Source organism: Sceloporus occidentalis, unplaced genomic scaffold (assembly GCF_023333645.1).
Source record: "Sceloporus occidentalis isolate IW3139 unplaced genomic scaffold, rSceOcc1.0.p SCAF_4, whole genome shotgun sequence".
In the NCBI taxonomy this organism is placed as follows: Eukaryota; Metazoa; Chordata; class Lepidosauria; order Squamata; family Phrynosomatidae; genus Sceloporus; species Sceloporus occidentalis.
In genome coordinates this window covers 171,017,662-171,161,840 of record NW_028316984.1, presented here as the reverse complement: position 1 = coordinate 171,161,840, position 144,179 = coordinate 171,017,662, and the positions used below count along the sequence as shown (strand labels likewise).

Genomic DNA, 144,179 nt, shown 5'->3' with positions numbered 1-144,179 from the left:
GAAAGGAGGATTTTACAGTTCACTTACTCTTATTCCTAGCATATGGAATTCATGCATCTATTTGGATTATGACGAGGAAGAAGCCCTGATGTAGATGAAAACTACTCTGACAAAAATGTCCTTCAAGCATGAGAATGGGCATATGGATTTACATCGTCATATAAATCAATGAGGCAACACTGGGCAGAGAAAATCCATACGGTTTGTTCGTTTGTTTGTTTGTTTAAAACATTTCTGTTCTGCCCCATATTTAATCAGGGTGCACAGGCAAACTCAATGCAAGCAAATGAAAGCAACTTGAAACCATAAAATATCTCAAATAGACTAAATAAATATTTAAAAAATTCAGGAAGTTAAAACGGGTTTAAAATATTAAAACAGTTTTAAACCACATGTAGTGTGCATTAGCATTTCAAATAAATGAACCCTGAGAATTGCAGAATTTCCATTCACCTCTGAAAGTCCTCAGTAGGTGACTTCAGTGCTCATAGACATGTAAACAACACAAACAAGATCCCAAACAGTAGTCTCTTATGACATGTTGGACTTTATCACACTGCCTTTCTTCCCAGACTAGAAGTGGGATGTCAAATTAAATAGGCAGATTTTATTGCATACTCCCTTGCCTGGGTAGCAGGCATCCTGTACCTAATCCAGCCTTCTCCCACATCTTTTAAAGAATGGGAAAATCCCATTCTTTGAAAGTTGTGGGAGATGTTCAAATCAGATATGGGAAGCCTGGATTTGGTATGGGATGCCTATTGCCCAGGCACAGGGGCAGGGACGTAGCCAAGGGGGGGGGGGTTCTTGGGGTCCGGACCCCCCCCCCCTCCATTAGGAAAATGAATGGTGTGTGCTGCTGCGCCGCTGCACCCAAGTCCCATTATAATGGTGGCACTTAGTCTGGACCCCCCCTTCCTAAAATCCTGGCTACGTCCCTGACAGGGGTGTGTGATAAAATCCATCTGTTTACGTTTACATCCCATGTCTATCATGGGAGGAAAGGCAGTGTGTTAATCTTGGAGTTTTTCACATTGCCTTTGCTCCCACAATAGGAACAGGATGTAACTTTAAGAAGGTGGATCTTATCACATTATCCCATCACTGGGTAGTACACAGCCCATATCTAACCTGGATTTCTCTGGCAGGATTTCAGGAATGGGAAAATCCCATTCTTGAAAAGATGCAGGAGAAGCCAAGAGAAGCCTGGGGCTGTGTACTGCCCAGCAATGGGGAAATGTGATAAGATCCGCCTTCTTAAAGTTACCTCCCGCATCTATAGTGGGAACAAAAACAATGCAATAAACTCCCTCCTTAAATTTCTGGTTAATAGCTTTTAACACACCTATTTGAATATAGGTGTCTTCAACATTAGCCAAAGACTTACCATCCTCCATTAATCACACTGGGCATAGGGCTGAGAAAGGCACGTGATGTTTATACTTTTGCTCATGTGATTTCTTTCTTGGATTAGTTAATCTGAATTATGCTGATTTGTTTGCACAACATCACTGACCTTATACTGATTTTCCCTCTCCTTCTTCCTTGTCTGCCTTTCTTTCTCCTTTCTTGAAAGACCCTTTCTGCTCAGTTTCTCATGTGTTTGTATATATTTGGTCTTCTTCACATTTCTAAGTGATTCAGTGATGATAATAGGAATTTGGATATCACTGTTTGATCATTTCAAGATTCATTTCACAGATAACATTCATATCCCTCAGACCCTGCAGGGGTGTCATGAACTAAAAATGTCAGGGATAATGCACATTCTACATGGAGACAGTAGAGAGTGGGATGAAACCAGAACAGTTTTGTGTGGGGCCTTGAACAATTTAATGTAAAAAACCCCATTCTCCTGTTCAGCTAAAAACTTATCCAACACTATGCTTCCTGTTTCTACTTTTTAAAAACAGATTTGAAAAAGTAGCTTTGTATTTTTTTAAAGACCATTTTATTAACAGCAGAAATGTGAGGGTAATGCATTGATGGATGATGTCAAATCTTCATCTTTTAATTTCTATTCGGCATTCAGCGGAAAGCATCATTACATCCGCTCGCTGCTTTGATCATGTTTCTCCTTTATTATCATCCCTACACTGGCTCCTCTTTCCATTCCGTATACAGTATAGTTTCTGTTCTTGACCTTTAAAGCCCTGCATGGGATGGCCCCTCTTTATTTATTTATATAGTAATTGTGTTGATAGCTTGGTCATCATCATCCCTCCTTCAGAAATCTCAGAAATTTTGTTCTGATATATATATATATATATATATATATATATATATATATATATCTCCCCTTTGAGTAGCATTGTAATTTTCATCTGCAAAATGTTGGCAAATATGGCATCATGATTCAGAGAAGCAATAATTGGTGGTAAACACAATTTAACTACATGACTACAACTGTTATGTACTGTCAGTAACTCCAGAAAGAATCGTAAGCATGTTTGAGATGTTCAGCCAGCATTTGAAGGTTAGCAGACCTGAGTCACACCTCCTCAACTAGTTTAAATAATATTAATAGCAATAACAACAACAGCAATGACAATAAAAACAACAGTAATAGTTATTTATAACATCTTTTTTGCCAGAGGGTGAAATACCAGACATATATAAACAAGGAGAAAACAATAAAATGAACAGATCTGAACAAAGCTATACTTGGATTCATATATTTGTTAAATACTTGCTACCTTAAATGTCATGAGACTACCTTTGGACATTTTTGTTTTTTCTGCTTTTATTTTTCAATCTCAACAAGGTCACTATCTACAGTAGCACAAATTTTTTCACACAGGAGGTAAGCATAATCAAAAAGTGATTAAATTGTGGTAATAGCACGATTGGGAGGAAGATCATCATACCCCTGCACACTTCTACCCTTGTGTTTCTGTTTGTCTACAACAGCAATAAATAAATAAATAAATAGGCTAGCATTTAGTATTGTAGTTACATATTCATAAATATAATAATAATAATAATAATAATAATAATAATAATAATAATAAAATGTTATTTGTAGCCCGCCTTTCCAACGATCAAGGCAGGTAACAGCATATAAAAGTTTGACAATATACAGTACATAAAAATATACAATAAAACATTAGTCAATAAAACATCAACAACTGCTGCAATACACTAACATCTCCAGCTAACACAATAGTGCAACAGAGAGGGGAGGGTGGGAGTACTTCAGGGTATTAGGGGTATGCCTGCTGGAACAGGTGTGTCTTAAGCCCCTTTTTAAATTGGTCCAGAGAGGTGGCCGAGCGGAGCGGTTTTGTATGTTTTAATAACAGATGCCCTTAATGTAAAACTACATAAATTCCACTCTAGCCTGTCTCAACAGCTAGCAGCCGGAGCAGGCAAATGATATTCTTGTTAGTAAAAATGTGGGCTAGACAACGCTCCTGTAGATTTGTAATTAACTGGTCAACTGAACCCAAATTCTTCTCACCAATGGCTCCTCTTCATCTTGAAGAGAAATGACCAGTGGTGTACTATAGGTTTCTGTCCTGGCCTCTGTGCTATTCAGTGTCTTTATCATTGATAAAGGCAGTTGTGCTTACCCAGAATTGAGGAGCACATGAAAAAGGAGGCATAGAATGTTTCCTTGCACAACTGAAACTAGGCTTTCACCAATCATGTTGAAACAGTTGGATCTTGGGCAACTTCTTTTAGTCCCAAACTGTTTTTCTACCAGCAACACTTATTGAGAGTACACAATCTAGGGAGGGAGGTAAGGAAACATAGGTGGAAGGATAGAGTTATCTTTATCAATGACTTGATTGATGGCCAGAGAATGGGATCTGAAGCAATGGATTCCAACTACAGGAAAAGAGATTCCACCTCAACATTAGGAAGAATTCACTGACTTTGGAGTAGTACATACCTCCAACAAGTGGCGTACTGGTGCCTATTTTAGGGTTAGGGACTGCGTGGCAACCACACAGTCCCTAACCCTACTACGTACAGGTGGCATAACAATGGGGGTACCCTGTGTACATGGGCACCTCATTGTTACGTAAGCAACTTGCAGCATCCACATGTCACTGCACATCGCTTGCATAATGAGTGTGCCATTGCCACACTGGTTACGTCCACCCTGCGGCAGAAAAAGAACCCACTTTTCCCGGGTTCTTTTTCCTCTGGAGGGAAGCTGTGTGGTTTGGCGGCTGTGGCTTCTGTCTGGAGGAAAGTAGGCTGCCGGCAGGCCGCCCTTTTTGGGCGGTCTGTCCAAGGCCAATAACAGTTATTCAAGACTGGACTATGCTGCCTCACAATTTGGTGGAGTCTCTTTCTTTGGAGGTTTTTAAACAGAAGCTTAAAAACTGGATGTCCATCTGTCAGGCATTCTTTAATTGTGTATTCCTGTATGACAGGGGTTGGAATTGATGGCCCTTGAGCTCTCTTCCAACTCTATGATTCTATGAATCTATATTCAGCTTCTGACTGAGGAGCAAGGAGGATGACTTTTCCACTTCCCTCCCAACAGTAAATGAGACTGTGGCAATCAGAAGCAGCACTCAAATTGCAAGTCCTTGTCACAGACTTTCTCACTGGTGGGAAAGGGTTGAAAGGTACCCTATTCAGAAAACGAACAAACATCTTTCACCTGATCTTGTTGCTAACAATTACAGCCTCGATAGACCAATGTTAAAGGCCAGCATTGGAGTGGAGAGAGGGCACGGCATCCGCATGGCGCATGCCCCGACTCTGCCCCCATGCCGACATGATACTACATGCCTCGCCATATGGTGGGTGGCATCACGGTGCCCTTCTGGCACTACCTCCAGATGATGCACTGCCAATGAAGTGCTGAAAAGCTGTGGTGCCAGCAGCTATGGATACCTTTCCATGGTGCAAAAAGTAGCCACTTTTTTGTGTGGCCTTTTTTTTGTGCCATTGAAGAAAGGTCAGATCTGGGCTGCGGTGTGCAGTTGCTGCAGCCCTGACCTGCCGAAGATGGGGCAGATGCAGGCTGCCCCTTAGGGGCAGTCTGTTCAGCCCCTCAAAGTGATCTGAGGGGGTTGAGGCAGCAGATGTTACTTAGGCGGGTTACAGACGGGCAAAAAGGGGTGTGTTCATGACGTCATGAAGGTATAGCCTTCAGACGGCCCTTACCTGAATGCTGCCATGAACATGCCGCCCGCACGCCCCAAGTGGGAAGAAGCGGCATTAAAAAGGTGCTGCTTTTCCCCGCTTCTTTTCTATATACTGAGCAACTGCGCAGCTCCGTCTATAAGCTGCTGCACCGGTACACCAGAATTGTTACGCCGCTAATTTAAGTTGCCCATTTAAAAGCTCTGTGTCTGCTACGTCGCATAATGAGTCGGGGTCCTGGAACATGCGCAGTTTGCACCGAGGCTCTAATTAGAGCGTCAGATGCCATGCAGATGTGGAAGCTGCAGTACAGCTGCACTCTATTTTAATGCTCGTAACCCTAACCCTAACCCTAACCCTAGAGCAACATGTACGCATGCGCTGCTAGAATCGGGGAAAGTTTGGAATTTAAAGTGAACCCCTACACACATTCCTGTGCCATTTTCACCTAACAATAAAAAACCCCTAAAACTTTAAATATTTACACATGTACAAGGGAGGTGATGGGGGATGGCAGGGGGACAGCGGTGGCAGCGGCGACAGCTGTGGCTGTGCATTGCAGATTCAGCAAGAGCGTGGGGACCAAAGGAGAGGAGGCATCCATGATGCTGGTGACACTACCAACGTGCAAGCGGACAAGAATGCCAACACCAGCTGATCACCAGCTGGCAGGAGACCACCATTGTTCTTGGGCAGGGCGAGGGAAAAAGTTTAAAGGGGCCTGGGCGCTTTAAATGTGCACATAGGCTGACTGTACTGATTTTCATAGTTGTTTCTCTTGTTGCAGATACATTAGATTGGTTTGGGATGCTCAGGACATCTGCAGCAGTAGCACAATCCAATCCAAAGAATGAAGCTTTTAAAATGGAGAAAAAATAGAAAAAAAATGAAGAGGAGGGGAATATGTAGTTTTCAGCAAGAATAGGCAGTGAAAACATGTTTATTTCACTAGTGCAGTTATGCCTCCTAGACATATTAAAAATGGATTTCTTTCCTTTTGACACAACACAGAACTACAGTCAGGAGTTCCATTCATGTTGAAAATGCAGGTAAAACATTCTGGACACATTTCAAAGCATTTTGCTCATTACACCCAAAGTAAGTGGGTGGGTGGGTTTGGATTAAATGCCCAATAACTGAAAAACACCCTGGATCTTGCTTATGGAATAAAGAACTTCAGAAAGATGAAGCACTTTCTTTCTTTGCTTCTGAAATCTGCAAAGAAAATTTAATTCAAATGGAAATTACTTTAGAGAGAACACCACTTATCAGGTATGATAGAGGTGGCACAGCTCCATTCCAGTAAAATAACGTTTTGTCAAAGCACAGCATGGCTTCAGAGAGACTTTATCTGCTCTGACATCTTTGTAAATTTGACAGCTGCCTTTATTATTAAATAAGGAGACATTCCAGCTCCTGTAAGTTATAGCTGTATCTTGGGGTGTGAGCTTAACAGAAAAAGATCTTATCATAATTACACTACAATAACAAGCCAGGGCTTTTGTAATCTATTGACATGGCCCATAATCTTATCTGATTCTACGGCTTCAGGAAAGCTCTGCTTTTCAAAACTGCAGCCCGATAAAATAAATGAATAGCAGGCCATATCCACCTCTGCTTTTGTCAGTGCTGAAGCCAAGAACTGAAGAAGGCAGATGAAGGCAAGATTTAGATTCAATGGGGCACATACATGCAGCTTTGTTTATATGACAGAAAAGGGAGGTATTAGGAACTTTTAGATAGTGAGATATCTACCAAAGCATGATGCCTGTGTACAAGGCATTATGTTGTATTCACTGGTAGCAGGTGAAAGAGTTTAAAATAAAGGTGTGCATTAGATTTGGTCAAATCCCAAGGCCAAAGCCAAATCAAGATTGTTTGATTGAATAAAACAAGGGTCCTCCAAATTTTCTCAAAAGGCAAAGTGAGTTCTGCATAATTTTGAATGTGATTTAGAGACACAAAAGAAAAATCATTCACCTCATGAAAGTTATACATGTAAAAGAATGGGTGAATGACTAGGTATGGGTGCAGGGTTGGGAGGAAAATGTTAGAAAACAAACAAACAAACAAACCCTGTTTGTTGTTATTGTTTGTTTAAACCAGAGTTGTGTGTTTGTTTGACACTAATGTGTAGGACTGCACCTATATATGACTAAATTTTATAAATTAAGTAGCAAAATGCAATTCTGATGTTATGGCTACTATGTTAAATAATAATTGTTCTTTTAAAAAGTGCTCTTTTTAAGCAAGTTGTTTTGAGTGAATATGTGTTAATTTCTGAATGGCATTTCTTGCACTATAAAATAATGTGAGTTTATAAAGAAGCAACTGACACTGAATACTGGTCTAACAGAGAACAACTGTCAATAAACTGTTAAATCTAAAATCTATAAATACAAACAGTCGTTGTTCCAGTAAGAGAGCTGAAAAATAGTAATAATAGCTAGATTTAATAAATAAAAAAAATCAATTAGAAATACAAAAACAAAAAAACAGGAGTGTATTTTATTGTTATTATTTGATTTAACATGGTTTAAACCAGTCTATCCTGCATAGGTATAACTGATAGCTCTAGCTTCCAGTCAGGGAATAATGATATCATGGTCTTTCTAAAAAACGTTTCATCAGAGTGCTGTGGGAAGAGATCACATAAGAATGTCAGAGAAGCTGCTTCTGTTTCAACAGGATTCAGGTTTTCCAGGAATGACTTTAGATTCAGAATGAGTGGGGAGGTGCCTGTATTTACTGCTGCCTCTTCATTTCTGTCAATCGCTGAATGACCACCAATTCCACAAGTAAGTATACAGAATTCCACTGACTGCCCTGTCAGCGCAACTGCTGGGGTCCAACAACCACTGTCAGCAACGAGTCCTGGGGTTAAATCAGACCCTTGGAGCAGAGCTGGCTAATTTCCAGAAGCAGAAGCATGGCTCCAAAGTCCAATTTGGGATGACAGCAACTGGATGTCTTCCAGGAAGTGCAGCAATGCAGGAACCTCCGGGGACACACAGCAAACCGATGCTGTAGCTTCTTCTGATAAACCACCAGAGAAAGTAAGTCTCCCAAAGTGCTCTTTATTCACAGTGCTATAATACAAATACAGATCTCTAAAACTCCAAATCATACCAATCCAACTCCTTCTACAAACCCACACCACACCCTTGCGACCCCTGGGCTTATATAGTCTCCAGACCATGTGGTCTCTCAAACCCAGTGAGTTCAGGTGTGTAGCCATGTCATGTGTCTCCTGTGCAATCTAGACACATGGTTTCATCATCCATGGCTACATGCACTTGGGCATTGAAGTGTCCTTGAGCCAATGAGCATCAGCTGTGGATGATCAGCCTTGTCCTTCTGCTGAATGCACATGGCCAAACACACACACATCAAGCATTTCCCTGTGTGCTGTGTTTTAATCCTTCAAATCCCTGACATGCCCACCACTTGAGTCAAATTCCTGTGGTACGTCCTTTTCTTGGTAACAGTAGTGTCTGTTTGCATCATATAACAGAGATCATATACTTAGAATTCTCTGCCAAATACTCTAGTGCTGTAGTTCAGCAGAGTGGACCAGAGAATTCTAAATCTATCATCAAACTAAACATCCCAGGATTCCATAGGATGAAGCCATGACCACTAAAGTGTTATCAAACTGCTATAATCATGCATGGTGGATGGGCTCCAGGTCTGACAAACTTTAAACTCGCACCTTCTTGTTAATAATTCCTACATTTTTTTCTTTGCTGTGCAGAAAATAAGTATTTATTTGCAGTTCTTTCCTGGTATTCACATAAAAGTCTTATACAGAAAACAGCTGTCTTGCATTTAAAAAGCAGTGGCACTGTTTTAACTTCCTTGGTTCAATGGTATAGAATCCTGGGGTTTGTAGTTTTGAGAGATATTTAGCCCCGTCTGTCAGAGAGCTCTGGTGCCATAACAAACCGCAAATCATAGGATTTCATAGGATGGAGCTATGACATTGAAATATGTGTCAAACTGCATCAATCCTGCAATGTGGCAGCAGCTGTAATAAAACTGTGTTCCTAATATAAAATGGCAAAATCAAGGTTTGCTTTTTGGATTTTTTTAAAAAAACAATACTTTCAAGCTGTGGATGTTGAATCATTGGATATGGAAGACTTACTGTATTTGTTCCTTCTGGTCTCCTACCATGTTCGTATGGTGGCCCAAAGGTGAGCCTATCATAGGGCTTTCTTGGGAAGTTTCTTGGGATGTTTTCCAGTGCCATCCTCTGAGGCTGAGAGAGTGGGTTTTCATTGCCAAGCAGGGATTCAAACCCAGGTCACCAGAGTCCTAGTCAACTGCTCATACCATTACATCACACTGGCTCCCAAATCAGGTGATGAGGAAGGCATCTCACTGTGAAGCAAAGCATAGGAAGGACATATACCCTGTGCCTCAAAAGATATTGACAGGGAGGAAAGTTTGTTCTGAGACCCTTGCAAACAAGGAGGGATTTATGGTTCCACCAAGCACTGTTTTAACTGTTTTAACTGTGTACGAGTATATGTAACACAATTGTGCTGCAAAGTACACAGCAAATTGCCAGCATAAGAGAGAAGTGGGAAGGGGAATGTCTTTTTAAAATATTCCACATTGTAAATGCTCAGCTTGTGCTGTTACAACATGCTCAGGCTCTACAAGATACACTCTGCACATGGAATGTACACATGAAGAAGCTTCAGTAAGCAGCCTACACATATGTAATCAGAAGCAGATATTTCTCTGCCATCCCTCCACATTTTAAGCAGATGTTTGCTTAGGCTGCCTGCTACTGTTAAAAAGAACATAATGATTTTCACTGTGAATGTGATGGAACACAGAAACTAATTCAATCCCTGCTTTAAGCTTTATCCTGTTAAGTTCTTTAAACTGGGGACTGTATTTTATGTGTCAGTCAAACTATTCCATTCTGAGATTAAAAATAAATGTTCCCCTCCATACCTCCCTTCCAATATTATGCAATATTAAAAAGTCTGCTGTGTTTTTTTATCTTTCCAGAGAACAAATGAAGACTCTTTTATGGCTTTCATCTGTTGTTTTCAACCCATTATTTAATATTCCTTTTAAAATCCAGCTTTGAACATATGTATGGTTTGAAGTAAACTCATTCCATAAAACAATACATCTTAGGGGCATAAATAAACTTAAACATTGGGAGACCCATTTGCCCTTTACATGAGAATACTTTCCATATTGAAAAGTTGGGGAATTTAGAGTGCTGCTAAGTGGACTATAAATGCAGGCTTCAAAAGACTGTTTCCACCGTAATATAAATATTTTCTAATCATATGGTTTTCTCCTTAATTTTTAAGGTTTCTCTTTCTTTTTCCTCTAAGGTATGCATATCACCTTCTTAGAGTAATATCCTCGAGGCATTCATTTATAAATGTCATCTAAAATATTTCCAAATATAAATGGAAATGGTGAAAAGAAATGAAGAGTACCCAAATGGTAGGTTTGCTTTACCAGCTGAGAAATGGTGGTAGAAGACTGTTCCACACCCCAAGCTCATGTATGACAGACAGGGAAGGAAGAAAAAAGTCATCTTTGAAATTACTGTGTGCAAAACTTATTTTTTTTTATTATTGTTGGACAAGTATCCTCCCCATCACCCCATGTAGCTAGTGCTGTCAGTAGGCAACATCATTTTCTGCATGGAAAATAATATTTCAAAGCAAAAATATGAATTCCTGTACATAAAATCCTGTTTTAGTTGCAGAAAATGCCTATACAAATCAAACATATGTGACTGTTACACAGAACAAATCCCGAATTACAGCATTGTCTGTGCAGAAATAAGACTTTTTCTGAGTTGAAATATGATTTCCCATGAGTGAAACAATCACATGTGAATTTTGTTCTGAGTAAGTCTCTAACTGTGAAGATTCTCATCAGTCCAGGATTCTTCTCATCAGGGTTTCTCAACACTCAGAAAACAATGTTTTTCAACCATTTTCTGAATGATTGAATATTTTTAAATATTATTTTAATCTCTACTCTTAAAATAGACCCATCTAATCTCTGTTTAAAGACTTCCAAAGAAGGAGAGACCACCAGCCTCTGAAACAGTCTATTCTAATGTTCTATAGTTCTTACTTTCAAGAAGTTCTTTTTAATGGTCAATCAGAATCTCTTTTCCTGTAATTTAAATCACCTACTCCATAACCTAGGTGGGTTATAGACCGCCGCTTTGAGGCGGTCTGCCGCCGCTTGCTCCGTAAGGGAGCCGTCACAGCCCAACCGCGCGGCTCTGTTACGGAGCAAAAAAGAAGCTCCAAAATGGAGCTTCTTCTTGCGGCGCCCTAATGACGTCGCAAGGCGCCAGGGGCGCATTCGCGACGTCATTAGCGCCGCTACACGTTCGGACGCACAGCGTCCGATACGTAAAGATGGTGGCGCCCGTATGAACAGGGTGCCGCCATCTTGTACGTATTCTATACGTACTAGGGTTAGGGGGGGTGCGGAAGCACCGCCCCTTCCTAACCCTAGTACGTATAGAATACGTACTAAATGGCGGTCTGTAACCCGCCCAAGTCTCTGGAACAGCAGATTCTACATCGTCTACATGATATTCCTTCAAATACTTAAATATGACCATCATATAACCTTCTTCGAGTTAAACAAAGCAACTTTGGCCTCTCTCTCTTCCAGCTGGGACCTTTTAAAAATTTTTATCTAGGCCTTTGGTTGTGAACAGGTCACCACAGAAGATCAGTTAACTGAGGTATGCTCTATTTTTAAATCATAACAATTACATTTTAATAGCTTTTGAAATGGCTGTAAATTCATGGCTATTTAATATATATTTAACTGTTTATTAAATTCTTATTTAACTTTGTCTTATGCCTTGCATAAAATACATTGTTTTGACTTACACTGGCCAATGTTTCTTCCATATTGGGAGAAAGGTGGGATATTAAATGAATGAATAAACAGTCTTTTTCACATGTAGTGGTATACAGTACTGAACCCTAATCCTCAAATAGTTTTGGAAACTTAGGGCCCATACAGATAGGCCAAAATAAAGCAGCTTTGGGTCACTTTGGAGGTATGCTGTATAAATGGTGCATGTGTCTTAAGAGGCCAGAAGCTATGCCAATGCTGTGGTCCAGTCCTTAGGATGGGAACATGGCTTTGGTGTGGCTTCTGGCCTCTTAGGATGCATGCATCATTTAAACAGCATACCTCCAGAGTGACCCAAAGCAGCTTTATTTTGGCCTGTCTGTATGGGGCCTTAGATAACTTACTTAAAGTTGCACTATGAGTGCACCCCCAGTTCTTTGAAATCTATTCTCGCATCAGTAGAAGATTTTCTTCTGGTTGAATGGGAGAAGATGTGAATCTCCCCTCCTGTAGTCTGTAAGAACAACCCTCTCCTCTCCCCAGAAAATCTGTTTCAGTGGTTGGCAGACTCTTGACATGTAAAAATGGAGTCTATACGTGGTGGGGGGAAGGGTCAGGAAAAGGAATCAGTGTGAACGTGCCAGGCAGAACTTAATTCAGAGCTGTTCTTGCTGGCTGAATAATAATTCTAGGCCCAAACTAGAATTATTACAAAGCCAATCTGAACCTCTCATTGTCACCCAGGTACACAGTAGACTTTCACTTGCCATGATTTACCTAAAGATCAAATGATGCATCACAATTAATGGTATTTTATTTTAGTGAAAGCACATTTATCTTTTGCAAAAAAATAAAATTAAAATAAAAAATGGATTGAACTTCCAAACAGCATTTATGCTAGGCCAACACTGGGAAGACCTTCAAAATCCCAGTGCTGGAGCCAAATGCTTAATGAAAGTCTCTGTAACTGGTTAAGGTGGTAGAAGGAAATGCCAGACCCACTAGGCAACAAATAAGCTGGCTAGATATCAGGACTACATGCCAACTTCATCTTCTGCAGGTAGCAGCTGCTGGTAAACTGCTGCCAGGTGTTGGGTTAGCTGTTTCTCAGCATCTGGAGGCTTTAGAACACAGGAGGAATAAAGGGGGCAATCAAATCATATGGCTGAACAGTATCTTAAGGCCATCTGGTGTAAACGTCTCTTGTATGGGTTGACATTTTACCTAGAATCAGTCTTCCGTAGTGCATAGCCAGAATGATTCATGTTCTTCATGTTTGCTTGGACTTTGTTCTGAACTGACAAATCAGAAAGTCAAGCCGACTGATGAAATGGGTTACAACAAAGGCCCAAAAGCTTTTCTTCTAACCCATATGAAATAGATGCTTTCTGAAAGTAAGCACTCGTAAGCCTGGTCAGTAACTTCCTGAAGAGGTGGCCTCTCAGGAAACCCAGATTTCATGCTTTAAGTTCCATCAAGGCAGATAGATGGAACCTGTAATTATTGTTATAATGTAAAGAAAGGTATAAACTCACCAAGTATGATGTCACAAGTGAGAATAACTCAAGAGTTTTAAACACAAAGCAAAAAAGTGCAATGCACCTTTTCTCTTCTTTATACAATTATGTATACACTCTTTATACATTTATGCATACATATAGGCTCACTGAAGTGACTGGATAGTAAGACTGCTTTGGAATTGTATTCTGTCCTTACGTCTAGAAATTGGTGAGATTTAAAATAGCTTTTACAGGCTATATTGAAAAAGAGGATCAACAGATAGATCTAGTACTTGGCAGAAGATGCCAATTTCAAGTGGATGTCTGATATGGTTGATTTTGATTCAGAATTCTAAGACATGGCTTGTTTGTAAGGCTGTGATCATGTGGGGTGAAGGCATTAACACTGACAACAGGAAGAAAAAGACTCTGAGCATGGTGATTGTAAAGCAACTGAATCAATGTTGGCAGTGGAGGCAGGAAGGCAGGTTTCTTGCTTGGAGCAGCACATTTACTTGACTTGGGAAGGGAAGGCTCAAAGCCAGGGTGGGAGACATGGCCTAGACAATTGCATGTCTTTTGGCACATCTTGGCGGGATACAGACAGCCCCTTTGAGGCGACCTGCACCCGCCCCTTCCCCTCTGGATTGGCAACCACAGAGACCCCAATCCGCCGCAAAATGCCGCTTCCTCGCGGCCTGGAAAGGGGTGTCCTTGGGGCTTCATGCCCCAAGGACACCCCGAAAGCTGCGGGGAAGGGGAGAAAGGGGCTGCTTGGCCCTTTTCTTTTCTGCATCACTGGCGCATCCGTGTAAAGGCCGTGCCAGTGATGCGTGTGGCAAAAAGGAGCTCTGATTCAGAGCTCTGTGACATCATAATGGCCACCGCAATGTGTTAGGGTTGCAGGGTGTGCAGTGGCACCACCCTCGGGTAACCCTAGCATGTATCCAGGCTGGCACAAAGCGCCAGACTAGAAAGCCCCATTATTTCCTGCCTGAGGAAACCTTTGGAAGCCAGGCTTTGGAGTAATAGGCTGCTTGGAGTTAGTAGCCTTGTTGCTGATGACTTTGACCTCTTTTTTTTAACCACGACTTTTTAGCCCTGGTGAAAATGCAACCACTCATTAAACAGGCCATTGTGCAAACAAAGTATGTCAAGTAGATTCCAACTTACAATTGATGTCTGTCTACTTGAAAGGAAGACTTTCCTGACTGGGGATAATTTCTGGATAGACAAGGATTGTGTTATTAATGTGTTCTAGCCAAGTCTTCACAGCCAGTTTTCTCATGCCAAATACTATTGACCTACTGGATCTCACTTAGAACAAGACTTTCTTGCTTCATGTAATTATTTTCCTCAGCTTTCTCCTTAATAGTTTCCCTTTTCTGACTAGCTGCTATGCAGGCGTATAGATGAGTTTTAATATCACTCAGCCATGAAGCTCACAAATCAAAGTGCCAGTTATATATTTCCCCCCTCAATCTTAATTTTAATATGTAAGTTCAAGTCACAAATATATGCCATTGCACAGCCTTCAATCTGTCCATTGTTGAATGCTCCTGGGGTCAATTCTCCTTCCTCTAACAAAGGCAAAGAAGATTTGATTTCATGGTGTACTTGTTTTTGTAGGGTGATGTGTCCAAGAATTCTTCATGTATTCAGATACTGTCTCCTTGGAAACAGATAGTTGTTGCTTCACTCAGCCCAAACATCATTTTGCTTTCTGGAAGACAAAATGCAGAATATAATAAATTAATGGATCCTTGAAAATTAGAATGGCTTATGTTTGTTTTATGGTTGGAAAACTATCTGTGTTGTCATGATGATGAACAAACCCTGGGAAACTTTAGAAGAATCACATGTGAGGGGGAAGCATTTAGCTAGAGATAAGGTAGATTTGTTTGAACTTAAGTTGAAGGCTTTCATGGCTGGCATCCATAGTTTTTTGTGGGTTTTTTGGGCTATGTGACCATTTTCCAGAAAAGTTTCTCCCTGACGTTTCGCCATCATCTGTGGCTGGCATCTTCAGAGAAGATGAAGATGCCAACCACAGATGCTGGCGAAACGTCAGGAATAAACTTCACATAGCCCAAAAAACCCACAAAAAAACTATGTTTGAACTTAGTTTTGTAATAACATCTAGAATCTGATAATGGTCTAATCACAAATTTTCTGAACATATCTGTTCTCCAAAATCAAAAGAAGGTAATGAAATAAAAGGTGACAGACAATATGTAAAGGTTGGAGTGGTCATGTGGTCTTCTAGATGTTGCTGAACTGCAAGTCTCAGCAGCCATAAAACAGTGGTTGGGAATGGTGCTTGTTGCATTTGGAGGATCCTGTGATTCCCACCCCAAATTTAAACCCTTCTTCTCTTATTTGCTGTCTAGTTTTGAAAGAATAATTCCAGAAGCAAGATTGTATTGGATGAGAACGGGGCCAGCCCTACCATTAGTAAGAGGTTTGCTGAAGTGGCCCTATAATTTGATTTTTAATTTATTTTTATTTTTTTATAATTCTAGCCTTCTAGTGCAAAGATGATGGAGTTTATCACACAGGCCCCCAGAATGGGCCTGTCGCATTACAAAAGGGAACAGGATGGGAACGGGAGGCATTATAGAACTCAGTTTACCACACAGGAGAATGCTGCCACTGCCACCACCAGAAGATCTCATTGCATTCCAGATGTGTCCCAGAGGGGGCAATTTTCAGAAACACTTCTAAACAGTTTCTGAAAATCGCCTCCTGGGGACCGCATCTGGAATGCAGTGAGAACTTCTGGTGGTGGTGGTCACATTCTTCTGTGTGGTAAATTGTGTTCTCTGCCGCCTTCCATTCTCATCATGCCCCCTTTTGTAACATGACAGGCCGTTTCTGGGCCTGTGCGATAAACTCCGACATTTCACTGATACACTATGGCACTACAACTTAAATAAATCAGAAGGAGGAGAGGAGAAATTGTTTTGGCTATGTCTTAGAATTAAAAAGAAACCCACTTGAGGGTGAGGGATAACATGTTACAGATGGTGCAATGAATTGCCAGAAAATAGTTCAAGACAAGTGAAGTATCATTTGTGTATGAGAGAGAGTGTGAATGTGAATGATGGTGGCTGAGTCTTTGCAGGATCCTAAACCTATCATTACCCCCAGCTGGCTTTAAAAGTAAATCCTTTTTGTGGGGCAACGACACACTTTCCCAAGGTTTCCCTGACTGCAGCAAACTAACAGGATATGATGACTGTTCATTCACAGAATCTCTCTCCTGCTGCCCCACATAAGATTATTCTTTTTTATTTTATTATTAATTATCATAAACTGCCCTGAGATTATTAGCAGAAGAGTAGCTGAAGTAAATAAATAATACAGGGGTAGGTAGAATATAGATTTTTTAAAATTGTTTGGCTTTTGCCTCATAGCTAAACATCTCTCCCAATAACAAATCATGAATAATACAATGTTGGGATAGTCAAACAGATGTTAAACTGTATTTATTCTCTTAAGCAGGGAAGTTTGCTATATCCATAACCAATCTGTGTTGGCATCATTAACAGAGAGTTGCAGAATTAGGAGCCCAATTTACTAATGAGAGAAATTTGCAGTACTTTGTCAACAAGTGCTGAAGGGTAAAATCTGTACAGATATGGATTTTCACTGAGTGAGGGTTGGAGGCTGCAAACAAATCCAACACATTGCTCTAAGCTACTGATTAATTTTTTTTCCTTTTCTCTTTGGAAAAACATGTTTTGATTGGCGTATGGATGCCTCCTATGTGCAAAGGTGTTAGTCAAAATAAAATTGATCCATTCAGTCATGGGAGGCTGGCATAGGAAAATGTGGACTAACTAGTGGTGAACAATGTATCCTTGACAGACTATGATTCTATATTATTTATGTATGTATTTATTGAAATATTTATTTTGGTGGTGTGCCTTTAAGTCATTTCTGATTTATGGCAACCCTAATGCCATATTCAAAAATACTGAGGGGGGGGGGGTGAGTTTCTTCAGAGGAGGTTTGTCAATGCCATCCTCTGAGGCTGAGGGTGTGTAACTTGCCCAAGGTCAACCAGTGGGTTTACATGGCCAAACTGGGATTAAAACCCTGGTGTCCAGAGTCATGGTCCAATGCTTAACTCACTACACCACACTGGCTATTTATATCACTCATTATATTCAAGGATATGAGAACAATAGAACACTAATATCATTTTAAAACCAAATATAAATATTTTTTTCAAATCATAACTATTTAAACAAACTAAAAGCATATTTATTTAATTAAGTTATAACCAGGTTTTGGAGAATATTCAGAAGCTAAAATGATCATTTGCCTAAGTTAATTATTAACACAGAATTATTAAGCCATGAGAATCTTCCTTCCTCTCACCCTTTCTTAAAGGAAGCCATTATCCTATAAACCCAGTTGCAAAAGTGGAGAAGGGGCATAGACCACTGCCTCATTTTGTTTCAAAGCACTACTGAATCCCATTTTGGGAGAAAGGACGGATATAAATCCCCAGACAGACAGACAGACAGACAGACAGACAGACAGACAGACAGACACTGATTCTCCAAGTGTCCTCTGGATCAGCTATACCAGGGATAGAATTAGCATTGTTACTTGTCTTTCATTGGTGTCAAGAAAGAAGAATTTTTAAAGGTGAGGCTGAAAAAGATGGCCATTCTCTTTGCTCCCACACTTGCCACTTTTTGGCTGATGTTAACAGTCTGGAAAATGTTGATGACCCACCATTTTGTTGAAACTGCAGCCCACTTAGACTTGATTCCTCGACTTTTTGGAGGTAGGAACATTTCCAACTGGGTATGCATTGTTCCTGTGAAGGGCAATGCTTTTGCTTATATTAGCATTGAGAAAGAAATTTTATGGTTTTGCAAATCTGAATGAGCATATCCATTTTGTACCACCCAAGACTGAATATGCAGAAAGAAAACATAGCCAAGACCATGTGTATGGAAACTGAAGAACTCAGCATGAATGTGACAGAGAGATTTGCATGTCCCATTTTCGTATTATGAAAACAGTATGGCAAATATATTTTCCTTGCCTGCCCCCCCAAAGTATTTGGTACTAGAGATTGTAAGACATTTACATGGATATAATTAAGCCAGAATGAAAGATACTAATAATAAAACTTTATATTAATAGTATCTTTCAATATAACTTGCACCTTAAAAACTGTTGTATTTTTTATGGCTCGTCAGGGCAGAGCAGTTTAGATTTCCCTTTCCATCCAATGCACAGCAGGCTCTACTTCATAAAAGCTTTTGCTATAGCAAATTTGTTAAGACTGCAGCCACATGCACCCTGCCTATTTATTGTAATAATCCCTATTAAATACAATGAGATTTTCTTCTATGTAAGCAGTTCCTGTGTTTCTAGTACGGATGTGAAAAATGTATGGACTAATATATTAATTTATTTTAGAGATTTATCTGGTTTATGGTTTATGAGACTATATGTGCAAAAGTGTGCAGATTTTTTTCTTATTGAAAAGAAACTGATAGTGAAAGATTATTTTTCCCTTTCTCAAATTATGTATGAAGAAATATGTACAACACCACAATGTGTAATCAACAAGGGAAATTGATACAATTATTTACAAATGGGATGGGTATGGTGCTATGGCAACATCCTTCCATTTTTCCTTAGTGTTATTATCCACCCTTGAGTCAATCTCAACCCATGGAGACCCTATAGATGAGACACCTCCATGACTCCCTATCCTCCACCGCTCTGCTCAGGCCCTGCAAATTCATACTCATGACCTCTTTTATAAAGTCCATCCATCTTGCATGCAGCAGCATTCCTCTCTTTCTGTTTCCCCTCCACTTTTCCTAGCATGATTGTTTTTCTCCAATGAGTTGTGCCTTCTTATTATGTGGCCTCAGTCTAGTCATCTTGGCTTCCAGACACACTTCTGGTTAACACTGCCCCTTTGAGTGCTGGATAGGGGTCACAGCAACCGCACAACACAGCCCCGATCTGGTGTTTTTCAGGGCCGCCCCTTACCTGCTGTCTCCTTACCCACTGTCTGTTTTGCCCCAGAGTGACTCACAGGTCACTTCATAGTGTGCCATAAGCTGACTTGATAGCAGTTAGCAACACCAACAAATAAGGCATTAAGAAGACAAAAAGAGAAAACTTTTACCAAAACGTGGATGCCATTTATGGAGTTCGTAAAATCTGGTTCAAGGGTGTAAACCCTTGCAGACCACATTGGCAATTATGGAGATGACTGTAGGACACAGGTTGAATCCTAAAGGAAGGGCAATGGATGCCATATTATGACTCCTAAACAATGAAGAAAATACATCACTAATAGAGATAATTAAAAACATTATCACAATGATGCTACTATTTCTGTGGTTTTTAGTATGCTGTTATAAATCCATATCAATTAAAACATAAAGTACTTAGAAAAATGCATTAACAAGTATGAATCAGCATTTGTACAAAACTCTTTGTTAAAACAAATAACAAAAAAGATGCAAAACTTTGCCAACCAATATGAAAAAGCAATGGCAAGAAAATGCAGGTGGGATTTGGTGAAATGCAACAAAACCAAGAATGAGAATTTTTTTTACACCTCTTTTGCTAGGGTGAATTCCAATGATATCTATTCAACAGTATCTATCTACCAATAGAAAAGATTGCCATAACCATGGCAAAACAGATTTCTTCCTCCAACTACATCCCTCCAGCACAACATAATCTTTTCGAGAAGTATTTTTAACTTTTTAACTTTGTTAGCCGTCCCGATTGTTCTCAGAGGGGTGGGATACAAATACATTTTATTATTTTTATTATTAGTAGTAGTAGTATGAGGGAAGATTTGGGGCAGATTTGCAAGACTATGACTGTGAGTCTAGGATTCAAATCACTGCCCAGACATAGGAATCCACTGGGTAACCCTGGGCAAGATACACTCTCTCAGCCTTCTCAGGAAGGCAAAAGCAAAACTTCTGTGAGAAAATATTGCCATTAAAAGCCAGGATAGGTTTGCCTAGGGTCACTGTAAGTTGGAAATTACTTGAAGACACACAGAGATGCTATTTGCATTAGCAGGTGCAAGCAGGTTAGTGCAATGTGATCACATTATGGCAAATGATTACTCGGGATGCTCATAGTTAGGTTAAAAAAGAAAAACATACTTGTTTCAGTAAGAAATGCCCAGTATGGTTCCCTGAGAAAAATCCACAAGGTGTGATCAGTAATGAGACTTACAGATCTGCCAGGTGGGTCCACATCATTTTGCTGCCTGGGATAAAGGTCTAGAATAGATTCCCCCTGCCCCCCTTAAGTTTAAGAATATTTGGTACTTATGCTAATACGGTGCCATGGACTAATTCATTGTGAACCTATGGCACAAACAGGAAGAATTAATATGTTTGTTTATGGAAAGATAAAAAAAATACTACTTTTATTGTCCAATGGTGCAAAAGGAGGTAAACAAAAGAATTCATAGAATCATAGAGTTGGAAGAGACCACAAGGGCAATCAAGTTCATGCCCCTGCCATGCAGATATACACAATGAAAACACACTCAACAGATGGCAATCCAGCCTCTGTTTAAAAGCCTCCAAAGAAAGAGAGCCCACCACACTCCAAGGGAGTTTTCCACTGTCAAACAGCTCTTACTCCCAGGAGGTTTTTCCTAATGTTGAGCTAGGCAGAGTACAGACCGGCCAAAAAGGGCAGCCTGGTTTTCCGCTGGAGGGAAGCCACACCCACCAAACGGCGAGGCTTCCCGCTGGCAGAAAAAGAACCTGCAAAACTCAGGTTCTTTCTACACCAAGATGGTGGCATAATGAGTGCGCCATAGTTACGCAATTGCTGTGCGATGCCGTGTGGATGCTGTGCGGCACTTGCATAACAATGGCAGCACCCATGTGTACAGGCCGTCACCATTTTGATGCCCGTGTCACGTGCTAGGGTTGTAGGGCATCTGTAAACGTCACCCCAAAGAAACCCTAGCACATCATCAGGACGTGGCAAAGGGCTGGCCTGTTCCGGGCTTTAGAATCTCTTTTCCTATAGTGTGAATCCTTTGCTCCAGGTTTTATTTTCTGGAGTTGCAGAAAACAAACTTGCTCCATCTTCAGCATGGCATCCCCTCAAATATTTATACAGGGCTATCCTATCACCTCTTAACCTTCCCTTCTCCATGCAAAACATACCCAGCTCTAAAGTCACTCTAAACTAGACAAGAGACTTTAAAGCTGACTTCTATTCATGTGCTAGTTTAATGGCTATACCCTGGGAATGGGATGCCACACGGCTATCATCTTCTCAGGGGAAACAATGAGTCTGACTCTTGGAAAATACAACAAAATCTGAAATCCACAAAAGATTGATAATTTTACTGGTTAGCCAAAATACACAAAATATATAATGCAAGCGTTTAAAGTTCCACTAGCTTCTTCATCAGGCAAAAGATGTTTAAAAATCAAGCAAGAGGAAGAAAAAGTAATGGGTGCTGGAGTCACAGGCCTACTTTTTGTATTTGATGTCTCTGCTGTAGTTCAGTTGATTTGGAGGGATCTCAGAGCAGGCTGAGCCCACAACTCTCTTGAACATGTGGGGACTAAAACACAGGACAGTGAAATTTAAACTCCATTAGCAGCAGTGAAGTTACTCCTCTTGGGATCCAGGTGTCTCCATCCTTCAAGAAGCCACATTGCTCCTTTCTTGGATCAAGAACACTGAATTCCTCAAGAAGTAATGCTACATCTGGAAAACCTTTGGGTACTGTATGGGTAAACCTCAGCCAATTATAGTCTGTGGAAATGTGTAATGCTACGGAGATCCCTCCAAGCCAAATGAACTAGAGCAGAGACCTCATCTATACAAAATGTAGGCCTATGACTCCAATACAATCACTTTTTCTTCCTCCTGAAATTTTCAAAAACATATTTTGCCTGATGAAGAAGCCAGTGGAGCTGTTAAACCTTATATTATGTGTTTTGTGCATTTTGGCTGCCCAAGAAAGTCTTTACTGACTCTCGGAGTACAAGACTGTAACAGGTAGGAAGGAAGCAAAAAAGCTTTAAGAGATGTACAGAAAGATAGATGAGAAATCACCATGGGTTATCTATTTCCCATTCCCTCTTTCCTCTGATTTCTTAATATCTAAGTTGATACCTCCCTCCCTCCTCTTTCTTTCTTTCTTTCTTTCTTTCTTTCTTTCTAACTTCCAGAGCAGCCCATTTCTGCTTATGTTTATTCAGAAGTAAACCAAGTTCAATTAAATTTGATAGCAGCCTTTGAAATGTACCACCAGATGAATAAAAGATCTGTGACCTTCCTTCTAACAAAACTTTATAGATGAACTGAAGGTTTTACAAATAGCCTGGAAGCCCCCTTTTTAGTGTGGCGAGTGAAGGAGTTCAGATCTTTCAAGCTCTCAAAATTGTCTGTTTTTTGTCCTCCTGACATTAACCTTCCACAGATTTCTCCGACACAGGAATGCCTTCAAGGAGTGCATGCATGTGTTTCAAATGTAATGTGAGGAGTGACCCTGAAACTATGAGATGTGTGATTATTTAAATATTATGAGCAGAACTAATGTTCTTTCTATTAAGAAAATAATTTAATTTAATTTAATTTAACTGTAACTGTTACACCAAGTAGAGGTGAAGAGATCCCTCTGCCTGTTTTTGTGTATATTCCTGCAGTGGGGGGAATTGTTGTCTCTCCGTCTTAAAAGTTCATAGAAGTTGATATGTGTACCTTATAGTGGTATATCATAGGAAACACCTAACCCACAAATAAAATGTAAACAATATGCATTAATAAATATTTCTGACTTGGTTTTTACCAAAGTCTCTTAAATGACATTTGTAGTTCATGATTACTGAATGGCAGGCCTAAAACAGAAATGTCAGGGAGCTAGTACAAATGGAAAACAAGATTATAAATTCTTCCTATGTTTTGCCAATGGCTGACACTGTGAAACTGCAGATAACCTTAACTTTTTACATTATCTGAATGTGATTGTTAGGTGTGACAACCCCTTGGGTTTTTAGGCATGCATCAAACACACTTGGTTCTCTCATGCCTTTTGTTTAGCATGAGGGTTGGCCGTGTTCTCTGATATTTTTTTTCTGGTTCTTTCTCCACACTATTTGGCTTGTATGATCTTTGAGGCAAAGCCTGAACACTTCATCTTCAAAATGCACTGTATGCCTCCATAAACAAGAGATAATTGCTATGGAAATGTAGTCTCCTTGTAGCCACATTTCCCCTAACACTATTATATATACATGTGGTCTGAATATTCATGATAAGGGACTAGTAGTACATTTTCCTAACTGTTGCGTCCAGTAGCCAAGTTAACACTTTATATTGTTCTTTGTAGGGCCACTCACAAAACAAATATGCAAATGAAATGAAATGTCTGGTTGCACACAACATAGATGCCAAATGCAGAGTGCACAAGAAGGATAGCTTTTCATTAAAAAATTTTGTTAACTAATCCTGCTCTCCTTTCTCAATATCCATCCCACATACTGCATTGGTGGAGGCAGACTGTATGAGCACCCACTGAGGAAACATATGATTCTAAGACTCCTCAACGCTGGGTTAAAATGTATCCAGGGGTGTTTCTAAATGGTGTGGGGGTAGTGAACACACCGGGTAACACCTCAGAGGGTGGTGTCTGTTTTGCAGTTTGTAATGTACAATTGCACCTATCTGTGGGTAGACCAGGACTCCTGGAGAATGAAGGTCTTGGAAAGAAGCTACTCCATCAGCCCAAAGGCAATAAGGAAGCAAGCCAGAATGTTGTTGGCAGTGAACCTGTGGAGCCCTCTCACATTTCCAAATGGCACCGGGATATCTTTAAGACTTGCAAATAAAGCAGGTAGACTAGGACAATCAAGAACATAGGGAGTCTCTTGGGCCACCAGCAGTCAGCAGCAAATAGACAGGAGCCTTTTTGGTTCCACAGTGACTGGTCCTATTCCTTTAGGATCATTGGCCTATCTGGAAGGGGGTGTCAGGCAACCTGGGGGTATCAGTATGGGGTGGCACAGCCCTAGTGATGCCATTGACTATTCCCTACAACAGACATGGACAACCATTATCCTGTTGAGATGCCCACTGTTTCAGTTAAAATCTACAAAGATCCTGATCATAGATAGAGCTAAAGCCTAAGTGGCCTGTACCAAAATAAAAAAGCAAACATTGTTGAAGCAGTGCAAGTGAACTTAAGCCCACATGAAAAGACGTTAAGTTCTGCCTCATATTCTCATTCCACTGGTTCCCCAAGATATCAACAGCTGTTTGACAGTTGCACACACTCCCTCAGAGTGTGATGGAGTCTCCTTCTTTGAAAGTTTGTAAACAGAAGCTAGATGGCCATCTGTTAGGGCTGCTTTGATTGAGTAGTCCTGCTTGGCAAGAAGTTGGACATGATGACCTTTGTGTCCCTTCCAGTTATATGAATCTATGACTCTGTGGACACAAAATGTACTGGTGGGAACAGGATAGTTACTTATGGCTAGCTGTATTTTGCTTGCATTGCAGTTTCTATTAGTTTGATACACTATTGTCTGGAATTTTGCCCCTCTCTCCACAGTGTAGGATTATCTAACATCCTCAAAGACCCACTCCCAAATCTTTAGACTCCTATATGAATTAGATGTAAGAAGAGGAAACTTTTCCTCACACCTACTGTACACTGCAGTCATGGGAAAAGGACCCATAGTTTGTGGTAGCAAGAGAGTCAATGAAAAATATTACATGGATCTCAACCAGCATGGTGAGTATGTGTCAAAAACATAAAAAAGTAACTATACTCTTGTTTGTTTCACTTCTCTCCACAACATTTTTTCTCCAAAAAATCTCAAATTCTTTCCACTGAATTTACGAAGAAATGTATGAAAAAATATTTTTGCTACATTCACACACACACCATCCTGAACAGAATTTTCAACCATTCTGCACCAGTAGTTTGAAAAAGATACCTGTTCTGAATTAGAGGAGAACCATGTTGTAGCCTTTTGCTGTGTTATGTAGCTGCTAAAAATGTGGAGTCTGCCAGAAGAGAGGTGCCAGTCCTAATTCAACATTATGAATATGGCTGAATACACACAAATTCACAAGCAGATGCTGGAGAGTGAAAGTAGTGAAAGCCATATAACTGGATAATTGGACCCACCAATTTTGTTTTCATACAGTGGGTCATTGGCATTTGCTGGGTTTTGGTTCCAGGACCTACCATGGATAGCAAAATGAGTGGATGCTCAAGTCCCATTAAATACAATGGCATAGAAATGGTGCCCCTTATATAAAGTGACAAAATCAAGGATTGATGTTCACACTATGGATAGTTGAAATTACGGATAAAGACTCCATGGATATAGAGGGCTGACTGTACATTCATATTCTTTAAATTTCATTTTATTTCTGACATGCAGATAAATTTGAAAATTTTGAAGAAATTTTATTCTGAAGGGGAGTGGGTATTGAATGAAATCTTCACAGATCCCTGTTTGTAACTCTATTGGCAATGGTCAATTCTCATTTTACAACCTTATTCACATGTAGGTTGCCAAATATAGGTTCTTAAAGTTGCCTACATGTAACATATGTTGCAAGAGGAAAGGATGGGACCTCTGCTGTTTCCAAGTATCTTAGAAGGGGGTGCATCATATATTACAAACACAATCTTTTCAGACGGAGAGGCCATATGCATTTTTGGACTTCATTCATACAAAACATACAAGCAAGAATCAGCCTCTCGTGTACATCAGCTATGAACAAATCTTTAACGGGTCACCCAGCTGTCCAGCGAGATAGACTTGTTGCTTTGCCTTTGGAAAAAGAAATGAACCATTCAAGTTCCCATTCTTCAAGGGATTTTTTTAAAAAAGAGAAATGTGAATGTTACAGTAAATTATATGGCTGTCACAAATGAAATATCATCAACTTGCTCAGTAAACAGGATTACTGAAAGTACTGGAGGGGAGAATGGAGATGAGGGAATGGGAGAATAAGCAACGCCTTGGCTTCAGTATTCTGGATTGTGATCAGCAGCATTATGTCCTCAAAGGATTTTCATAAAATAAAATAAAAGTATTTTTTCTGCCCTTGGGTACTCTGAAAGATGTATCGACCCCAGCTGGCAAGCAGGAAAGAACTAAGAAATTGTCAAGAGAAGCCCCGTGCTCCTATAGCTTCATGCAAGGTGCAATCATTTGCAGGTTTTATTAATACATATCGGCTTCTGTAGCCATTCTATGTGAATTTACAGAGGGCGGGGGGGCAAGCTGTTGAAAGTATAATGCCATCATAGCCTCTTTCCTGTGAAATTGTCAGACATCCTGTGTGAATGAGGGATAGAAGGATTTCCATGGAAAACACTACCCTCCTTCAAAAGGTTTAAACTCATCAGCTGGAATTCTATATGAGGGTTAGGTCTCCATAAGTGAACTTTTCCAAATATTATAATGGGTAATTCTATATCTGTACCCAGTAGAAAGTGGCTGTTACATAACTACACAGGAGAGCAAGCAAAGTGACCAATGTACATTGGGAGCAGCATGAATCAGGACTGATGTAGTATGGTCTCTTCATGCATAATGAGACAACTGGCAAGAGGGTTCTGATATACATTGGGCTCTACTGATGTACATTGGACATTCTTGTCAGTGTCCATTACACATCTTCACAATTCAATAACAGGTTTTCATAGTATTTCTGCTACACAGTTAATCATTACATTACATTAGAGGGTGATATAGATTCAAACCATATTCTCCACATACAACTATTCTGATTGTAATAGCAGCACGTTCTATTTACAATATTAAATAAATGCATACAGTTCCAACCTAGGTGTTTAACATTCTGTGAAGCTAGAGAATATTCTACATTGCATTGATTTTGTTTTGGAATTAATTTGCTTGAATTAGCCCTCCAACCAAAGAGAATTCTAATGATGTTGAATGTTCTTTGGTATACACTTGTATCAGATTTTCTGATTTCAGGAAATTAGCAGATGAATTAATGCTGAATGCAATTGGTAAAGCCAAGCTGCTGGCATGTTATATGAGTCTTCTAACTCATGTCATTGTGTTTTGTTTTAATTCCACCAATTTAGTTTATGCAGAGTTTAATAGAATGGGAAGCCATCTAACATTTGCCATGATGAAATGTCTGGAAAACCAGATCATCTGAACACCTAGGACCTATGGACCTCTGCAGTACAGTGGACCCTTTCATATTACACAGATGTAGTGCTATGATTCCACTTAATAGATTACCTCACTACACACTTATAGTGCTACTATTCCACTTTAAATGCTCAGGCTGCCTCCTGTTGCATTCTGGGATTTTCAGTTTAAAGAGGGGCATTTAGAATTCTCAACCAGAGAGCTCTTAAGCCTCACCAGATGTTCCTTCACATAGTCTACAGGTTTTGCGTGTGTATTCCTATAGATGGGTAGCAAGGACAAAATAGGGGTTCTGTTGGTGTACCGCCCATCCCACTACTCAACAGTCTCTTTTCCTGAGCTAGCCAGGTGGTCTTGGGGTTGGAGTCTCCTTGTCTGGTAGTGTTGGGGGACCAACATCCATGCTGAGGCTGCCCTTTCAGGAGTGGCTCAGGACCTCATGGCCTACATGACAACCGTGGGTCTGTCCCAAGTGGTATCTGGCCCTATCCCATGCTGCTGGGCACATTCTGAACCTTGTATTCTGTGATAGGTGGGTTGCTCAACAATGGCTCCTCAACAATGGAGACAAGCGACTAGTGGGGTGACACAGGGTTCTATCCTGGGCCCAGTGCTATGCAACATCTTTGTCAAAGACTTGAATGAAAAATTACATTGGAAAGCTGGGCCAAATCTAACAAAATTAATTTCAACATGGAGGAATGTAAGGTACTATACTTAAGTGGAAAAATGAAATGCATAGCTATAGGATGGGGGACACATGACGTAATGAGACTGCATGTGAAAGGGACCTAGGAGTCCGAATAGACCACAAGTTGAACATGAGTCAACAGTGTGATGCAGCAACTAAAAAGGCCAATGTGATTCTAGGCTGCATCAATAGAAGTATAGTGTCTAGATCAAGGGAAGTAATAGTGCCATTCTATTCTGCTTTGGTTTGGCCTCACCTGGAATAATGTGCCCAGTTCTGGACACCACAATTCAAAAAGGATGTGGACAAGTTGGAGCATGTCCAAAAAAGGGTGACCAAAATGATGAAAAGTCTAGAAACCATGCCTTATGAGGAAAGACTTAGGGATCTTAGCCTGGAGAAGAGCTGGTTAAGAGGTCATATGACAGCCCTGTTTAAGTATATGAAGGAGTATCATATTGAGGATGGAGCAAGCTTGTTTTATGCTGCTCCAGAGACTAGAATACAGAACAATGGATGCAAGCTCTAGGAAGAGAGATTCCACCTCAGCATTAGGGGAAACTTCCTGACAATAAGAGATGATAGACAGTGGAACACACTCCTGCAATGGAGAGTGATGGAGTCTCCTTCTTTGGAGCTCTTTAAATAGAGGCTGGATGGCCATCTGTTGGGGGTGCTTTGATTGTGCGTTTCTGTGTGGCAGAGGGTTGGACTGTGTTCTCTCCCCCCTCTATGATTCTAGGTTTCTATGATTCTATAATGATCTTGGTGTGGCGGAACTCTCCACAATACTGATGTCATGGACAGATCATTACCTGGTCAGGTATAGATTCACTGGGTCTCAGAACCTTTGCAGGGGTGGGGGACCAATTAGGATGGTCCGCCCCACCAGGCTGATGGATCCAGATGAATTTCTGAGGGCTCTAGGGGAGGTTCCTGTCACTTTGGCAGATGATTCTGTTGTAGCTCTGGCCAGTCTTAGAAATGAGGAAATGGCCAGGGCCGTGGACACAATTGCTCCTGAGCATCTCCTCTTACAGAGTGGAGCCAAACCAGCCCCCTGTTCTCCAGGAGTTGATGGTAATGAAGGAAGTGAGACAAAGAATTTTATCAACTATCTAAGTCAGAGTGGATCTGGAACGGGCCTGTTGGGTTCTAAAAGGGAAGGTGATGGGGACGGGAGGTGGCATAGAACACATCGTACTGCGCAGGGAGAACGCTGCCGCCACCACCATACATTCCCATCACATTCCGTATGCGTCCTAGAGGGATGATTTTCAGGAATGCTTGAGAAGCGTTCCTGAAAATTGCCCCCTGGGGAACGCATCCAGAACACGATGGGAATGTCCAGTGGCGGCGGCAGCATAATTCTCCCTATGCAGTAAGATGCATTCTATGCCACCTCCTGTCCCCATTACATTCCCTTTTAGAATGCAACAGGCCTGTTCCAGGGCCTATGAGATAAAATTCCAAGACTAGAGTGATGTTGGCAGAAGACTCAGAGTCTCTGACAATGTGGGCTGGAACCTCTTTGAAGGCCTACTCCATGGCAGTGTGGGCAGCAAAGAAATTATTTTCTTGCTACTAGTTTTGCCTCTGCAGGGAACCATCAAGCAGAGCTGTTCGGAGTGGTCAGGGGTCTTTTGCACACTAGCCTTCTAGTAGAGAATCCAGACCACTCAGCAGCCCCCTGCATAGAGTTTACATGGCACTTTGCAGATAAAATCATTCAGATCCACAATGCCAGTGGATGTAACATTGGAAACTGTCTGTCCAGTTTAACTGTCAGTTTGTGCAGGCAGATGATGTAAACAAGATCCTTGGAGAAGTGAAAGACACCACATGTGTCTTAGACCCTTGTCCATCTTGGCTTAGGGGTCTAGCTAAGTGGGTGAAGGAGGTAGCCAATGCCCCCCTATAACAAGGCAGAGTTTCAATGTGCCTCAAAGATTCAGTTGTAAGACCTTTGCTGAAAAAGCCATCGTTGAATACCAATATAATGAATAATTATTGGCCAGTGTCCAGCCTACTATTTTTGGGCAAGGTGTTGGAACATTTGATGGCTTCCCAACTCCAAGGGTTTCTGAAGTTATGTAGATCCATTTCAATCTGATTTCAGGACTGGTCTGGGACAGACCCTGGTGGATGACCTAATCAGGGAATTGGACAGGGTATGTGTGTCCCTGTTAGTTCTGCTGGACTTCTCAGTGGCTTTTGATACCATCAACCATGGTATCCTTCTCAGTCACCTCTCTGGGATGGGACTTGGAGGTATTGTTTTACAGTTACTCAGTTCCTTCCTGGAGGGGCAAACTCAGAAAGTGGTGCTAGGGGACTCCTGCTCAACCCTATGGCCATTGGCCTGTGGGTTCTGTTTTGTCCCCTACGCTATTCAACATATACATGAAACCACTGGGAGAGGTCATCCGGTGTTTTGTGGTGCAGTGCCATCAATATGCAGATAACAATCAACTCGACTACTCCTTTCCACCCCAATCCAACACCACTGTTCTGGCCCTAAACCAGTGTCTGTCATCAGTAATAGACTGGATGAGGGCAAACAAGTTGAAACTTAATCAAGACAAGACAGAAGTGTTCCTGATCAGTCAGAAGGCACTGTGTTAGATGGGGTTACACTCACCCTGAAGACTCGGGTTTGCAGTTTTGGGGTACTCCTGGACTTAGCTTTGAACCTGGAGGCTCAGGTCTCTACAATGACCAGGAGTGCTTTTGAACATTTAAAACATGTGCGCCCATTTCTTGAGACATCAGATATGGCCATGGTGATACATGCTTTGATTACATCCTGTTTGGACTACTGTAATTTGCTCTACTTGGCTCTTCCTTTGAAGAGTGTTCGAAAACTTCAGCTGATCCAAAGAGCTGCTGCCAGGCTGTTAACAGGGGCAGGTTATAGAGATCACATAATGATCTTCACTGGCTGCCGCTTTGTTTTCGAGCACAATTCAAAGTGCTGGTTGTGACCCATAAATCCCTATATGGCTCAGGTCCAGGCTATTTGGCAGACCTTATGTCCCTGTAAGAGCTGGCCTGGGCTCTAGAATCCTCAGGAGAGGCTCTTCTCTTTATTCTACCACCCTCTCAAGCATGGTTGATGAGGACACAAGAGAGGGCCTTTTCCATGACTACCTCTAGACTCTTGAACTCCCTCCCAAGGGAGACTAGAATGTCCCCCTTTTTGTTGTCTTTCAACTGGCAGGCTAAGACTTTCCTGTTTAGACAAGCATTTGAAACAGAAGATTTTTAAAGAATAGGCTGGGTGTTGTAATCTTTTACGTGTATTTTGAACACTTTTATCTTTTTAACTATATTTTATTCATTTATATGCAATCAGTTTTAATACTGTATTAATTTAATTCTGTTTTAATATAACACTTTCCTATGTTTTTAATTGTACTGTTTTAATCTTGTAAGCCACTCCAAGTCACAGGTTTGGGAAAGGAGCAGGATAATAATAATAATAATAATAATAATAATAATAGCAGCTGTGAAAATGCACTCCTGGTCACTGCTGAGACCTGAGCATCCAGACTCAGAGTTGAATGCAGGAGATCACCCAAACTGCAAGCCTGAGATTTCATGGGGAGAGTAATGCCATCCAGCACAGGCAAGGTCTCTATTCCCTGGTCTGCCTCACACCTGACCAGGAACACTTCTGTTTTGTCTGGATTAAGTTTAAATTTGTTTTTCTTCACCAGTTTATTAAAGTAAAACAAAAAATAATAGGAAATTAAAGAGCATTACAAAAACAGTGTTTTAATTAATAGTATCAGGCTACTTTTTAAACACTGTTAACAGCTTTTGGAATTGAAGAACATATAAACAAACAAACAAGCTTTATTTATATACCGCTTCATACTGCCTAAGCAGTGTCTAAGCGGTTTACAACTGTAAGCTAATTTTCCCCCAACAATCTGGGTACTAATTTTAGCGACCTCCTCAGAAGAATGCAAGCCTGAGTCGAGCTTAAGCCCTTTTGCTGGTCTTGAACTCGCAACCTTATGGTTTTGAGCGAGTGGCTACAGTACAGGTATTTAACCACTGCGCCACCAGGGCTTGATTTTAGTAAAAACTTATTTATTTATTTAGTGAATGTTTATCCTCCCTCCCTACCCCCCCCCCCCCCCCAGGATGGGATTCAAAAGGCTAAGAAGCACTGAAAGAACACTGGGATATATAACTATGAGCCAGAGAAGATGGATGCAAAAGAGGGCCCTGGGTCAGCTTTAGCCCCAAGCAGGTCAGGACCGTGCTGACTTCATGGCCCACTCCCAAAGTGGGCCATGGCCACAGAATCCAACCCACACCACCAGGAGCCAGATTATCCTGGCTCTTTTTTGCTGCAGTGCAGATTCGGACCATGTAGGAAGCGTGCATTGTTGGCCCATCTGTTCCAGGCCTATAAAACAAATTATTCAGTTTTATTCTTTCATATTTATTTACAAATGTCTGGTGGATAACAAATAAAAAATTAAACTAAAGTCATGATGACATGAATGGTCCCGCTATAGTCAAATATGTGATGATAAAAAGTATTTATTTTTATCTTTTAATACTATATATATATATATATATGGAATAAATTACTTTTAATAAATTAAATTTCTAAGCTCTGCTTGCCCACAACAGTTTTTGTAACATCTTGTCTGGTTAATAGATCAAGGATGTACATTTCTGTGACCACTGGGTTGTCATCATCAGGGAATTTATGTAATAGAGTTTTTAAAAATGTTTTCTTATGTGCAGTAAGGCTACATTTGCTTCTCCTGTAATATCCAGTGTTTGAAAAATGACATTTGGAGCACAGAAGTTGTTGGTTTCCCTCCACCAACATGTTCAATTTCTCAAAGATTCTGCAAAGTATAATGAAAAAAAATAATTTCCTCATGTTCTAGCTAGTCATATTTTTGAAATTTCCCAACAGAAAAATTTAACAGGTCCAAATAAGCCACAGTCTTCATAACAATTCCATTTCTTTTCTGTCTTTCTATAGATTAGTCATGATGTTGTACAGGGGGCACATGAATACAATAATATAGCAGAGTAATACCAATGAATAATATAAAATAATAAAGGCATAATGAGATAAATAGTACAACAATTTGCTAAGACAAGGAGGCTGAACATAGCACAATTAAACAGCAGCAGCCATGGTTTTAATCCCAGACAGAGATCCAGATCTTTAAAAGCTCATTAACTCTCCAATTAATATTTGCTCTAAGCTATTAAAAATTATCAAAGCCAATGAGTCAGCAAAGATTCTAATTGCTTAATTTATTGATTAAAGCACACAGCCAAATCCCTATGTTTCAGAATCTAAAATCTTCTCAGAGACAACAGGAGCATGTTTGTCCAGAAGCACGGTGTTGGAGGACTTTGTCCACTCCCACTCTTTTAAAAAACCTTTATTTCAGACAATTGAGGAGATGAGGAGAAAAGCAGACACACTAGCCATTTCTTTTTCCTTTCTGGTGCTTCTCTCTCACCCTGCAAAGCATCTGCTAAGACCTCATTCATCACAGTGATAGCTGCGAATGAATAGCTGTGTAATACCCCCAAGGTCTTGTCTGCTCCAGTGGTGTAACGCCTAACCTCTTCTCTGTTAAAGGGAAGGCTACATGTACTTTTGTCAACCTGTCAGCAGACACTTCTCTCCTGATACTATTTGTTCAACCCCTCCAGACAATGTCGACCTTCTGCAAATGTTTCACTTTGAAGAAAACCCCAGATAGGAGTTTTATGAGTGTTCATTTTTATACCATTCTACAACAGCCAAAAATGTGTGTTTTGGCCAGAGGGGAGTTTGCAAAATGGGACTTTTGCATACTTAAACCTTGAATTTTTATTGAATAATCAGACATCGCCACTCGTGTCTTCATAAATTCTCATGCATATGCTCTTAGAAGATTTAGGATAGGAAAGAATATTGCAGAATATTTGAAGACTATTTGAAGGAGGAGGAGGGGTGAATAAAAGAATGTGCTTCTTTAGTATACAGATACCCTCCTTTCTCAGTCCCAACCCTCAAACCCAGACACACCTTTTTCTTGCCCCTCTCTTGCATGGCCATGTAGTGGCTGGAAAGAGGGGGGCATAGTCAAATGAGGAGGATTTCTGCCAGTTTAGTCCATGTGCTACTATGACATAATCCTCAGAACCTCCAGAGGACCCATGGGAGGTCTTGAAGGGAACCTGTTCCAGTGTACATTGACAATTCTTGCTCAGTTGTACGCATCTATTTTCTCCCACATAGCCACTACATCAGTGGTTCTGAAATTTCCTAATTCCACAACCCTTTAATACAGTTCCTCATGTTGTGATGACCCCCAACCATAAAATTATTTTCAGTGCTACTTCATAACTGTAATTAAAAATAAAGCAATCCCTCCTGATTTGTGGGGGTTGGGGGGAGAATCTTCACAAATATGAAAATTCACGAACAGTAGGGAGGGGGACTAGTGCACGCACGTGTTTCCCTTCCAACGCCTCAAACAGGTCCAGCAAACTGTCAGAGGCACTGGAAGGGCAGGGGCAATGCACATTGGTTTCTGCCTCCCTCTTTCCCAAGACTTGAGAAGGACCCAGAGACCCCCCCCCCCCTCATGCCCTGGGAAGGAAGAAAAGTGGACTGGCTGGCCTCTTCTTCCTTCTTTCCCAAAGCAAGAGAGGGGTCTGGAGCCCCCCCCCCAATGCTTTGGGAGGGAGGGAAGGATGGAGGGCATGGCAGTAGCTTCAGGGAGCTGTATTATTTCTGGGTCCATAGCTGTGTGCTGTTTTCTCCATCCGCAGCTTTTCCGACACTCACAGTTCCAGTCCCCCCCCCCACTCTGTAGATGGGGGGAAATGGGAACTCAAGTCCATATTAGTCAATTGGCAGCAACAGTATGCCATTAAGTGTACTCTGCCATTGACTAATGTGGAGTAAAGTGATCCGAAGAAGCTTCAATCTACAGATGGCTAGCCCACTGATATGGTGGGCCCACTGTATCTCTCATAAGTCCTGTGCCCAGCACTTCATCCTTCCTTATCCCTATCACTTAGTTGTATCTTTAAGCCCCAGGACCCAAAAAGGAAATCACAGATTCAAAGGAGCTCATACCAAATGGAAGTCTTCTGAAAAACAAGTGCATCATGTACTCTAAGACCACGAGTAACAAAAGAGGCTTCTGATTAAATGTAAGTGAGAATTCTTTTCGCAGTATTTTTAATCAGAATTCACCAAAACTCATAAAGTCAGAATGCTGGAGCAAGTCAAATTTACAGATTTTCTCATTCCTACTTTTAAGAATAGTTCCGCTGCTGCTGTTGTTGAGATAGTTTGCAATAATCACCAATGTTCTACATATTCTACATCAGCTTAGTTGCATATATGTAACTAAGTTTTTCTGGCTTGTCTCCCACCAGCCCACTTAAGAGCAAGCAGCCGGATCAGGCCAAGGAGACCATACCAATATTGTTGTAGCTTTCCTCACTGGTGAAGGATGGTGCTAGTAATGTCATCTTCCTGATCTCCCAAACTGAAACTGAACAGACTTCTTTTGGCCAATCTAGCTGATGACTCTTGAGGAGGCTGGGGCAGCATTTACAATTACGTAGTCTTACTGAATACAGAGCAGTTCTGAATCTGTAACCCTAGGTTATGAAACTGTAACTGCAATACTGGATGGCAGCCAATCATCATCATCATCATCATCATCATCATCATCATCATCATCATCATCATCTCCATCATCTCCTCCTCCCCTTCTGTTATGACATTCTTTGGCATCTATGGAATTAGAGAAAATACAATGTTTATTTTCAAAAAGATATTAGGCATGGCAGGGGGTTGGACTCGATGGCCCTTATGGTCTCTTCCCACTCTATGATTCTATGATTCTAGGAAGGGTTGTAAGACAAACGAGTGAGTTCTGACTTAAACCCAGAGCTGAAGAACCAAAGAACTAAGGAATGGGATTTTAAAACAAACTAAAGAACCAAACAAGATGGTTCCACGCAGAGCATTGATGTGAAGGAGGGATTTGGCAACTGAGATGAGGAAATGCTGAGGAATGTGGAAGCTGAAGCTGGGTGCTGTTCTGGTGTGACGAACTATGGCCGGGAGGGTGCTGTTCTCCAGAGTTGCAATGAAGAGGAACTGACAGGACAAAGGATTGCTTTGAACAGAACGAGTTGCTTTGAACAGACTGTATCCTCCCGAAAGAAGAAGTTGAGTAATGGGCTGCAATATTGCAAGACTTCAGCAACCAAAAGCCAGAGAGAAGAAAATTATAAAGACCCTCGGCTTTCATCCTCATGTTGGTTGACATCTACCGTGGCAACGAAGTAACCCTCAGCATTCGAGGACAACTGATCAATGTTTGGCGGAAGGAAAGTGTGTGTGAGTATTGTATGCATGTGTGAGTGAATGAAAGAGCTCTTGATAATCAAAGTTTGTATTACTTTTGTGATTTAATAAATGTTACATGCATAGCATTTAAAACCACATTTGGTGTCTCACTGTCTGTGTCAGCGCTGCTCTGAATAAGTCCACAGAAAGAGAAATTTTCATTACACGCTGTTAGGTGAAACAGGTTGCCCTTACAAACTTGGGCATAACAGGGTAACATCAGAGCAGACAAGATAAAAATGAAATGAGATGGAGAGGATGGGATGGGAGGGTTGGATGTGTAGTTGGGATCAGCAATAAAAATTTGGCCTGAATCCTGCTGACACCTCAGCTATTGTAGACCTACTGAATGGTGACTTAACATGTAGGTAAAGCCTATTTATTCAATTGGTCTGTTTTAATTGGCATTATTAGAGTGCACAGAACATAATTGGAGATGATGAGTATGTTTGTTCACAATAGATTATAGACATGTGCTAGAGCTTGGAAAACTTACTTCATAGCCAAGCAGGAATAGAACTCTGGTCTCCAAAGTCATAGTCCAATGCTCAGACCACTCTGATCTCTATGGGACACCCTAGTTGTTGTCCAAAATATACTGTTCTAAGCTAGACTTTGCTCATTTGACCCAGTGATTAATGGCAGCAATCCCCTAAGTAACTAAACTCGTATTAGCAAGAGTTAAAAACACCACCCAAAACCTGCTGCTTTCTTCTTCTCCATTACGATTATTGTCAGTAAACTGAAGGGTGAAAGTCTACAGCAGGGAGAATTGTGATCTATTCACATAGGTTCCTCACAGGATTTTGCATCCTGGAAGACTGAGGTTCTTAATTGTACCAGACATTCGTATAGGCCAGTCATGGTGAACCTTTTAGAGATCAAGTGCTTAAACTCAAAGGTGTTCCTTCATCAATTGTCACCCAGTGCTCTCTCTCTGTGTGTGTGTGTGTGTGTGTGTGTGTGTGTGCATAACATCCAGGGGGATGGGACAGCAGGGGGTGGGAGTTCTACCTTCTGGGGATAAGACATCTGCCTTCTGGGGTGGGACTTCCAGGTGCGGGAGTTCCCCAGAGACAGTTCAAGGCCCAGAAGGGCAAGGGGAAGAGGAAAAACAGGCATGCTTCCCCCTGCCCTTCCAGGCCTTCAACTACCTCTCTGGAGACAGATGAAGAGCTGGCAAGAGGAGGAACACATGTGTGCCTGATCCTTCTCCTTCCTCTGCATCCTCATGAGCCTTCAGCTTCAGAGACAGCTGAAGGCTTGGGATGGTCAGGAAGAGGAGGAACAGGCACACATCTCTTCTTCCTCTTTCCTGCCCTCCATGTGCTCTCAAAAATGGTTTCACACAGGTGCCATAGGCTTGCCACCATGGGTATAAGCCTTCAAACATATGTCACCCTCGTTGTTTTTAACTGCCCTTGAGTCAACCTCAACTCATGGTGATTCTCTGGATGTGACATCTCCAAGACCCCTTGCTCTGTTCAGCTCCTGCAGGCTCAGGCCCATGGCCTCCCTGATCGAGTCCAACGATCTGGGGTGTGGTCTTCCTCTCTTTCTATTGTCTTCTACCTTTCATAGCATCACTGCCTTTTCTAGTGATTCATGCTTTCTCATAACATGGCCAAAGTATGTGTCTCAATTTAGTCATCCTGGCTTCCAAGGAGAGTTCAGGCTTTATCTGTTCTATGACCCATATGTTTGTCTTCTTGGCCATCCAAGGTATCCTCAGCACTCTTCTCCAGCACTATATCTCAAATGATTTTCTTTCTATTGGCTTTCTTCACTGTCTAGCTTTCACATCCATACATTGTGATGGCGAATACAATGGCTTGGATATTCCTCACTTTAATATTCAGAGTTAAATCTTTGTACTTTAAGAACTTGTCTAGTACTTTCATAGATGTCCTTCCCAATCCCAGTCTTTTTCTAATTTTATGACTGCAAGTGGGAATTCTTTGACTATTTTAATTTTCTTGTTATCTAGGATGGATTCTGATAGATCTTTCATGGCCATTATTTTTATTTTCTTAATGTTCAGCATTAAGCCTACTTTAGCACTTTCCTCCTTGACCATTGGCTAATAGTATTGTGTCATCTGCATATCATAGGTTGTTAATGTTCCTTCCTTCAGTCTTCAATGCTCCTTCTTCTGAATCTAAGCCTACTTTCCATAAAATATTTTCTGTATACAGGTTGAAAAAATAATGTAATAGTATGCAGCCTTGTCTGACCAATTGGAAACCAATCTGTTTCCCCCTTATTTTGTTCAAACAGCAGCCTCTTGTCCTGAGCACAGGTTATAAATCGGGACAGTGAAATGTAGTGGCATGTGTATGAGCAATGTGTAATAAATTGTGGTTCATATCCTGATGTCAGGATATTTATTAATTTAGTTTCAATCTATAGCATCTCTTGTAGCAGTGTGTGAGTGTGTATGTGTGTGCATGTGTGTATGTGCTGTTAATTCTTAATGTTGAGCAAGATTCTCTGAGTATCATCCATCATATATAGCTTCCAGTTATGCCAATGGGTACTACAGCACAATGCACGATGCATAGCATCCACATCTGTCAAATTGCTCCATTTCTAATAGAAACAAAGATGTGCTGCCAGAGGTGACTGCAGGGGAAATTTCTTATTTGAGTAAATGAATGTATTGTATTTATAATACATGGAAGCAACCTTACTTCTAGGCACAGAGTCTTTCTAATATACTGAGAGTAATCTGCCTTTTTTGACCTGCCTGCCACAAAAACTAAGTTTCAAATTTCTTGTGTCATTTTTCTCACATGGTGACATTCTTATACTCTCAGAGGACCTCCTGGCAGTATGGATTAGTGTACATTAGGATCTTTTTCATGAATAAGCAGTCTGGACAAACAGAAAACACACGTAGTCTAGAGAAATTCAGAGTGAGATCTTCTTCTAGACTGTGTAGACACTAGTCAAGCCAAATTCAGAGCAAGATCTGTATTCCACTCACATCAGGGAGATTTACTGATGCCCTTTATTTACTCACATTTGAATAAGTCACATCAAACACAAGGAAAGGTTTACTTCTGAGCAGAGGTTCATAGTGTTGTAATATAGAGCACTTCAGAATTCCATTGGTCAGAATTTTCAGAAATTTTCAGCTTAATTAATGTGAAGCAAATGTGCTGAAATGAGACTGAAGCTTTGCTGGCTAGAGAACTGCTTTTATACTTCCCTTATTGCCTGGAATGAAAAAAGTTGACCCAGCTTGGTGAAGTCCCACTTCTAGACAACTGTGTTTAATTCTGACTGCCCAGTTGTCCCATCTGCAGCAGCAAGACCACAAAAACCACATGGAGCCTGGGGAAGAATGGTGCTGTGTCTGCACTTCCTCTGCCTGCAACAGACTACAAACCAGCATACCAGGTAATTCTGGGACCACTTCATTGCATTATTTATTATGAAGACCTCATATTTTAATATGTTTTACTTGTGTGTAAAATATATTTGATATATTAAACAGGATAGAATAGATTCCTCTCTTTCAGCTTGCAACTAGATATATGAAAATATGTAATCTTATCTTAGGCAACTGAATAGGAGGAGGGTAATTTCTTCATCTCGATGCATCAAAAATAACACTATGTCACTGCTTGCCATTTTAGACCAATATTTGGCTAGAAAGGGGACTGGGGCTCAGCGAGGTTCTGAGGTGTAAGAGAGCAGGACATAGTGTGTTTCACACATGTTTGGAGTGTCTTCGAACATGCTTTGGGGTGAGGTATGTGTGTGTGAAACCACCCAAAAATTACACTCAAGAGAATAAAATATTGATAGGATGGTTGGGGGGGGGGGGCTTCAGGAACTGCAAAACTGAGGAATTTGTTGTTGTTTTGTTATTTTCTTATATCCCACCTTTCTCCCAATATAAACATCCAAGGTGGTGAACAACAAGTATAAAACAATACAATTTAAAAACAGTATAATAATATTAAAGTATATAAATATAAAATTTTTAAAAATCAGGTAAACAATTTCAAGAGTTAAAATATTTATAAATTAAAATATAACATGTTAAGATACAAACCATTAAAATTTATGTTGCACAGCATTAAAACCTAGTCCTGGCATTCTGTTTTGTTTTGTTGTGTGTTGTTTGTTTTAATATTTTTCTTCAACCAGACATGTCAAGGTGGCTTCCAATATTGGTTGCATTCCAACATCCCCTCAGCATAGTGTAAATGGAGATATGCTGTGCTATTACTTTGCAAGTTCAGTGCAGAACAGCAACATTGTACAAAACATATCAATGATGGGAGGGGGCAGTTGTGCAAAGTAGAATTGAAATATGCATGAGCAACTGCAATGTGGAATGCCCAAGTGTGACACACATCATAATGTTCAATATGCAGTGCACAAACACAATATGCAACATTGCTAGATGTCAGCTCTGCTTCTACGTCTGCTTCTGCCAGCTGAATATGTCTGTTACTCTAGGCAAATAATGTGCCCCACAAGTCCATGTCATTAAGAGAATGCCAGCAAATATGAGGGACAATAGCATCATATAGTGTCAAGGAGTTTTTGCACCTCCAGATACGTTGTGTCTCAGCTTCCACAACTGTTTATTATTGATTGTTCTGGATGGGGCTGCTGGGGGTTGAAGTCCAAAACATCTGGAGTGTCAAAGTTTCCACACCTGTTAACACAGGTTTTATAAGAAACATTGCAACATGGTAAGTGAACAGTTAATGGAGATAACTGTCTAAATGCTGTTGTCATTTAATACAGCTTTCAAAAATATACTGTCTCATGCAATGAGAATAATAGATTTAAAGTCTAATGCTGTATGTATTTTTCAGTGTAGCTTGACTATAATCTGTCAGTTATTTAATTTGAGATATTCCCAGGGTAGATGTCAAGTGCTATCTTCTTTGGGGTGATTTAGAGGTAAGTGAAGGATACTTCTCTCTTTTCTGTCAAAAATGGTGTAGAAATTGCAAGTATTACTAACAAAAGGGGCCAACAAAGATAAAATGTGTTCCTGGCTTTAGTAACATATTGGATGGGTCTTTAGCAGTACATCTTCATCTGCGGCTATGTCCTTCAGCTTTATTCCAAGTGATAAACAATCCACTATTGCAATCAGTGTTCTTTCCTGGGAGTACAAAAATCAAGATACACAAGTCAGAGGGTAGAACAGCAGACTATCAAGCAGAAAACAAAGTCATTTAATGAAATTTCCTCAGTGCCCTTCTTTGGAAGGTAGTAGAATGCTAGATTGATTTAACACTGTTTTGAGTATTTGCTGAATATATTTCCTTTTGTGGTCCCTGTTTTTTGCTTCTCTCAAGGCCAAACTCAAAGGATTGTTAATTATTAGGGATGGGAAAGTAGGAAAAGCATCAAGTCCTTTGCTCAGGAACCAGACTGAACAGGCCACACAGCTATTGGGCAGCAGCAGTAGTGGAGGATGATACTGGAGGAGGATGTCTCATAGATAATATCAATGGTACCACTACTAACACTTGTTACTACTGTGCAGAGGAAGGCCTAGTAAACCACCTTTTGACAATATTTTTACCATTGAAACCCTGTGATGAGACAATCTAACATGAAACAAGTGATAGTGCAGAATACAATCAATGAGCTACTAAGGTAAAGCAGAGGACAAGGACAAGTCATGCTGGGGCTAACAGCACAGCTGGACTAGGCTAAAAGAATGTTCAGATGTTGATGTGCTCAGAAATGAAAAGAAAGTCTGAAGCAGTACAACACATATAGGAACATGGGGTGTGAGAAACATATATCAGGGGAAGCTAAACAAAATAGTAAAAAAGTAAAAGAAGACCTGGAATGTATAAACACTTCAATACTTGGGGTGAGCAAGCTAACATACGGGTATGGGACATTTTAAGTTAGATGATTACACAGTGTTTTACTTAAGAAATGAAAATCTAAGAAGAAATAGGGTGGCATTAATAGTGAAGAGAGATATAGCAAAAGCAATCAAATAATATAATGCAAGATCTGACCAAACCATGTCAATACGACTTCAGTGAAAACCCACCAACACAACGATAATCCAAGTTTATGTTCCAGTCACAGAGGCAAAAGAACAAACTGAAAGATTCTATGCTTAGGTCAAGGAGGAAATTGATCAGACACCAAAACAGGACTTCCTTTTTATCTTAGGTGGTTGGAATACAAAAATAGGAAATGGAACAGAATCAAAGCTTGTAAGAAACATTGTCCTTGGAGCAAGAAATTATGCAAGAGACTGACTGACTGAATTTGGTCAGGCTAACAATTTGTTCATCACAAACACATTCTTCAAATAATCTGGGCCAAAGCTAACAAAATGAATTTCAACACAAAGAAATGTAATTTCTGTACTTAAAGTGGAAAAGTGAAATGCATAGATATAGGATGGGGGACACCTTTCTTAATGAGACTATGGAGTTTATCACATGGAGGTCCTTCCATGTGGTAAACATCACGCAAGCGCCACCTAAACGTCACACAAGCACCATGGGAGTGATCCCCCATGGTGCTATGGAAGTGGAATCGCGGCTCCCACTCCGTTCCCATCATGCACTCGTAACTGGGGGAGACTCCTGGAGCGCTTTTCTTATTAACGGGATAAATCTTCTTATTAATGGGATGCAGAGGGCTGACTGTACATTCAAGTCACAAATGGCAGCCCCAAGACAAACCTATCACAGGGTTCTCTTGGCAAAATTTGTTCAGATTTTGTATTCTAATGAGTTTGAGAGAGTGTGACCTGCCCAAGGTCACCCAATTGGTTTCCATACCTGAGCAGGGATTCAAACCAGAATCATATTTTAGCGCTCAAAACACTAGACCACACTAGCTCTCAGAAATGCCCTGTAAGCCATGCAAATAGTTGAAGCACTCAAGCCACAGTGCATATTTTCTTGCAACATGTATTGGGACACACAGAAATACTACTTTAATTGAGATTGACAAATCCAAATAAAAAATAAAAAAATAAAAATAAATCCCCCAAACCTATTCTAGAGTGTTCAGTATTTTGGCTCAATCTAAAAGTAGCTTCATGTGGTGTATCCTCTGATCACAGTGCTTCAAGTTCACAATCACCACTGAAATCTCCTTCTGTGTTTTAATGATCTTTCAAAAGGCCCATATTGTATAATTGCTGGGAGTTAGTGATATCCAGGAACCATTGGACTCATCACCAAAGGGTTGTTCCATAAGACCAGTTCCAGTGACTCTCTGCATTGAGTTAGTGTTGCAGATTCTGATCTTGAGTTGCATCTGGGAAGATAACTTCCAACTCTTCATGAGGCTTCCATTGCTGATGCAGTGCTTGTATACACTGAGCTAATCCTTCCCCTCAATTTTCTTTCCCAAGCAATACAAATAAGCACAGCTATATGTATAAAGGGGAGAAAAACATCACCACATATTTTATATCCTTTCCAATTTGAAGCAGAACTAGCACTGTTGAAAACAACAGTACATATGTTATGACTGTTTGCATTTTCCAAGAGCCTCTGGTTAAATTTTATGTAATTGGTTCCTGCTTAAGATAGACGTTTGCAAGGATCATTTATAAGACACTGAAAGAGATAAAGGGCTAGTGTAAGAAACAGAAAACAGATACGGCTAGTAGGAGAAACTATGTCTGCCATAGGGGAAGTATTAAGTGGGTCCCACATGGATTAAAATGCAGATCCCTACTGCCTTTTATCCATATAAATTATCCAGACAGAAGGATCAAGCTAAAAGACTACATTTGATGATGCTGATTGGAGCATACTGAACACAGAGATTGGTGCCAGAAGAAGAAATATGTTTTAGCATAAGATGAAAGGTTGATATGTTGCATTTAAGGTTCACATATGAATAAACAGTAGTGCACACACAGGCACATGAACACCCACTGTCACACACAGACCCTGTTCTTGAATTGAGAATAGGCTTTGAGCTCAACCACTAATATACCTCTGGAGCCATCTGTTTACAATTTGTAATGTTAAATAGAATTGAGAAGTGTTTAGTCAGAAAAACAAAAGAACATGAAGAAGGAAATGTTGTGCTGGATCAGAACAATGGTCCATCAGGTACAGCATTCTGAGGCCAGCCAGCTACATATATGAAAACTAGAAACATGATGGGGTAGGTGGGGATGGAAAGAATATTCATTATTATTTATTCTTACTTGAAATATAGATTTACCAAAATAATTCAAGAGCTTTGCTGAAAAGAATAAGGGCTGACAAAGATATTTTTTTAACAATTTTCTCCCAGTATTTCAATGTCCCAAATTGTTGTGGTTGAAATATTTGGGGGAGAAAAACATGTTGAAAACTATTTTCTGCAAAGAAAACACAGAGGCAAAACGTACCTCCCTGAAGGGGTGGCTTCCGAAGATGGATTGGGGCTGCGGCAACCTCATGCCGTGGCTCCAATCTGGCTTTTTGCAGCCTGAGAAAGGAGAGGCAGAGAGCCTTAGGTGAACAGGTGACTTGAAGGCATACATACATGCATACACAGAAACATAGTCTCATTTTAATACTGCCCTTAAGTGCTTAACTGCTACATTCATACAAAAATTTGGATCTGTTACATTTCTTCTACATCTTTAGTGTTCACGTAGAAAATAATTTTTTCCTTTTGTGCAATGCCTGCCAGGGAGAATAATGATAGTTTCTAACAGTTACAGTTTTTAAAGTTATGTAAAGTAAATTTAGGACTGGATAGTTTCCCACTGGAACCTGGAAGATTATAAATGTAAAACTGTTATCCATAGTAACCATGGAACAATATACAGCAGTCTAGGGATGGTAGGTGCTGTAGTTCAACATATCTAGAGGGCATAATGTTGGAGAAAATATATGGTAACAGTGTATTGTATTATGATAGAATGTAGGCTAATAACGAAGAAAATAAGACAGAAAACTAAATTTCCTGTTCTAGTTTCAGGGCTGGAGCAGATGGGCAGGAAAAAACAGCTTGATCCTGTTTTTTCTGAATGTGGATCGAAACTGCACTGTCTACTCAACCCGGTCTCAAGGTGGTCAAAACTCATGGGCTGTCCACACTACACAGTGTCTAGCTGCTCTGCATGGTTATATTTTTTTATGTCACCTCCCTACCACAAATGTGCACCATCACACAAACACACCTCTTGCAACCTCTAATTACCTCCCTCTTTCCACCCAGATGCCATTCCATTGGACACCCACACATATGACCAGCCGTACAGTTGCACATGCAATGTAACACCTGTACATTTCATTGGTGCATCAGTGTGCCCAGTGATACATTGGTAAATCACAATCATGGAGGCCCCCCATTCATACCCCCTTCACCCCCTGCCCCCTGTTGGACTGCCTACTCTGTGTATGTTGTATTTATATCCATTGCATTATTGCCTTGCTGGAGTCCCATACTGACACTGGCTTGTTTGTAAATTGGTGTGATGAAGCATATTTTCCACATTGAATTGGAGTATCCCAGCTTCTTTTTGCTCCAGTTTGTAGCCCTGGAACAGTTTTGCCTCATGCTTCATCTTAATTGCTAGGCTTCACAGTGGTTAGGAGCTGCTTTATTTGGCCAGTGCAGACAACCCCTCAATCTAGCTAGAATTAATCCAATTTACCTATAAATTGTGAAAATAATTGTTATTTTTCCTTCTTTCGTACCTTCTTGATTTTCTGCAATCACGGATTATTGACAGAATTTGAATGAATGAATTAATGAATGAATGAATTTATTACAGCATACAGCCAGCATTAAGTAATAAAATATTTAGAAAAATTACCTTAGAGAATTTGTTTTGAAGAATATGGCCTCTCTTGATTTTGCATTTTGGTTACCTTCAAAGCTTTGTTTTTGTCTCCTATAGAATTAACCAAGGCTTTGCATCTGTGAATTAAAATGTGATTTATTTACATATATTAAAAAGCAGTTGCTGACAAGGTTAATGGAGGTGACATACATGAACAAAGCAGTATTTAAGAGCGTCTCATAAGGACCTACAATTGGTCCAAGACTATTAATCATATTATTAATAATCTAGGTCATGATGTACCATTTTAGCAATAAGAAGCCAAATAAACACCCAGCGAGCAGCAGAGTATGATAGGAGTATAAACATTTTTTCACACTATGAAACCAATCATGTTCCAATGCAGATACAGGGGTTCAGTTCATGCCCCATATCATTCAGTGGCAGTGATGTGCATACAGATGTGTCAGTGCATCCATGTGCACAGGCCACTATTGAATAATAAGAAGTGTGGCAATCCGAGGACAGTCCAATTCATGGATTGCCACCTCACCAATATGAAGGGTCCACTGTACATTTAAAATACAATGTAAATGGGTCCACATACATTTAAAGTGCATTTAAAGTAACAACTCTAATGAGAAGGGACACATAAATACAAGATAAGAGAAACTTTTGAAAATTGTTATTGATCCGGTTGTTCTCACAATAATTTTATTATACAACAGGAAAGAAGAAACCCTGAAAGTAAACAAAGTTTGGCTACCAGCCCTGAAGAACACCAACATCAAGACTCAGTTCATGCAAATGAACACCATCCAGGGTCAGGGGATTTTCCCGCAGACAATGGATTGCTAATTAAATAGACACACATCCACCTCTTATATCCTCCCCTCTGAGGCCTTGCCAGTCAACAACAGATCAACACACAGATTAACATATAAATCACTTCCTTCCAATCAAGGGTCACACAAATATATGTATACTCAACCCATAACACCACCCTCTGAAGATGCCAACCACAAATGCAGGAGAAACATCAGGAATCTTTCAGAACACAGCCACAGTCCAGAAATCCCACAGAAAACTATGGACGCTGGCCATTAAAGCCTTCAACTTTACACACACACACACACAAACACACACACACACATAATTGTTCAATACACACACACACACACACACACACACACACACACAGAGTGAGGACTTTCCCAAAATAGTATGGTGGAAACAAATCAAACCACTGATATTCACACAGCGTTACTGTTAGGAGGGTCCATGAGTTTTTTTGTGAAGAAATTTTCATTACAGTGTGCCTAAGTGTGAACAATTGTTGAAGCACATGTAACCCCCCCCCCCGAGGGTTTTTTCATGTGTTTTAAATCTTTTCTTTAGCACTGGTAAAAATGGCTGTAATGATAGTGTAAACAAGCAACAGTGTCATTTGGCAAATAGCTACATGTTGCCATCACATAACCAGTACTCTGGACAATTGAATATCTAAATTAAAAACCATTCGGATTCTTTTTTTTAATAATATTTTTATTAAACATTTTTACATATAAAAACATTATTTAAATATATGCAAATACATACCAACACACTAAAACAAATATACATATAGAAATCATATAGATATATTCTATTCATTTCCTAGCAAATTCATGTAATACAGTGTGCCCGCGTTATACGCAGGTGCGCTATATGCAGCTTTGAGCATATGTGAAAAACCATGTGGGAGCGTGTGGGGTGCAAGGGGTGGCACGTCCCATTCAAATGAATGGTGTGCGTGCCTGTGGTGTGTGGATCCCCCATGTAAGCCAAGGGCGCCAAGGGTATATCAATAACAATATTGATGGTCCCTCAAATTTCGGCCTGGTACAGATTAGAAGAAAGGGGCAGCCAGAGGCCATTCCTTTCTTCTTCAGATCATTGCCATGGGAACTGCACGGCTGCAACAACAAACCACTGCAAAAAGGAGCTCCAGAATGGAGCTCCTTCCTGCGATGCCACCAAGCCACCATTTGCACCCTGGGGTGTCACAGTGATGTGTCTTGTCTGTCGCGCCTTTTGGACACATCGCACAAGACACGTCATGAATTCACGCACCATATGGATGGTACTTCATAAATATGGTGCCACCCATAAGTGCTAGGGTTCTGGAGCATGCGGATGCTGTGCGGTCTGGAACCCTAGAATTGGCCCCAGGCCACCACAAACCAGTGGTTTGTACTGGGCCTTCAATACCACCAACCTATTACACTTCTGATCCACCTTATGTTACACTTCCAATCTCTCTCTCATATTACCTTACCTTACATTCACCCACACCCTCTTCCTTATTATGCAGTCTACCTTAAACCTTCCTGTTTCTTCTCAGATTCCCCTCTTTTTTCCTTCTTACCCTCTACTTTCCCCACTTCATGGCTACTCTTAGTCTCTTGCTCTTTCTTTCCTCCTTCTCCTTTTCTACTCTATGTTCTCATTGCCTTCTGTATCACTATCTCACTTCTTCTCTCCTTATTTCTAAATTTCTTTCATATTCACTCCTAGCCTTCCTTCCCGTCAAATACAAATTTGATATCAACCAGTTGTTCTTGATTTTCTATAACACTACCACATATTGAAACCCAATCTACTTTCAATTAATATTTTTCTTTACTAAATTATCTTATTCAGCTTGTTTCAAATAATCATTCTACCTTAAGATATAAAACATACCTTTAGTTTTCCTTTTGTTAAACAACTACTAAGAGATCTGGAAAGTTTTAAAAACTCACTGTTGCTATTTTGCCACATGTATTTTTCTTCATGATCCCTTCTTTAAATTTCTGAAAAGTGTTATATCTTAACCATTGTGTTATTTTGTCCATTCCTATGGCATTGTATACCTCCAATAACCAGTCTTTTATATTTGGGATGAACCTGGAGTTCCACTTCTGTGCAAACATTATTTTTGTTATCGTGGTCATATAAAAAAGGATTTTATGGAAACTTTTTTCTAAGTCTCCATCAAACATACCCAGTAGATTAAATTCTGGATGCAGCTATGTTTCAATATTCAGTATGTTGCTTGTTGTATTGTTTATATTTTTCCAGTATTTTTTTGCCTGTTTACAAGACCACCAACAACCATCCTGATTCTATGGACTAATATAGGCGGGGTACAAACCGCCGCTTTGCGGCGGTCTGCCGCCGCCGCCGGTAGGTCTGTGGGGGAGCCGGAGCCTTCAGACGGCGCGGCTCCCACGCGGACCGAAAAAGAAGCTCCAAAATGGAGCTTCTTTTTCAGTCGCGTTTGTGACGTAGTGAGGCGCCAGGGGCGCACTCGCTACGTCATAAAGGCTGCGACACGTACGGATGCTCAGTGTCCGATACGTAAAGATGGCGGCGCCCATGTGGAAGGGGCGCCACCATCTTGTACGTATAGGATACGTACTAGGGTTAGGGGGGTGCGGAAGCACCGCCCCTTCCTAACCCTAGTACGTATCCTATACGTACTAAATGGCGGTATGTATCCCGCCATAATGAAGTTGTCTTTAGCCCTAACTCTTTGGGACACAGTTCCTATAAGTATTTCTTGAAAGTAAGACCCAGCATTTCACTGAGATTTATTTCTGAGTAGATATGGGTACTTTGCCCTTTAAAAAAATATTTCCTGGTGGTAAGCTGTAATACAGAGTTTGTATTCCTATGGACAATTGTATTTTCTTTTCCTAAACATATGTGGCACTCAAAGACGTAGCTGTGTTAGTCTATTCATGCATAATAAGGCATAATAAAAATAAAAAATCAGTTAGACTTTGAGACTAATTGACGTGTTCTATCATAAGCTTCTGTAGGACTTAACTTGTGGATTCACTTCTAAATCCACTTCTACACATACTGCGTTACTTCCACATGTTCCTAGTAAAGGCTGGATGCATCTGGTCTCAGATTACAGACTGTAACGGGATTGCTTCCTAGCCAAAACAAACCCCTCCCCAAATCCTATTAATTAAATATAGAGCTCCCATTTTGTGGATATAATTTTGTAATGCCAAGAAAAAATGATGGTAGTGATGATAACGTTAAAATGTAGTAGTAACATATGCAAACACCTGACACAGCAGTTAAGACCATACATTTTGGGTTGAGATAGCTCCAGGTAAAATTATATGCTAAATAATCTGACAGATCAAAGTTCATGGTCTAGCTGCTACTGTTTGGGTTTTCCTGCACTTTGAATTGTAATAGAAACTCACCTTCCAGACAAACCCAGAGATGTGTTTACTGATGCCTGAATATAAGTACATATGTTATACCCAGTCAGACTCCATTGATGCCATAGTAATATTAAACTAGACTAGATCAAAATAATTGATTCTAGGTAGCCACATGCATCCCATACTGAATCAGACTCAAGAGCTTTTGGGAAGTTTAGGGACATGGCAAGGCACTGAAATATCTGTGGTTGGCTGTGTGTCATCTGTGGAACACACAATTTCAATCCATACGTTAAAGCAAGTGAACAACAGCAACAATTATATATTTGTATTTGTATTTTTTTATTTAAAAAGCATTAAAGACAACAGCTATTTTTATATCTGTCAGGTATATTTTTGTATACTCAATTTTATTATTATTATTATTATTATTATTATTGGTATACATATGGACATGTTTGCCACATTTTACCCTGGGACATTTTAGAAACGAATTTCCTCTTCATTTCTTTCTATTTTTATTTAAACATCTCTTCTGGGTATAAACTGTCCCAGGGGGCACATGCCCTCAAAGACATTAGGGAACATTTGGGGTGTGTGTGTGTGTGGGGGGGGTGTAAATCTTTTTCTAACCGTGGAGGGTCCAGCAGGTCACATGTCACCTGAGGACCACAGTTTGCCAACCCAAACTTGTATTGTAAAATTGTATAGTAAAAATCTAGCTCTTTTAGGGAAAGGTATTAGATCTTATCATTTGCTTTGCTGGTTTTCTTTTTGTAAGCACAATTTATCTATTAAACTATTTGATCTATTTGATCTAAGCAAAAGCGGTATACAAATAAAATTTATTATTATTATTATTATTATTATTATTAACTAGAGGGCTTCAGAAGACTTTCTTCAAAAATGAAATTGTATGATCCATTTGATTCTGTCATGATGCTAGCAGATCAGGATGGTGTGTAACAAAAAACATTGTGTGAAGTACTGACAGGCTATATGTTTTACAAGGCTAAATGCTCATTTCCTTATGCAGTGTTTTGAACCAATAGCAATGCTATTCAATCTGTAACAGCAATAAAACCACAAGTAATGTTTGGTAAGTGCTGAAATGTTCTACATAAATTATTGTTTTCACTGTGTGTGATAGGAGGATAATGACAAAATATTCTTCTTCAAACAGGGAATGTTTACTACTTCCAAACACTTTAAACTGCATTTAGTTCAATACACAGGCAGTAGACTGAGCCAGCTTTAATGCAATGAATTAAAAGTAAGCTTTACTCGGTCTTGTTTTTTTAAGTAATAGGGGCCATTATATTGAGAAGTTTTAATTAAAACATTAACATTACAATTAGAAGAATTCTTAGAATAATTAACATTAAATATATTTGCAAGATAAACAATAAAGTATTAGAATTGCCTTTTCAGGGCACTGGGAAAATGCCTCACCAGTGCATGATGACCAGATGCCCTACTGTACAGAGGATAGTCCTCCACCTGAAACCATCCCATCTGAATCACTCTTAGTTTGCCTTAGTTTGATCACTGGTTTCTAGGGGGAGTTCAGGGTTGATTTACTCTAGGCCCTGTTTATGTTCATTTTGGCACAATGCATTTGGCACAATGCATGGAATGTGAGAAGTATGAATCATGAAATGTTAGACATTATATAACAAGAAATGGAACATGTAAATGTTGCAATACTTTTGGTGAGTGAGCTAAAGCAGACAGAAATGAGACATTTTCAGTGAGATAATTACACAGTGTTTTACTCAGGGAATGAAAATATAAGCAGAAACACAGTGGCATTAATAGTGAAGAGAGATGTAACAAAAGCAGTTGGAGATTTAATGTGAAGTCTGACTGAATAATGTCAACAGGACTTCAGGTACCAACATAAGCATAATCCAAAATTATGCTTCAACTAGTGAGGCAGAAGAGTATGAAACTGAAAGATTTGGTGTTGATGTCCAGGAAGAAATAGACCATACAGGAAAACAGAACATGATGATAATCATAAGCAATTGGAATGCAAAAGTGGGAAAGAGAGTGCTTTGTGTATTGCAATTGCATGTTATAGTTGCAATTTGTAGGGCAACACCCATTCATTGACATGAGTTATACAACATTGCCATTCTTAATGTGAATTGTGTTGTGCTGGTGTAGTACATCTTCACACATGGGTATTTATACTATACTGAGGGGATGTTGGATGTAGCCAGAGAGAATTATGTGATCCCAAAAATGAAGGTTATTTCCCCCTCCCTTTTCAGAGCTGATGGTCAGCTCACCAATTGTGAGGTGTTCCCTTTATATTTATATTTCTGGAAAACTATCAACAAAACTAGTCTGGGAAAAGTTCTATAACTGGAATGTTTTAATAAAATAGTAGAAAGTGAATTGTCATAAAAATTTAAAAAATGGAAATAAGTGAGAAGAGGAGGGAAACTGACAATGCCACATGGATGGAATGTAGAACCAGATGTTTTAAGGAGAACTCTGTGATGAAAGAGTAGCTTATACTGTTTTATTTGAATCAGTCTTAACACTGTGTGAAGACTGTAGGCATGGGTATTGGTGGAAAAAATCTGGATCTCAAATGTAACAGATCTGTGCTCTTGACAATCAGTTTAGGAGGGGGAAAAGTAAACAATCCTTTCACTGAAATGTGTAAAATAGGCAGGAAAATGTAAAAGCCTTAGCTTGTAACTATTATTTTCAGACATGCAGCTGCAGTTTATGATAATGTGTTAGGGTGGCAATAAAGCAGAAATAAAAACAAAACAAAGGGATTCTTGAAGCCTCTCAGTGTTTCAATATAATAAACCTCACTCATGAAAACTCTACACAAAATGAATAATTCAAATAGAGTGTAAATGATGGCTGACAACTGTGTGTGTGACAACTACAGTAGAACATAAAACCATCTGTTGTGCAGGTGCTTGGAATAATCCAATGGGTTGTGTATTATTATTTTTTTCTTGCCAAGGTTCTTTAGGATAAAACTATTAGGGATTCAACACTGCATGTGTGTAAAATATACTACAAAAAATGTCCTCTTGATCTACCTTATTATAATTGATTTCATCTGCAGGAACATTTATGGCAAGGTGCAATCATACAAAACATTCCATGACCCACAGCTTGAAAATTACTTTGCAACAACAAATAGTTACCATTATAGTTTCAAGCCTCCCCTTATGCTTATTTTTAAAGTAGCTCTTTGCTTCCCCATTTGTCAATGTAACTAACACTGTTGTCTTTTTTTTTTTTAGAGGGAGTGGCATGTTTGGGTCTGTAAGCCTGCAGTATAAAGCACACTCTCCACCTGTTCCTGTTATTATCCCCCCAATATCTCACAGCAATAGACAAAACACAGCCTTCTACTTGGGCTATATAATATCATTCTTGACCATTTAATGAGCCCACACCCCATAACCTTATAAAGGTTAGATGACAAAAGGAGTGAAATTATACCTTAAGTTACAAATTAATGAATGTAGAATAGAATTAATTAAAAGTAACTATCTAGTTATTTCTAAACTCTCATACAACCTCTTAATGGACATGAGTTCATTGGTCAGCTAGTTTATAAGAACCTTCCAAAACATACAAGTCTCCTCTTAAATTAAACCACTAGAATTTCAGTATTATAAAATGTGAGGGAAAACAAAATTTCTCAGGCAGAACTCTAAACCTTAAATCCAGTTGTTAGTCTCCACTAAAGTACATCCACTGTATCAAGAGTATTGGTTTATTATTATTATTATTATTATTATTATTATTATTATTAATTTGTTTTATTTATATACCGCTATTCCAAAGATCATAGCGGTGAACAGCAAGTAAGCTAATTAGCAAGTAAGCTAATTTGCCCCCAACAGTCTGGGTACTCATTTTAGCGACCTCGGAAGGATGCAAGCCTGAGTCGAGCTTGGGCCCTTTTGCTGGTCTTGAACTCGCAACCTTGTGGTTTCAAGTAAATGGCTGCAGTACAGGCATTTAACCACTGCGCCACCAGGGCTCATTCTGTTTGATGAAATAGGACTACTCCAGTTGGGACAAATAACTGGATTTATGCCTATATATCATCCATCTGTCCCTATTTGAGAGGAACTGTCCTGATTAATCTGATTTTAGAAGTTCCAGATTTTCTCATCTTCCACTTCTCTCTTTTATCCTTGGCTTATCTACATCACAGCAGACTGAGTTCAAAGTGCAAAATAGTTTGCACTCAATAAACTCAATTGGTGGAGAGGACAAGAGGAGGTGAAATCTTGTCAAGAGACTCAGTTATAAGCAAACTGATGCACCCTCTTCTACCTTGTATGCTCTTCCTCATTTATATCATTTGCATCCTTCCCACATTTTTATGTTGTTTGGCTACACAGGTTGTAATTTTCATCTGTGAAATACTGGACAGTATTTGTCTAGTCAGGAGTATAAATTATGCAGCTTTCCAGATGTCATTGGACTGCAATTCCCAGCTATCCTTACTCTTGACTATGCTAACTAGAACTGTTGGCAGTCTGCAGGCTGGCAACATCTGGACTGTTGCCCAGTTCTCAACCATTATGTGTTTAGCTTACCTGTGTATTCAACCATACTGGCCATCCTGAATTTGAGTAACTCTCTCTCTCTTTTTGGACAGATTCCTTTAAAAATGCATGGCAGGCAAGTTCAGCCTGCTCTTTCTCATACCTAAGAGCAGAGGACTGACTGGCAGAGTAACTTCTATGGCTTTCTTGTTGTGTGTCTTTAAGTTGTTTCCAATTTATGGCAACCCTAAGAGAAACCTATCACAGGGTTTTCTGGCAAATTTCCTCAGACAAGGGTTTTCATAGCCATCTTTTGGGTCGAGAGGTTGTCACTTGCCCAAGGTCACCCAGGGGGTTTACATGGCCTAGCCAGGATTCAAACCCTCGTCTCCAGAGTCCTAGTCCAATGGTCAAATCACTGCACCACACTGGCTCTATAGCTAGAAAACTGGATTTGAGTCTGAGGATCATACAAGTGTTGCTTTTTCCAGGCACTCACTTGTTGTTGTTTGTTTGTTTGAAATATTTCTATATTGCCAATCTTCCTAAAATCAGGACAGCTTCTAATGATTAATAAAAAGTTAAACAATGACAAAACATTCTGTAGGCAAAAATCCAGTAAAGATTGCCAGATTTTATTTCTTTTCTGGAACTGTAAAAAGTGGCATTGCTGTGGAAATTCATTGCAAATAAGACATGCATAAATATCAATATGTTATGCAAATTGTGTATTCTGTTGTTGCTTTTTAAAGCATTACATCTGCCAACTTTAATCTTGTTTTTTTTAATCACTCGTTATTTCTTTATTATTTTCTTGTTTTTGCAACTATTATACTACTAGTAGAGTAAATAACAAGAGTGTTCAGAATTCCCTTGATTCCTCTAAAAGAATGGGGGATTTTTTTCACATATTATTTATTTTCTTCTATGCATGCCTAGGTCATGGATGCTTTGTGGTCATAGTAGACTGTAACCCTGCTTCGATCCTTGGGAGAGGCGGGGAAACACAAATATATTATTATTATTATTATTATTATTATTATTATTATTATTATTATTATTGAGCCTCCTCAATTTTTTCCAGCCCTCTTCCTATTCCCTAGTACTTGTATAGAAAATCTACCCCTGCACCCAAATTGGGTGATCCTATATTAATTTGATTATAAGGTGGGATCATACCCTGGATATTAAAATTGCTGGAACAGGGATGGGGAATCTAAGGCCTGTTACAGACAGCCAAAATAAAGCTGCTTCAAGTCACAGTGTAGGTATGGTGTTTCAATGATGCATGCGTCCTAAGAGTCCAGAAGCCAAACCAAAGCCATGCTCCAGTCCTTAGGGCTGGAACGTGGCTTTGGTGTGACTTCTGGACTCTTAGGACACATGCATCATTGAAATACCATACCTCCACTGTGACTTGAAGCAGCTTTATTTTGGCTATCTGTAACAGGCCCATGTTCTTTGCCCTGGTTTCATGCCAGGCATCACAGAGAGAGCAAAAGAGTCTGGAAAGGGGGAAAAACCAACAAGGAAGCTGAAATATATGAGGACAAGCTAAGGGCACTGGCTTTCTTTCCTCTGGAGAAGACTGAGAGGCCGCAAGATAGCCATTCTTAGATACCTGAAGAGATGCTGTGTGAAAGATGGTGAGAATATGATCTCTAGTTCTCCAGAGACTAGTAACGAATGAATTCAAATTGCAAGAAAAGAGATTCTACTTGAATATTAGAAGGAACAGTGAAAGCTGTTTGTCAGCGACTAGGATAGGACACAAACCAAAGGATGCAAATTGCAAGAAAAGAGATTCCACCAAACACTAGGACCTATCAAGTGATACAAGCTGTTTGACAGTGGAATAGATTCAATAGGCAGCAGACCCTCCTTTTTTGGCAGTTTTAAACCAGGTTAAGGATAGCCATCCCTCAGGAGTGTTTTAGCCATGGATATTGGCATGGCAGGGATTGAATTACATGGTCCTTGAAATCCCTTCCCAATCTGTGATTCTATAATTCTCTGAATGAATGAAAGGCAGAGCCCTTTGGAAATCAGCAGTTTAGATGACCTCTGGAACAAAGTATCTGCCCCTCACAGAACAGTGATTACACCCTGTGTAATTTTCCTATGCTAGAGTGGAGTTCCCATAATATAGCCTTTAGTTTGCTTCTCTAAGCCACTGATATCTTTATTCCTTATTCAGGATCAGTAACCGATAACACCGACTCTACCAAATAATGCATTTCTAAGCATCACACATCACTCAATTTCCTTATTTATTTATTTATTTATTTATTTACTGAATATGTATCCTGCCTTTCTATCACGATAGGATGCAAGGGATCTTACAGTAATTTCAAACAATGTTAAATTAAAATCTTATTTTACATTTTTTTTAAAAAAAGAATTAAATAGTATTTTTTTAAAAGTTTGAAAATAGAAGGTAAAAGCACAGCAGACCAATTCACACATGCTATTGCTACATAATTTAAATCTCAAATCCCTGCCTGCCTGACTCCTGAATAAAAGGTTTTTACCTGCAGAAAGAGAGCAGAGAGGGAGTCAACCAAACCTCCCTGTCTCCTCAACCAAATTTCCCTAGTGGAACTGAGAGAAAACTCACCTCCACCCCTGCAGATCTTAAAACTTGAGTTGGTTAGTATAAGGAGATAATTGTCTTTTAATTGAACTATGCTGGCTATCCCTTTTATACTTTTTCTCCACCACAAATCAAAAAATTTGGGCCAGTGGCAAAGAGAAAAAGAAAAAGAGCAGAGAAAGGAGGGTTGGGAAGAAACAGGTGGTAGAAACCGAGGGAAGGATTTACAGAACAAGAGAGAAGGCATAGTGGCAACCACTTTAGGCAGCAGCTCAGCATGCATCACCTCATCACTGTGGCCTTCTTCAAAAAATGATCTGCCAAGGCTGTATCCACACTGCAGAAATAATCCATTAAAACACCACTGTAGCTGACATGGCCTCCTGGAAACTGTAGTTTGTTGTGGCACCAGAGCTCTCTGACGGGGAAGGCTAAATGTCTCACAAAACTACAAATCCTAGAATTCCATAGCAATGATCCATGGCAGTTAAAGCAATGTCAAACTGGATTATTTCTGCAGTTGGGTTCAGCTTCTCTAGTCTGTTAGACCCCAGAGTCTCTCAATGATTTTGCTGTGTCAACCTCCAGTTTTCTTGATGAAGCTGATTAACTCTTAGAAAGTGAATTAATCACAGTCCAGGTGGATGGAGCAGCCATCAAGTGGCCTTGCTAGAGAGGAGAGTGACTTTGAAGAAAGATGTTGAACTGGCAGCCTCAGGCTGTACAGGTGAAAAGGTTATACAAACTGTGTGTATGGAAAACAAATTTTACATCTTGTTAGTATGGTCAGACAAGCGGAATTCTCACTGCTCATTAAGAGGATCTTTTACCATCCCATCAGGAAAAGCACATTTCCAAGATATGGAATGTCTAGTTTTGCAGATGAGTTATTTGAAATATTAAAATATATGTGCTTTTAAAAATATTCTGCAATTTAAATTCAATCAGCTCCTGTATAAACATAGAAGGAAATATAAGTCCATTTACCTTTAGATTTGCTGCAGCACAGCTGGAATTTTAGCAAGTACTTTTGACACTATGTCATCATGATCTGCTGTCGCTTACATATTGATGCCATTTTTAGTACATTGGCTTTGACTAAATGATGAATCTGGTCTACTGCAAGGATCATTGATTTCCCTTGGTTACATAAGTATTTGTTCAGGTGTTCAGAGGGGAGACCAAATTATGCTGACAGGCCGGTGTAGTCCCACTGAACAGATTTGAAATTTGAGTTCCCCTCCTTTAATCTGGCATCAAAGCTATGTGTGAACATACTGGTCCAGAAGGATTCTCTTTCTTTCTTTCTTTCTTTCTTTCTTTCTTTCTTTCTTTCTTTCTTTTTTAAATTGCTTTAAGAGCTCTGTCTTTTCTCTTTGTTTTTAAGATGCAGTTTTATAAAAAGATCTTATTTTTGTACCTTTTCTTCATTTTTTAAGTGTGTGTGTATTCCTAAATCACCATTTGGTGCTTTTTATTCTGCCCTCAGAAGTCTCAGCAAATAAAACAACCAGACATAACAGCTATTTTTTTAAAACAACAACAACCATTAAGCACTATCATAAAAACTGCAAAACCATAATATGAACCACATAAACATCTACAAATACACAGTCAGGCCTAAAAATGTAGAAAGGTATAAAGTAAACAACAGTGATCAATTGTTTTTTTTGCTAAAAATATTCCTGTCTCACCCTATATCCGGATGGCATACAAATCAAATCAATGTAAACATGTTAGAATAATTTTAAAAAAATAATAATAATCTGAATAGACTAAAAATGTCAAACATGTTCAAATAATTTTTAAATATCAAAACAGATTTAAAACTATGTTAATCTGCATTTTTGAGATAAATCAGTGAGATCCAAAAGGTTTAATAAACAACTATGTTTTAATCTGGTGCCTGGTAAATTGAAGCACTGAACCAGCATCTGCACAGTCTCATCCAACACTAACAAAAAGAGGAATAGAGTTGTGTGTTTCAGGATACTTATGGCAACAGCTTCAGACCCTTAATGTCCTTACCTAACAGCTTCATATAGATTACAAAGCGTACGGAGGATAAGATGGAGTGGTAGGGCACATGATAGCTTAATAGCCATGGGACTGAACAAGAATCCCCCAATACTACTCTCTTGAACCAGTCCTGTAGATAGCAATGGAACCACTGTAAGCATGTCCTACTATCATCCTTGTCTAGTAAGACACCACGATTAATGGTATCAAAAGTGGTAGTGAGAGCAAAGAGATTATCAGAATAGCATTCCCTCTGTCTTTCCCCAGAATAGGTCATAAATCAGAGCAACTAAACTTGTATCAATATCATAAAGGTAAAGATTTCCCACTTGACTTGGTTGTCAAGCTGTGTCTAACTGTAAGGGGTGTGCTTATCCCTGTTACAAAGCCGAGGGAGCCAGCATTGTCAAAGATGACTCCATGGTCATGTGGCCAGCATGACTACACAGAATGCTGTTCAATGCCATACCTTAGCCTAAAACCAGACTGAAACAGAGCTAGATAATTCACATATGAAAACCTATAATGATTAAGCCACCATACAGCCAATCACCTCACCGAGAAAGGGGATATTCACAACAGAACAGTAGGAGGAATGCTTTAGGGAGCTGGGTATGTTTAGCTTGGATAAGAGAGGATTTTAAGGTGATATGATATCAATCTTTAAATGCTTGAAGCAATGTAATGTAGAAGATGGAGGAAACTTATTTTGTGTTTCTTCAGAGACTAGAAACTAGTAAATTCAAATTTTAAAAAAAAAGGGGGTGTTAATGTTTACATTAGGAAGAACAGTAAAAGCTGTTTGATAGTGGAATGGGCTGCCTTGGGTGGAGGTCTTTAAACATTGGTTGGATGGCCATATCTCAGGCAAACTTTAGTTGCTGATTCCTACATAGTTGGACTATATGACCCTTGTATATGTAATTCTATCATTATAAAGTGATCCTCACTAGGATCAGTCACTATCACTATCAAGTGATCTTTTTGCAGGGTTTGGCCCACGATACTTCCTGCAGTCAAATTATCACATTTGTTTACCATCTCTATAGACTTGACCACATGCGTTAAAAAGCAGAATTTTAACAGGATAAAAGTATCTTCAGCCAGTACTTAACTCATGACATTATGTCTGTCCTTCTACTGCCCTGCATTCATTAATGTAGTGCATCTTTTCATTGACAGGCAAATCCCAACAACAGGCTCTCAAACTCCATATTATAGTATAGGTGTAAAAAGCCTCTTCACTTCAGTCGGTGGTGTCACTAGGTTTGGTGTCACCAGATGTAGCAACTCATGGTGTAACTCCCCTCCCCATGGACTTGTGCCTGTCATTTTTTAAAATTATCTTTATATTGTTTGCATACTTGTTGTGTTTTTGCCATAATTATGCAAACACAACAAAATGAAAAATAAATAAACCAACAGCCACAGAGTTATCCTGCTTTGAAACAGAGGGTGGGAGGGGGAGAAAGGGGGAGAGGAGGAGAATCAGATGCCCTCATGGCACTGGCATCTATAATGCCAGAATTAAGGCAAAGAGTTTTGTCATACCTGGCAGCAGGAGGGGGAGATTTCAAAGAATTGTGCAAAAGAAGAGAGATGTGATAAAAAAAAAAATATTCTAAGTGGTATGTTCCCGTTTCCTTTCATAACAAGATTGCTGAGAGATATGAGGCTAGTGTGGTAATGTCTTATGTGATTAATTAATTAATAAGACACACATAATTAATAAAATTGATAGGCAATTTTAGCCTCAGGGCTTTAACACACTGCATTTTTTAAAAACACATAAATAATCATGCAATAAAATGAATTAAAAACCTTCCACATTAATGCTTCCAGCATGCAGCCACCCACAGTGGTTTGTGTATCTATATGATCACCTGTGAATTAGTTCATCTTGAGACTTTTTTCTGTTTTGCAAATTACATTTTCCTTAAGATTTTCTGCAATTTCATTCAAATTGCATGAAGAAGAAAGAATGAATCCATGAAAAAAGTTTGTTTCTGAAGGTCTTATGAAGGGCTAGATTAAGTGTCCTCACACTCTTTCCTTAAATTGTCTCAGAGTCCACACACATTCCCCAAACTTAGTTGTTGAAGGGCTTCCTTGTTGTTTTTAAAATCATTTTCATTCTCTGAAAAAGTTAGATTTTCACATTGGTGAAAGTGATGGGAGCATAGTGGGATGCTTCCATCGCTATCACACAATTGCACAAAGATTTTCAGACGACATCACAATAATCACATTATTATTCCTTGAATAAAGAGGAATTCTAGTGCTGCTTTTCATTCATGGGAACGTTGTCTGAAAATCTTCGTGCAATTGCATGACAGAGGTTGAACTGTATAAGCAGTTTGGTTAGCCAATGCCTAGATCCCAGGCAGTATGTTCCACAGCTGTGCTCCTTCTGATGTCTTGATTTCAGCCTCTTACCTTGTCTGGGGGGAATGGCCTGGGCCTCCACCTTTCCTCAAGCTCTTCTTTTTTCTCTGAACCTGATCATCTGCTAAACAGAAGGAGGTGTTGGCTGGCTATCAGGTGTCTGTTGTGACTCCTCCAAAGATAAGTCTAGTTCATCTTTCAAAGAAGATGAACACTCAAGGAACAGCATGACACAGAGGTATGCAGTATAGGGATGAAAAGAAAATGAAGGGAGTATTCAGTGAAATAAAGTCTGTACATGTGTGGCAATAGTTCTGGCCACTCAAGGCTTCTGTTCATATAGAAGAGCACAACCTCTGTGTTCACAATGGATTCCTTTCCTGCTGTTTCTGAATCTATGACTTTTAGGGATTTGTCCAGGTGATATTTTGAAAGGAGAGATATGAGTGTTGGGCATAATCCTTCTCATGTCACTCTATGTACTAAAATGCTGTCTTTGCACACAATGTTAGAGACTTTCTGTTCATACTTTTCATTTCTCCCTCTTGGTGAAGCAATAGCTCTTTTACTTAAAAAGGTAAATGAATGTCTAGTCATAACTGACAGTGCTCATCTCCATTACTAAGCTGAAGAGTTAGCATGACTTCATGGAACACTGTTCCATGTACCACTGAAGTGGTACTTATTTATCTATTTGTATGTGCATGCTTTTGAACTGCTAGGTTAGAAGAAGCTGGGACTAGTGATGAAAGCTCATTCTGTCCTACTTCACCTGGGCCTCAAACCACCAACCTTCTGACCTTATGATAATCAGAATAGGTATTTTAACCACTAAGCCACCATATCCCTTAGCTTTTACTTATCCTGACACCAATCCTGGGTGGCAGATCAGATTCAGGTAGATAGACTGGACCAAGAAAGCAGGCACCAACACATTTGAATTGTTCTGAATTATGATTTAAAGGTTATTATGGATGGAAATCAGAATTGGCTACTGTGCCAAAACTGTAAATGTTAATCTTCCATCAATCTCTTTTCTATAGTACACCACTGGAGCCTCTTAAACATGCAGCTTGGGGTGGTTCTTTGACATTTATTACAGTGTTTTGTTGTTCTCATTACTAACACACCTGCCATTACTTTGCTGTAATTTTATTAGCTGGGATGGGATTGGAGGCAAACCAAACTCTTTGTAAAGGCTGCATTATTGATCTCATTTAATCATGTCTTTAAAAGAACCATTTATCTGTTCATCCAAGATGTCTCATTCACCACTGAAAGGACAAAGGAAAAGCAGAATAATTAGTTCAAGGGGAGTAAAGGAGTTGAAAACAAAAGAATCACTAATATTAGAGATAATGTCAGAATGGGGACACAATAATTGCCACAAGATTTATATTCTAAGCAACAGCAATGACAGTTTTTCTTTCCTTGCAAACAACAAGGATGATTTGACCTGGGGCCTTAGTATGATCAAAGGTTGAAGGTCCTCTGCCCTGACATCACAGTCTTGAGCTGACTTTCCCCACCCATGGCTAGGGGTCCAAACAGACAGGTCAATATAAAGGCTGCTTCAGGTCACTTTGGAGGTATACTGTTGCCTCAGAAGCTTGCTCAAAAAACCACAGGAGACCAGATTGGAAGAAAGGCCACAACTTTATTAAGCAAACCATTGGAAGGGTTGGCATAAAGCATAAGGTCAGGATCTGAAAATATCAGACAACCCCATGTTTGTCTGTTAGCAAAACCTGGTACCCACCAGGCATTGGGATGACCTAGGGGCTAATGAACACCGCTTGACCGCACCACTGCCATGTGTTCACATATTCTCTAAGCCCCTGGTCACCGGGAGGCGTCCTTGTGTTATGGCCCCCGCAATGGCCATACGCTTGCCCAATTTGCCCCTGGGTCCCTACTGACTCCCAACCCAGAGCTCCGTAGCCCTGGTACCACACCGTGCAGATCCTGGCCTATGCTGCCGCCCCAAAGTTGTGACAGCAAACCCACAAAGAAAGCGGTGGGTGGGAGGGAGAAGCACACAGCCGTCTGCTCCCTTTTAGCTTGGCTCCTTCCCAGCTGGAGCCAAGCGCCGACTGAGGGCCGGAGCCGGCCGCGCAGCCTTATAAAGGCCCCGGCTCCGCCCCCAGATCACCCGATCTGGGAGACTCCTCCTCCAGGGCAGCTAGCCAATGAGCTGCCCTGGAGGACCGGAACTCCCGGACCATAGAGCCCGGCCCCCAGAGCATCGTGGGGTGGGAGCAGCATACTTCCGCCCCACACACCAATCAGGGGCCGGGGCAAGCCCCAGAGGCATCTGGGGCTTGTAGTTCGCGCCGCATCTAGCGGCAAAGTGGCCTGCCTGCCGAACCAGGCGGCCGCTTTTTTAAATGATGCATGCTTTCTAAAAGTCTGAAAGCGATGCTAAAGCCACGCTCCAGTTCTAAGGACTGAAGTGCAGCTTTGGCACAACTTCTGCCCTTTTAAGATGTGTGTGTCATTTAAACAGCATACCTCCAAAGTGACCTGAAGCAGCTTTATTTTGGCCTGTCTCTTTGGGCCCTAGATATTAAAAATAGGGCTAGGTGCATCCACGAATGACATATAGATCCCCCCTTTTCCTCTGTCTGGTCCATGTTTGGTTTTGTCATGTTTGTTTTCTCTATCCCCCCCCAACACACACACACACGTTTGAGCATTGCTTTAATTACAACACCAGCACATTTTTATATGCATATATTTTGAATGCTCACATTTATTTCCATCATTGCATGGATTCTGGAGTGCCAGTTGCATCCAGACAATGAATGGTCTAGGAGATGCATACTGATACAAGCCTATTGAATCTTGGACCAAATTTGGATTCCTTCTTTAATATGCCGAATTATGCCCTTGTACTGGGTTCTCCAGAGAGTATGTTGTCTGTACTTTGCCAGCCCCAGGCTGGGTAGTTAACTGAACATGCCCAGTCCCTCTGCAGACTAAATGTCATTTCTGGACAAATGTTATGATCTACCAGAGTATAGGCACACAGTTTGATAAGTATCAAAGACAACTTCTCAGCCACTTATACAGTTCCTTTTCTTGTCAAAACTCTTTGTAACATGAAACAAAATTTAACATTGAGTTCAAAAGGCAGAAATTCAAACACAGCACAAAAAAAAAATAAGCAGAGTTACAAGCATACAAGTTGAATCTGGAACTATGCTGAATGTAATGGGTTTAGCTGGGCAGGTGAGGGTGAGGAGTGTTGCAATGTTTAAAAGTAGAGACATTGTTCTAATACAATATCTTATTCTTTCATAGGGCAAATGTACAGCTTCTATGCACTGCCAAATCCATTAGTCTTGTCTCACTTTTCCTTCCACCTAATTAGGAAGTCAGATATGTTTAGATACGTGACATTTAGGTATCACATAACAGCAATGGAGAATTTTTCACTTTCCAGGGGAACATCATATGTAACATTCTCACATTTTTTTTAAAATAAAGGTAACCAACTCTGTTCCATTTTCTCAGATCCATCACTAAAAACTTTATTTCTGAAGTTTTGAAGGTTCTATACTGTCAATTAGATATTGCTTTGCCTTCTGTTCTCTTTAAATTGAAATGAGATATAAAGGAATAACTTTTTGAATGGTTTTATTATGTAGGAAAAGAAAACAGAGACTTAAATGTAAGATTTAGGAGCAATTGCTCCATTACCAGAATTATATTCTATTTAAATAATGATAATGTCTTAAAGGGGGGGAAATCCAAGAGACAATTTAAAGGTTTGTTTGCTGCAAGCTTGATTTTAGGTAGTGGAAAGGATACAGTATAAATATGGTGAAATGCAGAAAGAGGTTATTAGTTGAAACCACAAGTACAGTATTTAAAGAGAGATTATAAAACAGTTTCCATATCCTAAAGAAAAAGCAATTGGGGGTTAGACATTAGACTCATTTCATTTATCGACATATCAGCCATCTGCAAATACTCAGTTCAAATCGCTCTCACAAGCTTTTATTTTTTTAAGTGCTTTGCATTTCAGAATGGTATTCTAGTTAGTTTTAAGTAAAAATTGTGATCATAGCTATCCTGGCAATTGATAATTCTTTCTTTCTAGGAAACTGGTGTGTGTGTGTGTGTGCGTGCGTGCATGCGCACATGATAGTTATGGCTAAGTGAATCCAACTGTTTTCATGGGGTTTGCTCCACATATCACTATAACTGTTGGAGCACCACACTACTAGTTACATTTTTCCAGGGTCACGTTGTGAAAGGGGGAATGCAAACAGAATCTGCTATCCCCACCCAGCCCATTTCTCCACTTTTATTCACAACTGCTGTGCCTGCACCTTTTTCCATTTGACACCAATGTTACACCAAAAGTATTCCAGCCCAAATCTAGATACGAATCACAGCAATTATTTTTAGTGTGCACACTCTAAAAGACTGCATCTGTTAAACAAAATACATTTAATTGGAATAAGTTTTATTTTGATGTTGATGCCAGTTGCCTCAGCTGATTGGTTTAGGTCCAGGGTATATGATAGATCATATGTTCCATATTAATCTGTCTATGTCCTGATATCTCAGTCTCACCATCTTCATGCATATATCTGGTGGGACTGGAAGACACAGCATTCTTCGTGACTGTTCCTTAACCATTAAACTCCTATCTGAGGGAGGGTAGAATGGCCCATACTTTCCTCTACATGCAAGTACTTTTTAAAAATATGCTGACAAGATTTTGATAATGTTTATAAAGAAAGATATTTTAATAAGGTGATGTTCTGCTTTTAATTGGACTTCTATTAAACTGCTTTTAATTATTTTTAATTGTATTTTTTCAATTGTTTTAATGATATTGACAGTTCAGTTACAGGTAACAATAACCTTTTGTATGTCTTAACTATATAACAAAATATAACTTAAATTTATTTAATCAATCCAATCAATCAATCAATCAATCAATCAAATTGTAATAATTAAACTAAATTTGTCTTAATTTCTAAATTATTTTGTGTTCCAGATTTTTTGGGAAAGTTGCATCATTGTGATGATCAATACCATGATCACGATCAACAAGATTGTCTGTGCATCATGATATTGCTTGTACTAAAGTAATGTCTGGTTTAATAGTGCAGCTAATTTGATATTAAAAGATAGTTGGCTTCCAGTGTGTCAAATGAAGTCAGAAAATAATGTGTAATATTATTACTGCTGGTGTCAAGGAAGGCCTTTTTGTTTGCAAGATTGAATGTGCACCCCTCAAATGTGACCAGGGGCAGATATCTGTAGATCCCATTTTTGAATTGTATATGTCACTGTGATCAAGCTCCAGATGTTCTCCATCACATTGAAGCTTACCGCACAGGTCTTCAGGGCTGTTCTCAGAGTGGCCTGGCAGGAAACGGAATGACTGGGGGACGGATTTTACTGCACACTCCAGTCCCTCACTCGTTTCGTTCCCCCTCTCTTCTGTTCCCATTCCATTCCAGAGGGAACGCTTTTTGAGAACTGTTCTGAACAGTTCTCAAAAATTCCCTCCTCTGGAACGGATTGAGAACGGAAGAGAGGGGGAACGGAATTAATGAGGAACTGGTGTGTGCGGTAAAATCTGTCCCCCACTCATTCCGCGCTCATTCCTGCTCCTTCCGTTCCGTTTTCAGAACGGACCAAGAATAATAGTGTGGTAAGATTCATTGTATTGCTTTGTCCATTGTATATAATTCTAAGGGGAAAATTGTTAAGAAGGTTATTGGAAATGAATACCCCTTTGAATGGGTTATCATTGGAATACCTATTGGAAGATCTGAACCCACATATAACCAAGTTAATGGCCAATTTTCTAGTGGAGGCAACAAGAATATGGCTTAAATTTGAATAACGATCCTGAGGTTTTATTGTAAATTTTTATTGCAAATTTTATTGTAAATTTTATGTAAATTTTTATTGTAAATGCATGTTGTTTTTCTCTGCCTAATAAAGGTTGACTGACTGACTGACTTATTGGGATTAGTCTCAAAGGTGCTACAAGATCCCTTTGCACACTGGTTTTCCTGACTAACATGGCTCAATGGCATTACTCTCTTTGGTGTCACATGGTTCAGGTTCCTGGAAAGAGCTGTGAGTGGGGGCTGCCTACCATAGGCTGCCTACCGCCCAGCTAGGGGGCTAGCACCACAGCTTCCAGAATTCTCATTCAGGGTTTGGCTTGGTTGCTGAGACAGACTCTAAACAGAAGGCATACATGCACACCCCAGCAGCAGCCACTGCTTATGGGGATGGTGCTGTGGCCCCTGGAGGTCAGGGACTGGCATGCTCCCATGCCAGATGCTGAACAGAAGGCAGTGTCTTCCAGCAATGGTTGCAGCTGAGAAGTCCATGCTGCTGCTTCCAAAGGTCCTGTTCAAGGTCTGGCATGACTGCTGCACCACACAATGAATGGAGACATGGATGTTTATCACACTATGCTCTTAAAGAGCTACTATTCCAGTGTGACTCCTCTAGCAGCCTCCTGTTGCATGCTGGGATTGGCAGTTTTAAGGAGCTGAACTTCTCTGCCTGAGAATTCTAAATACCCCTCCTTAAAACTGCCAATCCCACCATGCAACAGGAGGCAGCTAGAGGAGTCACACTGGAATAGTACCTCTTTAAGAGCATAGTGTGATAAACATCATTGTTTTCCCAGCAGCAGCTGCTGCTGAGGTCCATTCAGGGTGTGACATGGCTGCTAGGCAAGTAAGAAAGGGAAGTGATGCCCTTTCTGATTCACCCACTGGATGTGCCACCCCACTGGGTGTATACCTTCCAGTGTCGTCACTGCATTCAGTCTGCATCCCCTAGTGTTGTCTTTGACACTGAATTGTCTTTGAATTATTGATGAGTGTACACCATTTGGTATGCAGCATTGAGAAACAATACATGCATCTCATAGTACAACATTCTTTCTTCTCAGAAAGAAGCACTGTTGACTTCAATTGGGTTAAAATCAAAGTAAATGTCTGCCCCTGTCACATCTCTGATGAGTCAGATGGATAGTTCATGACTGAATCAATCCCATTTTTTAAGGAAAAGTGGGATAATAATAAAAATAATAATAGGCAGTTCATTTTGTTGGCAAAATATGATTAATTTTTTGTTTTCCTTTGTTTTAGATTAGAGTGGTATTTAAATTATAATTAGAAAGGCACCAGATTGCATCTCAGTCTAGAAACTAAGCAAAGTCAGGCCTGGCTGGTACTCAGAGGGTGACCGTCAAGAAATACCAATTGATGTAGACTAAATATCAGAGGATTGCAATGGCAAACTATCTCTGAGCATTCTTTGCCTAAGACAACTCTATGGAATTCATAACACACACATGAGACCCTGTAAGTTATTCTAAATAGGAAGTAAGCCTTGTGGGAGGTAAATTAGCCCCAAGACCCACCAAGTGCCCTATCCATACTCTAGAGGATAGAATTTTGGCCTTAAAACATAACTACATTCAGCTATAAATCACATTCGGTGCCATTTTGATGAATACCTAAGAAGCCAAACTAACCACAAGCCAAATCCAAAAACAGAGAAGGTATCCTGTTGATTGTGATAACTTAAATCTTATTCTGACCAATTGTTCTGCTGAAATGCCAAAGGCCTCTTATAGAAAAAAATAGAAGAATATTTTGTTGGACAAAAACAAACAAAGTATTCATAAGAATAATTCATTCCAGGATAATAATGCAGAATTTACTAAAGGCCCTGTTCAACTCAAATGTTCAGAGAATAAATGTGGTCAAAATTCTCCTTCAAGAAAGATTTAAAATTGGCTCAGTTTTTCCTTTCAATTCAGGACAAATGACCCATGCATGGGAGTTATATTTTTGGTATAGGGAGTTCACACAGAGAGACACTTGAGTGACCATAACACTGGCCCACATAATAAGCCCATAAGGTAATGTGGCTAGAACATCCTGTAGAAATTATTTGCAGATATAGACAATGTGACCTTCCATTTTTTGTTGGCCAGCAGCTTCCATGAGCTCTTCCCAATGCGGCCCATGGTGAGGAATCTTGGAAGGCCACATACTATTCGCTCTATTTTTAGGATTTGTTGTTGTTTGTTGTTGTGTACTTTCAAATTGTTTGTGACTCAGGTGAACCTACCATGGGGTTTTCTGTGGCTGAGAGTGTGTGACTCACCCAATGTCACCCAATGTCCCCCCCCCCCCCCATGGCTGAGTGGGGAATTGTACCCTGGTCTCCAGGGCTGTAGTTCTTTGCTCAAACATTCAAACAGTCTTAAAAATATTTGATCTATGTGTACACACATACAAATCAAGCCCAAGCCAAGAGAAAGCATTCATGTTTACATACCCTTCAATTGTCCGAGTTTGGCAGGGACAATTCTGATTACTCTTCTGTCATTTTTACTTTTTCAGTGGCTTTTAAAATGTTTCAGTTTCTCTCCTCCTCAAACTTTCCCCTTTGTCCTCAGCTTATTTACATTGCTGCAAATAAAATATATTAATGCAGTTTGACATCACTTTAACTGCCATGGCTCATACTGCTGGAGTTTGGTCTCAGAAGGTTTTCTGAATGGTAAATAATTGAATATATAATATTTTACATATGTATATGCCTTTTCTTGTTCACATTTGAGAAATCTGTCATGTGCCATCAAGTTTTTTTTCCTCTAAAGATTTCTTCCCTCCTTCCACATGGCAAAAAGATTTATAAACTGTATTCTCATTATTAAGTCTAAAAACAAGGTGTTTTTAGAAATGTTTGTTCAAAAATAGTGTGGTAAACACTGTGAAATACATTTTTGCACCATACAACTCAAAGGATGCACTCCGCCCCCCCCCCCAAGAGTATGCCATAAGAAGTTGTTTCCAATTTATTCTACTATAATTGTGGGTCTTTCCATGTCTTGATATTCCTGAGCAGTGCTAATAATCTGAGCACAATTTGATTTTCAAAATATTGGCATGTATGACTGAAATAAACATGATGTTAGCTAAGAACATTGCCAACAAACCAGTAGATGGAAAGTTTATAATACAAATGTGCGATAATATGATGTCATGTTCCAGAACAATTTCTTTTTCTCTCTCTATAAACATGCATTAAGCAAGAATCAGACAATGTATTAGTAGTTTATACAAAAGGCAAAACAGAACATTCTAGAATGTCATACCCACATCAAGAATGCCGACTAAACATTATCTTCTGTAGCAGCTCATTTAGAAGTGACATTTCAAACTCACTGAACTCATTCACTCTTTGTATATTAACTGGGGAGGGGGATATAATTTAAATAAATCCATTTATGGCCATTTCCCCTGACAGAACTTTGCGTATTGAATATATACTAGATGTGCATTGAAGCATTGTGCTTTCATTGTTTCTGGAGGCCAGGATATGATTGGCAGTGGATCGAGATGCAATGAATATTTGCATGTGGTACTTCTTGGAATGGAAAGGGAGGTAAAAAGAAACAACTATCTTCCAAAAATGTAGCTTTTCTGTATTATTTCAACTCATTTTGAAAAATCCAGCACACACCCACACACACACACAACATGATCTGAAGAAAAGAAACAAGTGTAACTTGCACAGAAATTATCCCATGTTATTTGTCTATCTAACTCCAAGATTGTTTTTGTCACTCAAGACATCATGCAGGACCCAATACACAGGACTTTATCACACAGGGGGCTTCTCATGAGTAAATTGCCATGAAATTGTTAGAAACTGTAAAAGAAGCATAACTGGGGTTCACACCCTGTGTGCTTCTCCCAGGAGTAAATCATCATGGAACTGTCGGGGCTCGCTTCTTCCCTGGAGCCACCATTTGACAATAACAGAAGATCCCGTTATTACCAAATAGAAAAGGGGAAGGCGCTGAAGAGAAGGGGGAGGAGGAAGGAGAAGCGTCGGGACCTGTATGGCGGCCGGAGGACACAGGGTACGAGGGAGAGATAGAAGCAAGGGTGAGTGAGGCATTGGCCGCAGAGATTAACAGGCTACATTTCAGGGGCTTGCGGAGTGGCCCAGGACGGCGGTCGGAGGGACGCCTCCCTCCAGAGAAGTGGTGGCCTGTACACCCTACCGGGAACGACCCTGAGCCATATCAGTCCCGGCCAGTGCTTCACCCTGGTCCTCGGTTATTGTGGGACATTCGAGGTAGGTGCTGGCCTGTAGGTAGGAGGGGACCTCCCAGCCCACAGCAAGACAACCGCACCGCCCACGAGGACGCGGGAACCGAGGAGACCTAAGTCACGTGGTCTTACTCCGGACTCTAAGTTTGTTTGGAGGACTTTCAATTTCAAGTTTGCAAGGCGCGGTGGAAAGAACCAGCCAATTGTTTGCGGTTTAGTTATTTTGTTGTTATTAAAGTTACTTGCAGCATATTACTGTCTCCGGTTTTGAGTTATGGAACCCATGGGACCGCCTCCTCCTCCTGAAGGGACTCGGGGCCCGGCGACAGCCCCTTAAAAAAACTATGGATTCCAGCCATGATAGCCTTCGACTTCACAAACATTGGAAAATTGGTTAGAAAATGAGTTTCTTGAGTACCAGCTAATCTTGACAAGGAAACTCCACGTAAGGTGAGAATCTCAACAGTTCACGACTTATTTTGTGTAAAGAAATGTAGTTTTCTTTGCACATAAAAAATGTTTCTGAAAAAATATTCCAGAAAAATTGTAGAAAACTACATTTCTGTCCATAAATATTATCTTTGCACTTCTTCTTTTTGCAAGGAACTTATTCTCCAAACAAAATGCCATTTTCTGTCCAAATAACAGTGCATGCTATGGTTTTGTTATGCACGGAATTCCTGAACTGCGAGTAGTCTTCATAAGATGTGGTGTTTTCTGTGCTCGCTTCGGCAGCACATATACTAAAATTGGAACGATACAGAGAAGATTAGCAAGATGTGGTGTTTTCAATTTCTTGCAGGGGGAAAGGGGTTAAAATGATTTATTCTTGCCTTTAAGTAGAACCTTTATGAAGCTTTAGAACTTTACTTTTCAATGAGGTGGGAAGATATTGCATTTTTTTTCAGAGATAGAGCATTATTATTTCTGATACTAAACCACCACAGTAACTTTTGAATTATTGGACAATGAACTTTTCTGTTTCACTGTTGTTTATTATATATTACCATAAAGGAACTCATAGACACCAGATATTTCTTTTCCATTGAAAGTCCTTACTTCATGCAATTCCATGGTCATAGAATCATAGAATCATAGAATTGTAGAGTTGGAAGAGACCACTAGGGCCATCCAGTCCAACCCCCTGCCATGCAGGAAATCCAAATCAAAGCATCCCTGACAGATGGCCATCCAGCCTCTGTTTAAAGACCTCCAAGGAAGGAGACTCTATCACCTTCCGAGGAAGTGCATTCCACTGCCGAACAGCCCTTACTGTCAGGAAGTTCCTCCTAATGTTCAGGTGGAATCTCTTTTCCTGTAGCTTGCATCCATTGTTCCGGGTCCTGTTCTCTGGAGCAGCAGAAAACAAGCTTGCTCCCTCCTCAATATGACATCCTTTCAAATATTTAAACAGGGCTATCATATCACCTCTTAACCTTCTCTTCTCCAGGCTAAACATCCCCAGCTCCCTAAGTCGTTCCTCATAGGGCATGGTCTCCAGACCCTTCACCATTTTTGTCGCCCTCCTTTGGACACGCTCCAGTTTCTCAATGTCCTTTTTGAATTGTGGCGCCCTGAACTGGACACAATATTCTAGGTGGGGCCTGACCAAAGCAGAATACAGTTGCACTATTACTTCTCTTGATCTAGACACTGTACTTCTATTGATGCAGTCTAAAATAGCATTGGCCTTTTTAGCTGCCGCATCACACTGTTCACTCATGTTCAACTTGTGGTCTACTTGGACTCCTAGATCCCTTTCACACGTAGTTTCATTCAGCCAGGTGTCACCCATCCTATATCTGTGCATTTTATTTTTCCGCCCTAAGTGCAATACCTTACATTTCTCTGTGTTGAATTTCATTTTGTTAGCTTTGGCCCAGCTTTCTAGTCTATTCAGGTCATTTTGAATCTTGATCCTGTCCTCTGGGGTATTAGCATTCCCCCTAATTTGGTGTCATCTGCAAATTTGATAAGTATGCTCCCAATTCTGTCATCCAGGTCATTGATAAAGATGTTGAATAGCACTGGGCCCAGGACAGAGCCCTGTGGGACCCCACTGGTCACTTCTCTCCAGGATGAAAAGGAGCCATTGTTGAGCACCCTTTGGGTTCGGCCGGTCAACCAATTACAGATCCATTTAACAGTTCCTTTGTCTAGCCCACATTTTACAAGCTTGTTTGCAAGAATGTCATGGGAAACCTTGTCAAAGGCCTTACTGAAATCAAGATATACTATATCCACAGCATTCCCTTCATCTACGAAGCTGGTAATTTTGTCAAAGAAAGAGATTAGATTTGTCTGGCATGACTTGTTTCTCTGAAACCCATGTTGACTTTTTGTGATTATGGCATTGCCTTCTAGATGTTCACAGACTCTCTGTTTAATGATCTGCTCCAGAATCTTTCCTAGAACTGATGTCAGACTAACTGGACGATAATTGTTGGGATCCTCTTTTTTCCCCTTTTTGAAGATGGGGACAACGTTTGCCCTCCTCCAGTCTGCTGGGATCTCTCCTGTTCTCCAGGAGTTTTCAAATATGATTGCCAATGGCTCCGATATTACTTTTGCCAGTTCTTTTAATACCCTTGGATGGAGTTCATCTGGTCCCGGAGACTTAAATTCATTTAGATTAACAAGGTGTTCCTCTACTATCTCTTTACTTATTCTGTGCTGAAATTCCCCTATTCTGTCCTCTGCTCCATTATCCTCAGGTTGAGCACCCTTTGCCTTTTCTGAGAAGACTGAGGCAAAGAAGGTGTTGAGTAATTCTGCCTTTTCTCTATCTCCTGTTAGCATTTTGCCATCTTCTCCACGCAGTGGCCCTACCGTTTCCTTCTTCTTCCTCTTGCTGCGGACATATCCAAAAAAGCCCCTTTTATTGTTCTTAACCTCTCTAGCAAGCCTGAGTTCATTCTGCGCTTTAGCTTTTCTGACTTTACCCCTACACATGCCTGCTATTTCTTTGAATTCCTTTTTCGTGATTTCCCCCTTTTTCCATTTCTTATACATGTTCCGTTTCAAACTTAGCTTGGTTGAAAGTTCCTTAGTCATCCATCCTGGTTTCTTGAGACACCTCCCGTTTTTCTTTCTCACTGGAACTGTTTGAAATTGTGCCTTCAGTATCTCCCTTTTGAGAAAGTCCCATCCGTCCTGAACTCCTTTATCTTTTAGTATTTCTGACCATGGAATCGTCCTCAATACTTCTCTAAGTTTACTGAAATCCGCTCTCCTAAAGTCTAGGATGCGTGTCTGACTCTGCCTGGCTTCTCCTCTCCATTGTATAACAAACTCCAGGAGAACATGGTCGCTTCCACCTAAGGATCCCACCACTTGCACCCCATTAACCAAGTCATCCTTGTTGGTTAGGATCAGATCTAAAATAGCTGACCCCCTTGTTGCCTCTTCCACCTTTTGGACCATGAAATTGTCTTCCAGGCAAGTGAGGAATTTGCTAGACCTTGAGGATTTTGCTGAGTTTGACTTCCAGCAATATCAGGATAGTTGAAGTCGCCCATCACTACTACATCTCTCTTTTCTGACTGTGTGGTCATCTGTTCTAGAAAGATATCATCCAATTCCTCAGTCTGACTTGGGGGTCTGTAGTAGACTCCCACCGTAACACCCTTGTTGTTTCCCTCCCCTTTGATTCTTATCCAGATGCTCTCCACCTGGCTTCCATGATTGATGTCCAGGATCTCTTCACTGGTGTAAATATCTCTGACATGTAGTGTTATTCCTCCTCCTTTCCTGTTTGGCCTATTTCTCTTAATAAGGTTATACCCCTCTATTTCCACATTCCAATCATGAGACTCATCCCACCAGGTTTCAGTGATGCCTATTATATCATATTTGCTTTGTTGTACTAGGAGTTCGAGTTCATCTTGCTTATTTCCCATGCTCTGTGCATTAGTGTAGAGACATCGCAGACCATGGTTCCCTTTTACTTGCTGCCTGTGCAAGTTTTTTTTGCCTCCCACTGCTGGGTCCTTGCACTGTTTGCCTTGTTTCCTCTATGTCAGTTTGACTATTTTCGCCATCCCTTTCGCCTTCCTTAATATTGTCTCCCTTCCCCTCGGAACTCAGTTTAAAGCTCTCCTGATCAAGTTCTTGAGACTGTTGGCAAAAACATTTCTTCCAACTGGAATGAGATGTAACCCGTCCGTTGCAAGAAGTCCCTCCTCATGGAACCACAGCCCATGATCGAAGAATCCAAATCCTTCTCGGCGGCACCATCTGCGAAGCCAGTTGTTCACATCTGCTATTTTCCTCTCCCTTCCTGGACCATGCCCTTCAACTGGCAGGAGAGACGAGATGACAACCTGTACATCCATTCCTTTCAGCTTCCTACCAAGCGCCTCGTAATCCCTTTTGATGTTCTGAATGCTGTGTCATGCAGTATCATTAGTTCCCACGTGGACCAAAAGGAAGGGGTATTGGTCAGTAGGCTTGACCAGTCTTGTCAGCCTCTCTGTCACATCACGGATCTTTGCACCTGGAAGACAACACACCTCTCGAGACATCTTGTCAGGCCTACAAATCACTGCTTCTGTACCCCTCAGCAAGGAGTCCCCCACTACGACCACACGCCTCCTCCGAGGCTTAGCAGCGACTGTTCCCTCGGGTGGGACTCTCAGGCTCCTCTGCTCTGTCCCAGAAGTCTGTCCATGCTGCTCTTCTTCATCCTCCTTGATAAGGGAAAGAGCTTCGAATCGATTCTCTAGCTGCAAGCTCCCCGAACAATTCCTTCTTGGCTTACTTCTCTTTGTGACATTCCTCCAGCTGTCTGCCTCCTCTGTTTGGCAAGTGACCTCTTCCACCCTAGCATCTTCCTCTGCGTGGTACTCATCCAAGATGGTTAGTTCTATTGAGTCCAGGAAATCCTCTTGTTCCCTAATATGCTGAAGTGTAGCTACTCTGGACTCCAGCTGCTGCACTTTCTCCTCCAAGAGTGCTACCAACTTGCACTTGGTGCATGTGAAGTTCTCCACTTCTGTAGGCAAGAAGAGAAACATCCCACAAGAGTTGCAGGTGACTGCGGCAGATCCCTCGTTGTCCATACTGCAAAGTCTTTAGTAATAAATATAACAGTCAATCTATTGGGAATACTTCTTTAAAGGTAAGTACTGGCTGCTATCTTACACTTAAAGGGAAGGTTCTGTTTCAATATCTGATTCTAACCTGATGCCACTTGAGCAGAGTTGTTGAGTTAAAGAAAATGAAAATTCTGTTCTGGAAGGCTCTGGAAGTTGGTATATAAAGCTAGTCTGCTAGCTCCGCCCCCTTGTGACTCACAGATGTGACTCACAGAAGCTCCGCCCCTTCAGCAACGAGCACATGGTCTCGAGCACACAGTCTCAAAATGGCTGCCAAGCAGCTCCTCTCCTTCTCCTCTCTCTGGCCGGACTGTTCTGGAAGGCTCTGGAAGTTGGTATATAAAGTTAGTCTGCTAGCTCCGCCCCCTTGTGACTCACAGATGTGACTCACAGAAGCTCCACCCCTTCAGCAACGAGCACACGGTCTTGAGCACACGGTCTCAAAATGGCTGCCAAGCAGCTCCTCTCCTTCTCCTCTCTCTGGCCGGACTGTTCTGGAAGGCTCTGGAAGTTGTTATATAAAGCTAGTCTGCTAGCTCCGCCCCTTGTGACTCACAGATGTGACTCACAGAAGCTCCGCCCCTTCAGCAACGAGCACACGGTCTCGAGCACACGGTCTCAAAATGGCTGCCATGTTATCAGCCATGTTAGCAGGTGGACTAGCATTTGTCATGCTATGCACTATAGAAAAAACAATAGAAATGATTTTTGATTAACTTAATGCAAAGGTTTGAGCTGCTCATCCTCTGTGTAAACAGATTGATATGAGTAATAAATGGGGAAGGGAAGAATGTGTGAAAATATTGAAAGAATGATTTTACAAAAAAGGTTTCTTGTGTGTTGCAAAACCCTAATGTGGAGCATCCTACGTTGGTGAGAATCTTACTAATACAGGATTTAGGCTGCATGAAAAATGCATTTGGGTTTTCTCTCATAAATAAATAAATAAATAAATAAATAAATAAATGATTGATATTTCTGGTTGAAAAGAACAGATTTCCTAGGAAAGGGAGGAAATGCATTTTTCATGCAGGTAAAGGGACACATTTCTTCCAAGAAAAAAGGCTTCGTACATGGAAACAATGTTTTCTGCAAAAAAACAGCTGGGGATGGACAGCTTCATGGGGGCCAAGGGCCAGTTTTATTACATTTCCCACCTCACAGAGAACAAGCCTAAGTACTTCCAGTTCCTGTGCATTTCCTCCCAGAAAGGTCATAGGGAGTGATGTTCTTCCATCTCCTGTTGTCATTTTGAGAGGAACTGCAGAGAAAAACAAGGTATTTGGGGTGTGTGTGTGTGTGTGTGTGTGTGTGTAGAATGGGATTTCCCAAAATGTAAAAATCCTCACTGCTGTTGGAAGAAAACATCTTGAGGCAGATGTGTTGAGTTACTTTTCTTTTCAAGCATGTGAAAATGTGCACGTTTCTTACATTCTTAGTCCCAGACTAGATGTTCCATAGACTAGACTGAATAGAAAGCAGCTTCATCATATATTCAGTAATACTGTAATTTGAAAGTCCTGTTTGGTGGGTTTAAGAGGTTGAAATCTTACTGGTTTCTAGATCTGGTTGTATTTCATTTGGAAACTCCTCAAATTACTGACCTACTATTGGAGAGAATCCAAGATTGTGCCCACTAGGGTAAATGAAAATTTTGTCTCAGTTCTGTTTTGGAAAAAATTTATTAAGTCACTTTTTCAAATTTAGAGTAGAAGAACCTTTAATTTAAAAACTGGAACAGGAAGATTCATCCATCCTGGATTAAAGTCTTGAATGGTTAAACTCTTTAAATTATGGAACTGAATCTGTCTGCAGTCACCCATGTTCATGGTAAATTAAAGCCCGATACAGATCAGTGCTTTGTGGCAGTCTGCGGGTGGAGTTAGGGTGCAATGTCTGCATGCTGGATATCCTAAACCCACCTCCAGGGTGCCACACAGCGCATGCCATCATGACGCCCCTTTGGTGCTCCATCCATATGATGCAGCACCAAAGGGGTGTTATAAAGATGCACCACCACAGCTTTGGTGCCCCTTGCATTTGCGGCTCCTTTTTGCACTCTCCAGAGGCTGGATTGGGGCTCGAGGTGAGGTTGCCGCAGCCCTGATCCAGCTAGTAAAGGGGCGGCTGCATGCTGCCCATCTGTACAGCACCTATGTTTGCTATCCTTTTTCTCCTCTTCTAAGCTCCTCTTTTATAACTCCTATATTGCAAGCAATTGTCACCTGCCCCTCTCCATATTTCAATAGCTATACTAAATACATTTTGCCAGAACAATGCAGGAGGATTTCAGTTGATTCATTTTTGTAAGAGTTTTCTGAAATGTGCCAGCTTTGGACTTAAAGTCCTTGTCATTTAAACTGTCCATATCCTGACTGGATGAAGGGAGTTTTGTTTCATTATGCAGTTTTGCTAGTTTCACCCACAATACAAGAAATTTGCCATGAAAAAGTTTATGCAGGAGGCTATGTTCACTGCAAATGCTGTGGAAATAAGAACTTGTTCTGTAATTTAGTGGCCAAACCTCAGGAATGCATCCTTTTAGAACCTGGCTATTACTGTGTCTTGGACACTCTACAGACAAGCCTGAAAGTACCATGGGAAGAATTCATGTTCCCCTTGAGTGTTTTGGAAAAATAGTTCTTGGGCATCAAACATCAATATCAAATCACCAATTACATGTTCCAGCCACTGTCAATAATGCCATTTAATTGCAATCTGGGATGTTAAATTAAATCCACATGGTAAAATATGCATTTGAGATTGATTCATTTATTACATAAATACATTAACTAGCTACTTAAAGTTGGTTAGCAAGGTTTCAGTTCAGTGTAGGAAATTGCTCTGCTAATCCAACCACTTCACTCTATATTTTTCTACTATATAAAATACCACACATAATGTTTCTAAAAGGAATACACATTACCTTGGATAGGGCTGCACCTAAAATTCACCAGATTTTCCAAGGATAGTGTAGTTCTTTGAAGGGGGGTGGTATCTTTTCAACTGTACTTAATTCTTGATAGGAACAGTTATGGGGAAGTCATAACCAATAATGGTAAAGGATCCGTTCTGTGCCCTTGTTATTCCATTCCTTTGCTTTTCCTTGCAGTGGGCAATTTTGAGACTCTGATCTAAACTGGATTATAAGCATTAATTTGGAGATGGGGCATCCACACTTCCAACTTGATTCCCTTTCCATCATTTCCATCTCTTGCCCACCCCGTCTGCCTTAGAGATGCTCACATATACAACCACAAAGGTAGAAGATGCATGGCCTTCTTTCATCATTATAATCCATCATCCAGTGCTTTTTAACATTTATATGAAACTGCTGAAAGAGATCATCTGGAGGCATGGGGTGGGATGCTATCAGTATGCTGATGACACCCAAATATATTTCTCCATATCTTTAAAAACAGCTAAAGATAGTGTATCTCCTCTGAATAAAAATCTGGAGGAGGTAATAGACTGAATGAGGAAAAAAACACCTCAAGTTCCTCCAAGCAAAAGTAGGAAGAAATTTGCAATTCAAAGAGCTTTCTTTCTTTCTTTCTTTCTTTCTTTCTTTCTTTCTTTCTTTCAGAAAGGCAAATGATACATTCACCCTGCCCTGTTCAGATATGACATTACAAATAAAAATGGTTGCTGCTGTATTTTAAGTCACTCAGAAAAAACAGGCAGTCTCACTTATGTTTAATATTCCCTTAGGGATCCATTGGAAGTCTTCAAGATTTTGGAGGGGGAGATTTGTTTCATTTCTAAGGTTTTTTAACCATGTTTATGACAGGCAAAAGAAACTGGTTTATGGTATTGGAAAGTGTAAAAATTTAAAACCCCCAATTTTATCTGTCAAACTTTAAGATGTATTCCTATTGATTTAGTCCTAGCCCCACCACACTGGATCCTCTTTACTTCCCTTTTATGGCGTTTTACCAGTTTTGGAGATTTGTGATGCTCTGAAATGAAAGCTTTATATTTCCCCCTTCTCTCTGTCTCTACCGTGTGCTGTTGTTCTGCTGCATTATTAAAAGCACAAGTAGAATGTGTTGCATTTGGTTCGTATAGCAGCACCTGCAGTATCCCTCAAGGAGGCCTGGAAGGCTGTTCATCATTGTGTATTCACCACTGCTGATGGCACATATGTTTCCTTCTGACAGTTTCTTGTAGAGAATATTACTGGAAAATGAACATTTGCTAAGCTGTATGGCTTGGCAATACTTTGAAATCAAAACTTTTTAATGGTTCAGAGAAGGGAAAATATCTCAGCAACTTTGAAAATATTGCTATTAAATGATAAGCAACGTTATCCTTTCTGTTCAGCCAGCAGTACCTCTCTGTGCATGATGGAGTAAGACTCACCGAAGGCAGTAGAACCATTCATTCTAAAAACCCGGTACATGCACTTAGATTTGGAGAGCTGAGAAAAAGGGAAAATGTTGAGTAAAAGTGGACTCGATATTTATTTATTTCCTTTTGTTTCTATGCCACCTTTCTCCCAGAAAGGGTCAGACTGGAGTACTATTTTGTATGGATAGTTTTCCATTAGAGTTGCGGTACCAAAAAATGTGTAATGAATTTGGATATCATTGAGTTATTATCTTCAATGGTTAAAATAATTGATGTTTTTGTTTTGGCTCAGTACTAGAATCATTTTAAAATTTCAGATATTCAGTTCTGGCTGTTCCTTAATTGGTAAACTCTTGTATTGATTTCTATTATTAGTTACTCTGAATGACTGCTAAGAATCCATCTATCTCCTTCTATAATGTGCATGGATGCATATATTCACAGATAAGGTCAGCATTGCCATGTAGTGGGGGATAATGGGGTCAAACCGGCAGAACTTAGATGGCAGTGCCCCCCCCCCTCAAATCCATTTTCTTTTCTTTTCCCCCCACAAGACATTGCTTTTTCAACTAATGTCATCATCCTGCCACAGGATGATGTCATAGAAGTAAAATAAAGGAAACAATGCTTTTCATGGTGATTTCCAAAATTTCAAACAATAGAGATGGATCTGTGAATATTTATTTTCAGTAGCTATCCTATGGATGCTTTGAGGTGGAACGTGTGACAGGTAGTAATACAGAGATGCAATTGTGGTATTACTAAGTGCATTACTAATTTATGAAGGCAATTAATAATTAATTGAACACAGATTCGGAAACTGAATACTCAGGCTTAAAAGAAGGAAGCCATAAAAGCTATTGTACATTGAGTGAACATGAAAGCTAAGTAGCGAATAAACCGCTGTTCAGGAAGCCTTTTTATCATGTGTCACTTCAGGTATTTAGTATTCAAAGGTTTAAATTGCTCCTGCAATGTAGGGCAATTCACTGTGTGTACCAACAAATAATTTTGAATGACAGCCCTGTATGATATTTTTCTCAGTCAGGGAATGAAGATAAGCATGTAATTTGGATCCAAGAATCTATTATTGACATTTATTGACAGATATCATTATATACACCGTCTGAGCAAATTGACTGGAAAATTATTCATTAATAAATAATAATGAGTGAGTAAATATTTGATGTACAACCTAAGTTTCCACCAGTATTTACTTCTTGCCATTAAGGACAAAATCCTTGTTCTCCTGTCAATATTGATCAACTCTGATCAGCATACAATGATCGACAGTGACTTGAAATTGAGCAATAGTTATACAAGACCTCCTGATGACATTATTATCCGGGTGACTTATGACTTAAAATAATAAAATGCAAACAAGACATATTGCCATAAAACACATTTAGAGAAGAAACATTGCAGAGAGCCAACAAAAGCTAATCAGGAGTCAGCCGGCGACAGCCAACAGAATTTTGATCTGTAGGGGGAAATAATTCTGTTGTTGACAGTGAGTCAGATAGGGTTTTGGTTTCAGACAGTGAGGGTCTGGCTTTGTGAAAGTCCAGAAGTTAGGAACTGTGAGGGCTAAAATTCAGAAGGAAAGGACTTAGGTCTAAGACCAAGCTCAGAGTGAGGGAGTTCAGTCCCACTTACAGATAAATCGGTGTGCAATCCGAAACAATGGATCGATTCAACAGCGGAGCATACTTCCCACTACATTTGCCCCAATCACATTTTTCCCCTCTAAAATAATCCACTTGTGGTTCACATTCATGCATGAATCTATTCAAAAGGGGCCCACTCCAGCTGGCTGAGAGGCAAATTTAAATCGATTCTAATCCACATCTGGTTCACTCTTATGCGGAATTGATTTATTGAAAACAATGCAGAAAACATCATCGTCAAAAAGACATGGGTTAAATGGGTCTGGCACATGGCCCCCCTCAGAATTGCTTCAGCGATTCAGTTTAAGTGGGAAGCAGAGTCGTTTGAACTGGTTCAAACCGATTTGCGATCTGATTTAAAAGTGTCATGGCCAGCCAAGATCAGCTCTTAGAGGATGACGAGGAGGATGAGCCTCCTCCAGAGCAAGAGCTAACTGAGGCTACACCAGGTGGTAATCCTGCTCTGCCAGTTCCCAGCTGTGCTCTCCCAGCCCCAGAGGAGGAGGCCCAACCAAGTCCTAGTGCTAGTGAGAGGCCTCCTGTGGTGCAACAGCCTAGTGGTGACTCTGGGGAGGAAGCTTGCCTGGATGTGCCTACTTACAAAGAGAGAAGGGCTGAGAGTGCTTGCAGGCACAGATCCAAGAGGATTGCAGAGAGGCAATTAGCCAACCAGCCTCAGGTGGCACGGGGGAGAGTTTCCCTTACTTAAGCTGTAGAGAGGCCTCCACTCAGTGTCAGAGTTTATTGCATGATCTCTTGGTGTGATTGCTGCTGGCACTGGCTCCTTGTATCTTGACTCCTTGTTGCTTTGACCTTGGACTGCTTTGATTACTCTGACTCCCGGTATCCTGACTTCAGCTTGACTTCTCGGACTGCTCTCACGCTTACTCATTGCAAGGTCTGTGTCCTGCTTCCACTTGCTGGGCTAAGCCATTCTTATCGGCGTGTGTCTGTGTGTGCTGGCCACAGTCCAGGACAAAAAGGTAGTGGGAATCAGGCCAAGGACAGTATGAGGATCCTGAAATAGAATACTTATTTAATAGATTTATATAGTTGAAACAAAGTGCAACAAAACAAGTGAACATAATCTTGTAACAAATGAAATATTGACAACCCATATTTAAATAAAAATTTATTGTTCTTTTATTCAAGCTTGTGTGAACCTGTAATTATTGTCCATGCTACTAACAAATAAAGTAAACCTGTAGATTATAAATAAAAGTGGTTTGAAACTTTACATATTGAAACTTTACATGTGGCTGTATAATATTCTCTAGGGATGCCCACTGAGGTAAAAGAGGTTTGGTGAAGGAGAGGTTTGTCACATAATTGTACTGATTTTTAAAATTGTTCTTGGAAAATAAAATAAAAACTCTGAAATTGTTCACCAAACATCAAAATGAGGATGAGAAGCCTGACTTGTTTCATACTTCTATAGTAAACAAACAAAATAAATGGTGAATCCTCTCCAATGGCAAGTTATCATTTTTTTTTTTTTTGGTTTGTTTTATTTTAGGGGGATCCAAGTGAGATTTTGAACATTCTTTAGACTGTGTTTGTTTGTTTGTTTATACTCTGTAAATATACAGAAATTGTGGTAAATATTGCCTTATTTCATATACTGTTAAAAAGCAGTAAAACTAGATTGTATCTTTTTGATCATTCATCCTATCCTATTGTGTTTGCTGTTTACCTGTGCTTAGCTAGAAAGAGTGGGAAAAACCCTAGCTCTACACAGAAACAATTTGTATGAGTTGTAGAAATATAATGTTGTATTTTATTGTTGTAACCCGCCTGGATTCTTCGTGATTGGGCGGGCTAGAAATAAATCTATTATTATTATTATTATTATTATTATTATTATTATACCCTCACCCTCCCCAAAATATCTTAATGACTTGGTCTCACATTAGAAGTGAGAACTCTCACAGGGCTTAGGAGCTTTTGACAGACTGTCATGAACTATCAAGGGGGACTGTCTTGACCCAAATCTCACCAACTGCAACCCTTTCACACATCCAACCTTAAAGAAAGTTTCTTGGTAATGTCATTTCAGAAACAGTTTGCCACAACTGAGATATCAACCTTCCTACTAGGAAACTATCCCACCACACTTTATTTGGTGAGTCAACTGAAACAAGGGCTTCTGAAGTGGCTTTCAAGGCTAGGATTAGTACACATCAATTTTCTGGGTTTCCTGGTTCCTAGCCATTAAGCTCTTTAAAGGATAAATCTAGGGGTGGAGTCATTTGACATTTCTGTTATCTCACATTTGTTGTTCTTGTTTTATTCAATTTTTATCCCACCTTTCTCCCATTTAGGAGATTCAAGGGTGCTAACAAGGTATCTAAAAACACTAGATTAAAACTATACAAACGCATAAATAAAAACAAATATTTTAAAACAATTAAACAATTAATAAAGTTAAAATATTAAAATTTATTTTTAAAAAACAATACATAAAACACAAAATCCAGCACTGTACAGCATTAAAAGCCCATCCTAGTCAGTTTCTAAAATCCTGAGAGCATAAAAAATGTTCTCAACAGCCAGTCATCTATTGAATTTCCTTCACTGACCAGCAAACACCATTCTTGCCACAGTTATCATGTATAAAATTATTTTCTGCTTTCTTTGTCTTCTATCATACTTAATGGAAATAGTTCTGGTTCCAATTTTATATTTATCTTAAATATATCTTGAATTGTTTTGTGTATTTCTCTCCAGTATTTTTTGTTTGTTTGTTTTTTGGCAAGTCCACCACATATGATAAAATGAACCTCTTTTTTTATGACATTTGCAGCAGTTCCCCTCTCCATATTTATACACTTTTGCCAGTTTTGATGGTGTCATGTACCATCGATGCCTCATCTCAATGAAGTTTTCTTTTATATCCATGCAAGCAATAAATTTCAGATCTTTGCCCCATGCTCTTTCCCATTTCTCCAATTGTATATCATGTCCTACGTTTTGGGACCATTTTTATGTGGAGTTTTATAGGTCAGCAGCAGCACTATTAATTTGATTTTTTAAAAAATCTTAAATTCTTCAAATTGCATTTGTGAATTACATTTGAAAGAAACATTTGCATTTTTGAAAAGCTCATAAAAATAAAGCAAATGCTATTCACAACCATCTGTTTTGGCCAAAATCAATAGGTACAACTATTCCAACAATGGAGAAAATAATATTGTCCTACCTAACACATAATTCTTAGAGATGAGGTGCATGTCAGGAAAAAAAAAGATGACAACTCAGACATAGTACAACATTTCAGTGGAGAATGGTCAGCCGACTGATAGCTGACTTTCACATTGTTTATTTCTTTGTATGTGTGAAGACATTTTGAGCATGGGCTACAGAAAGGCCTAAGAGTGCTGGATATCATCTGAAAGTTTCCCTATATATACTTGATCTAACCAGTAAAACAAATTTGGAGATATACATAGTTCAAATAGGCATAAAGAGGGTAAAGCTGCCATTAGGAAGTTAAGTAGCTCCAACAGACTTCAGGCTGAACATGACTGTGGAGGAGAAACTAAGAAAGGAAGAAGACTACGCTGAAATTGCATAGCAAAAATGCTGTTTGGTGCTCACAGCATAGAAGCAAAATTGCATGCCATTGACCCTTATCACTACCTTTGAGATCTTCAGGAATAAAGTGTAATGGGGTTATTTTGGGTGGGTTTTTCAGGCTATGAGGCCATGTTCTAAAATAATTTATTACTGACATTTCATCAGCAGCTGTAGCTGGCATCCTCAGAGAATGTAATGGGATTGTTCATGAACTATGTCATGAATTTAGAGGCACAGAAATAGTAATAATGAGGTAGTATCACAGAACTGGTAATAATGAGCCACACAGTGATGTACCAGACACTCTGTAAATCCCAGAAAAGAAAACTGGAATAGAATTATCTCACTGTTCCTTCTTCACAATTTATATTCAGAATATGGTTACAGTAATATGTACTATAGAGAAAAGAGAGTCAGCATACTGTAGTTGTTGGACCATCACTCTGGAGACCAAGGTTTGAATCTATGCTCAGCCACAGAAACCCATTGTGTGACCTTGGAGTGTGATGGAGTTTCCTTCTTTGGAGCTTTTAAACAGAGGCTGGATGACCATCTGGCAGGGGTGCTTTTATTGTGAGTTCCTGCATGGCAAGGGGTTAGACTGAATGACTTCCAGCTCTATGATTTTAGGATTCTAGGATTCTATGAGCTTTGACAAGTCACACTCTCTTTGTCTAAGAGGAAAGAAAAGAAAAAGATAGAAAAAGAAAACCCCTTATGAACAAATCCCACAAAGAAAACCCCATGATAGATTCCCCTTAGAGTTATAATAAGTTGAAACAACTAGAAGGCAGACAACAACATCATCACCACCAACAACAACAGTATGGAGAATCATAGAAACATAGAATCATAGGGTTGGGAGAGATCTCAAGGGCCATCCAGTCTAACTCCTTGCCATGCAGGAATACACAGTCAAAGCACTCCCAACAGATCCATCCTCTGCTTGAAAACCTCCAAAGACGGAGACTCCACCACACTTTGAGGGAGTGTGTTCCATGGTTTATAAAGCCAGCATTACTAATAGACAAATGTTTTTCTTTTGTTTTTGTATTGTTGTTGCAAGGATTCAGGGAGATCAAAATAGTTCAAAAAGTAACTTCTCTAGCCCTGTTTATAGTTATATGGAAATGTCAAGCTTAGGCATGGGTAAACTTTGGATGAAATTTACACATATGTCCTATAATATTTTTTACACATGTGACTTGCTTTATGAATGGTCTCTCTGTTCATGGATCTCTCTGCCACCTTTCCATTTTCTGAGTCCTGCTGAGACTGATATGTAAGTCCAGCTCCAGCCTAAAGAGAAAAGGGACATCCTCATCCAAATCCCAGTTACAGAACAGTAACCGTGTATACTGAAGAAGAGCCAAATTGTGATAGGCTTATATTAGAGAAAAATAGCATACTTGACTCAAAAGTGCTATAGAACATATCAATTTTATAGCACTAGTTTGTGTAAATAAATGAAAGTCCTCTTTCTAAATTGTGTAAGACATGTGGATATTTTAAATAAACACACAAATGTAATGCTGTTAGGGAGAAGGAAAGATTGTGTGCCAAGAAAATAAAGAATATGAACTATTCAGTGTAGAAAAGCAACATGGGGTTTGAATCCTTCTCTTTGGAATTCAGGCACATGTTGTTTCATGGTAATTTACACCATGCTTGTCAAAGGCATCCCTTTTCTTCCTTATTCTCCAAGAGAAACAGCTTTTAAGAAAAATCTTTCTTTGTCCCTGCTTTTCCTTATGCATATGACCCAAGTGAAATCCAAAACACTGTCTGAGCTTGTGAAAGAGCGAAAGAGAAAGGCAAGCAAAATTGTATGTGCAGAAATCTTGCCATACTCACAGCACTGGTCCACTTCAGAGGATAGATGAGGGATTATTCTGAATCTGCTCTTTATAGGAAGATTTAAAAATAAAAGTTCAAAATGTCTCTTCTTGTCCCTCACAAGAAAAGCCTCTCATCATTTCAAAGGATGGATTCTTCTGGCACCTTTAACACTAACCAGTGTATTTCAACAAAGGTTTTCATAGATTCAGTCCACTTCTTCAGAAGCTTGGGCTGAAAAAGAATTGGTAAATCTTAAAGGAGTGACAGAGAGCCAATGTGGTGTAGTGGTTTGAGCATGACTCTGGAGATCAGGTAGCACCTTTGAGACTAACTGAAAGAAAGAAGTTGGCAGCTTGAATTTTCATAGAATTAAGTCAGCATAGTTTTTTGTGGTTTTTTTGTGCTATGTGGCCATGTTCCAGAAGAGTTTATTCCTGACATTTCACCTGCATCTGTGGCTGGAATCTTCTTTCTCTGAAGATGCCAGTCACAGATGCAGGTGAAATGTCAGGAACAAACTCTTCTAGAACATGGCCACATAGCCCAAAAAAACCCACAAAAAACTATGGATGCCATCCATTAAAGCCTTCAACTTCACATTAAGTCAGCATGTCTATGAAAGCTCATGCTGCCAACTTCTTTCTTTCAGTTAGTCTCAAAGGTGCTGCAAGATCTCTTTACATATTGATTTGACAGACTTACAGCTGTGTTTTTGAACTCTGGAGATCAGGGTTTGATTCCCTGCTTGGCCATGGAAACCCACTGGGTTATTTTGGGCAAGTCACAAAATTTCAGCCCCAGAAAACTCTTGTGACAGGTTCACCTTCACTGAAACTTGGAAATGATTTGAAGACACCAAGTAAAAACAGCAAAAATAGAGTGACAAAACATCTACTTTCTTTTTACAAAGAAACAAAATAACGGTGCTACCATTCTGAAAACTGACACATCGAAACAACCTGTTGATATGACCACTAACCACCATATTTTTTATACTTCGAGAGATTTTTTTAAAAAAATTAAAATTGCAAAAAACCCACTAAGTTTTTCATGAAATGAAATAGTGCATTTCATACTTTCAAAAATGTGTATTCTGCACAAAAATGTTGATTCCATGCAAATTAATGTTTTACAAAAAATAAACAATTCTGAATGTGAAAATTGGTTACTTAAAAAAAAACCTCAACAACCTCTCACAGCTCTCTTTGTTTGGGCAGTGGGAGTAGAAAGGATCTGCTTTTGCATTTAAAAATAAATAACTGAAGGTATTTTATCCGAGTCCCACTGCATTTTCAAAGGCAGCAGATTGGTGGAAAGAAACCTAACTAAGGAAAACAATTTGCAAAGGAATTTTGTAGCACCTTTGAGATGGAGTGAAATAAGCTTTTGTAGACTGAAAATGTATCTTCACTGTAGAAATAATGCAGTTTGACACCACTTTATCTGTCATGGCTCCATCCTGCAGAATCCTGGGATTTGTAATTTTAGGCAGCATTAGCACACTTTGACAAAGAAAGCTAAATATCTTGTATAATTACAAATCTCAGGATTCCATTGAATGGAGCTGCAATACTTAAAGTGGTGTCAAACTGCATTATTTCTACAATGAAGTTTTGACCCACATCAGTGGAAGCTTATTGTGCAACTTCTTTTGCTCAGTCAAATGTGCTACAAAATCTTTTTGCATACAGATATTCCACACTAACATGGCTATGTCTCTGAATTCCATCTCCTAGGGAAAAACAAGTGTCTGTCACCCTAGGATCGCATGGGAAATGGTTTGACACAAAGAAGCATCAGTCTATACAACACTCTACTTGAAGGAATATATAATGAAGACAAAACTCCAACACACATACATTCGACCAAAACAAAAATCACTTGCAGTTAATATTTGCACTTTAAGCAAAAAAAGATTGGTACTCATTATGTATATGTTAAAATAGTTGCTTGAGTTTGGAGCTATTGTAAACAAACTTGGACAAAACCAATCCAAATATGGTGTGATTGAACTCTTCCTGCTTAATATGTGCTTATTAGGTACCCTTATTTAAGCCATCATCCCGTCAGCTTCACCCACCTATCTGTAATGTGGATGTAATAATTATGATTTATGTTGTGAGGTTGTCACAAGGATTACTGAAATAATGGATGGAAGGGCTTTGAGCACTCATGGGCAGAACAGTGGTTGAATACTAAGTACTATAATTAACATCTTTTAATTCTCCCATTCTTAACATGTAAAAAATAAGCTAAGGTGCTAGACACCATAAAGTTGTTCCTTGTATCTGGTTTAAGAATTGCATCATGCCCATAGAAAATATTAATTTAATGAAAAGGATGGTTTTGAAAATCTCAGCAGTCCCAAAATTTGTACTCTATCACTGTTAGAGTTCTCTTTCAGAAGAGGAAAAATGTATGTTGACCCAAATGAAAACTAGACGATCTAAATGGCATGGTGTAAAAGGTTATGTTGGGGAGGGATCGAATATTGCCAATTGCATCCAGATGACTTCAGATCCAAAAGCAATGATAGCTGAATCTGGTTTTATGTGGCTGTTAGCACATGCTATAATATCGTGCCTCACTCTAGGACCTGGAGCAATGGATGCAAGCTACAGGAAAAGAGATTCCACCTCAACATCAGGAGGAACTTCCTGACAGTAAGGGCTGTCCAACAGTGGAACACACTCCCTCGGAGTGTGGTGGAGTCTCCTTCCTTAGAGGTCTTCAAACAGAGGCTGTACAGTCATCTGTCAGGGATACTTTGATTGTGATTTCCTGCATGGCAGGGGGTTGGACTGGATGGCCCTTGTGGTCCCTTCCAACTCTACAATTCTATGATTCTGTGATTCATTATAAAATGGAGCACACTCTACTACAATAGAGTGGGGTTTACTAAAGTAGGTGAGTTATCTTTCAACCATGTTTTCAGCAAATACTGTCATATCATTAGGCCAACTAGATCTGATATGTGTTTATAAAAGAATATTTCTTCCAGAATAGCTATCATGTGAGCTGTTTGTGAAGGGGCCCAGCCTGTGCCAGTCTGATGTCTGTAGGACTATGAACTCTACTGTTCTTTGCAAACATGATGTTCTCAGCCAGGGTTCATACTTCATATGAACTGCAGATCTTAAACAAATGAAGTGGGTTGGACAACGACTAGCGCACCATTGGCAGAAATCTCAACTCATATCTGACAAGACACTTCATTGGACTTTTCTTAGGTCCTATCAAGTGGTGATAGATGCGGATAAAAAATCTTTCTACTCTACATCTATCGTGTCTGTGAAATCTCGTCCAGCTGAGCTGTTCAGGGTAGTGAGGAATTTAACTCAACTGTCCCCCACCCAGAACCCTCTATTGGATCTAACTAAAGCCTGCTGTGATGCTTTTAATGATTACTTCACAGATAAAATCTCTCAGATAAGGACTGATCTGGAAGCCAACTTTAAGATAGGCATCAAGCTCCTCTGCCATTACTGTTAGACTGGATCAAATTGAGTTGGTAATTAATAAGGGCATGGACAAGCTCCTTAGTAGTATGAAAAAGATGACTTGCCCTCTCGACCCTTGCCCAACCTGGCTGGCCATCTGGGGGGTGGGGAGAGATATAATTAAGTCAATGCCAGCAAATATAATTAATGCATCTTTGTTGTCTTTGTCTTCTTTGTTTTCTTGTCTTAAAGAGGCAGTGGTTAGACCACTCTTTAAAAAGCCTTCCCTCAACTCCCTTGACAGAAATAACTATAGGTCAGTCTCGTTGTTGCCATTCTTGAGCAAGGTGATAGAGAGGGCAGTTGCCAATCAACTACAAACAGTCTTTGATTTTCTGGATCCATTTCAAACCAGATTCAGGATGGGATAGAGAGTTGAGATTGCCATGGTCACCTTAGTCAATAATCTCTGCCTGGGCAGTAGCAGGGGAAGTGTGACCTTGTTGGTGCTATTGAACCTCCCAGTGGCCTTAGATACCATAGAAGAATCGTATCCTTCTGGAATGCCTGAGAGATTTGGCTATCGGAGGCACCTTTTTTACAGTGGTTCCGTTCCTACCTTTCAGGTAGATTCCAGATGGTGGAATCCCTCATGGTGCCATCCTGTCTCCCATGCTGTTTAACATTTACATGAAGTTGCTGGGTGAGATCATCCGGAGACATGGGGTGTTATCAGTACGCTGATGACACCCAAATATATTTCTCTATGTTTCAGACTGATGCAGTGACTAAGGATGGCATCTCTGAATGCCTGTCTTGGGGCGGTAATGGTCTGGATGAGGGAAAACCGACTCAAGGTGAATCCAGGTAAGACAGAGGTACTTGCTATAGGAGTTCTGAACCTGGGAATGGAGTTATGTCAGCCAGTTCTGGATGGGGTCACACTTCCCCTGAAGGACTCTGTCCGCAGCTTGGGGTGCTCCTTGACTCGTCACTTCGGCTGACAGCTCAGGTGGATGCGACAGTCAGGAGGACTCTACCTCAAAGGTAGTAGCAAAAAGTGGCACTGCTGTAATTTCCAGTTTTGGAAAATAAGTATGTGGACCATATCAGATAGGGAGGACTAGAAAATGACTCTCACTACTTCCATGTATGCTGCAGTAAATAAACAGAGATTAGCTGGCTCAGTGAAACACTCATGAGAAGCAGTAGCAGCTCTAGTCAATCAGAGGCTTCTGGCCATATTGAAATAGAGTGAGGCCTTGCTATCTGTGGGCTTGCCATCTGCAGATTTAAGCATCCATGGAGAGCAATGTCCCCAATGATGGGAAGTGCACATGGCTGTATTAGCGGTCATGCACATGTCGTGCTGCCACTAGGGAGAATGGGACTTGAGGTCCCTTTTTTTGTATTGGTGTGTGTGTGTGTGTGTGTGTAAAAGATCCCTCATGGATACGAAGGTGCAACTGTAACTTTTGATCTTGAGCATCAAACTTCATGAAAAACCAGCGCTACTTGACATTCATCTATGACTGTTGGGTTCAATTTTCTGCCAGATGATTTTATCTCTGACGCATGATGCCAAATATCTGTGATAAATATCTGTGATAAACTGTGAAAAGCCAACCCCAAAAGGAGTGGATTTAATCCACTCCTGCAGGTGGCCCATTTGAGACTGTGGTGCCAGCCAGCTTTGGAAACATCCATGTAGCTACCATGGTCCTGGTGCAATTGGCCACTCCTTCTGGGTCCCATAATTACCATTTTCTTTGCTTTGCCCATTCATCCTTTTTGATGTACGTGAGTTGTCTTAGCCTCAACCATTCCTGGTCATCTCCTCCCACACATTGCACAAGCCTCGTTTAATGTAGTTCCCTCCCTATCCATCCAGTCTTTGTTATGCCTTCTGGAATTTTGTAAGTTCTTTGGCATCATTTTCCTTTCCCACATCCTTCATATTGTATGTTACATGCCTCTAGGTATTACACTTGACTTATCCACAGGTCATACCAAAATTCATAATTCTGGTCCCAAAACCTCCCCTTAACATGAAGTCAATTTATAGCTGAGTATATATGGTACTTTAAAAAGAGAGAAGATGCCAGCCACAGATGCTAGTGAAACATCACAAACAAACTCTTCTAGAACATGACCACATAGCCTAAAAAACCCACAAAAAATAAGTTACCTAAGCTCTGTCCAATGTTTTCCTTGGAGTTCTAGGAAGGGGACAGCTGCTCTTTCCTCTTCCAACCCTGAGAAGTACATAGGGACACAATCCAGTGCTACAAAGGTACATTTTCATGGAAAGCAGAAGCAATAGCCAAGCAGAGCTGCCCCTCCATATTGGCAGGCTAGACATCTGTGGATTGGATCATGCATGGATGGCCCTGTTCCATTCTGTCAATGGCAGAACATGCACACAACCATGCCAAAACAGTGCCACATGTCAGCATCCATTGAATGTAACAGGACATGAAGTCCTGTGTTTTTTGAAACCTGTGTGTGTGTGTCCAGAATCAAACCCCTGCCAATATGGAGGACCAACTGTATAAGCAGAGTATTGTTCTCTTCCTTTTTTCCAAATCACATTCATGAGCAGAGGGATATTATTTTAACTATGATTTAAACCTCCCTCTCTCTCTCTTGTGTGTATGTGTGTGTACTTGTATATCTTGAATGAGCTTTATTGTACATGCTAAATATATTTTAAAAATACATGAAGTATACAATGTATACAAAATGCAGCAAAATGGTATTACAGGCAGCAACAAATTATTAGAAGAAATAATATTTTTTGCCTCCAAAAAGGTCTGCCTGTCTGTCCGTGTAAAAAAAGATGTATGTGTATAGTATGTTTGTGTATGTGTGCATGCAAGGCTTTAATTTTAAATCATTTGAATTGATTAATTGTTTTTTAAACTTTGTATTTTTAATGTTTCAAACTTAGTGTTTTAAATTTTGTTATCCACCTTGAGTCCCTTTACCAGCAGGAAGGTGGGATATTAATAATAATAATATACCTTATTTATACTTCCATATTTAGATTTAGATTTTCACATATTTCTACTTCAAGACTTGTGAACATGGATGTTGAAGTTCGTAATACTTATTTAACTCATATGATAATGGACCCCAAAAGGAATCCCTTTCCATCTGCTCAGTAGCCAAACACCTCCGATCCCTGATTGAGTGTTAGAACTAGCATACAATCCCATAATCCACAATATTTTCAAATCAGCTCTTTGGGGAATCAAACAATTTAGTCATATTGAAATCAATGGAATGGAACTGCCTTAACAGCATGATTGGAAATATGCTCTCCTGTCAGTGCAATATCATCTTTTCTGACTTGGTCAGCCTAGAAAGGATAAATGGGGCACCAGATCAAAGACTGTCTGCTTATAGGGTTCCCAATCTCTTTGAAGAACAGACTTAAAGGACAAGGTGAGAGGAGAAAATGAAGACAGTCAAAGGCCATCAAAATACTTCCCAGATGATTTTTTTAAAAAGATGACTGCAGACATCAAGTTAATAGAGTTGTGAGGAGGAGCAAAAATGAAGTTAGGAAGACTGATGGCTACATGTGGCTAAATGAAAAACAGGCTGGGATTGTTTTTAAAATGCAGGTGTAAGTGAAGGAGCCTTCTCTTTAATGTTAAGAGCTAGGACAAGGGTCTCCATTAACATATTTTATGGGGTTGGAGGTGAATGAGAGATAAATAGAGGCAGTGAGAGAGAGAATGCCCAGGTCCCAGTTACAGATCATGTCTCTTTGTGAAAACACCATCAAGGCTTGAAAACCAAGCCACTTTATGAAGTCTGGAGGGACTAGCTGATAATTGAAGATATTCTTCATGACCTTAGAATAATGAGTGGAAAGAAGGCAGTGGTAAGTCAGGAAAACATCTCCCCCCCCCTCTTTTTTTTTGTTTGTAAAAAACCAACTTAAGGTGGTTTATATAATATGATTAAGAGGAAGTAGACTTTAGTCTACAAAAGCTCATGCTGCCAACTTCTTTCTTTCAGTTACTCTGAAAGGTGCAACAAGATCTGTCTACTTAAGGTGGTTTAGTGATGAAAATGATATGTTTATTCCTTGTGCCTCTGCTCTCATTTTCATTTTATCATAAGTGAGCTAAAGTAGCAATAATTCTAGTTATAGTAAATTAGGAATGAAATAGACTAGCAGAAGGTGCAGCTTGAAGCCGCCCCTTCCAAAGACGGATTGGGGCTGAGGCAACTGCACACCGCAGCCCAATCTGCCTTGAGGCAATCAAAAAAAATGAGCAGCAAATAGCCATGCCATATAAACACCACGTCACTGGAATGTCATGCTGCCCACATGTAAATGGCCAGGCAGTTTCCATGCAGCTTGGGAGCATGTGGCATGTAAACATATACGTGTGTGTGACAGGACATATATTGTTTTACCTCACTGCAGGTAATATAAGAGACTGGACATCAGGAGAGAAAAGATTATGGAACAAAGAAAGCTATTAAAATCTGCCAATAACTTTTTAAAATACAAAGCAAAACGTTCTCTTTGGGCCCGAGCACACAGGCCAAAATAAAGCTGCTTCAGGTCACTTTGGAGGTATAATGTTTAAATGCTGCATGCGTCCGAAAAGGCCAGAAGCCACACCAAAGCCATGCTCCAGTCCTAAGGACTAGAATGCAGCTTTGGCACAGCTTTTGGCCTCTTAAGATGCATACCTCCAAAGTGACCCGAAGCAGTTTTATTTTGGCCTGTCTGTTCGGGTCCTTTGTTATCTATAACTTTGTAGGAAATCTAATATGGAAAGTACTTCCTCCTTGACCCTCCACCACAATTACGAGCAGAGAAAGAACCTGGACTCTTATTAATTTAAGTATTTGTAAGTTACCTTTCTGAACTTAGGCGTGTTACAGACCGCCCCTTTGGCGCTCCTTTCCCCGGTGTATCGGGGCCTCAGCTGCCACAACGGCAGCCTCCGAGGCCCCAATCTGCCACTTTCCAGGCTGCAAGGAAGTGGCAAAAGGCCGCTTCCCTGCAGCCTGGAAAGGGGTGTCCTTGGGGCTTTAAGCCCCAAAGACACCCGGCGGCGGCAGGGAGGCGGAGAAAGGGGCCCCTTTCTCCTCTGTGTCACTGGGCGCAGCCATGTAAAGGCTGCGCCCAGTGACACAAACCTGGAAGGAGCTCCGAAACGGAGCTCCTTCCAGGGCCGCAGAAAGGGCGCTCTATCTGTAACGGGCCATAGTCTATCAACATCAGTGTGTGTGTGTGTGTGTAAAAACTAGAATGTAATCTTATTACAATTAACTTTTAAATAAAAAGAAATGTTATTTATTATTTATTTAATCAATTTATTATTATTATTATTATTATTATTATTATTATTAACCTTTATTTATAAAGTGCTGTAAATTTACACAGCACTGTACATACAATCTTTTTAATTAGACGGTTCCCTGCCCTCAGGCTTACAATCTAAAAAGACATGACATAAAATGAGAAGGGAAAGGTGGTGGGGTAGTAGGCTAATACATATAAAGTACATAGCAATACAGAAAATGGTTCAATAAAACAGGCATCAAAAGAATATCAAATAGCAAGCGACAATTATGCAATGCCTGGGAACGCTTCTCTGAACAGGATGGTCTTCAACTCTGTTTTAAACCTGGTTAAAGAAGTGATGGCCCTTGCTCGGTGGGGAAGAAGGTTCCAGGAGTGAGGGGCAGCAAGTGAAAAGGGGCCAATCCAAGATGGGGCAGAGGAAATCCTGGGCTGGGACAGCAGACCTTGACTACCAGAACAGAGGGCCCTGGTGGGAAGGTGAGGAGAAAGAAGGTCTGATAAGTAAGGAGGGGCCAGACCATGGAGGGCTTTAAACGTCGACAACAGGAGCTTATACTGAATGCAGAAAGGGAGGGGGAGCCAGTGAAGGGATGCCAACACAGGAGAGATGTGGTCAGAGAGGTGGGCGGATGTGATAATGTGTGCAGCTGAATGCTGGACAGAGATTAAAGGACGGAGGTGAGAAAGAGGAAGCCCAGCCAGGAGGATGTTACAGTAATCAAGTCGTGAAACCACTAGGGCATGGACCAAGATCTTGGCAGTAGAGGCAGAGAGATAAGGTCGGTTTTTAGCAATATTGTTCAAAAAGAATCTACAAGCCTTGGCTGTGGTCTGGATCTGAGGGATACACGACAGAGAAGAGTCAAAGATAAATCCAAGACTGCGGGCTTGCTGGACTGGTTGAATAGAAATGTTGTCCACAGAGACAGAAAAGGAGTGTTGAAGGGTGGGCTTAGGAGGAAAGACAAGAAGCTCCGTCTTGGACATGTTGAGTTTCAAACGCCGATGGCGCATCTACTGCGAGACAGCTGTGAGACATGATGAAACTTGCTGTTCAAGCCTTGGAGAAAGGTCAGGGGTGGAAAGATACAACTGGGTGTCATCGGCATACAGATGGTAGGAAAAACCAAAAGAGCTAATGAGTTTACCTAAGGACAGTGTGTAGAGAGAAAACAGAAGGGGACCCAGAACAGAGCCCTGGGGAACTCCAACAGATAAGGGAACAGGAGATGAAGTCTGACTGCCAGCAACCACTGCAAAAGATCTGCCAGACAAATAAGATCGAAACCAGTCGAGAACAGAGTTTGAGAACCCAAGGTCAGAAAGTATATTAACTAGAAGAGAGTGATCAACAGTGTCAAAGGCTGCAGACAGATCAAGAAGGATGACAACAGAGTAAAGGCCATTTGCCTTGGCCAGTAAAAGATCGTTTGAGATCTTGGTGAGGGCTGTCTCTGTAAAATGCCGTGGGCGGAAGCCAGACTGAAAGGGATCGAGAATGGAGTTGGCTTCAAGAAACTCAAGACAGCGAGAATAAACAACCCGTTCCAAAACCTTAGAAAGAAAGGGAAGAAGAGAAATCGAACGATAGCTAGACAAAGAGGAGGGGTCAAGAGAATTTCTATCCCGACTTTCTCGCTGAAGGGACCCAAGACAGCTCACAAATAAAAATTCTAAAAACATAGTGCAATAAAGCAATGTTAACATCAGCTAAAAACAATATAAAATTACAAACATTAATATCACAATAAAATCAAAATACCCATCCCATAGAAAACCTATCCCATGACTACACATTAAAAGCCTGCCTGAACAGAGCCGTTTTTGCCTGCCGAAGAAAGGCAAGCAAGGAAGGGGCCAGTCTTGCTTCCTGTGGAAGGGTATTCCATATTAGAGCAGCCACCAAGAAGGCTCTCTCTCGTGTCCTCATCGGGTGAGCCTGTGATGATGGGGGGACCGAGAGAAACCCTTCCCTGAAAAATCTAGCAGGTTTGTATGGGGAGATGTGGTCTCTCAAATAACCTGGACCTAAGAGTAGAGCTTTATAAATTATAACCAGCACTTTGAATTGTGCCCAGAAATGACACATCTGAGAGGATTAATTACATGTCCCTTGGAACAGGTATCTATGAAGGAAGGGTCACTACTAAGGAGGACCTGTCTGTAACACCTACGAGTGTGAGTGATCAGTTTTTAAGCAAGTCAACAGAGGAGGCATGACTAAAATAAATAAATAAATGCTAATCTTAAAGTACAGCTAGGCTCATTGAAGCCCAGGAGCCTCTTCAAGTAATGAAACTCCAAACCATTTATGGGTTTCAGAAGGTAAAAGAGACAGAAAGTACACTGGTATCCAGTCCAGCAAATACAGAATCAGTAGAATATATTCTCACCATCCACTTTGACATGCTTCAAAGCAGAAATATTCTTGAACTCAGAAATCCTGAAAAACCTAATGAGCTTTTTGCTGCATGACTTACTGAGGGACCCCTGGCTACCATGGACAGAAGCACTTTTGACTCTGTGAAAACTAGGGAGTTGAAGTCAATAAAAATATGAGTGGTTTTGAATAAAAAATATAACGTGAACAGAATTTTGAACATTCTACAGTTGGCCCTTCTTATACATGGATTTTTTATATACATATTCAAGCAGCAACAGTTTGAAAATGTTCAAAAGAAGTATAAATTTCAAATATCAAACCTTGATTTTCCATTTTTTATAAGGGACACCATTTTGCTATGTCATTATATTTAATGGGACTTGATAATCCACAGATTTTGTTATCCACGGGGGATCTTGGAACCAAACCCTAGCATATAACAAGGCTCCACTGTACTACCTGGTCTAAAGTACTTGTATTCAATTGGCATCTTACTCTCTAAAACGAGTTTCACTGAACAACGTTACACAGAAGCAATAATGATAGAAAAGTAAAGATGTTTTGTCCATCATCACTGCCACAGTATATTTTTGGAGATCAGTTTCTACATGAGTTAACATGCATCCATTATAAGCCTTCCCCCGCCCCTTGTGCCAAATCATCACTCTACTTCTTTCATCACCTCCAGCTTCTCAGAACACCAAGAACCTCATGTAGGTAGATGATTTGATCAAGGACACTTATTAATGGTTGCATTGATGGCTTGAGTAATTTCCTTCCTCCAGAAATTTAACAGGTACTGACAACATACATACAGGACATAAGCAGAGCAGTAGAGGATAGGGAGGCTCAGATATGCCTCATACACAGGGTTGCCATGATTTGAGGTTGACTCAAGGGAAGTTAATAACAACAAACTCATCATAAGGCAGTTGGCTAAAAATTTAGGAACAACCCTGAGAGGTACAGATCCCATAATTTCTGAAGGATGCCATCAAAACTGGTACACTTTGCCATGAAGAGATTATAGTTGGAAAATCAAACTCAATATGGTACCAATGTATCCATGACAATAAATTTCACGCTTCACCTACTTACAAAGCACATCTCTGATTGTCCAGATATGCCTTGTGTTGAAACACTGATATTTGTCCTTTGCCCCAATTGTGGGAACTCCAAATGTTTCCATGAGTCTCCAATATTCTGGGCACCCAAAATATTTAAAACGAAGGCTTTTATATTTTCAAATTTCATACAAATAGTACAATTTTATATGCTTCCTATGTTATTAAAGAAATATGTTGATGACAAAAGCAGTAAAATGGATGTAGGTGTGATATGAAAATAAGTACCTGCATATTTCTCCAAAATGTCTGTTTAAAGAGAAAAATGAGATTAAACGTTTCTGTTCTTCCTCTCCCCCTCCTTGCCATCGACTCCCAAACTCCTTGAAATTTAAATTTCTGTTTAAAGCCTATGCCTTGTGTCATTATCATTCTCCTTCATCCACATTTCTACACTGGATATTGTAGCTTTAACAAGACAGGTTGGTAGACTAGTTTTCTGGTGATATAATTCTTCATTAAGTTTCTTTTTGAAGGTGGTTATTTCAGCAATTTTCTTCTCAATTTGAGAACTTTTTTGAAAACCACATATCTTTGAAGGCTATTTGCAATTCAGCACTTATTCCAAGCAAAATTTGCACATGATTGTTTTTCACAGAAAAAAAAGCATTTTCTGCATGGAAAACAATCCTTCAGTACATAAATATGAATTCTTATGCAAAAGAAAATGTTGCGTTCTGTGCAGGAATTCTGCTTTGTATATAAATCAATCATGTGTGAATTTTACATAGAATAAATCCCCAATTACAATGTTTCTGCATAGGAATTCATATTTCTGTGTTGAAAGATCATTTTCCATGCAGAATATGCTGTTTCTTAGGCAGATAATAGAAACAGCAAGTAGCAATAGAGAAAATACATTTCTATACAGCCTATCAATGAACTAGCACTCCCTAAACAGTTTACAATATGGAAGCCAATGGCCCCCTAAACAAGCTGGGTACTCAGTTTACCAACCTGCAAAAGGATAGAAGGCTGAGTGGACCTTGGAGCCCTCCTCTATGATCAAATTTACAACATTCTGGCTCCAGTAACAGCATTTAATTACTGTGCCACCAAGGCTCCTGAAATGCTGTTCTCTGCACAAAAGAACAACATGCAAATTTTATGCAGAATAAATCCCAAACTGTAGATACTCATCCACCCAGGATTCTACTTATCAGTATTTCTCAACACTAAAAAAACCCACATGTTTTTAACCCTTTTTCTGAATATTTTCAAATATTTTTCCATCCTTATTCTGTCCATCCTGTGGATTGGAACCTTTGTCATTTTCCTCTGTGGACTTGGGAATATAATTCATTAGGTGGATTTGTAATTGGTTAACCAGTAGAACCGAAAGGGTGCTTAGCAATGGCTCCTCTTCATCCTAGAGAGAAGTGACCAGTGGGGTGCCACAGGGTTCTGTCCTGGGCCCAGGGCATCTTCATCAATGACTTAGATGAAAGAAATGGGAACGTGCTTATCAAATCTGCAGATGACACCAAATTAGGAGGAGTAGCTAATACCCTGGAGGAAAGGATCAAAAGTCAAAATGACCTTGATAACAAAATGAATTTCAACATGGAGAAATGTAAGGTACAGCACTTAGAATGGAAAAATGAAATGTATAGATACAGGATGGGGGACATCTGACTTAAGAAGGCTATGTGTGAAAGGAATCTTTGAGTCCTAGTAGACCACAATTTGAACATGTGTCACAGTGGGATGTGGTAGCTAAAAAGATCAATGAGATTCTAGTCTGCATCAATACTAGTGTCTAGATCAAGGGAAGCAATAGTGCCACTCTATTCTGCTTTGGTCAGGCCACACCTGCAATACTGTGTCCAGTTCTCGGCACCATAATTCAAAATGGATGTTAAGAAACTGGAGCATATCCAAAGGAGGGTGACCAAAATGGTGATGAGTCTGGAAACCATGCCCTATGAGAAGAGGCTTAGGAAGCTGGGTTTGTTTGACCTAGAGAAGAGAACGTTAAGATGTGATATGATAACTTTGTTTAAATATTTGAACATCCATATTGATGATGGAACAAGCTTGTTTTTTGCTGCTCCAGAGAACAGGATCCAGAACAATGGATGCAAGCTACAGGAAAAGAGATTCCAGCTCAACATTAGGAGGAACATCCTGACAGTAAGAGCTGTTCAACAGTGGAACATACCCCCTTGGTGAGTGGTGGCGTCTCCTTTTTTGGAGGTCTTTAAACAGAGTCTGGATGGCCATCTGTTGGGGGTGTTTTGATCGTGAGTTTCTGCATGGCCCTTGTAATCTCTTCGAACTATTATTCTAAGATTCTAGTCATTTAAGAGAGAGATCAAAGAATATGGATTCAATCTATGCTGGATGGAATTCAATCTTGAGACTAGGGCCCAAAGCACACGATCCAAATGAGGCAGCTTCTGGCAGCTGTGGAGGCATGTTGTTCAGATGATCCATGGCCCCAAAGTGTCCAGAAGCTGCTCCAGTGCTGGTGAGCCTGGTGAAAGCCTGGTGACAGCAAGGGAGAAGGCCTTCTTAGTGGATGCTCCAGACTTTGGAACTCCCTCTCTGGGGAAGCTGGAATAGCCACCTCTTTGCAGTCCTTCTGCTGATAGGTGGTGATAGTGGTAGCTATGATTATAATGATGGAAGTCAATCACTTTAATTTAAAAATTAAATAAATTTGACATTTTTTTAAAAAAGTTATAATAGAATTATATAATACATGGGCAAACATAGCAGGGGGGGAGGGAAGTACCCAGCTTGTTGGGGGAAATCAGCTCATAGTTTATAAACTGCTTAGAGAGTGATGAGTTCAATGATAAGTGGCTTAGAAATGTACATGCTATTGCTATATATAACAAATTAGCGGTGGAAAAGAAGACACAAGAAAGCAAGTAAACAAAATAATGAAATAGAAGAGAATAACAAGAGGACATAAAAGTGACTGCCAGTCTCTTCTTCAGCTGCTGTATCAAAAGCTTCATTATGCCTCCACCCTCTGCAAAACAAAACAAAAACACACTTCTTTCCATAAAGTAGCAATACTTCATTAAAACTGGCTTAATGTAAAAATTAGTATACTAAATACAAAAAGGTAATACAAGGTTAGCTTCCCATTATCTATCCATTAGTAATAGTTAATACTAATAACTCATTCCATTTAAATAAAATGTTTCTCCACTCTTCAAAATTAAAATAGTAGGTTTCATCGCTATCTCCTTCCCACAAATTTATTTTTAAATCATTAAAATTAACCATTAGTCAAAACCATTATCCACACTGTATAACTCCAGTTTTACCCACAATACAGCTTCAACCTAAACAGTAGTAAACTCTATTAGCACAAAATTGTTATATATTTGTTAATCACCTCATTAAGACTAATACACGAGTCAATCCCATATCAACACCTTTTAAGTCATTTAAACCTCATTTTGTACATTATTTCTTGATTTTAATATATGTTTCCCCCTCCCAAAATTGACAAAATAAATCCTGCTCAATTAACAATACATATCTTTGTTTCCCACAATCCTTCTCCCACCTAATCTCAACCACCTCAGTACTCAAATGCCAGTCTTCTTTTCCAACCTCATTGTTACTATTCTTCATGACAGATCCACATTGTTTTTCATAATTTCCATGCTTCCAAAAATCTGTTATAGTGGTTTGAGCTTCATTCCTCTATTTACAGAAACCTGGTTCCCCATCTGGTTTCATTCTGCTATCAGCTCCTCGGAATCTTCTTCCTTTCCCTTTCCATAGTCTGACAATCAATTTTGTTCCTTGTCATTCAAACCCTGTGGCAATTGGGTTGCTTCTTCCAAATTAGACTCCTCAAATTGTTCAGATTTTTTCAGAGCATTCATGATCATTTATTGTCCCAATTTCATCATCAAGGGACTTTGATCTGGCTTGCAGTATTTTTTTATCATTTCACTTATTTCACTAAGCACTGTTTGCGGGGGGGGGGGTGACTGCATTGACCCCCCCAAGGGGTGCCCCTTAATATTATTCCACATCCAGAGATGAAGCCTGATAAAGAAAGCCAACCTTATCATGCTTTCCCCCCGAATCCAGTGCCTCCTTTCATCAAACCAAAAATATAGTTTCTCAGTGTCCCCAAACAAATAAATCTAAATAAATTATATCCAGTATAAACCAAAATCTGTAGAAAATTCAAATAATGCCACTGTTCTTTTACAAGCTTCATTATTTTAATTCTACTTATTTTGCCTTTAAATATACAGCCAATGTAAAACTTATACCAAGGCTCTCCTGGTTTCTAAAAGAAAGCAGTTTATAGAGGCCAAACTATCCCAGCTCATCAATGAATTATTTAATCCAAATGTTAAACAACAAAATTTTAAAACTAGATTTAAAAAAAAGAAAGGAAGATTTTGAATCCTTTGTTCATGAAGTAATGTTTTCAGATGGCACTTGGGCATGATGAATAATCCTGATCTCACCCCATGCTGTTTCACTGACCACTGGGCACGAGTTCCCACAGCAACTGCTGGGTAATGGAGCTCTATGGGCAATCCCCTGTAATCTTCCTTTGATCTAGGAAGATATATTTCTGAGTGGAGATTACTTCCAGTCAGTTAACAGCTGCATTCCCCTCTCTCTTTGTGGGGCATAGCAGAAATGGAAAGCTTTCAGGCTGTCATCTTTCACCAAAGTTCTAAATCGGCCATTTTTATAGATAATGTTAAGCAGAGTCAAACATGTGGTGCCACTATGCATGTGATAACCCTGTGAATTGGAAAAGCAGATGCACACTGTTCCTTGAGCAATGTATATAAAGATGTGCATTATGTAAGGCAGCCACACATTTCACATTTGCTTGAACGCTGAATTGTAGTGTTGTCATTCATTAATGCACAACTAGCATATAGCTGTGGTGCAAAGTTAGAATGTTACATTTGACATGGCATCTCAGGCCACATCCAAAAATAATGATTGCATCCCTATCTATTTCTGTCTCTGTATCTTTATCTCTTTCTTTTCTCCTTTTCCAGGGATTATATTCAGCAATGGGGAAAGATGGAAGCTGTCCTGGACTGCGGCCAGCACACACAGACACACACCAATAAGAATGGCTTAGCACAGTAAGTGGAAGCAGAACACAGACCTTGCAAGGAGTAAGCGTGAGAGCAGTCTGAGAAACCAAGCCAAAGTCAGGATACCAGGAGTCAGAGTAATCAAATCAGTCCAGGGTCAAAGCAGCCAGAAGATAACAAGGGTCCAGTCCATTCCGAGGTCAAAGCAACAAGGAGTCAAGATACAAGGAGCCAATGCCAACTGCAACCACACCAAAGGATCATACAATAAACACTGGCACTGAGTTGAGGCCTCTCTACAGCTTAAGTAAGGGAAACTCTCCCCCATGCCACCTGAGGCTGGTTGGCTAATTGCCTCTCTGCAATCCTCCTGGATCTGCGCCTGCAAGCACTCTCAGCCCTTCTCTCTTTGTAAGTAGGCACATCCAGGCAAGCTTCCTCCCCAGAGTCACCACTAGGCTGTTGCACCACAGGAGGCCTCTCACTAGCACTAGGACTTGGTTGGGCCTCCTCCTCTGGGGCTGGGAGAGCACAGCTGGGACCTGGCAGAGCAGGATTATCACCTGGTGTAGCCTCAATTAGCTCTTGCTCTGGAGGAGGCTCGTCCTCCTCCTCCTCCGAGAGCTGTTCTTGGCTGGCCATGACATCAGCAGCTCCGACATTTTGCCCTCACTACCCTCCGCAACTTTAGCATGGGGAAGAGAAGCATTGATGAAAGGATCCAAGAGGAAGCAGAGCATGTCCTGGAACACCTGCAAAACACAAAGAGTAGATAGCCTCTCTCCACTGTCCCCATTGGATTCTTCTTGTGAAGATTAGTTCCTGTCTTTAGGCCACTCTGGCAGATCCCAATCAAATACATATCTTGGATAAAACACCTATTGCCAGCAGGTTTTGTTCATTTGGGTGATATACATGTTCCTTAAGGTACAAAAGGTCTCAAAAGGTTTGGGGGGGGGGGGGGTATAGGCCAGGTCCTGAGAGAACTGGAGCTAAAACCTATGTAGGGTTATCTTAATTAATTCTTCCCCAGTGCAGGAGTCAACATGTGAGAGGCTGAAATGCCTGAAAAATGTGCAGGGAATATTCCCTTCACTGACTGCCTAATGCCAATACAAACAACAGATTTTAAATCTGGGCCAGTCTGTATTGTGGTTACCTGAAAGCTGAACTGAGGAAAGTTACTTATTTTTTATACTTTCAGAGAAAGCATTTGAGTTGAAAAACCTGCTCATCTGTGCTACCTCCAATATCATCTGTGCCATTGTCTTTGGAAAGCGATATGAGTACAATGACAAGAGGTTTCTATCCATTGTGGCCTTAGTAAATGACAACTTTGAGATTTTTAGCTCTCCTTGGGGACAGGTAAGTCCTAAAATATACTTTTGTGTCAAATATTTGTGCATTTTTCCTAGAATTCTGTTGATGATGTGCATATATAAATTGGGATTACATGTCTGTTTTATTTATTTGTTTTGTTTTTTTGGAATGGTGCACAAGCAGTCATTGCTCCATTATGAAATGTCCAAAGCATCTCCTCCAAACTACACACATACTTTTAAATCACTGTCCATTGAATTATTATACATAATTATTTGTTTTGCTGCCTGGGAAATCCACTGAGCAAGAGTACTGGCTGCCATGAGGCTTCTATAACATTTCTCTCACTTTAAAGATTATCAGACAGGAGGACATTGGGGAAGAAAAAGGCATACTCCTGGCAAAGTTGTGAGATCGTGCTGAAGATTTTCAGACGATGTTGCAATTATTCAGGACTTAACCTGGGATTTCCCCATGAATGGTCTGTTGCTGTAGCATTCCTGGATCTTCATGAGTTAAGTCCTGGATAAGCGTAATGTGTCTGAAAATCTTCAGCGTGATTGCACAACTTTGCCAGCAGCATGCCTTTTATTCCTGTCATTCCCCCCATCTGATAATCTCCTTTGTTAAGTATTTATCCTTGCAAAAATGCACATGCAAGAAAAAAACAAACCTTGATGCCAAACTCCACCCCCCTCCCCATACATATCCAAAAACAAAAACAAAACAAAACAAAAACACATGGATTCTCATGCAGACACCTACCAAAGTGCAAATTTGTGTTCAGGACTGGACTTTGTGTTTGTGAACAAAGAACAACATACTATGGGAATTCTTCATTTTTGTCTATAAAATGGAAGAATGTGAAGATTTGTATATCTATTTTCATTCTTCTAGAGAGTCAAGTCAAAGAAAGAAAATCTTCAGTAACTTCATTCTTGAAAGTAGTAATGAGTTGTTTTAGTAATTTTATTCCTGCTGTGAAAAACTCACAAAACTGCACAATTTTTGGAAAAAAAAATTGCACTAAGTTACTTATTGTGCACAAAATGTGCACATAGTTTTCTTTACCACAAAACAGAAAGTGCGTTGTTTTTTTACTGTACAGAAAATGTTGTAGCGGATGACTTCTTTATTCAGTGAAAAAAATACATATGGTTTTTGTACACAGTGAATAGCATTATCTGCATTGGAAACAGCACTTCTGTGCAGAAATGTTCCGGGAAGACAATGCTAAGTTGTAAATAAATAAATAATAATAAAACTTTTATTTATATCCTGCTCTTCTACCATAAGGCAATCAGAGCGGCTGACAGTATAAAAACATCAGATAAGCAACACAATATTTCATAACTCCCCCTTAAAAAGAATTAAACATATTACTATTAAAATCACTCTATTAAATAAACTATTGAAACCAATAACAATAGGTGAATAGTAGTATAATATAAAATAGGCAGTATATGCAGGGGTTCTTTCATGCTGAGTGAAAACTATTCCAGAAAGGCCTGCTGGAAGAGATCCATCTTAATAGCTTTTTCGAAGCAATCCAGGTTGGTGATTTGATAATCTCTTCCAACAAGTCATTCCATAATCTGGGAGCGGTCTCGGAGAATGTCCTCTGGGAGGTTGCAGCCAGTCTGGTCTTTTTTGGCTGCAATAAGTTCCTCCCAGAGGACCTGAGAGTACGGGGTAGATTATACAGAAGTAGCAGATCCCTTAGATAGGTTGGACCCAAGCCATGTAGGGATTTAAAGGTAATAATCAACACCCTATACTGTGCCTGGATTCTAATAACCAGTGGAGTGACTTTAGGATCGGTGTTATCCGGTCACTCCTAGAATTTCCAGTAACTAACCTGGCTGCCATGTTTTGTACTAATTGGAGTTTCTGGACTAGGCACAAGGGTAGCCTCATGTAGAGCACATTACAGAAATCGAGTCGTGAGGTTACCAGTGCATGTACTACAGTTTCTAGGTCCCTTACTTCTAGGAAAGGGCGCAGCTGGCATATCAGCCGAAGCTGATAACAGGCGCTCCTGACCATTGCATTCACCTGGTTTATCATGTGAAGCGACGTATCTAGGAGCACCCCCAGACTGCGAACACAGTCCTTTGAGGAGAGTGTGACCCCATCTAGGACTGGAGGTTCCAACCCTATACCTGGTTTGGGGGCCCCTACTGTAAGTACCTCTGTTTTGTTTGGATTCAACTTTAGTTTGTTTTTCCTCATCCATTTGAGAAACACATTTTAAGTATCATTTTTTCAAATAAGTTCTATCTATTCCTAATTCAAGGATCTATATACTATCAAGTTTCAGAATGGCTTCCTTACCTTTTCAGAGTTCCCACCAACTTTGGAGATGTAGGCCCGTTACAAACGGGCAGGAAAGTATGCGCAGAGCGCGTACTAGGGTTAGAAAGGGGCGGTGCTTCCACCCCCCCTAATAATAATAATAATAAAAGTTTTATTTTTATACCGCCCTTCTTCAAATCAGGGTGGTGCACAGCAAGATTAAACAATACAATATACAGCAAAGCAAGTACAATATACAAAAGACCATATCACAGTAAAAAACCTAGACATATTAAAAACATTACAACCTCATGCCAGTCTACAATGCTGGCAGAGGGAGGGGGTGTGTGCTCTGCGTGCACAAAATGGCAGCAGCCGTTCCACATGGCTGCCGCCATGAGGACGTCACGACGGCGCCGCCTCTATATGGGGCGGAGCGGACGTGACGTCCTTGCTCCGCGCCATGGCGCTTAGTGTGCCCTTATCGCAGAGCAGGAAGGAGCTCTGTTTTGGAGCTCCTTCCTGGTTTGGTCCGCTGGGCGCAGCCTTCACACAGCTGCGCCCAGCGGACCAAAGGAGAAAGGGGCCAAGTGGCCCCTTTCTCCTCCTCCCTGCCACTGCAGGGTGAACTTGGGGCTTGAAGCCCCAAGGAACCCCTTTCCAGGTTGCGGGGAAGGGGCCTTTTGCCGCTTCTCTGCAGCCTGAAAAGTGGCGGATCGGGTCCTCAGCGGCTGCCACTCTGGACACTGAGGCCCCGATACAGCAGGGAAAGGGGCGGGTGCAGCCCGCCCCAAATGGGTGGTCTGTAACCTGCCCTAGAGTCATTTTCTACCTTTTCTGGTGGAGAAGCTCAATCCAGCTGCACGTGCCCAGAAAAGGAGAAATGGTTGAACTTGAATGATGTGTGTGCATCTCTTCTGCTTTCTCCTCTATCTCAGCAATGTCTTCCCTTTTTTCATGGACTTCATCCCTGGACTTCATCATAGAGTGTTGTCCAACAATATAAAAGCCTCAGAGTTTGTTTGAGAAGAAGCTAAGGAAGACGAGTCTACCTTGGACCCCAGCTCACCTCGGGATTTTATTGATTGCTTCTATATTAAAATAGATCAGGCAAGATAAAATCATAAGATCATAAAGGAAGGAGGAAATCCCCCCCATTTGAAATTTCCTGAGCCATCAGACACTGATAGTGACTGGTTGCTTCTGTGTCCATAGAACAGTAACGTTTAGTTTGACACTTGAAGGAATTATCTAAGTACAGAATCTGACCCTCTCAGTTTTTAATTTAAAGCCCCTCTGTCATGAGGCTTACCACAAAATTAAAAGTCACCCACCCAATATTGTTTTTAAATGCCAAGGTTTCCATTGCACTTCCATTGCAGCTGCTTTTTCAACCATTGATCTTCTCTTCCTGAGGGATTCAGCCCCTAAAGAGTGTATATCATGTCACATCAAATCACTAACTGTAGAGAGTTGGGCACTGGGATTAAAGGACCTGTGAACAACAACTCAAGCAGCATCAAAGCCAGGCAGAGATCAGATTCCAAGGAAGCAAGAACATTAGTATTGTCTTATACCTGTGATGAATTGCTTAGATGGAGGGGAAGTAGGAAATTCCAAGGAGAAGTGAAGCAGGTGGGGCTCTTCACCCATCTTTCTTTTTAGAAGACTATAGGTTTTCTTCTTTCTGTTTTTCATTTTCTATTTGATGTTCATTAGAGTTCACATGTTTAGGCACCTGGGCCTCCAATGTTGTAAGCAACAGTATTGTCTAATGAGGAAATCAGCTTCAGCATTCCCTTAAGGGTTTGTATTTTCAGGACATTTATAATACAGGAGGATTGTTCATTTTAATTTATATAAAATTATATAAATAAAAAATAAATATAGACAGAGTACTTAGCATATGTTCCTGCACATTCCTTGTAAAGGAATATTCTACATCCGATAGACATTTAATTCCTTATGTATCTTTCCTTGTAGACACAAGGAGATACCTGGGAGTTGGAGGCAGAATGCATCCTTGAGTTTTGCATTGTTCTGAGGACTCACTAGAACATTGTATTTTACTGAGCACATGAAAACTGACTTCACTAACTGAACTGCATATTTCTCTAGGAAAAAGATAATGATACATTGGAGTTCATTATTGAGAACCTGGCCATCTGCGTGCTTGACTTATTTGGAGCAGGAACAGAAACTACCAGTACCACTCTCAGATATGTGCTCCTGATCCTCCAGAAATACCCAAAGATAGAAGTTTAAAAACAACAGTTTCATTTCGGCCTTCTTTAAACCCCCTCAGGTTATTCAGGAGGTTCCACACAACAGATCCCTGTTGGCTAAGGTTCTACATCAGATTATATATCTTAAATCTCCACACATGAAATAAGGCATAATGGTTTGAATCCTGTTAGTGTTTTATGCATGTGTACATTTCCTTATGTGAGCCAACATGGTGTAGTGGTTTTATTGTTGGTCTAGGAAGATTATCAGATGGGGATGGGATATCCTTGTCCCATCCTTGTCCTGTCCTTCCTGCATGATTGTGGGAAGGACTTTCAGATGACATAGTGCTAATCCAGACATTGTCCCATCTGAGAAGTGCAAATGACAGTGACCACACAAAAGACTTTCATATGATGTCATGCTGATCCTGTCATTGTCCCATCTGCAAGGTGGAATTGTCCTGTCCTTGTCCTTCATTTTGCATTAATAGAAGAACCCGTTAATGCAATTCCATTTCACTGACAGGTTTATCACAGGACCAGCACATCAAGAGTAAAAGTCTTTAGCACGATTATTGTCATGGACAGGACAAGAATGGACTTCGCTCCCATCCCCATCTAATAATAACAACAATCATAATAATAATAATAATAATTATTATTATTATTTATATTTCCCACCTCTCTCTGTGGATCGAGGTGGGGTTACAACAATAGAAACAACATTACAAGATAAAAAACTACAATTTCATATAAAATACACTCAATAAAACAGTAAAATAGCTATCAATACAATACATTACATAGAATAAATAATTTAAAATACACATCTTTACAAACAGAGGTGGGGTATTTCTAACTCTCGTATAGCAGATTGGGTGGATAGGCTTGCTGGAAGAGATCCGTCTTAAGTGCCTTAAGTGCCTCTGGGGACCGGGGTTAGAACCTCAGCTCAGCCATATAAACCCATTGTGTAACCTTGGGCAAGTTATACTCTCTCAGCATCTGAGACTGGCAATGGCAATGCCCTCTGAAGAAACTTGCCAAAATAGTTTCACTTTAGGATCACCATAAATTGGAAATAACTTGAAGACACACAGCCACAAACTTTCATCTATGCACACAGCTGTACCATTTTTATCACTGCATAATTGCTGCCTTCAGTTCATAACGGTTAGTTGATTTCCAAAGGTGCTCTGAATTGATTGGGATTGTGAGGACACCCTTTTCTCGTTACTTGTTGCACAATAGGGTAATAAGTAGGCACACTGGCATAAACACATTAAGTTTCACAATGTTGATATTCAGAAGAGGAGTGGAATAGCATAAGAACTGTTTAACGACATATGTTCAAACTTTTTTATGCAAGCCTTATGTCAGCACTCATCCTAACTGTGTGATGCGACCCTTGTGATGAAGGGCAATGTTGCACAATTGAATGCCCAAGTGAATATGTAAGGCATGTATAATCAGCACAAGGATCCATAGACATGAATTCCTGGAACTCAAACATTTGGAACAATACATTTGGATAAAAGGCAAAAATAGTTTTTCTTGGCATGCAATATTTTAAACTCTTCTGCACTATGATAATTCTTTTATTTCTTGACACTTGTATTTTTATCTTTTTACTCAATAGAAAAAAATACTAGCAAAAAAGGCTGGAAGACATATGCTTAAGTGAGTTAAAAGACGCAAATTCAGAGCTTTCTGCCAGTACACTGAAATAATATTGGGAGATGTATCTATTCCTCTGAGGTCACTATCATCAACTTGACATAACAATATACTGTATCTCTTTCTTGGTGCTTAGATTAGAGTGAGCATGGTGTAGTGGCTTGAGCATTAGACTACAACTCTGGAGGTCAGGGTTTGAATCTCTGCTCAGCCATGGAAACCCATTGGTTGACCTTGGGTGAGTCACACACTCTCCACTCCAGAAAGCCCTGTGATAGGGTCACTTAGGGTCACCATAGGTCAGAAACACTTGAAGGTACACAACATGAAGAAGATAAACTGGTAGAATCAGGTAGATTAGCAGGGGGGAAATCCCCACTGAGCTGGCATCAAAACATCTTCAAAATATTCCATCAACTTACAATAAGCGTGTGTGTGGTGCCCATTGAAGCCTGCAGACATTTCTGATGTTTCTTGAATGTTTGTCCCCTGGTACTGAATTTCATCCATCTCATGACAGGGAGAGTGCAGTAAGAGATCGACTGGGTGGTTGGCCACAGATGCTGTTATCCATGAGATCCAGAGGTTCATCTCACTTGTCCCACTGAGTATCCCCCACGCAGTGGTCAAAGACACATCATTCAGACAATATGTCATACCGAAGGTAAATTCTCTACTTCCTCTTCAAGAACCTGAAGTGATTCCCCTGCAAACAATGCTCTCTTAACTTTGTTTGGATCAAATACAGCTTTACTTCTTCTCAGAGCATTCACTCTCAGTATTTTGGTATTGGGCAAAAATTATCTTCCTGGATCCTTTATTGCAGTTCCTTCTAACTTGACAACACAAATTGAGTCTCACTTATTATCCAAAATGTTTATTTTCCAAAATAAATTGTAAAACTACAAATCCTAGGAAATAATGCCTTTGGTGCCTTTGAAAATGCCATCTTCCTATGGAATCCTAAGATCTAAAGTTTCTGCAGGGCAGGGAAGCCTAAAGACCTTTGGAAAGCTACAAATCCCAGGAAATTTGAAAAACTACAAATCCCTCACCCTCCTTCATCCAGCCAAGCCACAGGGGTCCCTTCCAACTCTAAGATCCAATTACCTGCCTAAATCCTCAAAAGGAAAAGGTGGGATATAAATAAATACATATTATTATTATTATTATTATTATTATTATTATTATTACATGCTCTCAGCCTTGGAGGATTGGCAATGGCAAAACCCTTGGACAGGTCACACTCTCTCAGCCTTAGGGGAAGGCGGTGGGTCCCTTCCAACTCTAGAATTCTCTATGCATTCCTACATGGCTCCCCCCCATTCCCTCCAAGCCCTCCGAGGAGTTGGAGGGCAGCGTCTCTCCTGCCCCATGCCCTCTGAGTCCTCCAAGGATGTGGTATTGAGCGTGGTCTGCCTCACCAAACTACAAATCCCAAGTTAAATGTAAATTTGCCTCCGTTCATGGAACCTTAGAGCTGGAAGGGACCCCCAAAGGTCCCCACTGAACCGGTGATGTCATTGACTGTGAGCATGCAACCTGCCCAAGGTCACCCAGTGGCTGAGCCAGTATTTAAATCCATGCTTGGCACTCCACAGTGGACATCCACTTTGTGACCTTGGACAAATCTCACACTCTCAGCTTCAGGGGAAGGCAATATTGAACCTCCTTTGAACAAATATTGCCAAGAAAACCACATGATAGGTTTGACATAAGTTGGTAACCAAATAGAAGAGAGAGAGAGAGAGGGAGAGAGAAGAGTTGACTGGGATAGGCAAAGTTACCTCTCCAGATTTTGGACTGCAGTTCCCAGCATTCCTGGTATGAGATGCATTTCCTAGATCTTTAATGTGGTTCTTGCAGCAGTGTGTGTCCCAGAGAATAATATTTCAGGATGAATTAGAATGAATTTTGTTTTGGAATATGGTGGAATCACCACTTGATTATATTTTAAAATTATAAATTGTAATTATGAAAAGGCATTGGACTTTCTGGCCCTTGGGGTCCCTTCCAAATCTAGAATTTCTGGTTTGCACTGCAAGCAAACGAGACGTGAGTGCTGTTGTTGTGGTGGTGTGCCTTCAAATTGTTTTAAGCTGTTTAGACTCTGCCAAACCTCAGTTTTGCCATGTTGTTCTAATCACTTCAAAGGAAGCTCTGTAATGCAAATTAAATGAGCACCTATACATGCAATTAGTGTAATTAGAGTAAGTGTTCAGCTGTCCTCTTTTGTTATTTGGGACTTTTCCAGCAAAGGTCTGTGACTCACCACAGAGGGAGGGACTAATAACTTAAAAAGAATGCAGTATTTAGTAAAGAGAATTATTTTTAAACAGCCTCGCTTGGCACTTCACAAACAAGAATGCAGAGTGCAGTTCAGAAAGGTTTCCAGAGTATGATGGTCAATCTGATTGACAATGATCACTCAAATCTGGTTAACGTTCACCCATCATTGGGCTTTCAACTGTTTAAAGTTCAGTATTGCAGCACAGTAACTGATCCACCATAAGAATCAGGAGCCATTCTTCCTGCTCATTTCTGGCTGATGAGATGGAAATTTCAGGGATGGACACCATTTTCCTGATTACCAGTATCTCCTGCCTTGTTCTTTATGTCATCTGGAAGAACAGGAGTCGGAGGAATGACAAGCTGCCTCCTGGTCCTGCTCCTCTGCCCCTCATCGGGAATACTCTTCAGTTGAAGATCAACCATTTGGACCAGACTTTCAGTAAGGTAATTTGAGAAATAAAAACCAGTCTCCTAAACAGATCTAAATCCCTCACCACAGAGATTACAACCTATTGTTCATCATAAAGGAGATAACAGAGGAAAGGGAGGGACAGATAATCCTTATACTTTCAACCAACAGCTCATTGTGACACATTACTATATAGAAGTAATCAACTGGATCAGCTGGTACAGAATAAGGATGAGGCCATACCCCTTGAATATAGTAAGCATATCCTCTGTGGCATAATATAATGCCAGTATGTAGAGATAATAATGATAATAATAATGATAATAATAATGATAATAATAATGATAATAATAATGATAATAATAATAATAATAATAATAATAATAATAATAATAATAATAATATTTTCCCACCTCTCCCAGGTGGATCGAGGTGGGATCACAACCCAGTAAAATACACGACATACAATAATAAATTACGATAAAAAAATAACTACTAATTCCGTTAAAACAAGTTCTAACATAATCGACAGTGGGACGAGGGAATACAGATTCAAGGAAGGGAGGGGTAATACTTCTTATATGAGGTCAGGTGGATAAGCTTGCCGGAAGAGATCCGTCTTAACTGCCCTCCTGAAAGCATCCAGGGAGGTGATAAGATGGGTCTCTTCCAGGAGACTGTTCCATAATTTTGGAGCCGCTACAGTGAAGGTTCTTTGAGAGGTTGAACCCAATCTAGTTGTTTGTAATTCTAGTTGGTTCTTCCCTGTTATTCTGAGAGTGTGGGGCAGATTGTGTAGGGAGAGGCATTCCCTCAAGTAACTCAGGACCTTTGAGACTAACTGAAAGAAAGAAGTTGGCAGCATCAACTTTTGTAGACTAATGTCTACTTCTGGCCAGAGAGTGGAGGAGGAAAGAAGGCAGTCATTTTGAGTGGTGACTTTGAATTTTTTTCAAAAAAACCCTTGGGAGAGTGTGCTTGTGTAGTGAGGTACTCACCCAGGTGGAGAGAGCTGAAGGGGCTAAGGGCAGCCAGGTGGTGGAGGTTGAGGGGAAGGAGGAGGTTAACCCAGAGGTGGAGCCAGTGGAGGAAGGAGGAGGAGCTGGAAGGATTATAAAAGCAGAAGGGCTGAGGCGTGCGAGGGGGAAGGATGGATGCGGAAGAGTTGGTCGGGCAGCAGCGGCCGGGGAAGGGAAAGAACAGGGTTTAAGGAGGCCAGAGAGGGACAGAGTCCCTGTGCCTCTTCCAAGAAGGGCCCTACGGCCAAAGCAAAGGCCCCAAGAGGAGGAGAGGCGACAGAACCCTCGAGAGGAGGGAGTCTGGGCTTTTGTGGGCTCTGGGGAGTGGACAACCAGAGACCTGGAGGATTTGGAGGATGAGTGGTGGAGTCCACAAGAGAAGCTTTGAGAAACAAGCCATGTCACGATGGGGAGATGTCTGACTTGAAGACTGGACTTTATGTTTTGAGTTATCATCTACTGGATACAAAGCTATTTTCTTATTAAAGGTACAGTTGTACCACACTTGTCTGAGTAAGTTTGTTGTACATGTGGGAGAGAACATAAGGGGAGGAATCTGTTTCCTTGCAAGATGGAACCTGCTATGCCAGCCCTGCCCACAGCTTGTTTCTGAGGGGGTCGAGCTTCTGTGAGTCACATCTGTGAGTCACTAGGGGTGGAGCTAGGAGACTAGCTCTATATAAGCTCTATACACCTTCCAGAGCCGTGCACCTAGCAGCAAGCAAGTTTTTTTTTTAATCCAAAGAAATCTACAGCAGAGGGAGCAAGTGAAGAGCAAACCTTTAGTCAGAACCTTGCCCTTAAGTACAAGCTAGCAGCCGGGACATTCCTATAAAGTTATATTCCCAGTAGATTGAGCTCTCTGCCATAGAGTGGTGAAAAGGCCAGGTCATCAGGGGCCTCAACGTTGGTCTTTACCCGAGGATTTTTTTGAACAGGAAGCTGACAGTCCTGTTTCAGAGATTAATAAAGACTTCTCAATATGGACACTGAGGGAACTACTGCAGTCACATGCAACACTTGTGGGATGTTTGTCTTCTTGCCTACAGAAGTGGAGAACATCACATGAACCAAGTGCAAGTTGGTAGCACTCTTGGAGAAGAAAGTATTGCAGTTGAAGTCCAAAGTAGCTACACTTCAGCATATTAGGGAGCAAGAGGATTTCCTGGACACAACAGAACTAATGATCTTGGATGTGTACCATGCAGAGGAAGTTGTTGGGGCAGAGGAAGTCACTTCACATACACAGGAGGCAGACAGCAGGAGGAATGTCACACAGAGAAGTAGGCCAAGAAGGGATTGTTCTGGGAGCTTGCAGCTAGAGAATCAATTCGAAGCTCTTTCCCTTACCAAGGAGGATGAGGAAGAGCAGCATGGACAGATTTCAGGGACAGAGCAGGGGAGCCTGAGAGTCCCACCCGAGGGAACAGTTGCTGCTAAGCCTTGGAGGAGGCGTGTGGTCGTAGTGAGGGACTCCTTGCTGAGGGGTACAGAAGCAGTGATTTGTAGGCCTGACAAGATGTCTTGAGAAGTGTGTTGTCTTCCAGGGACAAAGATCCATGATGCAACAGAGAGGCTGACAAGACTGGTCAAGCCTACTGACCAATACCCCTCCCTTTTGGTCCATGTGGGAACCAATGATACTTCAAGACACAGCCTTCAGAACATCAGAAGGGATTATGAGGCTCTTGGTAGGAAACTGAAAGAAATGGATGCACAAGTTGTCATCTCGTCTCTTCTGCCAGTCGAAGGGCATGATCCAGGAAGGGAGAGGAAAATAGCAGATGTGAACAACTGGCTCTGCAGATGGTGCCGCCAAGAACGATTTGGATTCTTCAACCATGGGCTGCGGTTCCATGAGGAGGGGCTTCTTGCAATGGGCGGGTTGCATCTCACACCAGTTGGAAGAAATGTTTTTGCCAACAGTTTCAAGAATTTGATCAGGAGGGCTTTAAACTGAGTTTTGTGGGGAAGGGGGACAATATTAAGGAAGGCGAAAGGGCTGGAGAAAATAGTCAAACTGACATAGAGGAAACAAGACAAATAGTGCAAGAACCCAACAGTGGGAGGCAAAAAAACTTGCACAAGCAGCAAGTAAAAGGGACCCATGGTCTGCAATGTCTCTACACTAATGCACAGAGCATGAGAAATAAGCAAGATGAACTCAAACTCCTAGTACAACAAAGCAAATATGATATAATAGGCATCACTGAAACCTGGTGGGATGAGTCTCATGATTGGAATCCATTGGCAATAATCTTTGAAAACTCCTGGAGAACAGGAGAAGTCCCAGCAGACTGGAGGAGGACAAACGTTGTCCCCATCTTCAAAAAGGGAAAAAAAGAGGATCCCAACAATTATCGTCCAGTTAGTCTGACATCAATCCCAGGAAAGATTCTAGAGCAGATCATTAAACAGAGAGTCTGTGGACATCTAGAAGGCAATTCCATAATCACAAAAAGTGAACATGGGTTTCAGAGAAACAAGTCATGCCAGACAAATCTGATCTCTTTCTTTGATAAAATTACCAACTTGGTAGATGAAGGGAATGCTGTGGATATAATATATCTGGATTTCAGTAAGGCCTTTGACAAGGTTTCCCATGATATTCTTGCCAATAAGCTAGTAAAATGTGGGCAAGACAAGGCAACTGTTACATGGATTTTTAATTGTTTGATTGGCCGAACCCAAAGGGTGCTCAGCAATGGCTCCCTTTCATCCTGGAGAGAAGTGACCAATGGGGTCCCACAGGGCTTTGTCCTGGGCCCAATGCTATTCAACATCTTCATCAATGACCAGGATGACAGAATTGGAGGCATACTCATAAAATTTGCAGATGACACCAAATTATGAGGAATAGCTAATAGTCCAGAGGACAGGATCAAAATTCAAAATGACCTAAATAGACTAGAAAGCTGGGCCAAAGCTAACAGAATAAAATTCAACAGGGAGAAATGTAAGGTACTGCACTTAGGGCAGAAAAATAAAATGTACAGATATAGGATGGGTGACACCTGGCTGAATGAGACTATCTATGAAAGGGATCTAGGAGTCCAAGTAGACCACAAGTTGAACATCAATCAACAGTGTGATGCAGCAGCTAAAAAGGCCAATGCAATTTTAGGCTGCATCAATAAAAGTATAGTGTCTAGATCAAGAGAAGTAATAGTGCCACTGTATTCTGCTTTGGTCAGGCCCCACATGGAATATTGTGTCCTGTTCTGGGCACCACAATTCAAAAAGGACGTTGAGAAACTAGAGCATGTCCAAAGGAGGGCGACTAAAATGGTGAAGGGTCTGGAAACCATGCCCTATGAGGAACAACTTAGGGAGCTGGGGAAGTTTAGCCTGGAGAAAAGAAGGTTAAGAGGTGATATGATAGCCCTGTTTTGTTTCTTTTCTTTAAGTAATTTTTTATAATTTTGCCGTAATTGGGCTATCTGTTCTGAGGTGTTTCCTTTGATACCCCTTGTCTTCAATTTTCTAATTTCATTAACTAGACTTTTTTAAAACTCTTTACACTCCTTTACACCCATTTTACACTCCTGTCATATTGAGGAGGGAGCAAGCTTGTTTTCTGCTGCTCCAGAGAACAGGATCCGGAACAATGGATGCAAACTGCAGGAAAAGAGATTCCACCTCAATATTAGGAGGAACTTCCTGACAGTAAGGGCTATTCGGGTATGCTTTGACTGAGATTTCCTGCATGGCAGGGGGTTGGACTGGATGGCCCTTGTGGTTTCTTCCAACTCTATGATTCTATGATCCTCAGATGAATAAGAAGAAGTAGACTTTAAGATGCATATGAGAAAATAAACATATGAGGAAGTAGTCTTTAATCTACAAAAGCTCCTGCTGTCAGCTTCTTTCTTTCAGTTAGTATGAAAAGTGCTACAAGATCTGTCTACATACTGATTCTACAGACTAACATGGCTATATCTTTCCATAATGTAATGTCTTCATGTGTGAGACAAAAAACTCTTTCCTTCTGCCACCACCCCCCCCCCCCCCGTTTTTCTCTGTCTCTCTCTCTTTTCCTGTAATATGCATGAATTTGTGGATATTCATAGAAATAGGAACAATCAGAATCAAGTAGTGATGCCAGAAGTAATACAGCTTCTCACTCCTCTCCTTAAAAATTAAAATCTTGATGTTATGCAAAAGAGGATGGCAACTCTTATCAATCATTACCTGCACAATAGCAGTGAAATTGCAGTTGCAGTAGCCAGATGAACTCACTGTTAACTGATTGTCGTAACTGATGATTTAAGCTTTCTAATCTTGCACACTGTTTAAAACAAACCTGACTTCATCAGGAGGTTTTGATGTGAATGGAACTGAGTGCTGAGAAAAGAGCTATTCTGGCTTCTGCGCTGACACTTCAAAGTTTCTGAATTTTGTTATTTCCAATTACTAATAGCACTCGCTTGCAGATAAGTGTACTGTAGGCAATTGCTATCTTTCTACTTATATTTTGTGCCTTCCTCTGCATGTCTGTTCATCAGAAGTTATGAGATTTTGACCAAAGAACCTACCCTTCCTTAAAGTAATGAAGAAACATCATTTAAGAATTGTGAAAAGATCAAATGATGAATGGAAAGAAATCACTTTCAGGCATGATCCTTTGAATGCATACTCATGATAGATTACAAAAATGGCCAGACCACCTTTTGTACCTTGAGTATAATTTTGGAAATGGTGACTATATATGTGTGTGTGTGTGTGGAGGGAGGGAGGGAGGGAGGTGCTGCTTTTTCCTGAAGTGACCATTTTACTGCAAGTTGTCAAACTTTCAGTCAGAAGTCATTCCTATAACTATTTTCCTGATTTTTTTAATGGCCTCACCCTGAGTTGGGAAGAAAAATGCCACCAGTATCCATTGTTTCTGTCTTCCCAACTCATTCCTGCATACTCTCTGTCTCAATTTGGCAGGGACAGCCCCAACAAATTCTATGTTGTCTCAGACTTTTTAGCTTTTCCCCTATTTTTTTGTTCCAGTATCTCTCTTCTTTTCCCATCTTTCTTCTTTGATCAACTGCTTAGTTCAACTGCTGCCAATTAAATTCAAATGCAAAGCAATTTGCACTCAACTCAGTGGAAGAACTGGAGAGTAGCTTAGAAAAAAGCAAACTGTTGCAGCATCTCCTAGCTTGTATGTTATTCTTCTTTAATAACTTTTGCCACCTTGAATACACTGATTTTGTTTATCCACATGTGTCCTGGATTTCATTTTTGAAACATTTCTGTCACTGTCGTCTGTCATCATGTCTGTAGTCTGTTGCCCATTTGAGCCCTGTGTTGTTCTTCATTTAATGTTCAATTCTTGCATAACAAGAGTGAGAATCTTGTAGCCACCCAGATCTTGATTGGCTGAAATTCCCAGCATTCCCTGCCAACATATCCAATGGTCAGTAAAACTGGGAGTTGATTTCCAACAACATCTGGGGGTCTGCATGAGTCAAACCCATTTTCTACAAAATTTCAAATGATAGTTTCCCCAACACAACATCTTCTATCACAAATGAAAAGGAAGACATGCAATGTATGAGTCAAGCTCCTATACTAGAGTTGTGTAGCTCTCTGCCTGTGAACTAATGTACTGCTAGTGCTATGCAATCCTTGTGTTAAATGACAACATTACACCACTGGATGTGTATTTAAATGTGTATCCAAATACATATGTATGCCTGCATGCAAAGTGGCACCACAGGAATAAGTCCACTTCTTCAACCCTGACAATGCATACATTCTGCATCAGACAAAAATGTCCAACTACATCTGTAAGTAGAGGCTAGATGGTCATTTTTAGGGAGTGCTTTGATTGTGCATTCCTGTATGGCAGAGGGTTTGACTGGATTGCATTTGTGGTTTCTTCCAACTCTATGATTCTATGCCAGGAAAGTACTTCTCAGAAAGTTCTGAGAAGTACAAAATGGTTTTGACTGTAACTAAAATAATGATAATTGGTGCATGCAGGGCTTTTAAAAAATATTTTAGAAACATATTTAACAGAAACTGAAATCACTATGAACCAATTTAGACTTCCATGTCATACTATAATGTAAAATAATTGCCAGTTCTCTCAACATGGTACTTTTCCTTTTTCAACAAAGTGGGTTTACACATTTTGGTGCATGGGTTTGTATGAAGAACATAAATGTGCATATTACTGGGCAGATTCAGGATCTGGTGTTTAAGGTCTGAAAAATCTGGTGCTTGAAATAAAAGTGCTTTGTGTACCCAAATTAGTAAAACAAACAAAACAATACCCTCTGACATGATCAGATTCAATTGTACAGATATATGGACATAAATGATGTCCTAGGTCAAAATCTGATATTTGGAAGCAGACTTTCAGTCAAATGATGGGGCTTCATCTCACTTATTCCAACTGAACTCTCAGTTTGAAAATCTTTTTTAGAGTGTTTCCTCTGAAATATATTTGGAGTGTGTGAAGTGGGGATTGCTCCTTCTTGGTTCAGCTGATGAGAATAGATCCAACAGTGGAACAAAGTGATTTCACTTCAAGACTTTATGCTAAAGGACCTTGGTTCCAGAAACAACTTAATTTTCAGGTTTGCACAAAAAACAATGAATAAGATGACACAAAACACAAATATGGAGCTCTTTTGCCATCTATAAACAGACATAAATCATGAGCGAGAGGTTGTGAACAGTTGCAGATCTTGGAACGTTACTTTTAAAAACTAATTGGTTGCAGTCATCATTTTGAAACTTCCATCACAAAGATGCTAATATTTATGTCAAAGCTGGAAAATATGTGCATATATAACTATAGCAGTAAGATCTTCTGACCTTTGCACCATAGAAAGTGAATGTTTATCTTTCTAGCTATGTTTTTTTTTTTTTTTTTTTTTTTTTTTTGCAATCGTAAAAGCATGCAGGATCTATCATAGCAATACATGATGTATATCAAGTTATACATCATAAGTTGCTTGTATATTCTATTATATGGAATATAAGTTATATAGACTGCAACTATGGTAGTTATAGCACAAGAAGAATTGTGCTAGGATTCATTACATTACAATGATAATGTAATTAAGCCTGAGCTATTGCCAAAAAAAAAAAAAAAAAAAAAAAAAAAGAAAAAAAGAAAGAAAGAAAGAAAGAAAAAGAAAGAGAGAGAGAGAGAGAGAGAAATAAAGGGAAAAGGAAACTTATTACAAGTAATATGTTATTTTGTGATGTTTACTCCCAAACTCTAACTAGGTGCATTGGGCTTACAATATAAATTCTATATAATATCTAAGAAATATTCAAGTTGCCACGCCACAGTGTCTAGCATATATAAGCAAGGAAATGTTTCTTTGTAATTTTATAACGAAATTCCAATGACATTTATGGCTAGAATAATATACACTTTCCTTGAATTGCTAGTAAATGGGGAAATGGAAGAAGACAGAATGTCAGAAATCCAAACAGCAGTATTACTGAGATGCTGGCACAGGACTATCCTAATTCAGGGAGCTTCTGTGAAGTGATTCTTTAACAAGCTCCATTTGTCAGAAATATAGGAGGATTTCATTTCCTCACAATGACAGATCTATTTGGGACTATAATAGGGTTAATGGTGATTATTTTGATTGGAACCTATTGGAACATGGAGAGGGGAAGGGGATAAAATTGTTGGGAAAGGATGAAGTTGAAAGGAGAAAGAGAAGACATTTGGTGCAGCAAGAGTTTGATTATCCTTCAAGAAGAGATGTTTTGAGTATCATGCTCTGAAAGTGTCTGGTCAGATAGATCTAACTCCAAAGGACAGTTGCACCTTTTCAAACAGTGACCTGAAGTGCTGTAGACATGTCAATAGTCCAAAAGCAAGAGAGAGGTCAAAGCTCAGAGTAGGGGTGTCCTGCCAAGGGGATTTAACTTTGTAATTAGGGGATTATTTCACTTCTTTGCTAAATTGTGTGTTACCATATTCCATCTCTCTCTCTCTCTATTTGTGTAGGTACATGGATTTATATAAAGAGAGAACAAGAGCTGATGTTCATGCATTGTGTGTGTGTGTGTGTGTGTGTTATTGTACTAATTTTTTATACCCTGACTTTTCCCCAAAGCTAGGATTCCAGGTGGCTTTATTGTTATTGTGTGATTTCTGACTTATGGCAACAGTAAGATGAACCTATCACAGGGATTTCTTGGCAAGAAAACCCTATGAAATTAATGGGGTCACCATAAGTCAGAGACTTGAAAGAATATACACATAAATAAATACACACACAAATTGATATTCATCACCCCAGAAAACAACCATGGTTCCAGCGGTGATAGGTGCTCTGGGAACAATCCCAAATGGACTGACAAAATAGCTTTTGGGTTTCTGAAAAACACAATGAAAATAAAACTGAATTTTTCATATCCACAGCCAAAGTTTTGGAACTTGAAAAACTAAACTTGTAGCATATACAAGCACAGAGAGCCAGTGGATCAGTACTTGGCTCTTGAGTGGTCCAATTTTTATTTACACCAGTTCTGGGGTAGGCCTTTGGACCATGTTATGTTGTTTCTTCTCTTTGTCCTTGACTGAGGAGGCCTTTTCCAGTTACGGTATGACAGATTCAGGGCTCCTGTGTGTCCAGTATACAGTCTAGCACCATGAGTGATGTCTTCACGTTAGGAACATAGGCAATTTGTGTACCACAAACATTCAGTTTCCACTAATAATAAAATTCATCACTATGTTACTGACCACCCCTTCAGAGGACGGTGGATACTTCACATATTTATCACTGTTGATGAAATTATCATTTCATTCACTCATGCCCACCCACAAACATCAGCTCCATGAACCAATTTAGTCTGAGCAACAGTGCTGTATCTATTGGCATATATTGCAATATATGGTTGAGGGAACGTTTTACACATTCTAATCCACTAAACTAACCAGTAGTCTACTAGTTTTCTCAACTATGGAGCAGAGTACCCTGTGGCAATCATTTTTCATATCTGACCAGAGGACACAAAATACAGTAAATATAAAGAGGAATAAGTATACTGTCCTTTACTTTAAAACTGCGGAAGAAGCTGTTTGGCTTGGGAAAGTCCTACAAGCAAGTTATATACAGGTTTAGATTTATACAAAGAGCAAGAGGAAAATCCATTATCATGTCAAATGTAGACTTAGCCTTTAAGGAATTACTTCATAAACTTAATTAAACACATTAATCCTTTAAACAGCAAATTAATGTTCCAAGTGATTGGTACGGCTGGGAGATTTAAACTATAAATTCTGCTAAGCAGGTGTATTCCATCTTATCTTGTTTGCAGTTCTCTAAAATTAAAAAAAGAGAGAGAATCAGTGAATAGATACAGAAACAGAAATAAGTCAGACCAGTGTAGTCACATAGACCAAAATATTCCTAGTGGTTTACATTGATTTAACTGGGTAATACATCAGCATAAATGCTTCTTGGATGTTGGGCAAGGAAGTGTTCAGTACACACTTGTGCATAGCAATTTTGACTCAGCTGTGCAATGGCAGCCAGAGAGCACCTGGGTACAGCTCTTCTCTTCCACTCAAATGTCCACTGAATGTAGGATGTGCTCAGGCATTTTCTTGGTGCTGTTCTTCAGCTAGAGGAAAGGAGCATCCTCAACCTTCCCAAGCCACCAGAGTACATATGCTGAGGAAGCATAGAGCTCCTCCAACATCATACCTTCCAACATTTCACAGATGGAAATGGGTTACATGTGGTGAAACAACATCAGGGTGTGTGCAAGATGGCAAAACGTACTAATTATGAAAGGTATATAAACCAGGGTTTAATCTGTACTGCAGAATTAATGCACTTTGACACAACTTTAACTCCCATGGCTCAGTGATATGGAATTATGGGATTTGTAGTTTGGTGAGCTATTTAGGCTTCTCTGTCAGAGATGTCTAGTGCCATAACAAATTACAAATCTCAGCACTTGGAAGACAAAGCAGGGGAAGGGAGGAAGAGATAAAGAAATGGGGTATTTTTAAAAAGATGAAAAAGTGAGATGGGAAAGGATGAGTCACTTGGGACAGTTGGAAGGTATGTAACATCAAATCAGATCTTAACTTACTACCAGTGATCAGGTACAGGCCATGGCTTAGTCCAGTGATTCCCAAAGTCTGGTCCTCCAGGTTTTGGGGGCTTCAGCTCCCAGAGGTCTCATCCATCTTGGCCTGTGGTCTGGGATTTTGGGAGATGAAATTCAAAATATGTGGAAGGCCAAAGTTTGGGAATCTATGGGACTGCACAGACCAGCAAGAAATGTGCAGTGTCAGGGTGGGGTGGAAGTGTAGCTGCTGCCCACCTTCTACCCTAACTCTGCCTCCAAAGAGGCATCATGCCACCCACCCAACCAGATGGCAGGCGGCATCATGACATTTCTGTGGTGCAGCATTTACACGTGCTTCACCGAAGAAATGTGGAAGAGCCACACTGGTGGTAGGAAGGAAGGCTTTTTTCCACCCAAAAAAGGAGTAGTATTTTGCTGCTTGTTTTGGGGCTGGAAAAATGCTGGACTGTGGCTATGGTGTGCAGTTGCCACAGCCCCAATCCGGCGAGCAAAGGGGTAGTACAGAGCCACTTCTTTAGAGCCATCTGTTTTTGGCAGTTATCAGTACAGCATTCCACTGTGGGATATTGAGGGGGGGGGGAATCAACATTCTGCTTTTGACTACAGAGATTTGGGATTGCAAAGCATAGCTAGGCATGGGCATATGTCCTCATCCTATATGTATAGAGCTTTCAGTGCAGAGTTTTAGTTACATTTTGCATTGCCTGAGAATTATAAGAATTTTTTTCAAGCTCTGCTTCAGTTTGAACTGAGGCCATGTAAGCATGTGATCAAATTCCCCTGCTTTTCTTAAAATATTCATTGAGTCACACATGTGCCCTAATAAGATTTTAAATTAACAAACCTAATGACCTCTTCAGACTGTTTCCTTACACCAATGTGACCGAAAGGCAGCCTAAATTAAAATATCATTCCAAATGTAAGATGGATCCTTTTCAATTGCTCATTGTTTCTTAGCATTACCTCTTTCCAAGGAAATAGAAATTAAAGTCTATTTTACCCTTATCTTCTCAGGTCCATCAGTAAACAGACCGATACAGACTCTCTCTTACATCTCAATAATTGCCAGGCAAAATTAACAAGCTGCTAATGTTTTGAATTATGAATTGGAGGCCAGCTTTCAGGGTAAGCCCTTCAGGTCGATTGAGCTGTCTGCCCCCTATTCTCTGGAAATAAGTGACTGTTTATTCATTTCCCCTGATTAGGAGACTGCTTTGCAACCAGATAAAAGAGGTTCCATATTAAATGCGAGACCCTGGCCTTTTGTTTTGCTTTCTGGATTTAGTGCTAAACGTTACAAGGAATTGGAGATTGATTTTGCTCAGGAAACAGTGCCAGATAAAACAAGAGACAAGCAAGCAGCCCTGTTTATAGAATGGAATGATGTTATCATAAGAAGGCAGAAAAGTACCTGAACAACATTAAATGGGGCCCTACAGGGCTACTGAGAAATCAAAGTATACACCAACACACACATACACACACACACATATACGGGGGGGGGGGGGGTGCCTTTGAGAAAGAGAGAGATTGACCATTTCAGAGTCACAACATTTTGGTAAGTTATGTTTGCCAGTTCCTGGCATTTTGTCACCCACTAGTGTGATCAAGAAATGAAATCCATAATTATCATCATTATTAATATTGTTTCTAAAAGATTTGGTCTATAAAGACAGAGTTTGACCCAGTCCTCAAAGATTTCCACCTACTTCTATGGCAGAAAGAAACTAGGACTATTATTTGGGACATAGTTCAGTTTCTGAAAGGAATAATTTATTCTCTGCCATAAACAACCTCTCCTTGGGGTCCTTTCACACTACACATTTACAGTACTGATTTTAATTTAAGTATCATAGCAGCAGCCTATGAAATCCTTGCATTTGTAGCTTAGAATGCTCAGACTGTGGACACTACCATGCGTAACCAAACTGCATATCTCAAGATTCCACAGGAAGGAGCCATGGGAGTTAAAGTGGAATTAGACTGCTATAACTGTGAAAGAGTCCTTAAATCCTTACTTCTTACAGCTTATAAAATGGGATGTCTTTGACTAATTCTTTCTTACTGCAGACCCCAGTGACCATCAGATGCATACTTGTGCAGGTTCTTTTGATGGCAAGGGACAAAATGGTAAGGGATGTGGAACAGCCAGGGGTCTTGTAGTGGGAAGGGAAAATCTGCAAAAACTGGAGACATCAACCTATTCACAGATGGAAATGCCACCTACTTAGGTAACATCCTCTTTGCATCCAAGTGCCTTCTTCATCACAGACAGCATTAGCTCCCATTTGCTTTACTTTTCACATCTAAGTGATTGACTAACACTGCCTCCTAAAGTGAAAAATAAAACCCTGCACTTGAGGATAGTTGGGGAAGGGGGAAGCACCATGTGCACATTTTTCCTGGTAACTGTGTGGTCTGGTTTTTGCCAAGAGATACCACACAGGACAAAAATGCAGGTCCGTACCCAGACTCCTGGTTTCTTGGGGTACCCACACTCACTTTACATCTTACAAGTCAAAATGATGAGTACATCACTAGTTACATAAAAGAAAATGACAGGCTACATTCCCATTCAGCAAGCCTGCTGTCAAGAGGAAGATGTGCCACATGGCACATGAAAAACATATTTAAAAATGAAAAGAAGGGGTAACTTACACACTCATGTAAAAGTTACTGTTTTGGACTACAAAATACTCTAAGTGCCTATGTTGCCTGGGGTGTTTTGGAGTTGTAGTTCAAATAAATGATTTTCTAAGCATTGCTAATGTCTGAGGTCATTAGTTTCTTCCTCAGATACCCTTTTTGGTTAATAACCTGATGAGCCAGTGAGATATAATAAAACTGCAGTTTATTTGGAATTGTCACTTCTTGGGTCTCCCACTATTGCCCCTGATCTCAGCTGTTCCCTGTCTTCCTTGCATTTGCAGTTCAAGCAATGGATGACAACTGTAGCTGACAAACTGAGTAATAATGTGGGTTATAACTGCAACAATCACTTCCCCACTTAAGGGCAATTTACATGTCAACTTTAAAGGGACTCTGCCCATTTCCCAGGACTCAGGAGCACATCAGATTTGCTAATGACACTCTTCTTGAGAAGAAACCAATGTTGAGGATTCAAAAGGCAAAGCCATTTTCTCATTGCATCAAGCTCAGTGTTGTGAAAAGTCAGACTTCATGATATTTCAATCTAAAATTGGGAACTCGCCTTTTCTTCTCTCTTTTTCCTTCTTCAAGAATAGACAAGCCAGATCTTCTCAATGGGGTTCTCTGCCACATGGAAGCAGGCAGAATTTCATAGCAGCAAGTGCTGACTTTCATAGGTTTAGAAACTTTTTAGAAAGAAAGGGAAAGAATGGGATCTATGTGTGAATCCTCTGTACTGGAATATACCATATTTTGCATTTATTTATTTATTTATTTATTTAGGTATTTATATCCCGCCCTTCAGCCCTAAGTGTACTCAAATCATACCTTTCTTCCCAACATTCATTTTTAATTTTACAGCCCCTTATGAGATCTGTATCTAAGAAACCAGGCAAATTTGTCAAAGAAGATACATTTTCTCCCCAGTAGGGGAGAAAGTAGGATTGTCAGGCCAGTAGCATCCCATTCCCTGAGATTTATCTCACTCCTGAGACCAAAGAACTATTTGTGATGTCACAAGGGTGAGCCATTGTGATATCATATGGGTGGGTCCTAGTTAGGATGCCCAGATCTCAAGCATTTTCCTGGAGTGTCAATATATACATTTTTATTTAAGCAGGTTTTTGACAACCTCCTTCAGAGACTTTAACGTCTTCTGTCAGCTGTCCATTTAGTCCAACAAAACAACTGTGTTTAAATGTAGATTTTGGATTAACCAAAGTAATCTTTCATCAGTGTTACTATCAGCTAGCTTTCTCCAGAGCTGGAACTTCTTTACTCAATCAAAGGCTGAGGGCAGTTTTATAAAAGCCACAAAGATATGTTTAGAGGGTCCCTGTGTGTGTGTGTGTGTGTGTTTTAAAATGGTGAAGAACAAAACATTATGCTATTATGACCTTTGCAAAAGCCTACTTATGCTTCTTTGATTCTGTTATCAGCTTTGTCTGAAGCTATATGTTTGTACTATAAATATATAGAACACAGTTTAGAAAGTACAATAAGCTGATAGTTCCATAACTCACTGTTGTATTTTTTTTGTTTGCACTGGCCTATGACTTATGGTAATAAATATTGTAGATTGGATTGGAGTCCCACTGTGAATTCAGCTGTCTCATAAATTCCTATTAAGAGTATAACATTAGGCATATTAAGCCTGTGGATATAGTTAAGCCACTATAAAGTTTGGTCATTATGGTATACTGGACTTAACTCATGCTTGGGTGGAGTAGGGAGATCCCTCTGTCTGTTCTGTTTCTATTTAAGAGAAATGATAAAATTCTTTTCTAGCTTCCTGATTCATATGTGATCTCACCATTCCAGGAAACTCATAAAACTCATATGTTGTGCAAGCCACAAGTGACATATTATGTTTACAACAGGAATTAGTGTCTGCATAGGCAGTTCTACTTCCACTGTCAATTAAAATGTGAAACTTATAATGTCAATTGAAACCATCAGATGATTCCTCTTGGACATAATTAGCAGTCTTCACCAGGGGTAAAGAACTATAATTCATGTGGTTAAGTGCTAATGATTGTCAGGAACTCAAGGGCCTACACTGGGAACTTTGGCCCTAAACAGACTAGCACTTTGTGCCAGGCTGAGCCCAAAAGTAAGGCTAGATAGGGCTGAATGGTTACACATGCCCAGCCTTACTTTTGCCACCCGTGCACAATCCTGGCATGTGCCTGTCCATACGGGACATGCCATGATGATGCATGGGCATCAGAGCACCCAAACAGTGCTGGCCGGAAGGAGCGTCATCATGGTGCATGAGCGCCACAATGGTGCCCCTTCCAGGAAGCTGCTTACAGCAGCTTCTCTTTGCTCCCGAGAGGGAGCAAATCGTTGCTGTGGTGTGCGGTTGCTGTGGCAACAATCTGGGACAAACAGGATGGCAGTTAGCTGCCCATCTGTTGAGGCCCTTTATTACCTTAAGTTAGGAACCAGCCATGTAAGAATCTTACATTTACATACATTTACATAATTTAAATACAATTGAAAGCACTTTGGGCTGCTTCTTCCCATTTCCACACTCACATACTCTTGTTCAAAATAAAATGTATGGTCAACACTCCCCACATACCCTGCCGCCATACAACAAGACAGTGTTCTGGCACCTTAAATTGAAAAGGGCATCCTGATTACCTCTTTATTTTCCTCTTTCCATTGTCCCACCCTCAGCAGTTTTGCAAAACAGTGAAGAAGGAAAGGTCTTTCCCCCATTTTCCTTTCACCTCTTCTCCACTTATGTAAACACACACACACACACAGAGAGAGAGAGAGCTGCACATCCAATTTAAAATATGCAGGAAAATTAAAAAAGGGAAAGCAGCAGAGTAGAAAGTATTGTTGCTGGGGGGGGGGGGAGTTAACTACCCTGGTGGTGTTAACAAAAACCAATCAAACAAGAACTTGGGAAAGGAGGAGGGCAAGTTAAGAATAAAAACCTTGATCTGCCAATATACTTGACCACTCTGGATAAGCTGTAAAGTTTCTTTTCTCTGCATTTTTCTTTTCTCTCCTTTTCTCTGTCCTGCATGTGTCAGTGGGTCAGAATGGGATTGGTTGTTGTTCTGCTTCCCGCTTGCTTGCTTGCTTACCATACTTAAGAGATCCATTACCCTCTCTTATATTTCCCACCAGGTCTTCTTACCCAAATCATCACTGTTGAAAGTATTTCTGATCTGCTCATCTTCATATTGAATTTTATTCACAGGGCTCTGCAATGAATTTTGTTTGAATTTGTTAGTTATTCATACGAACATGTGTGAGTATGTATTGTAAGCACATAGCAGCCCACATGCTGATGTACTTAAACTCTAATTCTCTGGGTATTTTCAGTGGAGTAATAGCACTTCAACTAATAGGATTTCTCAACAGGAAATCATTCCATTAGAAATCAGTCTTCATCATTAAATGAAATTTGTTTCATAGTAAAGAAAACAAATCATGTCAAAAAGATTTGGCAGGCCCTGGGCAAACCCTAGACATAATTTTTACATTTAAATAAAACATGAACAGAATCTTTTAATCTTTGTGATAATTTGCTAAAACTAGTTCAAGGTATTAACATATTCATGATATCTAGTTATCTTAGCAATATAATGATTAGATAATATATGTACTAAATGCAAATTGTGTCTTGAATATATGTGCATGCATACCCACAGAGGCATATCTGTATACCTATACACTTAGCTACCTTGAGCCAAAATAGCATAGACATTTGCAGTCATAATTATGATTAATTTAGATGAGGTACTTCTGAAACTTTGGGAGACATTCCTCCCTCCTCCTGAGCTTAGTGGGATATATACCCTGAAAGCACCCCACTTCAATATCTAGCACCTTGCCCAAAATAATCCTGGGAGTGCAATTTACAATTTAAATGTAACCCTGTCAGGCCTATTTGAGGCAAAATTGCAGAGTTGATGAAAGGAAATTATTGTCCCATACCTTCTGGTTTCTGAAAACTGCTCTCTGTTTTGAGTTGGGGAGTCTAAAGCAGGCATGGGAAGAAATAACATCTATATGGCAAGTCACATCCCTGGAAGCTTCATGAGGGCATTAGTTACAACTTTGAAGGCATAGTATTTTGGGGTGGGGACAGTGGGAGTGAAGGGGATACTAGGCAGCTGGGGAAATGGAGAACCAACTGGGGCCCTTATGGGAAAAGTATCCGAAAGGTTGCATTGTGGCCATTCCTATGTTTAGCAATTATCTTCAGTAAACACCCTGCATCCAATATTTAGGGGCATTAGAAAAGGTCCATATGTGTGAAAAGTGCTGGGATTTATTTATTTTTTTAGCGTATTGGATTTTCCTGTAATACCCAAACTTGCTTCACAGATTTTAATGATTAGTTCACCTCATCAAGCATCATCTTACAAAACAATCTGGCTAGCATTTTATTACCAGCATATTCTGGCATAACTAGAAATATAAAATACTGTATACCTTTTAAAAAAATATTGCATAAGGAAGTATTAAATACCTTCTTCTGAAGCCTTTCCATTAATGTACTTACACCTCTCCATCAAATGTCAGGGAGCTTGCTGGAGACCAGCAGGAGGTCAGGGTGCACCTGAGTGCATTCAAGCTGCTCCAGAACATCCAAGTATGAAGGTGAATCCTTTTACTAGAGGTGAAGGTAGATTCTTCATCCCTGGCTGCTCAAGAGGACGTTGGGCACAATTGACTGCACTTTGGCTCTCCATTCAATAACTGTAGACACTAAGGAGTTTATTGCATGGCTAAATAACCCAGTTTACCCTTGCCGGTTTGAATCTTAATTCAGGATGTGGCTGGGTATTATCATACCTAAAAGGCCATTGATGCTGCCGGCTGAGTGCAGCCTGGCTAACTTCTGGCTAGAAGCCACACTCAGCTGGCTGATTTTCAAAGCTGGGAGCGTCCCAGTTTTGAAAAGAGGCTGGCTGAGCATGGCTTTTATCTGAACATTAGCTGGGCTGCACTTGGCCAGCAGCATCAGCAGCACTTTGATTATGATCATACCGAGATGCATCCCAAATTAAGTTTCAAACCGGCAAAGGTAAGACAGGTTAATTAGCGATGTGGTAAACTTCCAAGCTGTATTTGTAGTTTTTGTTCCACACCAAAGTAAGCCACAGAGGAAAGGGGTCAAACCCTTTGCCAAAGCTGTCACATGTGAAGTACTTTGCTCTCCCAGCATGGTAAAAATTGTTGGTTCTACATACTTTTTATATCACCTGTGAACCAGAAAAGAGGTAAGAATGTAAGAAGAGACTTGCTGCATGAGGCCTAACTTGGTCAGCATCCTGTTTTCTACAGTAGCTAATCATATACCTGTTCTTCAGCAATGGGTCTTTAGATACATACTGACAATCAGTGCTGTACTGTAAGACTTTTCTTCAGGACTGTCCCAAGAGCTCTTGCCACTAAAGGCATAGGCAAGATGGTGCCCCCCCCCAAACAACAACAACAACAACAACAGGACTGATACCTGAGCCTCTGGTCTAATTTGCACTGCAGAAATAATGTAGTTTGACACCACTTTAACTGTCATAGATCAATGCTGTAGAATCCTTGAATTTGTAGAATCTGTGGCACTAGAGTCCTCTGACAAAGGAGGCTAACTATATCACAAAACCACAAATCCCAGAAATCCCATAGTATTGGACCATGGCATTTAAAGAGGTGTCTAACTGGATTATTTCTGCAATGCAGATTAGAATTTTGACACCGGTAGTAGGAGGGCAACCCCCTTATACCAGAAGGCAGTAGGCTAGTTTAAAAGACGTGCAGCCTACTCACAGTGCACAGCTGTCTGCTCCAACAGCTCCTGCTTCCTCCCAGCATCTGATGGCTGAGAGAACTATCTCATGCTGACTAATGGTATGGCTGCCCCTAACTTTATGGAGTGGCATATGGAGAAGCTATAGACCTTTTTCATAGTTATTTGGCAGCTTTAAAAATACTTTCATTTTTAGGAGATTTCTGTGATTATGAGAATAACATATATATTTTTTTAAAAAATGCTTTTTAAAAGTGCTTCTTGCTTCTTGTAGGAGGATCTTGTTTATCTGTTTCTGTTGAACACACACACACACACACACACTTAATTTTCTTTTTTGGCTACAATTCATGAAGAAAAGCAATAAGTAGGACACACAGGAGTATACACTGGTTGTATTGTTTGTCTCCAAATTTCACACCATTGTATGACAAAAAATGGTTTGAAATTTTGGATTCCCAATCTATGTCAGTGGGAGGATGACCCAGACTTCTGAATCTTGATTCATATTCAAAGTCTGCACAAGATCTGACAATGTCAGTCCAGATTGATTCAAAGCTATATTTGAACTGCCAAAGTGAACTCCAAACCAAATAGGTAGACCTTTCACAATGCTAGAATACAGCCCATTGCTTCTGGTTAGGATTATCCATTTCTTTCAGCCAGAAACATTCATTCCAGAGTCATGGATGTAATGAAAGGCAAAGGTATTACATAATATATTTCCATATACATCAGCACTTTTAAATTTTAACTAGGGAGATGATTTCACAAATAATCCTTTAATCTATAGTAGCTGCAAAACAAGCAGTATACTTGCAGAGAGAAGACCAAAATAACCAGCCCAGTGTTTACAGGCTAAGCAGTATATTTACTAAGACAAAAGCCTTGGTGGTGTCAATGGGAATGATTCCGAAGCAAGTGTGAAGGGAACTGGGCTCTCAGAAAATGAAGAAAGCACCCACCACTCTGAAAAGCAAAAATCCACAGCCTTGAAAAGAGATCACTTTGATGGTTGATTAATATGAAAACAGATGGAGATCTTGGGAAAGAATGGAGAGAAAGCCACAACTGAAGGGCTAAAAGTTCATACTCCTCCAGAATTGCAAGTTCCTGTTTCTTATTACCTTTTTATTATTATAATTTTTGCGTGACTGTGGCTGGACCTCTAGTAACCTCCTTGCTTAGAGTGTTCAGAAAAAGCTGCTCTCTGCAGTCAGACAGGAAACCCTTTCTCCTTTACCTCCTCCCCTCTTGAAACCCAACAATGCCTCATAAAATATCAGATCACAGATTAAAACAGACGGACTTGAAAGTTCAGAAAGCGTAAGCTATGCCTGCTATTCAAAATAACGTTAACCTATTTAAGATGGAAAATGAAACGGGGGGGGGGGGGGTCACAGTGAAATGATATTATAAGCATTTTCAGGTCCTTGCTCATGTTCCTTGTTTGATCTAAAGTGGAAAATTGACTTTTAAGTGTTTACTAAAGACGACTAAACCCTGCTTAATTGACCTGGTGGACAAATGAACAATGATGGCTTACAGTATATTAAAAATTTAGCCAAGACGTTAATCATTTTGGGTTTTAAGGATAATCTTTTCTGTATTTTATTCTTACTGTACACCTGTGGGCAGGAATAGACTTCTATTTCTTTCTCTCTTTTTTTTCTTGCACAGACTCAAGTATTTTTCCCCCAGGTGATTTAAAAATAATAAATAGAAGATGGTGAAATGCTAACAGAGGAGAGAGAAAAGGCAGAACTACTCAACACCTTCTCACAAAAGGAAAAGGTTGCTCAACCTGAGAAAACTGGAGCAGAGGACACAATAGGGAAAACGCAGCACAGCATAACAGCATAAATAAAGATATAGTACAGTAATACCTTGTTAATCTAAATGAATTTAAGGTGGGTTACAGACCGCCGAAAAGCAGTGGCCTGCACCCGCCCCTTTCCCAGCCGGATCGGGGCCTCAGCGGCCAGAGCGGCAGCCGCTGAGGCCCCAATGTGCCGCTTTCCAAGCTGTGGGGAAGCAGCAAAAGGCCCCTTCCCCGCAGCCTGGAAAGGGGTGTCCTTGGGGCTTGAAGCCCCAAGGATACCCCACAGCGGCGGGGAGGAGGAGAAAGGGGCTGCTTGACCCCTTTCTCCTCTGCATTGCTGGCACAGCCATCTGAAGGCTGCGCCCAGCGACGCAAACGGCAAAAGGAGCTCCGTTTCGGAGCTCCTTTTACGGCCGGGGAAGGGGCGCACTATGCGCCCTGGCATGGCGTGATGACGTGCTCCACCCCGTATAGAGGCGGCGTGGTCATGACGTCATAATGGCGGCGGCCGTGTGGAACAGCCGCTGCCATTTTGTGCGCGCTCTGCGCGTGCTAGGGTTGGGGGCGTCCGGAAGGGATGCCCCTTTCTAACGCTAGCACGCACGGGCCTTTGTCTCCAGGACCAGATGAACTGCATCCATGGGTATTAAAATAACTGGCAAATGAAATTTCAGAGCCATTGGCAGTAATGTTTGAGAATTTCTGGAGAACAGGATTAGTCTCAGCAGACAGGAGAGGGCAAATTTTGTCCCCATCGTCAAAAAGGGAAAAAAAAAGAGGATCCTCCAGTTAATCTGACACAAATACCAGGAAAGATTCGAGAGCAGATTATTAAACAGAGGGTCTGTTTAGAAGGGAATGCCATAATCACAACAAGTCAACACAGGTTTCTGAAAAACCGGGCCAAAGCTAACAAAATGAATAACACAGAGAAATGTAAGGTACTGAACTTAAGGGGGGAAAGTGTAAAGTATAGATATAGGATGGGGCAACACAAGGGCCATCCAGTCCAACTCTCTGCCATGCAGGAAATCTAAATCAAAGCATCCCCGACAGATGGCCATCCAGCCTCTGTTTAAAGACCTCTAAGGAAGGAGACTCCACTACATTCCAAGGGTGTTTGTTCCACTGTCGAACAGCCCTTACTGTCAGGAAGTTCCTCCTGTTGAGGTAGAATCTCTTTTCCTGCAGTTTGAATCCATTGTTCTGTGTTCTAGTCTCTGGAGCAGCAGAAAACAAGCTTGCTCCCTCCTCAACATTACATCCCTTCAAATATTTAAACAGGGCTAAAATGATGAAAGTGTCCTGTTTCCCACCTGTGACTATGCAGGAATAGGTAACTAAAGTAGGAGTTTCTATCTGAGTGCAACACCAGCAATTTAGTGTACTAAACCAGGAAATATCTGCTTCAAAAGTTGTTGACCCAAAGTAGTACATATAATTGTCGCTGTTGTTGTGTACCTTCCAGTTGCTTCTCAGTAATGGCAAACCTAAGGGGAACCTATCAAGAGCACGTAACTCATCCACTGTCGGTAGGTTTCCATGGCTGAGCAGAAATGAACCCTGAACTCCAGAGTCTTAGTCTAGCATTCAAATCACTAAACCATGCTAGTTCTCAGCATTCATAGAATGTTAAACCATAATTGCTAATCCATAGAATGTTAATTCACAGTTGAGTGTAACACCAACAATTTAGGGTATCAAACCAGGAAATGTCTGCTTCAAAAATTGTTGGCTTGTTTTTTAAAAGGACTTCATAGGATAGATGTTCCACACGAGTATCAGGTGCTAGAGACCAAAGAATGTGTAACATGTACACACACACAAACACACACATACACTACTAGTTGCTATTAAAATGGGTTCAGTATGGATTTCCATGGATGAGTGATTTTAAAATAATTGGCTAGGTCATATTTCTAAGTTGTGAATAAATTTATCACAAAACTGTAATTGCTTGCAAATACACACACCTTACTCATCTTTATCTTGCAAAAGAAAATAAAATCCTTTATTAGCACTTCCTAACAATAATCAAGTCAGCACCCTGGAGAAGTCAATTAAAAACACAGACTGTTTTCCATATGTATGAAGTTAGCAGTTTTCTCAATAGTCCTTCTATAAGCACACTTTATTATTTAATTGTTATCAACAGATTGGGGAGATTGTTTTATATATACATACATATATATATATATATAGAGAGAGAGAGAGCATTGCAAAATTGCTGTTGGAATGGATTTAAATAAATGCATTTAAAAATAATTCACATTTCCACAAAGAACTGTTTGTAATGAAATACAAAGATATTAATAGATTTTAAAAATGCAGTTCTTAAGAGCTACCTAATAGTAATAAAATAAGCACTAACAGCTAGAGTCAACAAAGTCACAAAACGAGGATGCACCCAAAATACAAATCAGTTAAGAGTCTTCATCTAGTATCTAGAGATAGAAAGAATATTCCCAAAAATGTTTGAAAATGGATTTATTGACTATCAGAAAATTCTGGTGAGGATAAACCTATATGGGCAAGCATCTTCATAGTTCAAGATTTATTCTTCATGAAAAATATGGGATTTTGTATATAGAAAACAGAATTTTCAGCTCAAACATTAAGAAAAAGAAAGCTGGAACACAAGAAAAAATTGTTTTCTACACAAAAATACTATTTTCTGCTTTTAAAAAACCTACCCTTTTAAACACAGAATAAGTTTCAAGCCGCATATAGTCTTCAAAAATTGTGCAGGTTTTGATAGCCTGAGGGGGAAAAAGATCTCTTACTTGTCCCTGCCTGCTAGCATGGAATTTACAAAGATTTACATTTCTACATAACTAAATAACAGTATCATAAACACCCCAGAAGCCTCTTGGAAGTAGTTTTCAAAATAATAATAATAATAATAATAATAATAATAATAAATTTTATTTATATCCCGCCGTTCCAATATTTTGATCAAGGCGGCTTACAATACAGATAAAAGCATATCGATAAAAAGTTAAAAACAGCATTAAAATAGAACAACAATCAAGTAGAAGTACAAGGGCAGGGCAGGTACACAATCCAGGGTTGTTGATAGAGGGGCAAAGAATAAAATGATTATGGTGGAAAGGCATGCAGAAATAAATATGTTTTCAAGTTCTTTTTGAAAAGAACTAAGGACGCGGTGGAACGGAGCTCAACAGGGAGATTGTTCCAAAGTTTGGGGGCAGCGATAGAAAAAGCCCTCTGTGAGGTCCTCACATGGAGTGTCTTAGGGACCTCCAACAGTTTCATCCCTGTTGTTCTGAATGTGCGGGGTGGATTGTATGGGGATAGGCGGTCCTCCAAGTACTCTGGGCCCAAGCCATTTAGGGCTTTATAGGTCAAAACCAACATCTTGTATTGAGCCCAGAAGCGAATAGGCAGCCAATGAAGATCTTTCAAAATAGGTGTTATATGGTCAGGCCTGGAGCTACCAGCGACCAATCTTGCTGCCATATTCTGCACCAACTGTAGCTTCCCGGTTTGGTACAAGGGTTGCCCCATGTAGAGCGCGTTGCAGAAATCCAGTCGAGAGGTTACCAGAACATGTACAACAGTTTCAAGGTCCCTATGGTCCAGGTAGGGACGCAGCTGGTGTATCAGTTTTTTTTTTAATTTATATACTGCTATTCCAAAGATCATAGCGGTGAACAGCAAGTAAGCTAATTAGCAAGTAAGCTAATAGTTGGAGCTGATAACAAGCACTCCTGACCGTCGCATCCACCTGAGATGACAACTGGAGCGACGAGTCAAGGAGCACTCCCAAGCTACGCACCGAGTCCTTCAAAAAGAGCGTGACCCCATTCAGGACTGGATGACAGATCTCACCACCCGGAACCGAGGAACCTATCGCCAGTACTTCCATTTTCCCTGGATTCACACTGAGTTTGTTTTCCCTCATCCAGCCCATTACCGACTCCAAGCAGGCATTTAGAGATGAGATGCCATCCCTAGTTACTGCATCAGTCGGAGACATAGAGAAGCATATTTGGGTGTCATCAGCGTACTGATAACACCGCGCCCCATGTCTCCAGATGATATCTCCCAGTGGTTTCATGTAAATGTTGAATAGCATGGGGGACAGAATAGCTCCTTGAGGGACACCAGATGTAAGGGCCCTCTTATCGGAGCAAACGTCCCCCAGCTGCACCATCTGGAATCTACCCGAGAGGTAGGATCGGAACCACTGGAGCGCAGTGCCCCCGATGCCTAACTCCCTCAGGCGTTCCAGAAGGATACCGTGGTCAATGGTATCGAAAGCCACTGATATGTCCAAAAGCACTAACAGGGACACGCTTCCCCTGTCCATGCCCAGACGGAGATCATCAACTAAGGCGACCATGGCAGTCTCAACTCAACATAGCCCGCCCGGAAGCCGGTTTGAAATGGGTCCAGAAAATCCGTATCATCTAAGTAACATGCTAGTCTTTTGTAGCATAAAAAGGAGGAAGGGAGAAGGGGAAAGGAACATAAAAGCACATGTAAGACTAACTGGTTTTTATTTTTGCATGAGCTTTCACTTCTTTTGACTGAGTGGTAAAAAAATGCTCAGGTATAAAACATATTTACATGGTTGTAGAATAGAGATGGCATGTAGTAGGATCGAGAAGGATGCAAGCCTTGGTCCTTGCCTTAAATTTTCAAAGGAATGCATAACAAGATACAGGTCTTTCAGATCTTTACAGTGGTCAGTTAGTGTTAATGTGTGAAAGCAAGAAATCTGCTTACCAAATGTCGATTTTCTTGGGGTCAGCATTTCCTTGGGTCATGCCTCTACCTAGGCACTACCAAAAGCATGATAGGGATAAAGATAGGGGTAGGGATAGGATGGGCATTACCAGAGTCATAGAACCTTCAGCTGAATTCCTTTTTGATACAGGCAGTAAACCTTTGTCCCCCAACAAACTGGATACCATTGAGCTAGTGGTGAACATGTGAGTGGGCAAGTGGCCCACAGCTTTCTCCCCCAAAAGCCTGCTGCCACAACCCACCATCATATTCTGCCTAAAGTAACTACCTCATTATGCCTAAAGATAAGGCTGGATCTACCTAGGAATTCACATATCTACCTTGGCCCTGAAAAAAAAACCACACATAAGCTCTTTGGGATGTAAAACCTTGAGGGTTTGATAGAATACTTGAAGCAGCTCCATTTAGTTCCTCCCCCCTTTCCTGTTACTCTACTTCCTTCCTGCAAAGTATTTGGAGAAAGGTGGGCGATAATAAGAATCAGAGAGTCCCCAATGTTTGTTTTTCTTGTATGCCTTCAAGACATTTCTGAATTATGGCAACCCTAAGTCAACCCTATCATGGGATTTTCTTGGCAAGATTTGTTCAGAAGAGGTTTGCCATTACCTTCCTCTGAGGCTGAGAGAGTATGACTTGCCCAAGGTCACCCAGTGGGTTTCCAAAGCTGCTGCCTTATTTGACAGAGGGGATCAGTTGCATTAGCCTCCCGGGCTGAGGCCAGCCATCAACACAAAACAATACACATGCAAATCATTCCTGCATTCCCAGGCTCACACAATATATATACACCCAATTGTTCCAGGCAAAGCATTCTCCGAAGATGTCAGCCACAGATGCTGGCGAAACGTCAGAAAGAAACGCTGCTAGAACATGGCCACATAGTCTGAAAAACCTACAAAAACTATGGATGCCAGCCATGAAAACCTTCGACTTTACATTGGGATCAGTTGAGCCTTTACCACTAGTGGAAGGGGCAAACAATAATGCACCTGAATTTGCACTTATAACGTATTTCTTTACTATTTCTTCCCACTGAGTTAAATGAGGCTTATGCTCAAATAAATGTGCACAGAAATATATCCTGAATGATCAGCCTGGCTGCAATGACAGTGATCTTCTGCCATCCTGAACATTGCTTACTCTGCTCTGTTACCTACTCTGCTGTCTTGGCATTCTATAATGTACACACTAGCCTCACAACATATCCTGAATTCATTATCATCCATTTGCTTCCTTCTAAGTGTAAAGAGAAAAATCATACCAATATAAACCTTAGGAAATCTGGTGGAAAACATGTTAATCTGTGTACAGGATCACCATTGTGTACAGGTCAGCTGGATAAAAGTGGTAGGAATGAAAACAAGGCATATCCAAGAAAGATCAGCTCAGTCTAGGCTAGACAAATGTTATGTTGGACAAAATACACTATTTGTTTCAGAATGTTTGTCTCCACATATTTTTGATTGTTTGAAAAATTTGACTAGAAGCACTATTGTTCAAATTGGGGCAGCTTGAACTATGCAAGTTCAGGCTCTGATATATTCAAATTTATAGAGTGAGATGTTATCACTAGTCAG

At 40.3% G+C, this 144,179-nt stretch overlaps 1 long non-coding RNA gene and 2 pseudogenes across 1 annotated transcript; 2 read left to right on the top strand and 1 right to left on the bottom strand.

Annotated features, from left to right (window-relative positions):
* Window positions 1–29,239: 29,239 nt before the first annotated feature.
* LOC149315014 (cytochrome P450 2C8-like) lies at window positions 29,240–112,142 on the top strand (annotated as a pseudogene).
* Window positions 73,124–73,181, top strand: LOC149315015 (U6 spliceosomal RNA; annotated as a pseudogene).
* Window positions 112,143–126,671: 14,529 nt separating the features above from the next.
* On the bottom strand, window positions 126,672–133,550 carry LOC149315013 (uncharacterized). The gene is made up of 3 exons (XR_016281151.1): window positions 133,386–133,550; window positions 130,791–130,914; window positions 126,672–126,800 (listed from the first exon to the last, which is right to left on the bottom strand). It is a non-coding gene; the product is annotated as an uncharacterized LOC149315013 (long non-coding RNA).
* Between the last annotated feature and the right edge of the window lie 10,629 nt (window positions 133,551–144,179).